Source organism: Arvicola amphibius, chromosome 5 (assembly GCF_903992535.2).
Source record: "Arvicola amphibius chromosome 5, mArvAmp1.2, whole genome shotgun sequence".
NCBI lineage: Eukaryota > Metazoa > Chordata > Mammalia > Rodentia > Cricetidae > Arvicola > Arvicola amphibius.
Window position 1 is genome coordinate 101,939,726 of NC_052051.1, and position 144,179 is coordinate 102,083,904.

Here is a 144,179-nt window from a genome sequence, read left to right on the forward strand (position 1 = left end):
TTTTATGGTCTATAAAGTTTGTTCCAGAAGGAAATTTTAGAATTCATTTAGTACAGGGACTTCCTTTTATAGAAGAGATGTGTAGTATTATGCATAATCAGATGTTGGTGATTATTATTGTACAGTAGACTTACACATTAACTATGCCTTTAGACGGTTTGCCACCTTAAGTGTGTAGGCATCCTGAGAGTAATTACCCGCATGTGTGTTTTGCTTGCACCTGAGTGTGAGTGCTTATGTGTACCTGAAAATACAGAGTTTTACATCTTTGGTGAGGCAGGGTCTCTCGGTTGAACCCAGAGCTCACCGTTAAGACTAGTCTAGCCAGCCAGTTTTCTGGGGTCCTCTGTAATTGCTATTAGTTTCCCATAGTGAGTAGAAATGACAAGTGGGTGAAATAAGTAATTCTAGAGAAATTTATACTAACATATTTCTTAGTTCTCTAACAAATTTTTGATGTTGTTTGTTTTTGTCATGGGATTAAGGGTATATACATAGTTCAGTAGTAGAGAAAGACTTTGGGTCCAGTATCTAACTTCTAAATAAACAAACAATTTTTTCCATAATTACTGCCTGCCCTGCTGATAAATGTGCTGGTTTCTGTCTTATTTCCTTGCAAATTCTGAGAGGTCAGAATTTATTGGCCATGCATACGTGAGAACTGTCTGTTTACTTCACCGAGATTTATAGCAGGAAGATCAGCAAAAGGCCCTTGTAGCAGTGGCGACAGTATCTCTCATGGTATCAGAGGATGGTGTCTGTGTGTGTGACACATACCCTGTTGTCTGTAGGACACATGGGAGAATAGCCAGCTAGCATGTATGCTGTTGAACACTTGCTGCATACATTCCTGTTAATAGGGGTTTTTCTATTTCTTTTTTCTTTTTAGTTAAGCTAATTTTGGCAGTAATTAGTTTTTTTCTTCTGCTAAATCACTTTAAACTTAGGTAACACTAGTTGTGACTACTGATAGAAATATATTGAAGCAGCTAGATGATTAAGTATGATTCATAGTTTTATCACTTTAAAATGTGAATGTTGACCTTCTTAATAGTTACTTTGGCATACTCAATTTTGTTTTATTAGTTGTGCTAATTTGTAGACAGTATTGCAAATTGGACCCTGTCTTTCAACATTATAGGCTCAGGTGGATACATTGGATAAACAACTGAACTAAATATCTAGAAAAGTATGAGTAAAAAATTGACAAGTGGATGAAATAAGTAATTCTGGAGAAATTTATATTACGATATTTCCCAGTTCTCTAACAAAATTTTGATGTTTGTTTTTGTCATGGGGTTAGGGGTATAGTTCATTAGTAAAGAAAGACTTTGGGTCCAGTATCTAACATCTAAATAAACAGTTTTTCCATAGTTACTGCCTGCCCTGCTGATAAATATGGTGGCTTGTTTCTTATTTTCTTGTAAGTTCTGAGAGGTTAGAATTTATATGCCTACTTGAGAGCTGTCTGTTTAGAGATTCGCAGAATGAAGAGCAGCAAAAGGTCTTTGTAGCAGTGGTATGAGTAAACAAACTATTGTTAGTGAGTGAAAACGGGGTAAAGCAGCTTCTGTCTACAGACCTGCTGTACATAGAGATAGTGCACTTTGTTGGAAGTAAGAGCCAGTGGTTAAGGAATATGGTTTCCTTTTACCATTGTACTTACTGTGTGCAGTTGCCAGCTGGAATGCTAAATACAACTTCTAATTTTTGGCTGTCATTAGTAAAATTTCTCCTTCCTTAAATACCCGACCCGAGGAACTCAGACTCTTGATGTACATACCTATTATTTCCACTGCTTGACGTAGACACAGTACTGGAGTATTCTTGGTTATACTTCTGTTTACTAGGTGGCTTTGAAAAAGTACACAGTATTTTACAGGTGAAAATGACAGGTAATCTGACAGTCATTTATGGACTCTGGTAATGTGTAAGTTTAGGGGTTAGATCACTGGTGGTAGACAGATGATAGATGACTAAGACTTAGTCTACCTGTCAAAGATTAGAGGTAAGAAAAGTTTAATTCTTTTACCTTAGTCATTTGTCTGATAGTGATTAAACACTTATTGCTTTAAGCCAGGCACTGGTCTGCACTGCAAATTCAAAAATGCCTTCCAGGAATTCAGTCAAATGGGTCAACTTGACATATAGAACTACCACTGCATGTTAGCATTGATGAAATGACATTGCTGTGGAGAGGCAGATAGTAGGGTGAGTCCCAGCAGCACGTCAGCCACTGTAGCACTAAAGCTGCATTAGGTAAGCAGAGGTTGTTGTCATCGTCATCTTTTTCTTCTACTTCTACTTTTTATTTCCTTCAAGACAGGGTTTCTCCTGCCTGCCCTCCGCTTCCTGAGTGCTAGAATTAAAGGTGTGTGCCACCACTGCCTGGCACAGAGGTTCTTTCAGATGGAGGAAATAACAAATAAGTATGTAGTTGGCATTTTCTTTTGGCTGTCAGCCAGCTCCCAAATAAAGACATGGAGACATATTATTAATTATGAGTTCTTGGCCTTAGCTTAGGCTTGCCCCACTAGCTCTTTTAATTTAATTTAACTTGTTTCTATTCACCTGTGCTTTGCCTCAAGGCATTTTCCCTCCCTCCCTCCCTCCTTTCCTCCCTCCCTCCCTGTCTTCCTCCCTCCCTGTCTTCCTTCTTCCCTCTCTCCCTTCCTTCCTTCTCTACTTTCCTGCTTCCTCCCATGTCTGTCTGGCCCCTGGCGTTCCCCTCCCCAGCCAAAATTCCTCCTTCTACTTACTCACCCTGCTCAGAATTCCCACCTACACCTCCTTTGCTGTTAGCGGTTCAACCTTTTATTAGACCAAACAGGTATCTTAGGCAGGCAAAATAAAACAGCAACACATCTTTATAGAACTAAGCAAATGCAACACATCTTTACATAGTTAAACAAATTTTCCACAACAGCAAAGACAGAAAAAAAAGAAAGTATGAGCAATTTGGGTACCAGGAGTAGTTAGATGTGAGCCAAGAGCTGGGCAGTTTCAAAGGCCTTCATCTAAGCCTTCGTGTATTTGGTTCCTTTTCCCCCTATCTCCTCAGTACACTGCTTCAGAGAAGCCTTTCCTGAACACACAGTGAAATAACTACACAGTTACTTGCTGACATCCTAGCTTAGGACATTATTTGTGGAATGCTCTTTCTTAGCTGTCACTTTTTTATTTCTCAACTTTGGACTGCAGTTTCATGAGACTGAAATGAGACTGGTCCTATAAGGAAACTGTCCGTCCTGTATTTTTGCAAATGTCCTGGGGAGTGGAGGAGAAGGAGTCATTCCTTTGTCTTCATTCGTTGCCTAAATTGTAGTTGACTGCTGTAGGAGGTCCTTTTGTTTGTGTGTTGCTTTCATTGGTTAATGAATAAATTAACCTAGTTGATAGGGCAGAACTTAGGTAGGGGGAAAGACAGAAATGCTGGGAGGAAGAGAGGCGGAGTAGGAGAGGACACCATGGAGGCCACCAGAGATAGACATGTTGAATCTTTTCCAGTAAGCCACCGCCACGTGGCAATATACAGATTAATAGAAATGGGTTAAATTAATGTAAGAGTTGGTCAATAAGAAGTTAGCACTAATGGGCTAAGCAGTGTTTTAATTAGTAAAGTTTCTGTGTGGTTATTTCGGGGCTAATTAGCCAGGCGGCCAGGATGAACAAGCAGCCTATCCTTGTTACAGTTGACAACTTCCAGGGTCAGGGAGACATTCAAGCATACTGTTGGAATTTTGTCCCCTATACCATGCTTTAATTTACACTGTTTAATTTCATGGGTTTTTAGTATACCATAACTTTGGAATATTAGTATTAATGTTTTATCAGTTATTTCCTTTTAAGTAAGTGATTATTGGTTTGTTTTCACAGGAAAAAAAAATTTGACCCTATTACCAAACAGGTTAATTTTGTTTCTGAAGTTTACTTTTCCACTTTTATATATCAGTAAGAAATTTTAATTTTCAACAAGCTTATAGAATTATTTATAAATTAAATACCAAAATTTTTTATTTTCTTTCTTCCCTCCCTCCCTCCCTCCCTCCCTTCCTCCCTCCCTCCTTCCTTCCTTCCTCCTTCGTCTGTCCGATAGAGTCTTAACTATGTAACCTTGGCTGATACGGAACTTGCTACGTAGACCATAGTGGCCTTGAACTCAGAAATCTTCCTGCCTGTTTCTCCTGGGTGCTGGAATTAAAGATGTGTGGTACCATGCCCAGCTTAAAAAAAGATTTATTTTTAATTATGGGACAGGGATATGTGCACACATGTGCAGAGAGGCCAGCAGAGGCCAGATGCCTCAGATCCTCTGGAGCTGGAGTTTCATGCAGTTGTGAGCAGCCTGATATTTAGTGCTGGGGACTGAGATGTTTAGAAGGCAGCTTACTCTGTGCACATCTGAGAGTTTATAAAAATGAGGAAGTGAGGGAAACCAAACTATTGGAACGGGGAGTTCTCATGGTGTGGAGACGGGAAGATGGCAGCACCATGTGGGCACTGGGAATCAAACCTAAGTTCTCAGGAAAAGCAGCCAGCGCTCTTAACTGCTGAGCTCTCTCCAGTCCCTAGAGTTCCCCTCGCTGCTTTTAAAGTTTAATTTAATAGCTTTATATTTTATTGCTATACAGAGAAAAAAGAAGCCTGATTTTTAAAGAGTTAATAAGCACATCCTCATAAAAGATATAATGAGAAAATTGGACAGGTTGTCTTCCAAGATGAGGGTTAGGTTACCCTTCAAAGCAACTGACTAATAGTGGCTAATTAAAATCTAACTAACTTAAGAAGTACGAAATGTATCTCTGTTCATTTAACCATTATTTCAATAAATATTAAGAACTTTGATCCTGTTATATTTTACTATTATTTTAAAATTTCATTTACTTTAAATTTTTGAATAGGAAACATCTTAACTTTTTGAGCAGCATCTCCAAGTATTCATATTTAGGTGTGCCTTGGTTTCTTTGGAGTGGATAGAGTCAGGCAGTTTTAGCATCTCTGGGCCACCCCCTGCTTCTATCTCACACCAAGAGGATATTAGTTATAGTTCTTACAGTCTTGTGTTTTATTAAAAAATGTAGTAGTATGTTAGAGGGAAGTGTTTTAATAGTAGCTGCTGTGTTTAGGATCATAGGTCCCCACATACCAGTTGTGTGTATGTGCGCTCACGTACTCCTAGGGACTGAACCCAGAGGCTCACACATAGTATTCAAACTTTCTACTATTGTGACTACAGCCTCAACACAAATACTTGAGATCTTTTTCTTGTTTGACCACTTGATTTTTAATTTCTTCCTATTGTTCTTACTACCTTCTATAGTATAATCTAATTTCACTGTGCTTATTGTGATGTTCTACTTTTATACAGTGTCAGCACTTCAAACATATTAATATTTCTTTAGTTTACTGATGTGTGTTAAGTCCCTCGAAGTGTATTTGGCACACACTTACTAAATGAACCAGTTTCCTTTGGTTTTAAGTAGTGTTGGTAATTTCTTTTGGGGATACTTAGTGAGCAGCTATTCAAAGCTTAGAGGTGTTTTTGGTTTTGGCAGTGTGGCAAATGTAAAATTTAAAAAACATTGGATGAAGACATATATTATAAAACATTAAAAATACTGGGCTAGAGAGATGACACAGGGGTTAATCGCAGCGGTTGCCTTCCCAGAGGACCTGAGCTTCATTGCCAGCACCCACATGGCAGCTTACAACTTTTGTAACTCTAGTCCCAGGGAATCTGATGGCATTCTGACATACATTCAGGAAAAATATTAACATATATAAAAATAAATCCAAATTTTTAAAAAAATGGGGTATTTGAGATATATTTTTAAAGTTCATTGTTGAGCTGACAATCAAAAAGTGTTAGAGAGGAAACCGTGACCTCAGAGAAGTAAGCCTATCTCCCTTGCTCCTCTGCTGATGTTCTGTGGGGCTAGAGAAACGTTTACAGAGTACCATGGAGGGCTGAACAGTCCAAGGACTGAGCAAGGTGAGAAGATACAGGGGCCTTTGTGTATAGCTGGAATTCCTTTAAGGATCAGTGAATAAACTAGGAAGAGATGCAGACCTGTTCTAGGGCACAGGGATTTTGAAGTGAAGGGTGGGGAAAGTAGTGTTTGTTACTTTTCTTGTTCCTGTATCACCACTACTGACAGAAGGAACTTGAGAGAGGATTACTTGGCTGTTCAGTCTGTTAGAGTGGGGAAGGCATGACAACTATGAGAGAGAGATCATGTGACTTAGTTTTTTTAATGATGAGTGACCAGAAAGCCGAGTACTTGGACAGGCACTAGAAGCAGATTCCACTTGTGCTAGATAGGCCCCAAGATCCCAGCTTCCACACTCTAAAGCTGGAGACCAAGTTTTCAAGCACAGGAGCTAATGGGGGACATTTCAGACTCAAACCATAACAGGTTGTTTGTCTTATCTTCTGTTCACTGGGAGGGTGACATGGAGAGAAATTGAGAAATTATCGCTATAAGTCCACTCCAACTGGATTTGGAGTCGGAGTTCATAGACTTATGTGAATGGTACAAAAAACCCAAACCAAAATTTTAGTGGAAAGTGGTCTCAGGTTGTTAGGACTAAGAACCAGTCAAGCAAACCCCATGTTCATTCCTTTCCCCCTTTTATTTTCTCTCTCTCATTTCCTTATTCTGTTTTCCTAAGACTTCCCCTCGCCTCTTTTTCCCTCAACAGTGTCACAGTCTGGCCTTGAACTCCCTTATAGCCAAGGCTAAACATTGAACACTTGATCTTCTGTCTCTTCCCACACCTACTAGGATTACAGGCATGCTCAAGATGGACCCTTTCTTCAAGAACACAGGAATATAGACTTAGGTATGGACTTAGAAAGTACAAACACAAACTCACAATCTAAAAAGTTTTAAAAAAAACCTTGAAGTTGGCGATTTAATCAGCAGAGCAATGAAAAATATAATCAAATACTCCAAATGCGGTTCAGATATAACACATAAAATTTTTATTTATTTGTTTGTTTGTTTGTTTGTTTGTTTATTTTTTGGTTTTTCGAGACAGGGTTTCCCTGTAGTTTCTAGAGCCTGTCCTGGAACTAGCTCTTGTAGACCAGGCTGGCCTCGAACTCAGAGATCCTCCTGCCTCTGCCTCCCGAGTGCTGGGATTAAAGGCGTGCGCCACCACCGCCCGGCTAACACATAAAATTTTTAAAAATGTATTTTTTTTCTCAACGCAGGGTTTCTCTGTAGATTAGACTGCCCCGAATTGAGTGCTGGGATTAAAGGTGTGTGCTGCCATGGCCCATAAATATATATTTTAAAAAAGATGTATTTATGTGTATGTGTGTGGTGGTTTGAATAAAAATGGTCCCCATAGACTCATGTGTTTGAATGTCTGATTTCCAGTTAGTAGAATTGTTGGGAAGGACTAGAAGGGTGGTCTTGTTGGAGGAGGTGTGTCACTGGGGGAGCTCTCTCCTGTCTGTCTCTCAGCTACTGCACCAGCACTGTACCTGCTTGACTGCTGCTATTGTCCCCGCCGTGGTGATTATAGATCAGCCCTCTGAAACTAGGAGTGAGCCCAGTTATAAGGAAGCAGTTGGTCTTTGTGCTGGCTAGTTTTATATCAACTTAACACAGGGAATAGTCATCACAGATGAGCGAACATCAGTTGAGAAAATGCCTCCATAACACCAGACTGTCAAAATTAGTTAGATTACCTGCATTCAGTAAGGTGTAAGGAAAAAAAAAATAGTAGACAAATTTGGTTTTACATTTTAAAAGTCTACTACTAATGTAATTATCCATACAAGCAGTTTAAATGTTGTTTCCCTTGCTTTTGGTATCTAGATTGAGCCCAGGACCTTATACTAGGCAGTGCTCTGCCATTTAGCTTTAAGATACAGAAAGTTAATTTATTAAATCTTTTATTGAAGGAATGTGTGTCTTTGGATTGTGTTATGTCAGCTTTTCATGCTGTAATAAGTAAGGTAAGCTGGCTTTAAGAGAGCAGAGACTTAAGTTGACTCATGATTTCAGAGGTCTCAGTCCAGAGTTGATTGTCTTTATTGATTGGGGCATATGGAAGCAGAGCTGGAAATGTGTGATACAGCTGGGAAATAAAAAGAGAAATAGGAAGGGACCTTAGTCCCGGTACCCCTTGAAAGGCACCCTCCAGCTCTATGACTACTGCCTCCAACTAGTCCCCCTTCTTAAAAGGTTCCACCACTTCCTAATAGCAAAACTGACTCTTGTGATCAAGATTTGCACTGCAGGTCATTATGACAATATTTAAGATCCAAATGATAGCAGGCAGGCAGGGCAAAATTTTAAGAAAAGTTATATAAGTAAACCAAAAGACATCATAGTCATTCTAAAGATTTTTTTTTAAATAAAATCATAGAGGAGGAAAAAGACTAATTTCTTGTGAAAGTGCCAATTAAACCATCATTAATGTATAAATTTATTGGAGTTTTAGAGAATGAATATTTTAGAAAATGATTTGTTTATCCTTGTAGAACCAACAAGTTAATTCAAAATCTACTTGGAAGCAAAAAGTTAAGATTGGCCAAGATATTTTAGAAGTTAAGTGCTTATTGTATGAGATTTTAAGACTTAGTGTAGGACCTGGATATGTATGTAGCTCAGTATCAATACTGTTTTAATATATGTGAAGCTCTGAGTTTGGTTCTGGTCCCTAGTATTGACAAAAAAAAAAACAAAGTAGGGGGAGGGGTTTAAAACCTTTATAATTGGGGTACTACAGTATTTGGCACAGGTAAACAGAAAGCAAAGAAGGTGGTTGTGAGTCAAAAGCAAACTCGAGTCTTCTGGAAGAGCAACAAGCATTCTTAACTGCTAAGCCATCTCCACCCCTCCATTTTCCTTTTGATGTCCCTTCAGGTTGTCAGTCTTTTCTTGGCCTTTACAGACAGTACTGCAGTCCTGCCCTTATACACATGTGGGTATGAACCTGAAGGTTTGATTATGAACTACTATGGTGCTTTCTTTAGCTTCACTAGATACTGGCTGTTCCTTTCTTCAGTTGCCATCATTTTTCTCCACCATTTTCATTATTCTTTCTTCCTCTTTTGCTGTTAGTGCTGGGGATTGAGCCCAGAGCCTTGCCCATCCTAGAAGAGTGCTTCCCGCAGAGATAAGTTTCCGACTCTGGTTGCTTGCTTTGATTTGTAAAAATTTTTAATATATCCTAATACTAAAGTCCTGTGTTGTGAAATATTTCCCATTCTTTGACTAATCTTTTAACAGCATATAATGTCTTTGGTTGAATTAAAAAGTAGTTTTTGTGTAGGTGGAAGTATTTGCTTTTTTGTGCCTAGTAGAGTTCCCTCTTTCAAAGATCGGCATTTCTGCAATTTCTTTCTGTTGACTGCAGATCATTGTTCTTGTTTCATCTGAAGATCGTAACTGTTCATGGGCAAATTAGTGTAGCATAGTTTGCACTTTGCATACACATTTCTATACTTTTACTGAAAGGACCTTGTAGGATCTTTATGTTTTTGATTTTTGTCTTATGAAGGCCACATGCCAAGCACATGCCACTTCATTAAATGTCACACCTTATCTTTTAATGGCCATGCTTTGTCTTTTTATTATCTTAATCTTGATAACATTTGTTTTAATTGTGCTCTGAGGATGTCTCCACAGCAGAGACAAAGGAGTCGGGGTGGGTAGTAAAGAAGTCTAAAGACTGGAAACCAGGAGAATTCTTTTTTAGTTTCTACCCTGACTGTTCTAAACATAATTAAAGATGGTTGAAACATCAAGTACATTGTGGCTGAAAAAGAGATTGATTGGTGATGTTGGTAGGACATTAGTGATTTCATCAAGAAGCCATTTCACTGATAAGAAGCCACACCAGAATGTAAAGACCACTTGCACAGAGGAGAGTAGATAATTTGAGGGAAATAAGGCATAATTATGGAGTAAGATTGGTAGTTTGGCAAAAATACAGAAGAAACCTTTCTAAACTTTGAGAATTCCATGACTAGAAAATAGTGTTAGCTTCTGATTCGGGGAAGTTCCTGTTGGGTTCTTTATGTCCCAGAAACTGCTCCCCAGAATGATAATGTTCGATGCTGTTTTTTAGTGTCTAGGTTTTTGGCTACGGGAAACCTAACATACACTCTTTCCTAATGTTTAGGCATTTGTGTTGAAGTGATAAAAGTGATAGAAGATGTTACCCTGGGTATTACTTTTCAGATGCCTTAGAATGTAGCCAAGAGTTCCTGTTCGCCATATATCTTTGAACTATGAGCTCCTAATTCTGTTTGCTATTGACAGACCATTATGCATTTTCCTGCTTCTTTTAAAGCTCAGTTTATGCAAATATATCTTTACGTTTTCCCTATCATATACTTTTGCCTTTTCTGTATCCATAAAACAAATTGATACTTCTCCTCACCAGTTTTTTCTTCCTTTTTTTTTCCTTTTTTTCTTCCTTATAATCTGTATCTTCTCATACTTTTTTTTTTTTTTTTTTTTTTTTTGGTTTTTTGAGACAGAGTTTCTCTGTCTGCTCTGGCTGCCCTGGAACTCCCTTTGTAGACCAGGTTGGCCTTGAACTCAAAGGGATCTGCCTGCCTCTGACCTCTGAGTTCTGGGATTAAAGACATGCTCCGCCCCACCCAGCATCTTCTCTGCTGCTAGACAGATCCTCTATTTACACTTTCATTTTTTCTTCACAGGATGTGTTCTGATCTGAATTAATGATTGTAGCTTGAAAGGTGTTCTTGGGATTTTTGATGTAGGAGCACAGTGCCTCATCACCGAGAGTTTTAGCATCTCACTAGGAGGTTCATATGAAGGAAGGAGATTTCGAGGTTGGTCTGGCTTCTTGATACCATGGTCCAAATGCTTTCCACAGATTCAGTTTGCCATTCTCAGCACCATAAAGTCTTTTTTCCTTATGGCTTCAAGATAGCTTTAGGACTTGAAGTATGTGCTGATTCAGAGTATCTAGAGGGAGAAAGAAATGTTTCTCCTTTGTCATCTTTCCCCCCAATACTTTCTGACAGATTTCCCTACAGGTCCCATTGATCATGCTTTAGTTTTGTGCTTTGGCAAGGTAAATAGAGTGGCTGTGGTTGGCATGGTCCAATCAGGAATAGATGGTCTAGTAGAGAATTATCATTAGAATTCCACTGGAGCCTAATATGGTGAAAATTTTGGGTGTGAAATAAGGAGTAAACAGTATCCACTGCAGATGCTGTCTACCTGTCTTTGGCCTTCTCATTTGAAAAGTTGATGCATCATAGTTTTCTAAGAGAAGAAAAGATAATTTGTTCTATTTCCATTGAGTTTGCTGTTAGTTGTTAGTTCTCAGTAACATTATATATATATATATATATATATATATATATATGACATTAACTGGAGTGCCTATTCCCCAGGTACTTTACTTGGAGAAGTAGCTGAATAATTAATGACCCTTGTATTCAAATGGGTGGCTGGCCTACAGTCGGGTGTATAGGATAGTGGAGGAAAGGGAACAGGAAAGAGTTACTTTGAAATTTACTGATTTTAGGAAATTTATTTTTCAACAGATGATGTGAAACATGTGGGTTTGTGATATGAATTCATTTGAAAAGCCTCTTTGGGGTAAGTTGATAAAATTGGAAATCGGTGACTTCAAGGTTGCACTTCTCCATGGATTTTAAAATATGCGTTGTATTTTATGTCTTATATGTGCATTGGAAGGTTTTTGTTGTTGCTGCTTTTTTTGTTTGTTTGTTTTGGTTTTTCTTTGAAACAGTCCTGGCTGCCCTAGAACTCACTCTGTAGACCAGGCTGGCCTCAAACTCACAGAGATCCGCCTGCCTCTGCCTCCCTGAGTGCTGGGATTACAGGCTTGCGCCGCCGCCGCCACCACCACCACCACCTGCTTGTTTGTTTGTTTTTGTTTTAGACAGCATTTCCCTCTGTAGCCCTGGCTAGCCTCAAACTCACAGAGCTCTATTTGCATTTTTTCCTCCCTCACCTTCAAGCCGGTGTTAAAGGCATCATGCTTAGCCGTAGAAGGGTTTTTATAGTCCCAGCACTGCTTTATTAGTGCATTTATAGTTATTTCTCATTAGCAAGTCAGTTTGAAGACTAAATGAGGACCAGGTTCAGAAAAGAAGTCTTTAGCTAGAACTAAACTTACCCATAATCTTCTCTAGTGACTGAGAACTAATTCACAGTACCAGTGTGAAGATACTGGAGTAGTTTGTGAACTTCTCTTTATAGCATTTCAGATGGTCATTTTCATTGCATCCATGTATATATAAAATAATCCTGATGGTTTCCTCTAAGAAAGCACCTTTAGAAATACCATTTATTTAGTGTATATTATTGCAGTGGAACTATAAAATGGGTGTATTTTTTTAAGAAGCGGCCATGCGGGTTTTGTTTGTCGCAAATAAAGTAAACTGACCCTGCTAAGACCACATAACAAATAAGTGTTAGAACTGAAATTTGAGTTTAAACATTTGGCTTAGTAAGCATTTCCTTTTGTTTTAATATGTCAGTTGTACTGGGGCTCCTTAGGCTACTCCCAGATCTTCTAATTGGCCTGGAGGACTCAAATGGCTTCAGTATAGGAATACTAGCAACGGAGATACATTGCAGCAAAAGGACACATTTAAAATCTGGAGGAAACCAGGAGTAAGCTTGTAAGCATTCTTTCACTGAGGGACAGCAGAGTGTGATTAGTTTCTCCAACAGTCGTGACAACACATGGAATATTTGTAATGGATTAAATAAATATGCTGCGGATCCCCGAGTGGCTGCAGTGGCAGAAATGCTGCAGGTCGCTGCAGGTCCCAAGCAGCCCGAGATGGATGGATAGGCATGCCATGCAGAGTGAGGTTGGATATTTATTAAGTGGGTTATGGAAGGGAAGGGGAAGAAGGAGAACAGAGAGACAGAGACAGAGAGAGAGAAGGGAGAGACTGCTCATGCCCTAGGTTTTTTATTGGGTTGGGCATGTAAATGTACCTTATATCTAGCACATACCAAAATTCCAAAATCACAGAAGGGAAAAGGGGGTGTTTAACACAAACCAGATTGTATAGTTAAGGCACAGTAGGGCACACTTCTTATTTAGAAGAAGTTTTATATCACTGTAGAGAACTGTTTATAATTCAAATTTCCTGATTTGAGGTAAGGGCCAACCTTGCTACGCTTTCCTAAGGATAACAATTTCAGACCTGCTTTGGTAACTTCATCCCTATACATTGATTTATTCATTTGAAGAAGTAGGAACTGTGGCAAACCAAATTTTTAATGTCACATGTTTTGAAGGTCTCAGTTGTTACTGATTTGTTTTTTGTTTTCATTTTTTTAAAAAATTTAATTTAATCTTGTCTTTTAGATAGGGTTTTCTGTGTAGCCCTGACTTGTCCTGGAGCACACTCTGTAGACCAATCTGGCCTCAAACTCAGAAATATGCCTGCCTCTGCCTCTGAGTGCTGGTGCTTGTCTACTACTGATTTATTAGGAAACTTGCATGACCTCTTGGGTAAGATTTATCATCAAAAGATAGTGCTGCAGACAACAGGAAGACAAGCACTCAGGAGGCAGAGTCAGGCGAATCTCTGAGTTTGAGGCCAGCCTAGTCTAAAAAGCGAGTTCCAGGACAGCTAGAGTTGTAACACAGAAACCCTATCTTGAAAAACCAAACCAAAACCAAAGGAATAGTGAAAAAGGTGACCAGTCAAGGTGGCTTAGTGGGTTAAGGCACTTGCTTCTAAGCCTGAAAACCTGAGTAACTCCTATTTCTTGCCTAGATCCTCAAAGATAACTTACTTTATGTTCTGAACTTAGAACCCTTCCACATAATAGAGAACTGATTCCAGGAGATTGTCCTCTGATCTCCATCATTCTCCCATACACACACACACACACACACACACAAGTGTAATCTGCTTTTAATAGTTATAGTTGAGAAGATTTGTTTTACTATATGCCAAGAATAAGCTAGTTATTATAATTTAGATAGCTTTTTTGGATAGGAAGAGACAGACTGGTTAGTGGAGCCAAACATAGAGACTCACAAACTTGATTTACAGTACGGTGAGTATTGCTTACTTTTAGGAAAGGATGACCTGTTGTTTAAGTAAGTGGAGACAATTTATCGTTTTGGGAGACAGTGACATTAGCCCCTTACTTAAATAGGAAAGGTAAAATCTTTGACATAAAAACTTTCATTATGGGGGCTGGAGAGATGGCTCAGAGGTTAAGAGCACTGGCTGCTCATCCAGAGGTTCTGAGTTCAATTCCCAGCAACCAGATGGTGGCTCACAACCATCTGTAATGAGATCTGGTGCCCTCTTCTGGCATGCGGGCATACATGGAGGCAAAATGTTGTATACATAATAAATAAATAAATCTTTTAAAAAACTTTCATTATTAATAATGATTTCCAGGTATAAGTATTTCTTAAGACCTTGGGAAATTTGAACGATAAAACATTTCATGCCCCAGATGGACACATGCGCCAGTAAGCTCTGCTAAGAATTTCAGCCAGGAGTTCCCAAGGTCCAGTTGAAAGGCAGAAGGAGGGAGAAGCAAGGAAGTCAGGACCGAGGGGTTCGTCCACCAACTGAGGCAGTGTGCCTACCAGTTCTAATGGGAGCTCACCAAATCCAGCTGGACTGGTCTGAATGAGCATGTGATCAAACCGGTCTCTCTGATTGTGGTTGACAATGGGGACTGACTGAGAAGCCATTGATAAAGGCACTGGGACTTGTTTTTATGGCATGTTCTGGCTTTTTGGGACCCTAGCCTATATGGCTGCACTGTTCCCTAGGCCCAGATGTGGGGGGGGGGGGGGTTGGACTTCCCACAGGGCAGGATTCCTGGCTCTCTCTCAAGCTGGGCTGGAGAGGCAGAAGGAGGTGTAGGGGAGCAGGAGGGAACTGGGAGGAGGGAAGGAAGTGTAAATAATTGAATGGAAAAATAAAAATTAAAAAAAATGCAAAAGATCAGAAAAAAAAGAATTTCAGCCAGTATTCTAAGTTATGCTTGTTCTCCTGACCTCTAAATTTGAGACAATAACTCAGCGTGATCACAATAGTACTTTAGTTATCACAACAGTGATTTTTAAATTCTGAGTAGTCTTTCAATGTATAAATGTATAACTTGTGTGCACATCCTTAGTTAGAAATCTAAAATGTTCTCAGATCTGGAACATTGAATGCAGATGAACACTTAAAAGATTTTAGATTTTGGAATATTTCAGATTTTGGATTGTGGAGCTAAACAAATTAAGTCTATGCAAATATTGCAAAATCTGAAAAACTTAAATCTGGAGCAGTTCTTATCCCAAGTATTTTATATAAAGGATGTTTCAAGATACTAAAAAGAAATTGGCACACAGGTTGTTTTGTAGACATATTTTCCTTTTTCCTTAGATGTCTAAATGTGAAAAGACATCCTTTTTAGATATAAATGAACTGACAGTAATATATATTAGAGAAATGCTTGTTAGAGTTTAAAGAATGGGTCTGGGGACGTAGCTCACTTGATTAAAAGGCTTGCCTTGGATACATGAAATCCAGTGTTTGATTCCTGGCTCCATATAAACCTATTAACTGTGGTGCATACCTATAATCCTAGCACTGTTAGTGGTAGGAGGAACAGAAATTTAAGGCCATCCTTGGCTGCCTAGGAGTTTTAGGTACTCTTGATCTACATGAGATCCTGTTTGTTTGTATTTTAAATCCCCTGTATTAGCAGTCAGGTTCTTTGCCAGGTAGTCAGTCTTCCCTGTGAAATTGCTCAAATATAAATGAGTATGCCTAGCTTTTGTGAGAGCTATTGTGCTGCGATACTGTGTTCTGTAATTCTTTCATGTTTTCCTGTAGTTATTAGTAACTACTCACTGCATGTAACACAATCAAATGTCATATTGAATAGGCATGATTTTGAGGCAGAAAAAGTCAGTAGTACCCTTGTTACTCCCCCACCTTGCAGTCTAAGAGAATGTTGTTCTGATGAAAACATACGTAGGCGATCAAAGTCCCTGGTGATGAGAACAGAAATAAATAATAATTCTTTATGCTTACAAGTATCATTTAGTACTTTTTCAGGTAATTTTCTGGCTTTTGTCTAAGAACCTTGTAAAGAACTATCTACATAGTTCATAGATGAACTCACCTGTTCAGAATTGTTCAGATAATCCATCTCTGTTGGCCACCCTTGTGTGAAACTGCCACATCGCCCATCTGCCTGCTTCTTAGGGCATCTGCTTATACCCTTTTCAGCATGGAACACATGTACAAGGTGTTTCCTCTGTTTCCTTGATGGAACACATTTGGTGTGTTTCTCTCCCGTCAGCAGTGACAAGACACAGGCCTTTGCCTTTGAGCCTTTGCGCCTTTGTGTTAGCCACTCAGTGACACTCCTCTCAGACTGCTCCTGAGCTCTTCAAGATAAACATTCACTTGGTGGAAACAGTTTTAGTTATAGTATCCCAAATGATTATTCCGAATTGTGAATGAGTTCTCAGTGATAGAAGAGTGTCATGGAATGGAGAAGAGTGGGAGATAGGAACTAAAGAACTGGCATCATCAGAGTTAAGAATAGGTCTTAGGTCTTAGAATTCCTTCTCTCCCTGCAGTGAGTTCTGACAGTGTTTTCTGGTGAGTATGATTGAAGTTTCTACATAGCATTTGGCAGAAAAAGGAGGACAGGAGTTATACTGAAAAACTGTGCAGTACAGACTGTAGGGAGAACTGGATAGTCAGTTATTGAGGAGCTGGTGTTAATTAATAGTTTGGCTTTTGCCTTAGAATTCAGTAGAGCAGTTGAACAGAAAGGGAGTTAAGACCCATGTTTTGAGAAGACTGAAATAATAGCTTACTGTTGTTTTAATTTACATATCTAGTTACAGGGAAATAAACACATTTTTACATAGTTATTAGCTATTTAGAGTTTTGTAAAGGCATTTTGTATCCTTTGCTCATTTTTCAATTGGATATTGCTCTGTATGAGTTACTTATATAAAAATAGAATTTCTTGTTAATGAGATTAATTCATATCTTAATATTTAAATGTTAAATTAATCATGACCTATTTCCTTGAATTTAAGACAGCCTTTTTTTTCTTTATAGGGTGTGACCATGATTGCTGATGAAACCAGATTGGAATAATTTTCATGATATTTGTATATTTATAAATATATATATTTTAAAATTTTACATTTGACTTAAAGTGCCATGAGAAAATTTGCATATTGCAAGGTGGTTCTAGCCACCTCCTTGGTTTGGGTACTTTTGGATATGTTTCTGCTGCTGTACTTTAGTGAGTGCAACAAGTGTGATCAGAAAAAGGAGAGAGGACTTCCTGCTGGGGATGGTGAGTAGCCTTTTTACAACTGTTTGTTTAAGAATAGAGCTCATTTTTACTGATGAATGATAAAGTTCTATATCTTATGTTTATGTTTAAAATTTATAGCTATATATTTAGATATGCAAAAATTTAAATTTTTTATAAAATATAAAATTTTATTTTGTATAAAAAATAAGTTTATATATAGATTTAAATTTTAAGGTGAATTGTAATCCCTAAGTTCCTATGTTTTAATTATATTTCTAACAATGTTGTGGTTGGTTCTTTTAACAGTTGAATGTTAAAGTGTCATTGAGTTGTTCAGTTTAGTTTTTCATTTAATATTAAATGTTAATTTTCTACAAATTATGTTATCAAACAATATAGGGAATCTCAAAATCAGACTTGTACTGAAGATCTAATGCTATGATGCAAAGTGGAACATGAACGCTTTGTTAGCAGTATCAAGTCTCCTGCTTGCCTATCTTATTCTCTCGGACGGTAGTTCTCAACCTGCCTAATGCTGTGACGCTTTAATACAGTTCCTCATGTTGTGGTGACACCAACTTTAAAACTACTTTTGTTGCTGCTTCATAACTGTAATTTTGCTACTGTTGTGAGTCATAATTTCTTTGTTTTCCAATGATCTTAAATGACCATTGTAAAAAGGTCATTTGATGACGCCAACCCCCAAAGGGTTGTGACCCACACTCTGAGCCTAGTGCCTGAAGTCTTGGCATTTGTTAGGCTGAAAGAGGATCCTGTGTCATGATGAGGATTTTGGCTCATCTGCAGCAGTGCTATGCCCTCAAAGGATTTCAGACAAGTGTTAAGTCATCTAACAAGACTGGGACTTCGAATGAATAGGTGGTTGTCTAGAAGGGAATGGACTAGAAGAGAGACAGGGATAGTAAGGACTAGTTGGAGGTGTTCATGATGGTTTCAAAGAAAGGAAATTTTAAGTTGACCCTCTGCAAAACTATTTAGCATTCTAAAGCTGAGTGGTCTGTGTCATTTCCTCAAAGTGGGAAAACTGCACAGCACCTTGGAGGCGTGAACAGACTGTAGACTCCAGAAGAGGCTCTGCTTGTTGAGGGCACAGTTTTAACATGGATGTTATTAACAAAAGCAAGAGGTAATTGTTATGAAATTGGTATCAGTTAAGCATATTTCTTATCAGTTCTAGAGCCAGTGCAGAAGCCCCATGAAGGTCCTGGAGAAATGGGGAAACCAGTCGTCATTCCTAAAGAGGATCAAGAAAAGATGAAAGAGATGTTTAAAATCAATCAGTTTAATTTAATGGCAAGTGAGATGATTGCACTCAACAGATCTTTACCAGATGTGAGGTTAGAGGGGTAAGTACATAGTGTGGTCCTAATCATATTTCGATGCAAGGTTTGTCTACATTCCCAAGATATGCTTAGCGCTTACTTTTCTGTCAGTTACTGTTTAATTATACTTGAACTCTAAGTTCAATGCTAATAAAGTAACATTTCAGTATGTTACTGCTCTACTGACTCAGGAACTAGGAAAATGATTACTTCTCTCAATAGATTAGTAGGGGAGTCTAAACATTTATAAAAATAGTCATATGTTCAACCTTTTACAAAAAGATTTTAGGTGCATGAAACTTGAAGCAGTGAAGTTCATAAGTCCTACACGTATAGCTTACTGAATTTTTATGTGTAAGTACAAAGCTGTCTAACATCATCCAAACCAAGATATAACCCCTGAAAATTCTCTTTATTTTCCTTTCCAGTTACTTCTTCCACCTCCAGAGATAACTATTGTTTTACCCCTTGTAAACATAGAAGATATATCTTCTCCATTTTGGAAGAGAAAAAATTCTAGACCTCTATTGCACAACACTGTGCCTTTAGACAGCAGTACCAAATTGCATGCATAAAAATTCTTTAAAAAAGGAGCTGGAGAGATGTGGCTCAGGAGTTAAGAGAGTGTACTGCTCTTCAGAGGACCCAAATTTGACTCCATGCACCTACAGTGAGCAGCTCACTGTTCTGGTGGAAGCATCACCTAATATCCTGGCACCCATATACCCAAAGAGTTTGGGATGATTAGGTGGAAGCCCTGCCTCCCTCTCTCTTTCTCTCTCTCCCCAGACCCTGCCCACTAAGAAAGCCCGACAAATAGCAGCCCCTCCCCCCCAGAACGCCCACCAAGAGTTAGCCCCTCCCCAGGGCTTCTCAAGACCATGCCTACTGGCTATTTAAGACCTGGCCCATAGATCTGCTGTGTGTGTCCTCCTTCCTGTTCTTTTCTTTGCCTTCCTGAGGGCCACCTGGAAGTGTTCTGCTTTGCATTACCTTGTTTATTAAATCTTGATTTATTAATTTGGTCTGATTTGGCTTATTGCATCAGCAGTGGAGCAGTCCAGCAACCAGTGATCTAATACTTAACATCCACAACCACTTATAATTCCAACTTCAGGGAATCTCATTCCTTCTTCTGGCCTTTGAGAGCACGTGCGCGCACGCACACACACACACACACACACACACACACTTCAAAATTACAAAAATAAATCTCAAAATAAAAATCTTTAAGAATGTAGATGTCGTGTACATCTTATAAGTAGGTATTATAAGCATATTTAGAAATTTAGATCAAGACCTTTAATGCCTTTAATCCCAGCACTTGATAGGTAGAGGCAGGCGTATCTTTGGGTGCAAGGCCAGTCTGGTCTACATAGTGAATTCTGGGGATATGTACAAAGATCCCAAAACAAAATAAAACACAAAAAATTTAAATCACATTGTTAGTTCCTACAAAAATATAACTGATACCAGAGAAAAGCAGAAACTGTAAAATATAATTATTAAATAAATAAATTATTTAAGGCCTTTATACACAGACATACATAAATAATAACAAACTTCCATCCACACACAACCTTGTCATTTTATATACATCTAAGGAAAAGCAAAGCCAGTCCTTATTAGAAAAAGAAGGACCATACCAGTGTGCATCATGAAATCAGTGATGGAAATTAGATAAAGGTGTAATAAACAAGGAGTGTTAGCATAATCTCACTGATAGCGTAGATACGGACTTACAAATGAAAAGTGAATTGAATCTAGCAATATGTAGATTGTATATATTCAGTTTTATACCAAGTTGGTATATTCCATACAGGAAGCTACAGTTGCTGATATTTGCTATAGTAACAGAAAAAGGATATGTTGATATGGTTATTTCATGAAATACAGAGAAAATATTTTATAAAATTTGTTGCTGTCAAGATATGCCTTAGGAACTTTAAAAGGAATTTCCTTAATCTGATCTGTAGGGTATCTAAGCAGCACAGCACGAAAGTCTCTTAACGCAAGTACCTATGTTGAATAGAGATTCTGAAAGGTCAGAAGCATGCATAGTGCTCATTATTACTACTTCTGCTCAGTGTTATACTGGATGTCTTGGCCAGGTGAGACAATAAGAATTTGAAAGATACTAAAAGATTTTATTTAAGCTAGGTGTGGTAAAAACTTGGAGGCTGAGGCAGGAGGATTGTGAGTTTGAGGAAAGCCTTGGGATATATAAGCCCTATCACAACCTTATTTTCAACCTCCTACCCCCAATGGATTATAGATAGAACATTATAATCCATAAGTGTTCAGTAAGGTTGAAGGTTTGTAGGTCAGTATTTCTTTTGTTTTGTTTTTGTTTTTTGAGACAGGGTTTCTCTGTATAGCCCTGGCTGTCTTGGAACTCACTCTGTAGACCAGGCTGGCCTCAAACTTACAAAGATCCGCCTGCCTCTGCCTCCCAAGTGCTGGGACTAAACACATGTGCTACCATGCCTAGCACAATATTTCTAAGGAAAAGGTTTTTAGCATGTGTTAGTTCTTTTCAAGCTAGAAGATATTTTTAGAGTATCTTTTTAGAATTACTAGAACATATCAAGTGCACTATTGAGAGAAATTAAATGCCTAAATAAATGAAGAAAATACTTTCATAATCAGTATTATGAAGATTTTGATTCTCTCGTTTGATAATTTAGTATAGTTCTAGTCATAACCATAATCTTGTGCGTGTGTGTGTGTGCTTATAATTTGATTGGTTGATTGTGTCACTGAAAATACAAAGAGCTAGAAGAGCTAGATATTGTTGTTGACTTATCAGAATTTCTTTAAAAACTATAGTAATCAAGATATTGTTATGTTCTTATAAAAAATAAGACAGATCAGTAGAACAAAACAGGGAATTTATCTCACATCTCATCCTTACATGAACACTTAACTGATGACTAAGAGGTCACTGAGTGGCCCTGAAAGGATGATCCTTTAAGCCGCAAATGCCATTGCATGAATCTCGTGTAATTAAGGACAAAAGAGAAACCTTTATTTCCAGCATAGAACGCAATCTGTATTCTGTATATTACTAATATAAATATGAAGGCAGAGCCATAAATTATTAGATAGAATATGTCTTTAAACTTGGGAAAGATTTCTTAAACATCATAAGATGCATACCAAAAAGGAAAGGGGAGTTGATATATTAGATAGGGATCAAATCCAAGGACTTGTTCATGCTAGGTCAAGTGCTCTACAATCAACTTTCTTAAAGCCTATATTCATTAAATAAGAGAGTGGAAGAAAAATAAGCTATTGCTAAAAAGATTATTTGTGGCATTCATAAGTAGTAAAGTGCTCACATCCAGGAATGTAGTTTCTGTATATTGATAAGAAAAATAACCCTGTATAAAAATGAGAGATTTGAGGTGGGTAGTGGTGGTGCACTTTTAATCCCAGGAGGTGCACATTAAACTAAGGAGGCAGAGACAAGTGGATCTCTGTGAGTTCCAGGACAACCAAGGCTACACAGAGAACCCTGTGTAAGAGAAAATAAAAGAGAATGAAAAAGAAAAATTCAATAGCTTCCCTTTTATCTGATCATTTTTATATCCCCCCTTTTTCTTTTCAGAATGAGATCCCTGACTCTAATCTTCCTTGTTTAGTTTTTTCCTGACCATTACCAATAACAACTTGCAGCCAACCTGCCAAATGATGAAAAGCATTCATAACCCACCAAACAACAAAAACCTACCTACTCTACCTCTTGGGAATGTGAGCCTCATATTCTCTAGACTGGTTCCTGTTGTCTGGGGGCAACAGCATCTTCAGGGGACCTTGAGAAAATTGAGATAATGGTCAAGTTATGGGAAAACTGTCCATAACGTTTGTTGGCCAGTTTCTGTGCTGTGGGAAAATATAAGATTTTTCTGTAGTACTGATTAGAATAGTCTGTAAAGCTGGACCATCTCAGTCCCCAGCCTTAAAGCTGTTCTGAAATTAGAACTCTCAGGAAACTGCAATTGAGGCACTCTGAGAGACTGGATCACCTGGGCCACGAATTTTCATTGGATTTTGGTCTCCTTGCTCTGAAAACACATAAACTGTCGAAAGTAACATACATATCTGTATTAACACAAATATGGAATGTGTGCACAAGTTTATGTTTGAGCATGTAAAAATACATCATTTGTCTAGCTTTTTTTATGTTTATTCTTTATGTCTGTAGCCTGGATTTTGAGGGGGTTCCCCCCAATCAAATCTGATCTCTATCAACTTGGAAGGAATCCACAGCTTTTCATTTTCTGTGGAAACAAAAGCATAACCTCTTCCTCAAAGCAGTATATTTTCTGATTTCCATTTTAAAGTTAAGACTATCCTAAATGAAATAAACGACTGGTTTTATTCAGCAGCCCCTTCCATAATCCAGTGTCTCCTAGCAGCTGTTGTTCTCTGTTCATTAGCCTCCAAAAAATTCAAAATTAACACAGTACCATGCAGGATATCTGCATGTTTTCCATCTTCATGTGACTTATCCTTTTTACATTATTTTATTCTCCCTTAAAGACTTTATTATTTATAAGCTTTTTTTATGACTGTCTATACCCATTTTCTTCTCTTAAGCCTACAGACATATTTGAAGCACACTATAACCTGTTTAGAGGTATTTTTTTCATCTGAATCTGTCTTTACTGACCATCTCTAGCCTTCTCTGATTGCGGGAGACAAATCTTAAACTTATATCAGCTGCCACTGATGGAAGACTCTAGCCACAAGCAGCAGTCCCTCACCATGCCTCCGTATGCCACAGAGCACTGACCTGCCTGAGATTACAGGACTAGGAAGCTACATCCAGCTCCTTATCCAGAACTTTTTTTTTCTTTCTCAGGCTGTGTTTGTGTATTTGAGCCCCACGTTGGCCCATTTGTAGACAGACTTTTCTTTTTGAGCTGTCAGCTCACAAAAAAATGACATGAAGACTTACTGTTATGAAAGCTCAGCTTTAGCTTAGGTTTGTTTCTAAGTAGCTCTTATAATTTAAATTAACCCATACCTTTTTAATCTATGTTCTACATGCTCGTTGTCACATCTCCATTATGCCCATCCTGGTTGGCCACTCTGCCTTTCTTTTTCCCAGAGCTCTCTCTGTCCAGAAGTCCCTCCTATACATAGCTACCTCCTGCCTAGCAATTGGCTGTTTAGCTTTTTAATGAAACCAGTCACAATGACACATCTTCACACAATGTAAAGGACTATTCCATACAGGTACATGCTAAAATCAGCATTTATGTCCTTCATGACCCAGCAGTTTCATGCTGATGTATGTTAGAAATGTATATATGCATGCAGCAGGAAGCAAAGACAAAATTTTGATAGCAGTAAGTCTGTATTGGTTCCAGAAGTTAAAATGTCTGAACTTGTATTAGTAAAGTAGAAGGTCTGTCCTGGTGGTGCTTTCTTTTAACCACAGCACTTGGAAAGCAGAGGCAGAGAATTTCTGTTAAGGCCAGTGTCATCTGCATAGTGAGTTCCAGGTCAGTCAGGTGAGACCTTTTCTCAAACAACAACAATAATAAATAAAATAGGAGACTTTGTAGTAGTAGAAATGAACAAAAACTGCATGTCATTCTAAGGATGACTCTTGTCAACATAGTAAATGGAATACACACACACGTGTGTGTGTGTGTGTGTGTGTGTGTGTGTGTGTGTTTGTGTGAAAATCAAAACAGACCAAGTAAAAGTCCTTCAGAACGACACTAGTTTTTGCTTTAGGGACAAATGAGATGATAATAGCAACAGTAAGGATACATCAATGATTCATTCTCATTTAGTGATGGTTACACAGTTGTTTGCTCTGTACTAACTCATTCAGCTCACATTTTTTTTTGGTGTATTTTGTTTCTTTTGTTGTTGTTGTTCTGGGAATTGAGCCCAACTGTAGTAGGAGCTGCAGGCAGGCCTGCTTTTCGTCCTGCCTGGCTTCCGCACGGCTAGCTTAAAACCCGAAATAACAACACACAAACTGTATTCATTTAAACACTGCCTGGCCCATTAGTTTCAACCTCTTATTAGCTGATTCTCACATCTTGCTTTAACCCATATTTAGTAATGTGTGTAGCACCACGAGGTGGTGTCTTACCGGGAAAGATTCAGCATGTCTGACCTGGTGGCTGGCTCCATGGCATCTGTCTCACTGAGGAGAGGCATGGCGTCTGCCTGAGGCATCTGCCTCACTGCCTTCTTCCCAGCATTCTGTTCTGTCTTTCCCACCTACCTATGTTCTGACCTATCAGGCCAAGCAGTTTTCTTTATTAATTAACCAATGAAACAACAGATAGACAGATGACACTCCTACATTACCCAACAACTTTGTTTTGTGTGCTCTGTATTTGCTATATTTTATAATACAATCAATTTGGGAATGAGTGGGATGTGCAGTACTTTACAGCAGTAATCTACAATAAGGCACTATAATGAGGTGAGAGGAGACAGAAAGAGGGTAGTATAAAGTAGTATTTGTGCGTTAATGAAAATGACACAGTTAAGAAGGGAATTTTTGAAGGGGTGTTAAAAGCAAAGGCTTTGGGCGGCTGTAGATGAGAAAGTTGATAGACAAGATCATTCAAGCCCTCTAGAGGGAAAAGCATGATTTTGTAGCCCCGATACTTACAGGATTATGTGTGTATATTGGTACCATTATGGAATTCACTTAGGGTAGCTTTTATCTCTTCTGTGAAATTGGAAACAAAGGTGTAAGTGAGGAGGGCAAGAGTAGTTTTAAATCTGAGATGTGAGAGAGTTTGAAGGAGTTGTCTGGGAAGGTATAATGTTGCTAGACTGTGGGGAGAGCCCACATGAGGATTGTAGGTCTTTAAAATGAGACTCTCCAACCTGGCTGGGCTTTTATGAGCCACATAGAACAACCAAAGCACAGATGTACAACTAAGGCAAAGTTGGATTGAGATGTTTTTTGTTTAATTTTTTTTTCATTTTGTTTCTTTCCTGTTTGCTAATGGGCACAGTTTGAGCTCATACAAATTTCAGTTTCCAGCTATTGCGTTGGAGCTGCACATTTTGTATTTATGTATTCAGTGTAGCCTCTGAGCAAGCTGTAATGGTCAAGGTGTGGATTGACTTTTACTGATTTGTATGTTTGTTCATACATGTAATATAGTTTTGATCTGAGCATTCATATTTTACTTTATTTCTCAGCTGCTTCACCATTAACTCCAGTTTGGTTTTTTTATAACCTTGATAGTGACATAGTCCCAGTCTGGCTCTGCCATTTACTACCTTGTGATTCCCAGACTCTCTGTATCTGTAGTGAGGGGCTGTGGGCTGCTTTCCTGCAGCCCTGCTCCTGATCGCCGGGCTAGCTTGTGCCCCAAAATAATTACACAGAAACTGTATTCTTTTAAATACTGCCTGGCCCATTATTTTCAGCCTCTTACTCACATCTTGACTAACCCATATCGAATAATTTGTGTAACACCATGAATGGTGTCTTACCTGGAAAGATTCAGCATGTCTGTCCTGGTGGCTGGCTCCATCGCATCTCTCTGAGGAGAGGCACGGCGGTCTGACTAACTTAAGAGAGGCGTGGCATCTGACTGAGCCATCTACCTCACTTCCTTCTTCCTGTTCTGTCTACTCCACCCACCTAAGGGCTGGTCTATCAGATGGGCCAGGCAGTTTCTTTATTAATTATCCAATGAAATCATCAGATAGATAGAAGACACACCTACATCATGTATCCCAGAATCCTTATCTGTAAAATAAGGAGGTTAACAAGGGTGATTGTGAGGATCTATCCAGTGCTGTGATATTTCCCAGCACTTAGATTCAGAGGGCCCTTCAGATCCAAAAGTGAGCTCTATGTCCATTGGCGATTCTTGAGACTTCCAAAGAGGATTCACAGTGAAATGCCAAGTCACAAATACAGACTGTCATTGATTCGTCCTCACATTAGAGCTGAGCAGGATCCGCTGTTCAGAGCAGCTCCCTAAATGGAAAGATAGTGTCCCTAGCATGTGACTTGCTCACCACACTTTTAAACCCAACCCCCTTGTTTCTAGAGTATAACTTAACTGGTTTGGCTCATCCTGTATCTGCTTGCAAACTTCACTGTCTTATGAGCTGCCAGGATCATTTTTTCCGGAAAAACACTGGAAGAAAGGATGGCATTGGCCCAGTGTTAAAAATAGTTAAGTAGAAATAGGACCAGTGAATAATTTTTATAATGTGTGATATTAGGAAAGGAACCCTAAAACAAATCCCAGGTTAGTCAGACGCCAAATCCATCCTATGTAGTTCACTCTTAATGCATAAGAAGTAATAATGGCACCCTTTGTTGAGTGCTAATAGTGTAGCAGTTTGTGTAAACGTCATACTTAAATAGTTGTCAAAATCAGACCTTGACTAAATGACCTGTCTCAGGTGTACTTAGGAAGTGACCCAAACAATGATGGATTCCTGGTCTCCATGGCTGTGCTGCTGCTGCTTGTAAGGTTAATCTCAGTTGATCCTACTCTGAGTACATACAGAAGAGTCTTGTAACAATACCAAGCACTGCTTGCTATATACCCAGGCTTCTTATGGTGTGTTCTTTGTTAGTGGTAAAAACTAGTTTTATTGACCAAATTTAGTAGGTTATAAACAATGCATGAAAAGTACATTTCATTTAGAGAGACGTGGAGAAGAGTGTTGGAGTATATGTGATATATATTTTTACCTTGACCTCAGAAATCCTCTTTTCTGGATTCTTTCGTATACTACTACACTGTTAGGCATACGTGGATAATGAGGGGTGAGATTTTGTCATAAATGTCTGATTTGATATGTGTCGTTATACCGTTTACTAGCTGTTAGTTTAAACAAGCTTCTTCATTTCTCTAACCGTAGTTTCTTCATCTGTAAAACTCCTCTAATTTCAGGACCCTAATTCAAAGTTAATTAGCAGGACCTTTGCAGACCAGTGCCCTGAGAGTCAGGCTGACATTCCACTTTAACATTGTTTCAGCATTGAACAGAAAAGAACCTGAAGAAACTTGATCTCTTGCTTGTCTAAGGGACAGCACAGGACTGGAGGGAGCGATTGTTCTCTTATTTTCACTGTTCCTCTTCTTTACTTCCACAGCTTTCAAGCAGTTTTGTGTAAGCAACACAGTAGTGCTGCAGTGAGTAGACAAGAGAAAACCTTTCTTTGACCAGAGGCCCTCTGGTCCCCAGAACATGGGTAGAGTCACCGCTGCTTTCCTCTCTGTGCTTCCCACCACTGCACATAATAGTGCAGATTCAGAAGTACTGATGTCGATTGCTATTGACTAGAAATATATGTTCATAGGATAGGTAGTATGCAAGCAATAAAATAAACTTGAAAGCTGGCTCAGCAGTTGGGAGCTCTGGCTGCTCTTCCAGAGGACCTGGCTTTCATTCCTAGCACCCACATGACTGCTCACAAACCATTGGCAACATCAGTTTCAGGTGATCCAGTGGCCTCTGTGGGTACCAGGTGTACACGTGGTGCACAGATATGTACACAGGCAAAACACCCATACACATAATATAAAACTAAAGCCAGTTGGTTCTTGAAGTACAGTTTGAGATTAATAATATAGCCTTAGTTCATTCTCCATTCAAAGTAATTAACCCAGCCAGGTGTGGTGAATGCTTTTAAATCTTGGGAGGCAGAGGCAGGAGGATTTCTGTGAATTCCAGGCAGATCATAGTTACATCGTGAGTCCCAGTCTCATAACAACAACAACAGTAATAATAAATAATAATAATAATAACAACGTAGATCAACCCCCCCAAAACCTAATCGGGAGAGCTTATTTTAAGAATATCTTAAAGGCAATATCTTTAAAATAATTTTTTTAACTCTCTTACTTTATATCAGTATTATTACACATGCAACATTAGTCAAAACTTAAATGGGAAACCAACTAAGAGTCTTACCATTAGCACAAACTTTATTGTTCTGTCAACTTATCTAGTATAGATTCATTTACTATAGTGTCTTCAGGTTACTTTTATAAAGGCATTTGCTTTGTCTCTAGGTGTAAAACAAAGGTGTATCCAGATAATCTTCCTACAACAAGCGTGGTGATTGTTTTCCACAACGAGGCATGGAGCACACTTCTTCGAACAGTCCACAGTGTCATTAATCGCTCACCAAGACACATGATAGAAGAGATTGTCCTTGTAGACGATGCCAGTGAGAGAGGTAACGTTTACATCGGGTTACACTAACAGTCTGCAAACCTTTGCTTTCAGTTTATCTAAAAATCCTTAGCATTTAAACTCATTCATATAGTGAAAGGTATTCCATTGTAAAACTTAAAGAGTATTACTTTAGTGTTTAATTGTGCTGCATCTTAATCTTATTAGAAAAAGAAATAATGCTTTGAGATATAGAGTTGACGTAGAATAGGAAGAAACCCACACCTTGTTAGAGTTTTTCTCTGTGGAAAACTGGAGATCGCAAATGGAGAATTTAGTTCTGAGTGGCAAGAAGAACCTTTGCAGAAAATGAGGTCCAGACTGGAGTTCTCTGAATTCTTCCTGTTTCCTTCCTTTCTAAGTTTTAGGAATGATCTGTAGTTAGTTGCAGAACGTGATTAAATACAATTAAAGTGTGATGTGTAGTCTGACTCTTTTCTCGCAAATCTCTAGCACGTCTCCTGCTCAGATACCCTTCTGAAAATGTCAGGGTTTTTCCACAGATAGAGAATATCCTCATCTGTCTCATGAAGCACTCAGGAAAAGGTACACTGCTTATTCTGAATCCTTCTTGGAGATTTCATACTGCAGAATGTTATAGAAAAGACGGCACTAAGTTAAATCAGAAACCCAGTGTTTCCCAGTGCTTTGTTTTTCAGCACAGTCCATCCGTGCTACAGCACTAACTAGTATCATGTGCTGCCAGAATTCCTGTTTACACGGGAGAGATTTGGAGAGAACTCCAGGAAATAGGTTTTTACTTTTCTTCATTCCTTTCTTGTATCTGTATGTGGACTTGTGCACATGGGTACAGGTGTCCATGCTGGTCTGAAGAGAGCATCAGATCCTCTGGAGCTGGAGTTACAGGTGCTTCTGAGTCTCCCAGTGTGGGTTTTAAAAACTAAACTTGGATCCTGTGGAGGAGCAGCCAGTGCTCTCAAGCCCTGAACCATCTCTTGAGCCTCCATACCTTTCTTAATGAACTTTAAGCCTCATAGCCCATCATTTTCACCTCTTTGAATGCAACCAGCTTTTTTGCCTGTTCTTTCATTGCATCTGCTGAGATGGTTACAGTCAAATGTTACTCTATCTGCTAGTTGTGTCTATATTGTGTCTATTTTAAAGTAGTTATATTTAGTTATAACATACATTAATTATTGGGAATAGTTTGTGTTAATAGTTTTTTGTTAATAGTTTAGTTTATTTTGCCAGCTTATACAAGTGTAAGTGGAAAAATAAGATCGTTCTCAGGTGTCCTTATTTTATCTCCTTAATCTATTTTCTTTTAGAAAATTAAGTTAATGTTAGAGCTATTATATACAGTAAGCCCTGCTTAATGATAATGATAGTTCTGAGAAATGCATCATCAGATAATTTTTGTCATTGTAGAAATCACAGTATATTTAACACAAATTAAAATGACTGTGATGACACTTATGTTATGCTGCCATATATGCTCCCTATCGTGGGCTGAAACACCAGTCTGCAGCAGCACTTTCCAGTGACTCTTACTTGGTTTATTTATTTGTAAGGAGTTTTTTCCCCTCAGGCAAAATAATTTTATTTTTCTCTCCCCCTCTAAGTAGCCTGTGTGCAATCACATTAGTAAGAGGCAAGGAATTTACATCCAGTAAAGTGAACAATGACTTTTCAATAGTGGCTTTTTTGTTTTTATTTATTGTGCGTAATTATTGCTGTGTGTGAAAGAGAGACAAAGAGACATTGCCTACACACCAAGGTATACAGGTAGATGTCAGAGAACAACTTTTTGTTCTTTCCTTCTGTCACATGGGTCTGTACACGGAAGTCTCTGTCCCATCTGTCATGCAGCCGTCAGTCCCAAAGAAATACAGGCTTATGTTAATCCTAAACTGTTTGGTATATTGCTCAGGCTTATTACTAACTAGCTCTTAAAACTTAAATTCACCTATAATTCTTTCTATGTTTAGCCTTGTGGCACCTTTTCTCTGTAAGGCATTCTCATCTTGTTTCCTTTCATCTGCCTTGCGACTGCATCCCTGCTTTTCCTCTTCTCAGAATTCTCCTAGTATGGTTGGGTCGCCCACCTGTACTTCCTGCCTGGCTGATGACCGGTCAGCATTTTATTAAGCCAAGATGAGTGACAAATCTTTACAGTGTACAAGAACATAGTCCCACAGCATGGGTCACAGGACTCAAACTCAGGTTGTCAGACAAGTACACTTTACCAAACTGAGCCCCTTCACCAGCCTTATTGTAACTTAATTTTTCCCTCATTGTACGGAATGGAAATGAGTGTATTTCTGTTGAATCTTAGAGCACTCACTAAACAGAAAGAGCTATAGCACCATAATAAATTTTGTGAGTGCTTAGAATATTGCTACTGGGGGCACAAAATATAAACTAAATCTATCCTCAAAAACCTTCGAAGTCAGAAATTATAAACAGTTAAAGTGAATGTACAAATGCACAGGACAAATTTCAGCAGTACCCGCAAGTGGCAAATTTCTGACAACGTCATGCTGTGTGGTAGAGTGATGGTTGGGGATGTTTATAGGACGGCAGTCAGTAGGGTATTTAAGGAGGAAGGCTTCTAGTCACCACTACCTCCTCAGGACTTGATGCTTAAAACTGTATGAACTGAAAACACAAATTTCCTAGTGTCCATTGTTATGAAAGTTACAAAGATGTCAGAAGTGCCAAGGAAATTTGTTATAGTGCTACAGAATCATGTATTAAAATTTTTTGTTACCAATAAAAGGGTGTATTAATTAATCTCAACACTCAGGAGGCAGAGGCATTCAGACCTCTGTGTGTTCAAGCCCTCCCTAGTCTACAAAGCAAGTTTCAGAACAGCCAGGGCAGTTACAATGAACTTTGATTACTTTAAGCTATTAGAGCGTATCTTGTACCCCACCACAGATGATTCTGTTCAGCTCTACACACATAGACTAATGCTGATCCATATTTGTACAGATTAAGTGCTCCACACTCCTGCATTCTCTCTAGAGGCCCTTCTGTTGGGTTCTGTTTGCTTGTTGGGTTGGTGTTTTTGAGACAGGGTCTTGCTACAAAGCCTAGGCCAGTCTGACTTCAAGCTTGAGACCCTCATTCCTCTGTTCCATCCCCTAATACTGGGATTACAGGTATCCCCACTGTGCTTGGCCAGTCAGTATTCATATAGTGCTCTGTCCAGCGTAAAATGATGTTAGCCAAGCCTGGAATATAACAAACTGTCACATTGATCAAATTCATGTAATACTCTGAGAGTGTAGATATTCTTTGCTAAAGTCTATGTGACAGCACAACCTTGCAGGCCACTGTGACGATAAACACATTTAAGGTGCGGAGTTTTCACAAACCCACTCATTGCTAGTATAAAAATGTTTTCCTCAGATTGCATTGTCCAAACCTTTTTCCTCAGAATCTGGTTATATTCTTCTCACCTTTTGATTTAGTTCATAAAATCATAGTATTATTTTGAAATACTATTTTTAGCACAAATATTAGGAAATGAGTTAACAGAAAAAGAGATTAGTAATCAGATATAGCCCTGTCCTTTTGAAGGGTTTGGGGTTTCTGATGACATTACTAATGCCTCAATCTGATTCTACCAAATAGAATCACTTTCTTCCCATTTGTCCTCTCACCCCGTCTGACAGGAAGCTCTTGAAGTCTTGCTTTCAGTATTTAAGTATTTAACTTAATCTTTCACCATCAATTGCTGAAGTTTTAGAAGAAAGTCTAAGATTCTGTAAATCAATATTCCCTTCCCTAGATAGATTATACACATCTTTCACTCCTACTGGTTAGAAAGACACAGTCCCATCACCGTCAGTAGTTTGAGATTCACACTTGTCTGACATGGATCTCTCAGTTCCTATCTCTTAGTGTTTCACTTTCTGATTCCTGCCGTGTGTGTAGTCAGAGACTGTGTGATCAATAAGATACTTTGTTTCTGCCTTGGAAGAAATCTCAGTTTATAAAACTGTAATAGCGGTTACAAACTGCTTCTTCTCTCTGTTGTGATCTAGATTTAATATTCTTTTGTTTGTTTTGTTTTGTTTTTCGAGACATGGTTTCTCTGTGTCACCTTGGCAGTCCTTGAACTATCTGTAGACCAGGATGGCCTTGAACTCAGATCTGCCTACCTCTGTCTCACTAGTGCCAGAATTAAAGGCATGTGCAACAACTCCCTGGCCTAAATTTTCTTTTTTCTGTTTTGTGTATGTTGGGTGTGTTAGTGGTTTGTTTTTTTTTTTTTTTTTTTTTTTTTTTTGAGACAGGATCTCAAAACTCCCTGTGTAGCCAACACTGATCTCAGACTCAAAATCCTCCTGCTTTTGCCTTCCAAGGTTAGGATTACAAGTAAATGCTGTCACACCTGGCCGGGCTACTTTGCTTCTGTTACAGATTCTTCAGCATGATTAGGAAGAGAATTGGAAGCCTGATAAAGATGCGTGGTTACATGCCTGCCCTAGACGATACTTGAGCCATAGATATTTGTCTTTGTGTTCTTATGGTAAGATACAGGCAGCTAGTCATACCGCCATGAAATTAGAGGGCTTCCTTTAGGGAATAGCATTGATGGGGGCAAGGAACCCCACTAGGAGGACTCTTGTCAGTATGTATATGTTGAAGGAATGCTACAAAATCAAAATTGCTTTAAATCTGGGTAGTGCCAATTCATGCCTTTTTCATTTCATCCTTTTGTTATATTTTCAGACTTTTTGAAAAGACCTCTAGAGAGTTATGTGAAAAAACTCAAGGTGCCAGTTCATGTAATTCGAATGGAACAACGTTCTGGATTGATCAGAGCTAGATTAAAAGGAGCTGCTGTGTCCAAAGGCCAAGTGATCACCTTCTTAGATGCACACTGTGAGTGTACGGCAGGGTGGCTGGAGCCTCTCTTAGCCAGGATCAAACATGACAGGTAATTTTTTGGAATTTGTGAACTTGTTCTTAGTTATTTTTATCTTAAATTGTGTGGAACATTGCAGAATTCTGTTTTTAAATAAATACAAAAGTACCATTCCCTCAAGTTACCTTTAAAATGACTTAAAGAGTGCTCCAAACAAAATACAAACAAGACCACACTCTTAAACTCTGGCAGCTAACCAGTTTGCAAACTGTCCTAATGGAGATGAATTAGACAGCATATTGTAGAATCGTTAATTACTCTGTGCTTTAGGTTGACCAAATAGGACCAGAATAGGCAGACAGTAATGAACTCATGGGGAATTTACTTGTCCCTGCTTTCAAAGACTGCCACGGGACAGGCAGATTATCTCATCTTTGTTGATGCCTTCATAGGGACTATAGCTCTCATTTTGTAGCATAAGGCTGAAGAGAGGCACCTTGTATCTTGGAATCGTCTTATCCTGTTGATACAGAACAAGCATTGCTGCGGTGTGCCTATGGTTTTGTCTTTCATGTCATAAACTTTACAAAGAATTGTCTGACTTTCTCTTGGTTCTAAAGTGTCAAGAAAGAAGTAACTTCAGTCTGTTTGACCTCTTTAGTTGAATTTCTGCTTGCCCTGGCAATTTGATCTTAAAGCTCTCCACATCAACTTTAAGGCTTAGATTGTATGCAGTAGACTTTCACTAGTCCAGTGGAGAATGGAAGGGTTAAGGTCACTTATTCTCTTTGTTAGAAAATGGTGTCACTACAGCTATCTGTTCTCAGAGACAAAACAAACCAGCATTGAACCAAAGGACACCCAACAGTTTAAGGAAGAGATCATTGCCCTGAAGAATCAAAACAATAGAATATCTCTCTAAACATTTTTCTATAAGTAAAAGGTGACTGGTTTAGGAGATACTTGATTGCATAAAGAAAAACCCATAATTCTGAACCCATACAAAGAAGATAGTGTGTGTGTGTGATGTATAGGAGAGAATTGACTAAAACAACAACCAAAATACCTTAGTTTGGGCTATATGGTGGATTATATATCCTGAATAATGTCCAATAGATAATGTTAAATTGCTGGATAAATACAAAAGCAGATTTTTTTAATTAATTAATTTTATTATTTTCTTTTCTTTCTTTTTTTTTTTTTTTTTTTTGAGACAGGGTTTCTCTGTAGCTTTGGAGCCTGTGCTGGAACTAGCTCCTGTAGACCAGGCTGGCCTCAAACTCACAGAAATCCTCTTGCCTCTGCCTCCCGAGTGCTGGGATTAAAGGCATGTGCCACCACTGCCTGGCTTCAAAAACAGATTTTAAAAAATTCACTATTGAGTTGACACAAAAAAGAAAAAAAAGAAAAAGTAAATCACAAAGTGAGAGCAAAAAAGCTGTCCACTCATTGAGGCTGGTATTTGTGGTGTCTGTACTGAATTCTGGGATACTGTTTGTCCCTTGATAAATGTACGAGTTGAGAGTGACAGGAGCAAAGCTGGGAGAATGAGAACTGGACCACACACAGCAGAGGAACCCTGTGTGTAAGAGGGGGTGTGCTCCCACCAAAATGTTTGAGCAGAACATAGAAAAAGTAGCAAATTAACTGTTTATTTTTATGAGGCTAGAGTAATTTTAATGAAAAAACAAAACTAGTAAAGACCTGTGATTTAAATTTTTTAAATTGTGTGTGTGTCTGCGCGCGTGTGTTTAAGGTCAAAGGACAACTTGCAGGGGTTGGTTTTTCTCTATCTCCACGTGAATAATCAAACTCATGTTGTTAGGCTTGGAAGCAGGTATCTTTAAATACTGAGCCAACTTGCTGGCCCCAGGGCGGGGAGCGGAGGAGACTGAAAAAAAAGCCGTGGTACTCATGTAGAGGTCAAAGGACAGCTTTCAGAAGTTGGTTCTCCTTCCACAGTGTAGATCATAGGAACTGAACTCAGGTGATTAAGTTCAGGTTCCTTTACCCTCTAAACCATCTCATCTCACCAGTCCATAGGAAAGACTTCTTTTCTTTTCATCTTTTTTGTTGTTGTTGTTTTTGTTTTGTATTTTTGAGACAGGGTTTCTTTGTAGCTTTGGAGCCTGTCCTCGCACTCACTCTGTAGACCAGGCTGGTCTCAAACTCAGAGATCTACCTGCCTCTGCCTCTGCCTCCCGAGTGCTGGGATTAAAGGCGTGCATCACCACTGCCTGGTTGGGAAGACTTCTTTAAATACTAATAGAATGGATATGATATCACATCCTGTGAACGACCATATTTGGGACACTTTCCTTCAAAAGAGCTGTTGTCATTTGGATGTTTTTAGTTGTTTTTGTTTTTGTTTGTGTGTGTGTGTGTGTGCGCACACACATATGTGTTTTTCCTTTAAATTTTAAAAATTAATCCAACTGGAAAATACCTGAATATGTGATCAGTCTATATGAAGAAATACAAACCCAAAAGAAAAGAATTCCCTTCTAGTAACTAAAAACTTGAAATTTCATCTGGTTGTGGCAATAAACATTTTTAGTCCTAGCACTCGGGAGCAGAGGCAGAAGGATCTCAGAGTTTGAGGCCAGCCTGGTCTACATAGTGAGCTCCTGGACAGCCAGGACTGCAGAGAGAAGCCTTGACTCAAAAACCAAAACCCAAACAAGCAAGCACCGTTTGTGTGTGTGTGTGTGTGTGTGTGTGTGTGTGTGTGTGTAAATTCAAAAAGTCCTGAACTATTATTTATTTATTTAGTATAATTTAATTAATAAAACTGTAAGAAATCAGCTTCAAAGTTGATAGCATTACAGTGAGGAATATGTATATAACAGGACTAGAAAACAGTAATGAATGCTGACTTAAGTAACATCCGTGCTGGACATTTTCCCTGAATGCTGTAGATTACATACATGAATATACTCAATTTCTCACTAGCAAAAACTGAAGAACAGAAATGACAGAGTTGTTTATAAAGGAAAATTTTGTCTAAAAATGATTAAATGTATAGTCATTAATATAATGTTTTCCATGTGGCAAATAGAAAAAAAATGTGTAAAAGAAGAAAAGCAAAAGGACAACGTTCTCAGCGAGCAAATGGTTATGATACTGGTTTGGTATAGGTTGTAGCAGGAAAAATTTTTTGCAATTGTTTTGTTGTATAGTCGTTATAGTTAGGAACATTTGAAAGATTTTTAAATCTCCTTTTATGACATCAGGAGAACAGTGGTATGTCCTATCATTGATGTGATCAGCGATGACACTTTCGAGTACATGGCAGGCTCTGACATGACCTATGGTGGATTCAACTGGAAGCTCAATTTTCGCTGGTATCCTGTCCCCCAAAGAGAAATGGACAGAAGGAAAGGTGACCGGACTCTCCCTGTCAGGTGATTTGTCAGACGTTTCCTTTGTAGTGTGTTGCAGAGAGTTGTGACATTTCATCAGTGGGGTTAAAGTGTACTTTGAGAAACACCTAGCAATTGTATACCTTGTATGTAGTCAAGAACTGTGTTTTACATATATCTATTTCAAAGGGGATTTTTGTCCTCCAGTTAATAAAGTTAGATTTTCTTTCATTCTGTGAACTCTAGTCTACAAGAAAAATGATGTCATACTTATGTTCCTTCTTTCCTGTATGAAAACATTACAGATTTCTAAGTTCAAGCTGCTCCTCGGTTATCATGTCATGTTAAAGTGCCATCTCAGAATCGCAGCTTGCGCTGTACCACTGTTACTAATATGTACATCTGGGTGGTAGTTACTGACAGTAAGGTTAGAAAAGCTGTTTCACACAATTTTTTAAAATAACTAGAATTAGCAGTGTATAAAGGGATTTTCATTTATGTGTATTTGTTTTTTTACTGTACTTGATCACGGGTGACAGGAAGGCATAAGAATCACCTGGTAAGGGCATGAAACAGACTTTGAGCTCCTAAACCATCCTAGTATTTATCCCAATTGCATCCACCTGCCACTTCTGTAGCACTTGAACTCCATTTTCTCCTATTTTAAGCATCTCTGGTCTATTTTCCCATGAATTCAAATCCAATTCTGGAGAAGTTGAAGAGATTTTTATTTTTTCACTTAATACATTCTTTTCCAGAGCCAGCCTGAGATCTTTACCCATTCAAAGAGGCCCTTAGTTCAGTTCAGTGTTAAATCAAGAACTCTTAGATATTTGAAAACTTTGGAAATTACAGCTTTCACTGGACAGACAACGCTGCTGTCCTAGAGGATCCTGGATGAGCACATGTCAGTGACTTCTGAACTTATAGGAACCTTATGGAATATTGGATCCAAGACCTTAATTATTTTCTCTTGGTGGATTGAGTTTTTTTACCCCTTCATACTGACCCTTCATGGAAATCAGTGATTAACTAGAACCCCTGCTACCCATCCCTCTTAATCCTCCCTCATGATCATTTCTCTGCTTTTTTTACATGCTTCTTCCACCCCACCCTGTGCATGCCTGGACTTGGCTTCTGCAGAAAACCTGCCACAGGTGGTTAGGGTCCCTTTAGAAGAAGTGTATTACTCTGTACTGCATTACCTCCTTTACGCTTTCTCTAGACCTAAGAAAGGCTCTCTTTGTTTTCATCCTGTCTTTAACTTTAATCTTTCAACCTGCCATTTTTGCAGTATTTGCCACCCTTTAGAACTTGGCATTTTAACCCTAACCTGAGTCTAGTTGAATAAAATTATCAACTACCTTTATAGTTGCTAGGACTTAGGAATCAAATACCTGGTCAAATGGAGAAGGTTATAAGAAACACATTCAATTTAAGGAGTCTGAGATAGAAAGTCGGTCGGTACCAAGGATCAGGAAGAGTGCTAAGGACAGGAAACATATTTAGGATTAAACAGAGCATGAGCAAAGTGCAGATCGCGTCTGCCACAGCAGTCCCCGAGGGTGTAAACATTCTGAAGAGGGTAAGAGTAAGCATTATTTTGTAGTTATAAACAGCTGTAGAACTATAGTACTTCTAAAAACAAATACTGATTATCAATTTTAAATTATTAAAATTAATGGCATAGTATTATGATTGAATTTCAGAACACCTACAATGGCCGGAGGCCTTTTTTCAATAGACAGAGATTACTTTCAGGAAATTGGAACATATGATGCTGGAATGGATATTTGGGGAGGAGAAAACCTAGAAATTTCCTTTAGGGTAAGTTCCCTTTGACAAAAATATAAAATCTTTTACTTAACCACAAAGATGTGTTCATTATTCTTGTTGTCTATATAAGAAATAAAATTTAGTGAGTCTAATCTGACCCCAGAACCTTCAGCCTATGAAGAGTTTGATGGCACTATGGATGATTTATTAAAAACTATTTCAACAAATAACCCGGTTAGCTTTACTAGTCTGTTAAATTTCTGTTCTTTTAAGGAAGTAATTCAACTTCAACAACTAAATAGAAACAATTTGTAATTTAAATGGGCTGCTTTGGTACCTAACTAAAACATAATTTCACATTATGTTATTTACTTCTTACCTAATTGAAATTGTTCTCTTATTAAATCTGGTTACCATATTAGTTTTATGTTTTTCAGTAAAAGGTGACAGCAGTTAGGGAGATGGCTCAGTCAATAAGGTGTTTGCCACATATGCATGGAGGTCTGAGTTTGATTCCTAGCTACTACTGAAAAGAAGCTAGGCATGGATCTGCTGAGATGACTCAGTGAGTAAAACGCTTCTTCCTTCAGTCTGAGTCAATCTTCAGGACCAATGTGGTAGAAGAGAGCTGACTCCTACAAGTTTTCCCCTGACATATGTAACACATTAATTAAATGCTTAAGTTACGGGGTTTTGTTTTGGTTTGGTTTTTCGAGACAGGGTTTCTCTGTAGCTTTAGAGCCTGTCCTGGAGCTAGGTTTTGTAGACCAGGCTGGCCTTGAACTCACAGAGATCCGCCTGCCTCTGCCTCCCAAGTGCTGGGACAGAGAGACTGTAGAATCCATAGCTACATCAGTGAGCTCTGGTTTCAGTGAGAGGCCCCTCCCCTGTCTCAAAATAAGGAAAGTGATTTACCTGATGTTACCCTGATACCTGATGTTACCCTCTGGCCACCACACACACAACCATGCATATACAACACAAAAAGGAAGAAAAAGACAAAGCAGTTCTGAAATGACTCTTCATCAGCCTAGTTGACCTTTCATTGTGTGTCCACTAAATCAGCATGTTAGGTGATAACACAAGCTGCCGAACAGCTTCTGACACATAGCAATCAGTAGAGACGCACTGCGTATGTTCTAAGTGGAAGCAGGAAGCTCCTTTGCTTCTAGAGACTCTCTTTGCCTAAGTGTAAAAGATGAGACCTGAGCTTCCTGGAAATCTCACTGAGCTCTAACTCTAACACTGAATAAACTTGGGAAAACCTGAAGATAGACATACTGTTTAACAAAGCCAGAGTGTTTCAAAATGTGAGTTTCAATTGCAAATATGAGATTTCCCTTTATGGTACAAAACTATATTTTGAAACAATTGCATTGAACTAAGAATATAAACCTATACTTAATTTTTCTTTTGGTCCATGTGTTTTATTGATTGACCAAATAGGTCAGAACATACTATCTCTGTCTTGTTGAAGAATCATGGTTGGTGTCTATTCTGTGTGATGTGTCAGTAGTGGCTCAAGTTTGGAGAGACAGAAATAGAAACAAATTTGGCTGAATACTCCCTGATGATGGGTGTGTGTGGTGAGTGTTAAATAATGAGCCACATCAAACATGTAAATACACAAAACAAGCAACGTGACACTGAACATTTCCTGAAGTGGTGCGTCCTTGTTGACAGGGGTGGATTGAGGCTGAGCAGTGTGAGTCAATAATGCTGTGAGGCGTATCTGCTTTTGGAGTTGCTCTTGTGTCTCTCACTCTTCTTGCGTAGTTCATCATAGTCTGTCTAGTTTGTATTTTATCTGATTTTGACCAAAATTTTGAAAAATGTTTGGTCCCGGGGAAGTATTTGCTGTACACCAGAGCAAGATCTCGGAGTCCTGAGCTTTGTTGTTTATTTTTGAGATCCAATCTCACTCACTATGTAGATTGGGCTGGCCTTAACTCATGGAGGTCCATTGCCTCTACCTCCTGAATTCTGGGATTAAAGGTGTAGGTCATCACAGCCAGGCTTGTGTTCTGAATTTTAAACTATAAGTCCAACACAATCCACTTTATTCTTGTTCAGATTTGGTAGTTTATAGACATATTGGAAAGAATTTATCAGTAACTACAGATTTTCCATTCAAGGCTATAAATAAAAGTCAACCCCTCTGTTCAATTGAAAAAAAAATACTACATGAACGCTACAGCAACTTTGGTAAATAGGTACTAAGCTTCATCCTGCTGTTTTCAGATTTGGCAATGTGGAGGAACTTTGGAAATTGTGACTTGTTCCCATGTTGGTCATGTGTTTCGGAAAGCTACACCTTACACGTTTCCAGGAGGGACAGGGCAGATTATCAATAAAAATAATAGACGGCTTGCAGAAGTATGGATGGATGAATTCAAGAATTTCTTCTATATAATTTCTCCAGGTTAGTATACTTTGCATGATATATACAAAGTGTATCCTTTTTCCCCTGTGTGTGTGTGTATATGAGAGGGGGGGGGGGGATCAGAGAAAGAATTTTCTTTTTACCTAACTATAGCAGTTGACATTTCTGAGATTTCATCTTATTAAATTTCAGCCATTTTCCTAGCTGACAAAGCACTCTCTGGACATTTGGCATTTTTATTCAACATTAAAAATGCTAGTGCTTATTTATGGATTTATATATGTATGTAAAGACAGGGGCTCATGTATCCTGAGCTAGCCTCAAACTCACTGTGTAGCTGAGGATATCCTTGAACTTCTGATCTTTCTGCCCCCATCTCCCAAGTGTGCCTGCCTGCATTACCATACATGTTTTATGTGATGCTGGGGGACTAAACCCAAACTTTCATGTATGCTAGATAAGTACTCATAACTGAGCCACATCCCCTGTCCATAAAACAATACCACCTCAGAAGCAGGTTATGAGCATTCTCCATAAGCAGACCTTTTGTGCTGCTGTATAAGACTTTAATGAAACCATCTCTTGTCACATAGCCAATGCAGAGGCTTCAGCATTCCTCAAGAGACTTTCTAAGAATTTTGCTCTGTTAATCGGGCTTTTGTATGTCTGTTTCTTCCCAGAGATATGCCTCTCTGAAATTATTACTATTCTGCCTTGGTTGTTCAGTTACATTACTTCAAGACTCAAATGGGTATGAGCACAGTTCAGCAAATTATGTGAGAAAGCTGATTGGGTGTAGTTGTACTATTTAATACTTGTACCAAATAGTTTTTCGGTTTCTTGAGACAGGGTTTCTCTGTAGCTTTGGAGCCTGTCCTGGAACTAGCTCTTGTAGAATAGGCTGACCTTGAACTCACAGAGAACCGTGAGGCCTCTGCCTCCCAGTGCTGGCATGCACACCACTGTCTGGCAATTTTTTTTTTCATTTTTACCTTAATATACATATATACTTAAATACATTTAAGTTTCCTGATCTCTCTGTGACTAACTGTTCTTTAATATTTATTTGTTACATTTGTACATGAATTTGTTTCCTTTGAATAAAATCAAAACACCAGTTAACGCCTCGTCCTGTTTTCTCCTTTGGGAGGTGGGTCCGTATCGTATCACCTGTAGTGTCATACATCACCTAATAATCCTGCTTCCCATTCAGCTGCTTTGTGAGAATGAGCATATGGGTAGACATGTGTTACCAATAGAACTCTAATAAATCAGTCAATTATTTCTTTCAACAGGTGTTACAAAGGTAGATTATGGAGATATATCATCAAGACTTGGTCTGAGACATAAACTACAATGCAAACCTTTCTCTTGGTACCTAGAAAATATTTACCCTGATTCTCAAATTCCACGTCACTATTTCTCATTGGGAGAGGTAAAAACAAATATGTGTGTATGTGTATAATATATTTATTCTGTATAGTAATTTAAAAGTTAAAACTTCTAACGTCTAAGGTTCTTGAATTATCTTTGATATTATAAAGTATTTAGCCTCAAGTATCTATAAGTTCTTGTTAATTAATGGAGTCTGCCTCATAATATGAAATCTTGTTGAATTTTTGGCTCCCCCACCCGTAGTCCTAGGAAGTAACCCTGAAAACTTTCACATGATAAGCAAATGCTTGATCATTGAGCCACTTCTCAGCAAAATCTTACTACATCTTCATCACATTATGTTTTACTAAAATAAAGATGCTTAGGGCTGGAGAGATTGCTCAGCTTACTTATTCTTTCAGAAAACTGGGGTTTGGGTCCCAGTACCCACAGGAAAACTAAGAACCATCTGAACCATTACCAAGAAGACCTGTTACAATGTAGCAGTGTCTTCAGTGGATTTACATTAACAACAAGCTAAGCCATTTCTTTGAAACCTGTACTTCTAAAGTGAATAACCATGGATTAGTCCAAATCAAAGCCTGAGAAATTTCAGAGTGAAGCTAACTTGACAAGGAAGGTTGAAACAGTTCTGTATGTAAGGCAGGGCGGGGAGGGGGGAACGACACATGTTTATTTTCCTTTGGGAATTTTAAGTTTTCATGGTTTAGATAGGGAAGTGGGGGAAAATGCTGAAAAGCATATTTGTTTCTGATGATTCTCTTAAGTTGTTTCTCAGAATTCAGCATTATTTTTCTTGAAATAATTGGCATATTAATACTTATAGAGAAGACATATTTGCAAATTAGTTGTACTTTTTATCTCAGTGCCTGTCCATACTAAGGACTCTAGTATAAAAAAGATCTTGGCTTCTGTTATAACAACTTTGACGGTAAAGCATTCTTTTGTCCTGTTTATTGAATGCCAGTTAGCTATCAGTTTTGACTCCTAGCCAAACTTCTGTTCTGTGTTTAAGAATTCAGCTAAGAGCTGGACGTGGTGACACATGCCTTTAATCTGAGCATTGGAAAGGCAGGTGGTTCTCTCTAAGTTTGAGCTATATAATAGAGAGACCATGTCTACCCACACCCCTGTCCAACCCCACTCCCACCCCGCAAAAATCAGGTTGGTCTTTCTTAGACTGGATGTCTGGTCTTTTTACGTCCTTTGTTTAAAAGTTCATCCTCTAAGTGAACATCCTTCTGGAGCCTGAGTTATTCCTTCTCGGAAGAAACCAGCCGACTCCATGTAGTTTTAGTAACTGTGTCCTCAGATGGCCCGTTTCTTTTTATTCATCTTGACTCTCGTCTCCTGATTTCTTCTGAAGTGGTTGTCATGTCTTTGTTTCCATGGCCACCCTAGAGATTCGTGTGTGCGTCACTGATTAGGACTTAACAAGTACTGTACCATTTTTTCCAACTCCCCCACCCCGAGTGTTGAAGCAAAAGCATTGGACTACTCCTTCGTTAGCTTCGAATACCACAGCCTATTAAACCATAAAGATTTGAGGTTCTTTTTCTTTTCCTTTTTGTTTTTGGTTTTGTTTTGTTTTGTTTTGTTTTGTTTCGAGATAGGGTTTCTCTGTGGCTTTGGAGCCTGTCCTGGAACTAGCTCTTGTAGACCAGGCTGGCCTCAAACTCATGGAGATCCGCCTGCCTCTGCCTCCCGAGTGCTGGGATTAAAGGCGTGCGCCACCACCACCTGGTAAGGTATCTTTTTCTTGTAATCTTCTAACTTCCCAAGGTCTTATTTGTTAGTTCAAGGCAGTAATTTTCAACAGCCTAGTATAGATTTATTATCAGTTTAGCCTCTTATAATAATAATCTAGGAATAAATGTATTAAGTATATTAAAAGAATTTGTTTTTACTGGACTGTGACGCAAAAGAGTTTTTATTGTCAATTATAAGTGGGAATTACTGTGTTCAAGATCCTCCTTTGATAGCATTATGTTTATAGGACTTACCATCAAATGTTTTTTGGTTATTTGCCCTTCTTTGTTGCCTACCTTTCTGTGTCTTTTCCAGAACACAGGACCTCTCCCTTGACAGTACAGTCAGTCCTTTCCCTTCCTCCTCCCTCTAAAACTTCTTCGATGGAGGCTGGTAGACAGTCTTAGAAGTTAGAACACCTTACATGGCATAGGCCCCCGTGGAAACCTTCTTGAGATCCTGTAGTCATTGGGTTTACAGAAAGATTTCAGAAAGGACAAAGGGAAGGTTCTTTGAGGTGCCAAGGTAAATCTAGTCTGTTTCCTTGCTGTGTTTCATTACCACCTTGAGTCACTTTTATACTGCGGTGCTTGGGCTGAGCAGTTGTCCTAGAGACCAGGTGGCTCACAAACTGGACATAGTTATTCTCTGGCCCCTGAGGTATGCACTTAGGAGCAATCATTGATGTATTCCTTATCCTTACCTATTGTTCCAGCTAGTCTTTGATTGCGTGAGCCTTTATTGAAGCATTTTCCTCAGTTGGTAAAAATTTAACTTGTTTTACTTCCTGTTGTATGCTGTGAATATTTTTATTGCCATTGGTTAATAAAGAAGTTGCTTTGACCAGTGGCTTAACAGAGTAAAGTCAGGCTGAAAGAGATATATAGAGGGAGTAGGCCAAGTCGGAGAAGCCATGTAGCCACCCACATGTAGACACCTCTGCCGGAGCCCGCTGGAACCTTGTCTACCTGGTGATACACAGATTAACAGAGATGGGTTAGTTTAGGATATAAGAGCTAGCTAGAAATATGCTTAAGCTATTGGCCAACCAGTATTGCAAATAATTATTTTTGTAATTTTGTGATTATTTCGAGTATGGACAGCCGGGAACAAACGAACAACTTCCTCCAACAACTTCTTACTCCTTTTTACTTGTTAGTGTAAATACTACACCTTCCCCCCTTCTCCTCTGTCTTAGGTAGGGTTTATGTTGCTATAAAGAGACACCATAACCACAGCAACACTTATAAAGGAAAACATTAATTGTGGTGGCTCACTTACAGTTCAGAGGTTCAGTCCATTATCATCAAGGCGGGAAGCAAGGCAACATGCAGGCAGACATGGTGCTAGAGAAGGAGCTAAAAGTTGTTACATTTTGACTCATGGGCAACAGGAAGTAGTCTGAGACACTGGGCGGGATCTTGAACATATATGAGACCTCAAAATTTATTCTCACAGTGACACACTTCTCCAGCAAGGCCACACCTCCTAATAGTGCTACTCCCTTGGGGGCCATTTTTTTTTTTCAAACTATCACATCCTCCCAAAAAGTTCAGTTTCCATTGGGTTGGAATATGTCCATGCTGCCTGTTCTTGCCTTATACCGCCATTCCTGCACTGTAGTAGTGGAGCATCTAGGACTTTATTTTAAATCCAGCTTATAGAAAAAAATTATAAAGCCAAATAGAGGGAGAAACCTAACTTTTGTAATAGAAGTTGAATTGTGACAGATTTCCTTTTGTAAGCATTAGCTGACATGAGTTTATTTGTCAGGAAGACCACAGCCATATCCTCCCTGACACTCAGGGTTCGTAACCCCAGCTCTGTAGGAGGTTGGAGTTTCTTCACTGTTTTTTATTCATTCAACAACTATTTGAGTGCCCACAATGCAACATGGCATAAAATTTTGTTTCTGTTGATCTTAGAGTCTATTTGAAAAAAAATCAAAAATATACAGCGTGTCAGATAGCAGTGGCAAGAACAGATGAGATCAAGGATGCCTGGTGAGCGTGAAAATTGTTCTATTTTACATAGGTGGTTGAGGAAGGCGCCCTTAGGTAATTTGTGAGCAAAATCCTGAAGAAAGAAAACTAAGCCATGGCGTGGCTTGGGTAACGTTTCAGAGCCATGGGGGGATGCGCACCAAGCTGCTAAGACGAGTATGGGCGTGGCGGGCCCCTGTCTAGAAAAACAAGCAGGTGGTAGTAACAGATGAGGACAAAACCACGAGGGTAAGCTGGGAAGATGGCCCAGTGGGTAAAGCGCTTGCCTCACAGACACGAACTGAGTTCAGATCCTCAGAACCCATGTAAAGCTGAGCATGAGTGTGGTGAGGTGAGAGGCAGAGACAGGAGAATCCCTGAAAGTTCCTGGGTCAGATGGCCTGCTTTATGCAGTGACAAATAGCAAGGAAGAAAGACAAACTCCATTTCAGAGTGAAGGTGGACAGCTGAGGTTGTCACCATGGTAGGTGTGAACTTTCCACTCTTGATGCACACACGTGCTTACATCGTTTGTTGTACATGCACACAAACAACCATTTAGACGATCAAATGAGAAGAGAACCCAGACATAAGCAGCTGGTACAGTTTGGAAATCATGGACATTAATCCTAATACTTGGGAGCACAGAGGCAGAATTGCATGTTTGAGGCCAGTCTAGTCTATGTAGTGAGTTCCAGAGCTGCATAATGAGGCCCTGTCTGAAAACCAAAGAGTAAAGTAGAAGGAGAACAGGAGACTTAAGTGAAAGGTTTGTCTCAAAAAGTAGGTGCTTAACTATGTTGACTGCTATGGAGAAAGCATAACCTGAGTATGGAGGATTGGGAGATCCTGTTAGTACTCTCAGTATTGGAGAGTGCCCATGGAGAGCATTAGGGAGAATAGAAGTGTAGGCCTGAATGTGCACCAGTCTTGCAAGGCGAGGCATTTGCTGTAAATAATGCAGAGAAGTAGATGATGGCTAGAGGATAATGTGGGGAAGGGAGATTATTTTTCTTTTATGAAAATAAAGTGTGTGCTGAGTTTTTCACGGTCAGTTTTTGGGCTCTGGTGCAGCCTGGGGCCTTGGTCATGCCAGGATTCTTCGAGGCTTTATTAAGAATGTTTGGGTTCCCTTGGAATCATGTTATGCCCACTTATAAGGAAATTTGTATAAGAATGGGGTTGAGGACCTTAATCATTTATAAAATCGGGAGTGATGCTAAAAGATGTAAAGTTTTGAACAGAGTTTGGTTCAATGGTTTTAAGCTTTTTCACGGGGGACTAGGTTTGGTCCCTAGCACCCACATGGTGGCTTACGACCATCTATAACTCCAGTCCCAAGGGATATGGTTCCCTCTTCTGAGATTCATGCTCATGGCAGCTCTGTTAACCCGACCTAAGTGGCAGAGGCAACTTGAATGCCCCAGACAGAAGAATGGAGTGATAAGCAGAAAGTTGCATGTACATACAGTCCTTCAAAAGGACAGACATCCTGACATATATGCATTACCTCATAATTGAACTTTGAAGACATTTTGCTTAAGTGAAATAGAATGATGACAAAAATAATGTATCACTTCTGGGAAGAACCTGTAGTTTTGGTGTGCGTGGAAACAGAAAGCAGTAGTTACCACGGACTGATAGAGGTAGGAAACATGGTTTGTTTAGTGGCTGAAGTGGTTCAGGTTTGTAAACTGGGAAGTTTCTAGAGACCTTTTTCATAGCAGTGTGAATGGACTTAGCAGTTCTGAACTGACTCTTTGAAACTGGCAAATTTTATGTTATGTAAAAAAGAGAAAGACCCAGGGTAGGCATCGTGCATTTAAATGGCTAGGAGATGGGATCCAGCACGGAGGGGAGTAAAGGATGGGACACAGGCAGTTCATCCCTTGGGACAGAATAGAACGGAGAGGTGGAGTCAAGTACAAGTCAGATGGGAGTGGTAGTTTGTGTGGATGCTTGAGAAGTCCTCGTAAGTAACGACTTGAGGTGAATACAGATTATTGATTGAGAGTGAGGCAGGAGATGCTGGTGATAGAGGCTTGGGAAAGAAGCAAACAGAAGCCTAGACGGTGTGAGTACAGAGGTCCCGGAGGGAGCTGATGCTGGTGAGTGAGTAAACCCATCACCCCCTCCCTTCCTGCACATTCTCCCCTTGAGTGAGTAAAATCTAGGTTGAGTAACATGCCTCGGAAGGACATGGAGCAGCCACTCCTTTAGAGAGTGAAAGGTGGTTTCTCTCTTTTTTTTCCTTTCTTCCTTTCTTTTTCTTTTCTTTTCTTTTTTTTTGAACTGACCCAATTTTAGACAATGCCTAAGCATTGTTAGCTGGGCTTGAGTTCCAACAAATTAAAGGGTGATACATGTCCAAGCCGTGGTACATGGTTGCCAAGGCAAGTTGACCTCTTTCTTCTTATCTGCTGGTTTCCCATATGGCATAGACTTTACCACCTGGTATTCTTGCCATTGCCTCAGAAACATAGCCTGTAGTCCTTTTGTGCCAGGTCTTTGCAGACCAGGCACCCCCAGGTGAAAAGTCTCATTTCTGGGGCATGATTATTAATATGTCTTTCTTAACCAAGTCTGCCTTCCAGAACTTGTACTATAGGATTTGAAACCAAAATAATGTTATGTTTCCTCATAATAGCTAATAGTTGTTAATCCATTGAGTGTTGTAAGCAACCACAGATTCGGACCCTGACCTTCCTGGCATAGCTGGTGTTAAGACAGAGCAGACACTGATTCAGGCAGTTCTGATGGTTCTCACATTGCCTTGGCATCCACTTCATGTAAAGCAGCAGTCTAGGTGCCTTACAGACATTCAGATACCCTCTTCTGATGACACGGTTAAACTGCTTTTGTGGAGTGGATTAATGTGAAATCCGCGCCATTGCGTGGCTGCTTCCACACAAGCCAGCTTCCAAAGCTCTTTTGGCCAGAAAATGTCTATCTTCAGTTTCCTGAGGAGTCATCAGGGGGCTGGATTGTCAAAAGGGACACCTTGTGTCCTTGAGGAGTTGTAAAATTGCTTTAAGTTATAATTTAATTCTGAAAATAGAATTATTTTGAACTGAACGTAATTCCTAACAGTGAAAGAATGAAAGAAATGAGAACAAATAAAAGCTTTAATTTAAAATTAAAGAACCCTTGATGTATAAATAAGTACTTTATTTGAATCATTTCCACCCCTCTCTCCCCAGCTCCTTCTGTGTCACCCCCCCAAGTTCCCTTTCAAATTAGAAACCTCTTCCTCTTTAACTCTTGTTGTATACATACATACATACATACATACATACATACATACATACATATACACATATATCATACTTGAGTCTAGTGTTGCCCTCATATACATTTGTCTAAGACTGACTGACTGGGATTGGATAACCTCTCGGGCTTGTCCCTGGAAAAAACTGATTCTCCCTCTCATAAAAACCATTAATTGCCTATAGTTTTTCATCTATAGGTGGGACCTTGTGAGATTTCCCCTATCCTCTTATGTAAACACCTCATTGGCATGCCAGCCGGTGGTGTTACTATGCAAGTCATGTTTAGGTGACCATATTGTTGAGATCTCATTGGAGCAACTTCCCTGTCATATATAAAAGACACTGTCTTGAAGCAGAAACCCTGGTCCTTGGCTATTATAGTTTTCCTGTTACTTTTATGATGTTTCCTAAGCCTTTGTTGTAGGGGTTGTGTTCTATCAACTGAGGCTGAGCATTCCAGTCTGTTCTCAGTATTTTGACCAGTTGTGGCTTTCTGTGATAGTCTCTATGTGCTTCAAAAAGAAGCTTTTTTAATGAGAGCTACCCCATTTAGAATGCAACTAGAATTATACTGGTTTAGAAAAATCGCAGTCATGGGTTCTCCTCTAAGATCCATGACTTCATTAGTTATGTGTGAGTGACTAGGATTTTACAGTACCAAATATGAATCCCCTCCTATTGTGTGGGCCCTAAGTCCACTTAGACAGCTGTTGATTGCACCCATAAGTACCACTAAAATAATAAAAGATGCTGGGTGTGGTGGTGCACAGTTTTTTTGTTTTTTTGTTTCTTTCCCCAAGACAGGGTTTCTCCTGTAACAGCCCTAGCTGGCTGTCCTGGAATTCACTTTGCAAACCAGGCGCCTCCGACTCACAGAGACCTGCTTGCTTCCACCTCTCAAGTGCTGTGTTTAAAGACATATGCCACCATTTAAAGGTGTGCACACCTTTAATCCCAGCACTCTGAAAGCAGAGGCAGCCAGATCTCTGAGATGGAGGCACCTGGTCTGCAGAGTGAATTCCAGGACAGCTAGGACAATTACACAGAGAAACCCTGTCTCAAAAAAACAGCAACAACAAAAAGAAATAATAAAGGGTTGGCTTTTGGTGTTATCTGTATGTACCTCTCTAGTTAAGCTCCTACGTCCTAACTCTTGATGTGTTCACGTCCCACAGATACGAAATGTGGAAACAAATCAGTGTCTAGATAACATGGCTAGAAAAGAGAATGAAAAGGTTGGAATTTTCAATTGTCACGGTATGGGAGGCAATCAGGTGAGTATCCCTACTAAACTTTGAAAACAGCTTTTGATTTTGGTTTACTTTGTTCTTTTACTCCTATAACATTATTCAGGAAACATTTTTATATATTTAAAAATAATAAAAGTATTAGATGAAAGGTGCTTTCAATCTAATGATTGATACTACATTATTTTTAGATAGCTCTCACTGTGTGTAACCTCGGTTAGCTTTCAGTATAGACTAGGATGGCCTTGAACTCAGATCTGCCTGCCTCCTCTAATAATTCTTTAATAAAAGATTTTTATAAGGTCTCTTTAACCACTGAATTAACATTACTGAGCACAAAATTTATTTTGTCCTTTTTAGGAAAAAAAAATTACTGCCCTTAATAATACACTCAGCCTCCAGAGAACAATATGGATTTTTACTTTCCTCTGTGTAAAATTGGTGTAGCTTTTCTCAGTTTTTCATTCTCCATTACTGTGACAATGTACAAGAATCCTGTGTCTTGAAGTAGTTGCAGATTCTTTTGAGAGTAGTCCAGGCAGAGTTTAAACTTGGAGTTAGGGTTTTATCTATAAGCTCATTATCCCTCTATTGAAACTGATTCCTAGTGTCTTCATTGTCTTGTGGCTACAAATGTAGAAATGTGGGCATCTGAAATGCGGACTAATTTCTTTTTACTGTTAAATCTTATTTACATAAGTTTATGTTTACTTTTCAGGTTTTCTCTTATACTGCCAACAAAGAAATTAGAACGGATGACCTGTGTTTGGACGTTTCCAAACTTAATGGCCCAGTTACCATGCTCAAATGCCACCACCTAAAAGGCAACCAGCTCTGGGAGTACGACCCAGTGGTGAGTTCCCCAGTTGCCTATAGATATAGAAGCTACAGCATGTGGGCAGATTTATAGGTAGTGTGGTTCATAGTAACTGATACAGTCATTACAGCCATTAGATATTCCAAACATTCTCTATTTGTTTCTGGATGTGTGCTACTGCCATCGTGAGTGTGACTGTCTCTTGCCTTAAAGAATGTGCAATATCTGTTTCCTTATAGCAGGTGCCAGGGACATAGCCAGTGTGACAACTAACAGCTTTTAAAATGAAAAAGCTCCTTATTTTCAGTTTGTTGGAATATGACAGTATATTAATTATGCAGTACTGAACTACTTAAGTAGCTCCATTGAGTAGATGATTTTTTTTAACACAAGTCTCTAGGTATATGGTTTCTGTAGGTATATTGTTTCTGGTGTAGATTAGGCGTACTCTGATGTTTAAACTAACTATAATCTCAGCTCTGAAAGAAAAGACCATGGGCTGCTTTACTCTCAGATATGTTACTCTTTTTTTCAGGAAAATAAGTTTTTCTTGGAACGCTCTTGACTTATTTCTTGGGAGTTGTATATTTGTCCCATAGTGAACCATAAGGAAGGCAGGGAAAGTAAGTGCTTGGTTTTCTTGTGTTTGCAGTATGAGATGACCAAGACCCAAAGATTGCGAATGGTTGTTGGCTAGTCCTACCTCAGTGAACATTTGCAAAGGGAGTGTCGATTAGAGGTGCAGGAGAATAGAAAGGGCTTCTAGTATTTACAAAGAACCGACTGCACGTGTGAAGTTTAAACTTCACATCACTGTGCAACTTGTTTCCCAGAGATAAAATTAATTATGTCTTAGGCTGGTTTCTCTCAGATTCCAGGATAAAACTAACTATTGAGGTGTTTACTAGGGAGTATTTCTGAATTAGTAACTGTGAAATGACCCTAAAAATCAGCATGACAGTCTCAGACCTAAAACATAAGCACCGAGGTGGACAGCTGTGTCCCTCTTTGGCTGTCCTTTGCATGTGAGGCTCCACATAGTTACCTGTTGTTACTGCCTGCCTTCAGAATCTTCTCAAAATGTGTCTTGTATTGTGATATTTATCTTCAAGTGAGAAAACCCAGGTTGTCTAGGCTATGAACCAGTCTTCTCTAGGTTCCTATGCTCTTGTATGCCACAACCCCTTTTTCCACCACAAGGATGATTTCTGGAGTTGATTTCTAGTTGATTAATTGTAGTATGTCTCAGGCACACCAGCATTCTTATATTTTGAATCTTAGACTTTAGAATCACAGAATTAAGCAGCCTTATCACAGAGAAATAAAAGAAAAATTGAAGTAGTTGTTTGGAAATATGTTCGAGGGAATGTTAGTAGTCACTTCACTTAGCCTGGATTTTTCTTTTTGCTTTAAGGAAGCTAAAGTGTGTGTGTGTGTGTGTGTGTGTGTGCGCGCGCGCCCGTCTGTCTGTCTGTCTGTCTGTGTCTGGCAGCGGCAGTGGCGACAACTTTAATTCCAGCACTTGGGAGGCAGAGGCAGGTGGAGCTCTTGGAGTTCTAGGCCAGCCTGGTTGATGTGGTGCAGTTCTCTAAAGTGAACTGGGGTGTTGTTTTTTTTCCTCCACTTTCTAGTTAAGGTGTGTGTTTCCTCTGCTGCTTTCAGAAATTAACCCTGCAGCATGTGAACAGTAACCAGTGCCTGGATAAAGCCACAGAAGAGGACAGCCAGGTGCCCAGCATTAGAGACTGCACTGGAAGCCGGTCCCAGCAGTGGCTTCTAAGAAATGTCACCCTTCCAGAAATATTCTGAGACCAAATTTACAGCAACAACAACAAAAAGAAAAATGAAAGAAAAAAAATAGGATTGACTGGGCTACCTCAGTATACATTTCTGCCACATTCTTAAGTAGCAAAAAAGGAGAAGTGTTTTCCTCTTCTGTGGGATGTAAGGTTTTTCAGCCATTACAACTCAGACTCCTCTAGCTTTTCACTTGCTGTGAACCAGCCTTCCTGTCCCAGGACGCGAGAGGCAAAGTAGTGAGACTGCGCACACTGATGTTTACAGGGCTGGAAGAGTCTTCATCAAGAACCATGGCGCGTGGCCTTCCGATCCCAGACAGGTGCGGAGTGAGCTCTCTGGATCGATGCACCTTCCACAGCGGATGTGCACGTCAGCCGTGTCTGCTGATGTGCCTCGTGAAGACGAGACCTCCTGATTACACCAGTAGACGGAATGTTAAATAGTGATAGAAAGTAAGTGGAAAGGAACTGGAGCCAGGTTCAGAATCATGAAAACATTTTTACAACAATAAAAATTATATCAAACAGGGTTTAAAGGAAATTAAAACAGAATTATGAGAAGTACAATTTGTTATAGCATCAGATTTCTATATAGATTTTATACCTCAGTGGGGAAAAATGGATTCCAGTGACATTTATTTTGTTTTCATCTGTGATAGTCATGTGGATGCTTTTATTTTCCTTGGGGTGCTGAAAATGAGATGGGGATGGAGCTCTGGACATAGTTTTGATTCCTTTTTACAATATTTTTATTTGGTTTATGGGCTGTTGGAATTGTAAGTTTTAATTGCCTTCTTTAAAAAAAAAAATGGAGATTTAACAGGCCTGGTCTCAATTGAAACGTTAGAGGTATCAGTTGTTCTTGGGTCAACTGGCTTACAGACTCTCTCTTACCCTGTCCCCCAACCTCACACAGTTTCTTACCACATTTTCAACTTTTTAACTTGACCCCCAGACTCCTGCTACTGACTCCAGATTTGTCTCCACAGCAGCAACTCCTCAGTTCCTGTGAGTCACTTCGCACCACTTACAAAGAGTGGTTGTTTATTTGGGTGTGTGGAGATCGTGGACCTGATGGGCTTTTTTGAAAACCTTTTCCACTCCACACAAAGATGTGCTTTCCTGTCAGGTGCACATTTAGATTAAGCTTGACTTGTGATGTTGATTTGCTGCTTTTAAAAAAAAAAATAAAAATTGACTGAAAATATTTAATTGGCATTTTTTAATGAGTTAGCCAAGGAAGTGCAGCTGAGTCCATATTACAGTTCTGCATTTCTCCCTAACTCCATTTCGTTAACTGATTTTCTTTTCTCTGGTTTTTAGTGACAGAATCACCTATTAAAAGTTGATGTTAATTAAAGTTCACATTTGGTCTCACAGAAATCTCCTTGTGACATTTTCTATGGCATCCCACTGGCCACAATATTCATAACACTCTGCTTCCTATTTGTCAGGGTATAGTTAAGGGGGTTCTGTGCTTTGATTATCAAAGACTCACTGCAGGAAGTACTATTTCTTATGCTTAAGAATGGTCCTGGAAGTCACATCACCAGTGACATTTGCCCAGTTTCTCATCATTCATTTGATCAGCATCGAACGTACGGATGCTTGGGATAAAGCTGTCCTCCAGGATGAAGAGACTCCCCAGGAAATCTGAAATGAAGCAGGTGTTGGCTGGAATAGTTTTTCTCCTCTGTGAGCTATGTTAATTCTATTTCCAGTGGGCCCAATGTTTGAAAAGTCAGATGTCTAATAAATTATTTTCATGCTCAGAATTACAGATTTTTGTACCCTAGCATAGCATGGCCTTACTCCTTATTGTAAAAGTTTAACAGCATTGTGATTTTAAATTTTGTCTCACTTTTTAAGTGGGGGTGTGAGTGACTTAATTCATGGGTACTTTTAGAACCTGATAGATAATCTCATTGCCTTTATTTTTCTAATTAAAATATTCCTAAATACTTTGAAATATAAAGTATTCCTGAGTAGTTGTGCCTTCCGTTGATTTTACTTGAAGGTAAATGGACCCTTTCATCACAGCTGTTTGTGGATTAGGCAGATGCTCATCTCTGTTGAATCAAACTGATAAGAAAAGGAATGAAAAAGAAATTAAAGGATAAGGATGGGCTTATTTTGGCCAGTGGCATATTTAGAAGTATGACAAATAAAGTTGTGTTTTGTTTCTTTAAGACAAGGTCACACCCTGTAGCCCAGACTAGTCTTAAACTCACAAGCAGTCCTCCTGCCTAGCCTCTATCCGAGTACTGGGATTAAAGCATGAACCACCAAACCTGGCCAGGATAATTGGAATCTCACAAATCTTTCCACCCACATCAGTCACAGTCTGTTTGAATGTTTCTTAGTTCTAACTGGTACATGGTAAGTGCTGTTTTACTTAACTGTCCTGCCAGTCAAGGCTGTCGACTGCCAGTCACATAGGCCATGTCTCCTCTGTCCTTGTTCTCTGTGAGGACTTGGTGCTTCCCTCATCTTCCAAGAAGCACACCAAAGTGAGTTGAATTCCAGGACTGACATATTCTTTAAACAAGAAAGGCATCTAGAAGCCAGGGTTTCTGGAGTGCTGGCTAGAGCAGGTGTATAGAAGAGTGCTTTACTCCTTTGGGACATTAAATCCGTTTGCAAGTCTCCCAGCCTCTGATTTTTTTTTAATTAAAAAGCATTTTGCTTAGTAAATTTCTTGTTCATTCAGAGTATGAGGCTGATATGCAAGGCTTTATGTGTGTGTATACATTAAGGTAGTTCTGAGTTTCAGATACGTACTTTCAGTACCATTAAAGAGGTCAGATGCCAGGGGCTGAAGAGATGACTCAACAGTTAAGAGCACTGACTGCTCTCCCGGAGGACCCAGGTTCAGTTCCCCAGAACCCACATGGTAGCTCACAACTGTCTGTAACTCCAAGATCTGACACCCTCCCAGATATGCATGCAGGCAAAGCACCAATGCACATAAAATAAAAATAAAATTATATATGAAGTCATATGTCTAAGAAGGTTATCTACCTCTACCCTGAAAACTACAGCAACATACGGAGAGAGCTGGAGAGCAGCAGCACAGTGAATAGACTGTACTCGTTTGAGGGTTTCATGTGCTAAGACGTCAGTTTCCCACAATTGGTCTGTAGAGTCATCGGGTAAAAGTTTGTAAGGCTTTTTGTAGGAATCGGTCTGTGTGTCTGTCTGTGGAAATGCAGTAAATACAGAATAACAAAGATAATGTTCAAAAGGAAAAATAGAATTGGAGGCTTTCCATTTCTCATCCTGATTTGCTCTAAAGTTTTTGTCATAAGTGTGGTAGTAGAATAGGATAAACAGATGATAGCAGCAGACCCCACATGGGTGGATGGATTTGTTAGCAAAAAATGCAAGCAGTTAATTCAGGAAATAAGATTTTCCTTTTGGAACTGAAGTGGTAGTGTTTTGTTTGGTTTTCATTTTGTGTGTGTGTGTGTGCGTGCGTGCGTGCGTGTGTGTGTGTTTAATTTGTTTGTTTCTTGTTTTTTGAGACAGGATTTCTTTGTGTAGCCCTGGCTGTCCTGGAACTAGCTCTGTAGACTAAGCTAACCTCGAACTCACAGAGATCTTCTGCCTCCTAAATTCTGGGATTAAAGGTGTGTGCCTGGCTTGTTTGTTTGGGGACAGGACCTCATACAGGGTTCTTAGGGGTTTTGGTAGAAGGTATGTACTACCATTCCCGGAGTGGGGATTTATGTTCTTTTATTTTAAAACTGCTATCCCTGAGGGAATGATAGTGCTCTGTCCTTAATGAGGGCATAATCTCACAGGCTCTGACCTCTTCAGTCCCTAGATCCTTCTAGCTGACTCTCTTGTTGCCTCTAGACTACCTGGGATCTGTAGTTAATTTCTTTGCTGAAGAATCTTCATTATTTCATTGTGTCTTGCTTGACACACACCTGAGTCTGACTTTCCACCGTTCAGGATTCTCAGCAGTGACTTAGTGACTGGACTTTTAGCCACTGTTGGCAGACTATAAGACCAAATCAGAAACCTTAACCACTGAAATTCCAAATTGACCTACAGATTCGGTGCAGACCCTATTAAACTATACCAAGTGGCAATTTTTAATGTTTTAGAAATCGACAAGTGAATCCTAAAATTGTTAGGTAAAATAATCAGATCCAGAGTACTAAAATATTAACTGAACAGAATAAACAGTCCTGAAAACCTATAGTGTAATCGGTTGATTTTTCAAGAGTACCCAAGATAATTTAATGGAATCCCGTTTCTATGATTTCTGGTTTGTAGACAACTAAGCAAGAAGTAATCTTATACCATTAAAAACAACAAATCCACAAGCTGGGCGGTGGTGGCGCACGCCTTTAATCCAGCACTCGGGAGGCAGAGATAGGCATATCTTTTTTTCTTTTTTCTTTTTTTTTTTTTTTTTAGTTTTTTCAAGACAGGGTTTCCCTGTAGTTTCTAGAGCCTGTCCTGGAGCTAGCTCTTGTAGATCAGGCTGGCCTCGAACTCAGAGATCCGCCTGCCTCTGCCTCCCGAGTGCTGGGATTAAAGGCGTGCGCCACCACCGCCTGGCCCAGGCAGATCTTTTTGAGTTCAAGGCCAGCCTAGTCTACGAGAGCTAGTTCCAGGACAGACTCCAAAGCTACAGAGAAACCCTGTCTCGGAAAACCAAAAAAAAAAAAAAAAAAAAAAAAAAAAAACAAACCTTAAGTCTATAGAAATCTTTTGAGACAGGACCCAAAGAAGCTAAGGCCTTTCATGAATTTGCTCTCCAAGCTTATGCAATACTGGGGGTTGAATTTAGAGCTTGGTGCATAGAAGGCAAATCTACCAACCGAGCCCAAAAGAAAGCAATTAGGCAATAGTTTCTTTGACATAAAACTAAAGCTCCCGCGGGGCGGTGGTGGTGCACACCTTTCATCCCAGCATTCAGGAGGCAGAGACAGATCTCTGAGAGTTTGAGGCCAGCCTGGTCTCCAGAGCGAGTTCCAGGACAAGCTCCAAAGCTACAGAGAAACCCTGTCTCGAAAAACAAAAAACAAAAACAAAAGAAAACACAAAAAAAACTTGAAGCTCCAGCAAAAGTGGTGGGGTTTTCGGTCTCATGTTTATGAAAAGATAAACTGAACGCTATAGAAACTTAAAAGTTCTTCTGAGGACACCATCGGAAGTCTATGTAGCTGGAGGTAGAGTCCTAGTATAGGTGAGTGAGGCCCTGGAGTCAATGACTAGCACCACGGGGAGGGGGCGAAGGACACCGTATTCCACAGAATGGGACAAAACATAGGTTAATGTGTATCTGGTAAGGAGCTTGTGTCTGAAGTATAATAAAATCTAGAATGTAAGGGGATAATGCCATTTTTGGGGGTGAGTAAGAAATTAAATGTTTTCCCCCAAATAAGATATGACATGATACGTAAAAATATAGTCTGGTGATACGGCTCAGAAGTTAAGAACACTAGATAGTCTCAGAAGACCCAGGTTTGATTCCCAACACCCACATAGTGACTTATAATCACCAGTTATATATAACTCCAGTTCCAGGGAATTCGATACCCCCTTCTGGCCTCCCTGAACACCAGAGGCACACATGATACACAGACATACGTATATGTGGACAAAACACTCTAGCATAATTTTTTAAAAATATTTTTAAAGATACTTTACATCTTTAGTAGCCAATATTAAAAATATGGCATCATAGGTTTAAAAAGTAGCTGGAGAGATGAGTCAGTGTCTAAGAACACTTGCTTCTCTTTGAGAAGACTACAGGGCAGCACACAACTGTCACTCTGGTTCTAGTGCCCTCTTCTGGCCTCTGTGAGTATTGCATGTTAGCCCAACTACAGACGCAGGAGTTACATAATCCACGCTGCTAGTGGAAAAGATGTTAATAAATGGAGAAGTGTGCACAAACTGGAAGATACAACAGTAAAATCTAAAGAAGTTAGGCCTCAAAAAATTCCTATAGATGCAGGGACTGGCATAGCAAAGGACCTGCTGTTCATCCAGAGGAGCCAGCTATAGTAGTTCCCAGCACCCGTGTCAGGCAAGCTCACAACTACAGTAACTGCAGTTCCAAGGGATCCGATCCCCTCTTCTGACCTTTCTGGGCACCTGTGCATATGGGGCATCTCCACACATGGAAGTCAAAGATCTTTTTAAACTATTGGGGCATCTCCACATGTAGAAGATCTTTTTAAACTATTTCTTACACGAATATTCTGCAGTTTATGTGCAGAGGAAAAGAATAGCTAAGACTTGTTTGTTTTTTGTTTTTAATAAAATGGGGTGGAAGCTAGAGTTGGCTCAGCTGTTACAATCACTTGTTGCTCTTCAAGAGGATCTGGGTTCAATTCCCAATACTCAGCTGGTATCCTACAAATGTCTGCAACTCCAGTTCCAGGGAATCTTGACACCCTTTTTTGGCCACCTTAGGCACCAGGCTTGCATATGATGCATAGACATACATGCAACCAAGACATTAACAAAGTATGGGAGCTCTACCTCATTTTAAGATTCATCATTCACCTAGTAGGGGGAAAGGGCGGTGTCTTCAAGGACCTTTATCCTAGAACATATGTATATGTAAAAGTTCTAAATATAAGACCTAAAATTGTAAACGGCCTTCAGGAATGCATAGGGAACACGATGGGAGACTTCGGAATTGGTGATGATTTATAAGATAGGACAGCAACAATGTGGATAGCAAGCTAGATACAAGAGATTTCAACTGTAAAAACTGCATCAGAGGAGTGGGAGGTGACCTGTTGGCACAGGCACTAATGCCAGCACTCTAGAGGCAGACTCGGGTTCCTGTGAGTTCAAAACCAGTCAGTTTACACAGTGATTTCCAGGGCTACGTAGCGAGACCTTGTCTTTAAAGAGTCAGCATTCTCAATATTTATTTTTAATTGTGTGTGAAGGTGTGTGTCTGCAAATGGGTATTGCACGTGAATGCAGAAGACTAACACATCAAATCACATGGAGCTGGGGTTGCAGATGTCTGAGCTGCCTGATGTGGGTCTCTGAAAGAAACAGCAAGTGTTCGTTAACCACTGAGCCATTTCTCCAATGCTCACATTTTAACGTGGTTGAACTATGAATCGTGTTTATTAGCTAGCTGCTTCCATTAATATCAGCAGTCATAAATAGTTTATACACAAAGTGATGTGGCAGAAAAGGTCCTCTGAAATTGGCTTAACTTAAAAAAATTAAACTTTCAAACCTTTATTAATAAGGATGTATTAAAACCTCAGTAAGGCCACAACTAGGTTGCCTTCCTCTCCAGCAGGTGACAAGTTCCACGGTCCTTGATGTCAAGGGGGTAAAGGGAAAGGCTGTCTGCGGACAGTAGGGCCCTTCCTCACCTGCACCCTGTTCTGATGCTGGGATCAGCTTTCATGCAGAGGTGACCTCTTGACGCACTGGCATCAATAGCCTGTCACATTGGAGCTGAGAAAACAGCTTGATGGCGAACGTGCTTGCCATGCAAACATAAGGACCTGAGTTTGGCTCCCAGAAACCATGTTTTATAAGATAAAAAAAAAAACCAATGTGGTGGCGTGCATTTGTAACCCCAGTGCTCAGAAGCTGAAGACACAGCCCTCGAGCTCATGGCTGATAGCTAGTGAGCGCCCAGCCAACTAGAGAGACCAGATCAAAAATAAAGGGGATGGGGCCTGAAGGAAGAGAACTTAGGTGGGCCTCTGGCCTCCACATGAAAGATGGGGGCGGGGCGGGGGACAAGAAGAGAGTGAAGTTTGCCATTCTGTCCTCAGCCTTGAGTCTCGGCATTGTGCTGTGTTTTCTGGGGGGTTGCAGGGTCAGAAAGGGACAGTCTCTTCATAGCTGATACTGGAACTGTCATGCGAGAGAAGTCAGTGTGACTTGCAGAGACAGCACAGGACTTGAGGTCAAGTAGCTATGGGTGCAGTGAATATTTGATAACACATCCCCAACAAGTCATGAGTAAAGCGTGTGCTTAACATGCCCTTTCAGAACTATTCCATCTTAATTTTCCTTGAGATCACAGCCAGCATTATATTTAACCACAGCCACTAGAGACCTCACTGTTTGAGTCAAGAACAAAGCAAGGATGCCTGTGATCTCCATTATGGCATGACTGTTCAGGAAGTGCACCCTGCAGGACACAAAACAGAAAGGAGAGGCAAAAATACCAAACCAACTATTTGTTCCTGCTGTTTGCAGGTGGCTGTCATTTATTAACTGAATGTATACTGTCTCCTAGAATGCTGAACTCCTTGTCCCCATACAGCTGCTGGGGGTTGAGATGGAGAGAGACCAGGTAAGAAACAGAGCTGGAGATGCTGCTCAGTAGTTAAGAGCACTTGATGCTCTTCCAGAAGAGTTCCCAGCACCTACGTAAGGGCTCACAAATGTAACTCCAGTTCTAAGGATCCAGTGCCCTCTTCTGGCCTCTGTGGGCACAGCATGCATGTGGTATACAGACTTGCATCCAAGCAGGTTGTTTGGGCGAGCATGGTAAGGAGTCAGGGAGATCTGCGGCCTGAGAATCAGTAGGAGTCAGACTGTACGTTTAGCAGCAGTGGTGAGAATTCTGACTTTCATCTGCGTGCACTAGGAAGTTAGCTTGTGGGGAAGTAGCGAGCTGGCGCCGCGGTGCTGCTGTTCCGGCCGCTGTGCGGAGGACCTCCTATCAGGATGATCAGTGGCAGCGTGAGTCAAGGGGAGTGACTTTCCATACCGGTGAAGAGAGGGCTTGGGACAAGATGGGAGCACGGAGCTGCAGATTTTGAAGATAAACCCGCATTTGTGAGACTAAGACTCTTGCTTCATGGTAGAGCACACATGCACCGCACTTAGTTCTCGCTGGATGCAGATGTGAGAAACAGATGAGCCCAGGACAGTGCTATAGTTTCTGACCTCGGGGGTGGGTACCGATGACTTCAGTTAACTGGAGTCCTGTGCTGATGGGCACAGGAGGGCTGTGCTTAAAACATGAAATGGCTTCACCTGTGTTTCAGCCTCGAGCTCAAGGGAAACCCAAAATAACAATCAGCACATAGGTAATCTTGCCCCAGAACATTTTAGACATGAAGTACCACCCACATTTGATTTGAGCAATGACATTTGAGGATTTCGAGCTGATAAGATGTGGATTGGATCTGGGGCTTGGGGCCAGATGATCTGAGACTTAAGGGGATTTTGGATTGGGGACCTTGCATGAGAGAGGCCAGTGAATATTACAGAGAGTCCAAGGGTGTGACATGGCAGGTGGAACAAGAACATCCCTATGGTTGTGCTCTAGTCCTTGAACCCGTGGAGTGGAGCTGGGTGAAGTTATCTCAGACTGGGCAGCTCCAGTATAATCACGGCCTTCACTGTGGAAGAAGGAGGCAGTACACATCTGTCAGAGAGATGTGATTCGGGGGCCTTGAAGATGAAAGGAGGCAAGCAGCCAAAGAACACCGGCAGCCCTAGGAGCCAGGAGAAGGTGAGAAGACAGCTTGTGCTCTCCAGCCTCTAGGAGGGAACACAGCCCTGTGGATCCCTTCATCCATCTCAGTGAAGGTCTTTGTAGATTGATGATCTCCACGACTGGAAGAGAATCAACTTGTCTTTTTTTTTTTAATTGATATTTATTGAGCTCTACATTTTTCTCTGCTACCCTCCCTGCCTCTCCCTTCCCCCCTTCAACTCTCCCCCAAGGTCCCCATGCTCCCAATTTACTCAGGAGATCTTGTCTTTTTCTACTTTCTACTTCCCATGTAGATTAGGTCTATGTAAGCCTCTCTTAGTGTACTCATTGTTGTCTAAGTTCTCTGGGATTGTGGTTTGTAGGCTGGTTTTCTTTGCTTTATGTTTAAAAACCACCTATGAGTGAGTACATGTGATAATTGTCTTTCTGGGTCTGGGTTACCTCACTCAAAATGATGTTTTCTAGCTCCATCCATTTTCCTGCAAAATTCAAGCTGTTGTTATTTTTTTTCTGTTGTGTAGTACTCCCTTGTGTAAATGTGCCACATTTTCCTTATCCATTCTTCAATCCAGGGACATTTAGGTTGTTTCCAGGTTCTGGCTGTGACAAACAAAGCTGCTATAAACATAGTTGAGCACATGTTTTTGTGGCACAATTGAGCATCCTTTGGATATATACCCAAAAGTGGTATTATTGGGTCTTGAGGAAGGTTGTTTTCTAATTTTCTGAGAAATTGCCACACTGACATCCAAAGGGGTTGTATCAGCTTGCATTCCCACCAGCAATGCAGAAGTGTTCCCTTTTCCCCACAACCTCTCCAGCATAAGTTGTCATCAGTATTTTTGATCTTGGCCATTCTACAGGTGTAAAATGGAATCTCAGAGTTGTTTTGATTTGCATTTCTCTAATGACTAAGGATATTGAACATTTCCTTAAGTGTCTTTCAGCCATTTTAGAGTCCTCTGTTGAGAGTTCTCTGTTTAGGTCTGTACTCCATTCTTTTTTACTGGATTATGTGATCTTTTGTTGTCCAATTTCTTGAGTTCTTTGTATATTTTGGAGATCAGACCTCTGTCTGATATGGGGTTAGTGAAGATCTGTTCCCATCCTGTAGGCTGTCATTTTGTCTTGTCCTTTGCTTTACAGAAGCTTCTCAGTTTCAGGAGTTCCCATTTATTAATTGTTTCTCTCAGTGTCTGTGCTGCTGGGGTTGTATTTATGAAGTGGTTCCCTGTGCCAATGTGTTCAAGTGTACTTCCCACTAATCAACTTGGCTTTTAAAAATTATTTTCTTATTTACTTATTTGTGTGTGTGTGTGTGTGTGTGTGTGTGTGTGTGTGTGCGTGTGCGCGCGCGCAACATGAATTCAGGTACATATGGACAGGCAGAAGAAACCACTGAGTCCCCTAGAACCATCTGTTACGAGTGCTGGGAACCAAAAGAGCAGGAAGGGCTCTTAGCTGCTACACTGTCTCTCTTTTTCAAGCTGCCATTTTGTGGCAGTTTTGTTACAGTAGCAGTGTGAAGCTAATGCAGTTAGCGGCTGCACTGCCTGGCTTTCAGGTATTTGAATCAGCCTGTGTCCCTGGAATAACCCTGTTAAAACCTGGTATAGAATTCTATGGATGTGGACTGGGATTACCAACATTTTGTTAAGTATCTCAGACTGACTTGGTTTTCTCTGATATGCTCATGGTTTGATTTTATTGCCACTCAAATCAGTGTTTTTATTTTAGATTTCCCTTGACGTTTTTTCTGGGACTCACACGGGATCTTGGTCTGTGGTTTATTGTTTTATGATTTTGTGGTTAATGTCGACTTCATAAAATAAGAACTGTTTCCTCCTTTTCTGTTTTCAGATTGAACAGAAATAATTTAGAACTCTTCAGACATTTAATAGAATTCTGAACCTGGAGCTCTCTATCGCTCTGCCTCCCTCTGCCTCCACAGGGTCTCCCTCTGGAACTTTCTCCACAGTATTTTTAAACAGCAGATTCAGTTTCCCTACATAATTACAGGGAAATTAAAAGTTTCTATTTCACGCTCAATGTGTTTGGTAGTTGTACTTTCTGAAGAATCGGTCCACTTCACCTAAGTTGCTGAAGTTTCGTCTCTGGGGTTGTAGTGTAGCCCCTTGCAATCATTTTTATTTCTGCAGAGCATGTGATGGTTTCTGCCTCACTCCTGATATTGCTGGCTTTGTTGGCTTGCTAGAAGTGTGTCAGTATTTTCGATCTCTTCATTGAACCTGTTTTGCTTTCACAAATTTTCTCCTACTTTTCAGTTCTATTGGTTTCTATTTTTTATTGTTGTTATTATTTCATTTGTTTGGTTTCTGTTGGGCTTACTATGCTCTGGTTCCCCAAGGTGGGAGCTTCATTCCTGCAGAGCTCTTGTTGCTGTGGATACCCTTCTGAGCCTTGCTTTTCTCTCTTATTTTACTGTGTTGTTTTCATTGCCTTTCTGTTGCTCTTGAGTTGCGCTTGATATTTCCTCTGGTCCATGAATTATTTAGAAATGTGTCACATAGTTTCAAGTAGTTGGATATTTTCCCACTCCCCCCCCCGTATTGATTTCTGTTTTGAACCCATATGGTTACAGAGCAAATCTGTATGGTTTTAATTCCTTTAAAGTTGTTGAGGCTTTTGTGATCTATATTGGCTAATGTTCTGTGGGCATTCGGAAAGAATATGCATTGTGCTGTATAACAGAGATGCCAGTAGACTCTGTTGGATGATGCTGAGTTCTTCAATCTTTGTTCATTTTCAGTCTTGTTGTTCTTTGACTTGCCACAGGAAGGATGTCAAGTCTCTGGGCGTACATGTGAGTGTCTGTTTCTATGTCCAGGTCTGCCCATTTTGCTTCATAGATTCTGCAGTTCTGTTATTTGGTGCATTAATAGATAATGCAGCCGTCTGTGAACATATGCTGTTCTGTGAACATGTGCTGTGTGTACCACATCGGCTCCAGTGACCCTTCTCTTTCTTCATGGTCCAGTATGTCTCTGGGAATTTTCTTTGCGCTGAAGTCTTTGTATTTACACAGATTCTCACACTGTGTAGTTCAGGCCAGTTGGGAATTTACTGTGCAGTACCTACTGGCCTTGAACTTGGGAAAATCCTCCTGTGTCAGGCTCCGAAGTACTGGGTTTACAGTCATGTGTCAACATACTTAGCTCCCTAGCCACACACAGCTGTTCCTGAAGTCTGATTGTTAATGCAGTCCTGCCTTTGGTTCAGCTAATGTCTGCCTGGTTTATCATTTCTCATCCTTTTACTCTCAACCTTCAGCATATAAAGAATCGAATTTCTTCTGTCATATAGTTAGGATAATTTGAAATTCAACAAGCCAGTCTTTGTCTTTTCGTTGTTGTGTTTAGGTCATTTACAGTGAATTTGATTATCGGTGTTAGGTTTAAACTTGACATTGTAGTTTCGTTTTGTGCTTTCCTCTGCTGTTAATGTTGTCTCTTTTTCCTTTCTTCTAGTTCTTGACTTCCATTTGTGGTAACATTGGACATTCATCTTTCTTTTTAAAAAGATTTATTTGAGTGTGTGTGTGTGTGTGTGTGTGTGTGTGTGTGCGCGCATGTGTGTGTACGTGTGCATGCTCCTGTGCATGCATGTGCACACATACACGTATGTGTATGTGAGTGTAAGTGTACACAAAGACCAGAAGAGGACATCAGATCCCTGAAGTGGGAGTTACAGATGGTTGTGGGTGCTGGTACCTGGATTTGGGTCCTCTGCAGGAGCAACACACGCTCTTACCCACTGAGCAGTCTCCAGCCCTGGAGTTTTCATTTTCTTACAATAGTTTCAACTTCATTCATTGTATATTCACATAACCATATACAATGAATTGTTCTTTCAATTTTATGACATTACTGAAAAGAGAAACTCCATCCCTTTAGCTCTCACACCCTAATCTACACTTTCTTCTTCTGTCCTAGGAAACCATTAATCTTATTTCTCCCTCAGTAGGGTTGCCTGCTCTGGATATTTCATTTCAATGTGGTGTTGCAGGGTGCCACTTCCTATGATGGGATTCTTAAAAATACACACATGCACACACATATACACACACACATATACACACACACATATACACACACATATACATACATACACACACACAAACACATATGCACACACATACATGCACACACACAATTTTGTGTGTATGTGTGTGTTTCTGCGCATCATTTGAAAGCGCCACAAAGGCCAGAAGAGTGCCTTGCAAGCTCTGGAACTGGAGTTACATACAGTGTGAGCCGCCGTGTGCGCGCTGGGACTCAAGCCTGGGCTCTCTGGAAGAGCGGCTTTTGGGTCTCCTCAACTGCTGAGCCATCTCTCCACCTCGTTTTCGCTCTTCATAATGTCATGATAACCATGAGTCTTAACTTTTAACAAAGTGGGGGTTGCTTGGTTGTTGTTTGGTCATAGTTCAGAAACGATTGACAGACCCAAAGTCACAGTGATTTAATCCTGTGCTTTCTTGGGAGGGTTCTGTGGATCAGATTTGTAAGTTCAGACCTTTGGCCATTTATAGTTTGCCTTTTAGAATGGGGTTTTACTATGTCACCTTGGTTGGCTTTAAACTCCTGGGCTCAAGCAACCTTCACTCACCCCTGCCTACAGCTGGGACCACAGGCAGGTGCCCTGGCTGAAGTCAGGTGTGTGGGAGTAGAGGGAGTGTCAAGGTTCCTTCTTTCTTTGTCTTCTTTGTGTGCCAGTAACTTCTTGCAGCCATTCTTTTAGGTAGTTATATGAGCAACGACTTCCCTTAGTTTCCCTTCAGCCTGAGCGAACTTTTACCCACCCTGCATTCCTGAGGCATATCTTCACTGGACACAGAATTCTGAATTGACAGTTCTTTCTTTTAACACTTGAAAAATGTCGGGCATTTCCTCTGGCCTCTGGCTTCAAATGGAAAATTTGTTATCCTTTGAATTATTTTCCTTTGTAGACAAGATGTCGTTTTTCTTTTGCCAATTAGAAAATTTTTCTTTGTGTGTTTTTCAAATGTTTTATTTTGATGTGACTTGATGGAGTTTTTTTGGTTTCTGTTTTTGGTTGTTCTTTTCATTTTTGTTTTTTGTTTGTTTTCTTTGTTGAGATTATCTGGAGTGAGATTCACTCTGCTCCTAAACTCTGTAGGATTTTCTCTTTTGCCAGATTTGAGGTATTTCAGCCATTTTCTTTGGACACTTTTCAGCCCACAAGTCCACGGGCACAGTGTTGCTCCCATCACAGTTACAGCTCCGAGTCTCTGCTCGATCAGCTTTGCTGTCTCCTGCCTTGTTCAGGTGTTTTCTGTTCCGTGCTCCTACCTCCCTAGTCATCTTCTGCACTGCGCTGCTGAGCCCACCCAGTGTCACTCCCTGTGGATGCGATGTTTCCAGCCTCCTCGAGCTCTTGTTGCCATGCCTTCCTCTCCATGCTAGTGTGAATGCATCCTTGAACTGTCAACCAAAATGGCCTTAAGCTGCCTTTGCCAGGGCGTCTTTATCACAGCTGCAGGAGAGCTGACTAATACAGGCGTCCACAGAGACAGCATCGTGGTAAGCTTGCTGGCTAGCGTGACTCCCTCGCTCTTGCCAGTGGACATAGAAGTCTCCTTGTTCAGCTTCCTCTGATACCCCGAGGAGGACTGTATTTCTGCTGGGTCCAAATCAAAACTGAGGTAGCTCTGTGGCTCTCTCTCACCTCCCTGGATGAGGATGGGAGTGTGGCCCATTAGACTCAGGTGAGGGAGAAAAGTCTAGACCCCCCTTCTGACCTTTACAGACAGGGGTAAAATGGGGTCATGGACCCCACCCCATACTGTGGTGTTCAGCTGCCTTGTGTTTGTCTATTTTAACGTTCCCTGTTGCCTAGCTTGCTAGGCTGCCTGTCCCTCGGTTCCTTCACTAAACTTGTCTTGGAGATGCTGTTATACTCACTGGTGTCTCAGGCTTGCAGACTTCTTAAGCACCCAGTGCACACGGACAAGGCAGAAGCAGCAGGACAGAAAAGCCCAGAGGATTTACCACCGCATTGTTCCTTACCTTCCCAGTCCCTCACCACCTTTTGATGCCTTCCCGTTTGTTTTATTAGAAGGTCTGAGGGTTATCAGGACAGGTGTGTACCTGTTCCATCTTGCCTGGAGCCCTATCTCCCTGGCACTGAATGTTTGTAAATGTGGTAATGTTCCCAAGGTTGGAACCCATCCAAGAATGGCTGTTAGATGTTCTGCAGAGCTTCCTTCATGAACCCTGGCATCATCATATCTTTGTGCTTAGGGCTTTCACCTTGTTATCTCTTCTTTGTCTGTGGCCAATGAATCAGGTTAACCCAGCACAAACATACTATACACAGTTCCGTGGGCCAGAAGTCTGGCATGGACTGAGAGTACAGTGTTAGCCACTCCGTGTTCTGGGTAGGGGAGGATCATCCCTGGGCGTTCCCTGCGTTTAGAGGTTGCCTGTACCCTTATCTGTTCCTCTGTCTCAGAGCTAGCAGTGGCTGGTATCACAGGCTCACATTTCATTACCTGACCTGTTTTCCTCCCCCTCTACCTCCTTTGTCCACCATGAGGTCCCATCCGGTGGTTAGAACGGGCTCCTCGGATAAAGAGGTCCCTTCTGGTGGTTAGAACAGGCTCCTCAGATAAAGAGGGGACGGAGATCTCACATTTGCATCTTGTGTGTGGCTCCTTAGCGTTCAGATCACACATTAGCCCTCGAGAAGAAGGTTGTGCCCAGCTGCAGAGCCTAACAGTTTGTGCAGCTGGGCATCCTGGATCCACCTCTTCTGTGGCTGGGCCAGCGTGGCTGGACTAATGCCAAAGCCAGGCAAGAAAACAGCACTCACGATGCCTTTCTGTGGGGTCCCTAGCAGTGGGATCAGGACTTGTCCATGGTGTATGAGCTGGCTTTTTGGAACCTATTCCCCATGCAGGGATGCCTCACCCAACCTTGATGCAGAGGGAGGAACTTGGTCCTACACCAACGTGGTATGACATGCTTTGTTGACTCCCATGGGAGGCCTGCCCCTGTCTGAACAGGGGAGGAGAGAATGGGAGGTGTAGGGAGAGAACGGGAAGAGAAGAGGGATAGGAGACTGTGGTTGGTATGTAAAGTAAATGAAAAATTATTTAATAAAAAGAAAGAAAGAAAAAAGATGCCTTTAAGGCCATGGTTCTCAACCTTATTTATTGTTATGTCCTTTTAATACAGTTCCTCATGTTGTGGTGACCCCCAACCATAAAATTATTTTCATTGCTACTTTATAACTATAATTTTGCTACTGTTATGAATTGCAATGTAAACACCTGTGGTTTTTTATGATCTCATAAAAACAGGTGGAGAACCACTGTTTTCATGTCTAGGGAGATTGCTAGCTGAGTTCAGACCTCTAGCATTAACATAAAAGCCAGGTGCTGTAGCACAAGTGTATAACCTCAGCACAGGAGAAGGCCAGACTCCTGGATCTCAATGGCCAGCTAACCCAGGCAGAATGGTGAATGGTGAAGCCCAGATCCAATGACAGCCCAAGTCTCAAAGAGTAAGGTGAGGAATGATAGAGGTAGACATGATATAGGCTTCTGGCCTCCACTCGGGGGTGCGTGCACATGCGCACACACACACACACACACACACACCACCAGCAGCAGCAGCAGCAGCAGCACCCCCACCACCCCACCACCACAGTGTCTCCCAGCTGAGTCTTCGAGAGCTGTAAGCAGCCTGCTTAGACAGTGAGGTCTTAGCGGCAATCCCAGGCGACCTTCATGCCGATGAAGGACCGTGCTTTCACCAAGCCTGACACTGTCTCTTTTGTACCTACAAGTCACATCAGTTCTTTTTGCTGGGCCACCAGGTGAAGTGCCCCTTTTCCTGGTCTGGGTGGAGTCCATCACAGACACTTAAGATCGTCACAGCTGGAGCCAGAGCACACAGGCCTGTCGTTGTGGAGATTCCCCACGGCATCTGCAGAGTGCTCAGAGTGGCCCTCGAGCTGACTGAAGGCTCCCAGTGGCTCTTTCAGCAGCAATTCTTTTCCCTCGAGGCAGCAGCGAGTCCAACAGCTGTCATTTAGAAAGCCAAATTGCCCTTTTTGCTTATTTACAAGAAAATATACATTGAAAGGTGTCCTTAAAATAGCCTACCATTAACACTAATGGTTATTTTAATGCGTTTGAGTGCTTTTGGGAATGCAGCATGCCACCCTACAGCCCAGGACGAGGTAGGTCCCCTTTCCTGTCTCACGAGGGCCACTAAGGCTCACTTGGATCTCAGAAGAAATAAAGGCAAGCAGGATGCTTGAAGTGCACTGTCTCAATTCCAGAGGATGGGGACCCTTGAGCCCAAACACAGTTCGCCAGGCAAAAAGGACCTAAGAATTTCCCTAGAGAGGCGCCTAGGATGGCCCCCTAGCCAGGAAAACTCAACAAGACCTCAGCCAGTTGACAGTTTGTGGAGTTCCCTCTCATAGCCTAAGGTAGTCCCTGCAAAGCTGATGGCTTTGGGACTTCCTGTCCTCTGAGTCTCAGGCTGGGGCAGGAAGGTGAGGGTTAATAGGTTAACGTGAGGAGGTGGATTCTGCCATGAGACATCTTGCCTCTCCTGAGGCTGAGGTCCTAGAGAGTCTTGATGGCCAGTCTGTGGCAGGATGTGTCCCTTCCCAGGAGGGCATCCAGGCAAGGTGGCAAAGGCACTTCCTCAATTTATTCTCCTGAAGCGTGTCTGCCTTAGAAGCCCCGGTGCTTTTAGATAAATTTAAAATTTGGGGGAATTATAGTAAAATGACATCCTTTCCGCTTCTCTTTCCTGCTTCCAAGCCTTTCCATGGACTCCCTTTGTCCCTTGTGTCTCAGTTAGGGTTCTGTTGCTTGCCGGCTCCATGACCATGGCACCACATAGAAAGGAAAACGTTTAATTGGGGTGGCCTCTAGTTTCAAAGGTTTAGTTCATTATCATGGTGAGACATGACTGTTGCAGGCAGGCAGACATGCGGAGAAGGAGCTGAGAGGTCTACACCTTGATCCACAGGCAACAGGAAGTGAACTGTGTCACTGGGTGTATCTTGAGCATAGGAGACCTCAAAGCCCATCTCCACAGTGACATACTTCCTCCAACAGAGGCCATTTTCTTTCAAACCACCACAGTGTATGTGTGTGTGTGTGTGTGTGTGTGTGTGTGTGTGTTCTAAATATAATCTGTTCAGTCTGTATGTTACTTGTATATGTGTTTTCAGGGCTGACCATTTGGTATTGGATAACCAATTGATGTGCTCTTCCCTGGGGAAGACTATTTCTTCCACTCGCTGTTCCTTAGTTGCCTGTAGCTCTTTGTGTAGGGTTGAGGCCTCATGAGCTTTCCATGTTAGCATGTCTGTTGGTGTCATCTTTGTTCAGGTCATGCTTAGGCAACCATGTTGGTGGAACTTCATGGATGTAGCTTCTGACATTTCTGGGAGACACAAACTCACAGCAAAGTTACTGCTTCTCGGGCTCTTACGATCTTTCTGCTCTTCCCTTCCACAATGATCCCTGAGCCTTAGGTGCGGTCTTTGTTATAGATGTCTCAATGGGAACTGGGCTCTGCACTTTGATCATTTCGGGTTCTCTGTTACAAAGAGAAGTTTCCAGGGATGGGGGGTGAAGACTACATTTATCTGTGGGTATGAGAACAAATATTTCAAGTGTAGCTAGGGATACTATGCTGGTTTAGTGGTGATTGTAGGTTCTCCTTCCAGATCCATGACTTTACTGCCAGTGCCAGGCATGAGTTTTTCTTGTTGAGTGGGTGTTTGTTTGTTTTGTTTTTTGAAGCAGGGTCTCACTATGTAACTCTGGCTGTCTCGGAACTATGTAACTCTGGCTGTCTCGGAACTATGTAACTCTGGCTGTCTCGGAACTCTCTAAACCAGGCTGACTTCAACCCCACAGAGATCTGCCTGATTCTGACTCCCAAGTGCTGAGATTAAAGGCGTGCGCCACCACATCTGTCTTTAGTTCAACTGGACAGGTGTTGGTTACCACTGTGAGATCAGGATTGATCCAGGCAATGTGTTATGAAGAAGGACTGGCCTCTTTCAGAAGCAAAGCCAGTCTTTAATCAGAGCGACTGCAGGCAGTGAAGACCAGGGCAGGATGCGAGACTGGAAAGGGAACTCTTGGTACGGAAGATCCCATCTGCAGATCTCTTCGACGGAAGTCTCAACGTGTACCCCTAGGGAGGCTCGTTCATCCTCATCTTAGCAGAAGCTCCTGAATCCTAAGAGCCCACAGGTGTTGTCAGTGAAGGTGTCTCTCCTGACCAGAGTTCCTCAGCCCACCCGAGGCTTTTACATTGTTAAACGTTCAATCACCAAGGGAGAGTGCCAGTTTTAAGGGTACAAACCGTAGTTGTTTGAGTTGAAAGCACACAGCCCAGACCAGCTTGCACGTTGTGGGTGTTGAGGAGGGAGTGTTGTTTGGGTGGTGGGGAAGTGACTTCAACTCTACCTTCAGGTTCTTTGTCTGCTACAAATTAAACTGACATTAAATCATACGGACAAAAATTCCTGGTGTGTTATTACATACTTAAGCAGAGGAAGTCCCAAAAAAGCAGAGTCAAAAGAAGGTCCAGGTGATCGAGGTTTCCCAAGAACAGGACTGGATATGGGATCCTGCAGAGGGCACCAGTTGAATTATGGGAAAAGGGAGAAAGTGGAGGGGGTTGGGGAAGAAGGGTTGCTTCCTTGTGCAGACAGGTCTTGGCCCTCTTCTGACACACCTGCTTTCCTGAACTAGCTGTCCTTCACGCACGGAAAAAGCCTTTTGAGGAAAGAACAGCTTTTCAGAGCTACTGCGTTTCTGCAGCTCTCAGAATAACCCGCTCAAAATACACCACAGCACTATATTTTGAGTGGCACATTCTGGCCTCCTAGGGTTGTATTTTGAGGCTGTGTGTGTGCCCAGCCTCAACAGCCCTGCTAGTCTGTTTCCCCAGCTGGGCCACTTGGACTTACTAAGAATAGAATCTCTGTGGGAATCTGGAGATGGTGCCTGGGAGGTGCCCTGTGGGTCCTGGAGATGTGACCTTCCATTAGTTCAGGAGAATTTTCCCTCACGACAGAGAGACTCAGGCTGTTCAGACTGCTCAGAGTGTGAGCCACTTGCTCACTAGACACCTCACTCTCAGGGCCCCACCCCAGAGTTGGGGTGTCAGAAGTTCTATTGAGATGTGTGAGGATGGGAAGGGAACAAGCTCAGCATTTCACGTGCATTTCATTGAAGACGAGCCCAAAGGATGCGTCAGGTCAGCGATCCCAAAGGATGCGTCAGGTCAGCGGAAAGGGGAATGTGTCGGGGTCCAGCCTCAGCGAAATTTGCACTGTCCAGGGTAGGAGCGTGAGGATTAGAATTATTCAGCGAAAGGAATGGAGATATGAGAGAAATAAGAGACAGAAACACAGAACAGTACCGGGAAGGACATTCGGTGACTACTGAGCCACTGCGTTTATTTTCCACACACTTATATACTTAACTCCAAAAGGGAAGTGCGGAGCCAACAAACTTCATTAACATGATATAAGGAATAGAGTTGAATTCTCCGACCTTTGGTCCAGGTGGAGCGGATCCACTTCTATACTCAAAATACTAATGAACCACCCCTAAGCCAGGATCTCTTGTTTGTAGCCACACTGCTGTCACCAATTTTGAGAGAGCAAAAATAAGCTCAAACTCTGACCTTCCGTCAAGGTGGAACAGACTCACATCCGGGGCTCCCATCTAGACGGCATGCCTTGTCGTGCCAGCAATATCGATTGAAATGGATTTCCAAATGGCTCCCCAACTATCTTTCCCACATGGAGCACAGCGGCCTCTCCAGCAAAGGTATTGTCCAAAGCTAAGAGCTTTTTCTGTTGCTACCCTGAAACTCCACAGGATAAATAGCTCAGGGTTTCTCTCAGGGACTGGGAAGGCAGACCAGGAAGGCTGAGGGAAGATGAGGAGAAAGAGCCTCTCACCCTGGATTCTGGTTGAAGACTCTCCGGCTGAGAAGCAAAACTCCAGCAGAACTCAGGACTACTCAATGCCCTTCCCTCCTGGCCACACCCCGCAGGTCTCAGAATCCCACCAAGAGCCCTATTTACAGGAGGGTTAAGTACTCAAGGGCTCACGCCTAGAGACTCCTGGCTTACATTATCAGGTTATAATTCCATCTATGGCATCTCCAGAGCCACACTATAATAACATCACTTATCTAGAGAAAAGGAGACAAACAAAACCAACCAAGTTTCTTAGCAACCTTTGACACTGTAAACGGAATCACCAAAATGTCTTATATGTGTAATAATGAAACTGTGCCTTTTCCCTGGAGAGGCCATACCCAGACAACGCTGAAAAAGTCACACCTTGAAGTTGTAGAGGGAAACCTAGTCATTGGGTTGATTTTCCTCTGAAGGTGTGTAACACTATCAATGATTGAGGCTCGGGTGTGTTTTGCTTTTTTTCTGAACACCGCTCTTTCTCTTAACCCTCGTGCCCAAAGTCTGTATTAAACCGTCTTTAATGAAAATTTCCAACTCTGTTTCTGAAGGGCTAGGCTATGAATACATCATTCGACCTGAGTTACGGTCCCTAAAAGATTAAGGGAACAGCCTCAGGCTGCCGAGGGCAACAGCACAGAGCTGTCATCTAAATGACAGCACTAAATTCCCTACCCAGTTGTATTCCCAGACAAGCAATAGACATCGCTAAGCTGAGCATGTTCAGAAGTGTGCCCACTTCCGCGTGTTTGCCTGTGTGAATGTTTCCCTGATTTTAAAAGCCGGGAGACAACCAGGCTTTTCCTGTTCTCAGAGATGTTTGGAGGATTATTATTGAGTCATCACACAAAGGTAAATAAAATCGATTTATTAAGGGGTTGCAATGGAAAGGGACCAACTCACAAGTACAGAGAAACGGCTGAAGCCTCCGCTGAACCCATGGATCCCACGCTGTCTCTCCTGGGTCTTCCCTCACGCTAAGCAAGAGAGCAAGTACCTTTCTTCTTACATCTTACCTTGCATATGTAACCCCTCAGACCACGCCCAAAGGGCCGGTATTCTAAAAGCTAATTGGCTGAATGAATTCCCACAACAAATTATCTCCAAGGTCCTCAGGTGCTGCAAGGAGAACCCACCTTCCTTTGCACTCTGAGGGTGAGCCAGTGTTTACCAAAGCAAGGGCTCCATTGAGTTAGTTTCTATTTAAGCACATGCTTCTTCTGCATCATGTCTTCTGCATCATGTCTTCTGCATCATGCCTATATTCTAGGCATGCAGAAGTCTGAGGAAGAAGGATCACTGTGACTTTCAGACCAGCCTGGGCTACAAACAGTTCCAGGCCAACCTGGGCCAGAGTGGAAATTTGGTTCAAAATGTTAAAAATATATAATAAATAGTTATAAAAGAAGAACATGAAGTTGGGAAATTGGGAGCAGGGTGACAGGCGGTTTGGCCAGGATATTGTATGCTGTATACATGTATGGCATTGTGAAAGAGTAAAATTTAAAGGCTGAACACTCAAAAAGAAAAGAATCTCCAGCTGAAAAGACCCAACAAGGGTTGGTTACTAGAGGGTTTCTGCTCCATCATCCTTCCCTAGCAATGGAAGCTGAGGGAGCCAGACTTCTGTGAGCAGAGCGCCCTCTGGAGGAATTACCTATGGATGCACCCCAGCTGCCCTTAGACCACAGCCTCTTTATAATGGGTTGCAATTCCATGTCCTGTAACTGAATGTGTGTGGGGGAGGTGGGGATGTCAGGAAATTTGGCAACACTAAATGGTTTCTGAATAGGCAACGACCTAAAGACAGTTCAAGGGGTTAATTGCACTTCATGCTCTTGCAAAGGAACTGGGTTCTGTTTCCAACACCCACATGATGGCTCATCTGTAACTCCAGTCCCAGAGAATCCAACACCCCTTTCTGACCTTTGCAGATACCAGGCACACACACATGGTTCACAGGCAGACAAACAGACCACACACATCACGCACGCACACACGCACGCACACACACACACACACACACACACACACTAATTCTAAATCAAATGCATATTGAATCTGAGGTGTACCTGGCAAAGTTTGTCAGTGTTTGGTTGTGCAACTTCACTGTTGCCTTGGTTCTGAGAACACAGCCATGTGCTTTGCCTTGAAGCCATGGAGCACCAAAACTTGATTTCTGGAACCTCAGCTCACATTTGAATACTAATTATTGTATGTTAAAAACTGAAATGCAGCCAGACAGTGGAAGCGCACACCTTTAATCACAGCACTCAGGAGGCATAGGCAGTCAGATCTCTGTGAGTTCGAGGCAGCTTACAGAGCAAATGCCAGGACAGCCAGGACTAGACAGAGAAACCCTGTCTGGAAAAAAAATTAAATGCTTAACTATAGAAAACAGAATCTTTCAACACCCATTTTTCTACTCCCATTTCTCAGTGTGCAGGTAATAAATTAGCAAATCTTTGGATTTATTGTTTTAGAATGTTTGGTTTTATTTGCTTACTTGTTCTATTTATTTATTTATTTATTTATTTATTTATTTATTTATTTAAGCAGAGTCTCACTATGTAGCACTGACTGTCCTGGACCTCTCTCTGTAGACCAGACTGGCCTTGAACGCATAGAGATCCGCCTGACTCTGCCTCTTGAGCATGGGATTAAAGGTGTGAGTCACTGTGCCTGGCTGCAGAATATTTGGTTTTAGAAAGTGCTGTTTAGATTCTGTTTGAGTTGCTGACTTACATTTTATTTTTAAAAAGTCATTATTAATGGGACAGAGAGATGGCTCAGTGGTTAAGAGTCCACATTGCTCATGCAGAGGGCCAGAGTCTAATTCCCAGAACCCATGAAACTCCAGAGGATCTGACACTCTCTTTTGGTATATATAGACTCCTGCGCGCGCGCTCACACACACACACATACACACACACACACACACACCTACATAAAATAAGTATTTTTAAAAATCATTAGGGATGGGGGTGACTCAGTAGTTAAGAGCACTTGCTACTCATGCAGAGGACCCAGGTTCCGTTCCCAGCATGCACATGGTGGCTCAGAATCATTTGTAGCTCCAGTCTCAGGGGACTGGGGGCACAAGGCATGCACATGGTACACAGACATACACATAAGGCAAGTTAAATTAAGAATATGCACTCTGCAAGGACGACCCCAGCTGAGACTCCTGCAATAGTAGAGAGAGTGCCTGAACTGGCCTTCTCCTGTAATCGGATTAGTGACTACCCCAATTGTCATCATAGAACCTGTAATGGTTTAAATAAAATGCTATAGATCCCGGAAGGGGCCATGAGACCATGATGCAGGTCCCCAGAGTGGCAATGGGCAGCGGGTCCTCAGACCACAGTGGGCCACAAAGGCAGCCAGTCCCAGGCAGGGAACCACAAAGTGGGTGAGAGACTGAGACAGATAGGCATGCCATGAGACCATGCTGCAGGTCTTCAAAGGCCAGTCCCAAGCCAGGGAGCCACATGGCAGATGAGAGACAGAAACATGGATAGGCATGCCATGCAGAGTGAGGTTGGATATTTATTTAGTGGGTTATGAAGGGAAGAAGAGAGTGGGTAAGGGGAGAAGGGGCAAGAGCAGAAGAGGGAGGGGGAGATGGAGAAGAGGAGCCACGGCAACAGCTATCTTGCTACCTCTTTGGGAGAGAGATGAAAAGCAAAGGGACTCAGACTGGAAGCTGAAGGAAGATCCGCCTGTGGGCGAGGCTTGTCTCTTAAAGGGACAGGACAGACCATTACAGAGCCTACATCCAGTAACTGATGGAAGCAAATGCAGTGACCCACAGCCAGGGACTGGACTGAGCTCCTGGAGTTCAAGTGACTAGGGAGAGGAGGGATCATATGAGCAAGGGTGGGGGCGTTCAAGATCATGATGGGGAAAACTACAGAGACAGCTGGTCCGAGCTCACAGACTCTGGACTGACCGCGGGGGAACCTGACTGGGACCGAATTAGGCCCTCTGAATGTGGGCAATGGTTATGTGGCTTAATATGTTGGTGGGGGGGGGGGGATGCCCTGGCAATGGGGCCAGGACTTATCCTGGGTGCATGAACTGGCTCTTTGGAGCCCATTCCCTATGGTGGATACCTTGCTCAACCTAGATACAGGGGAGAGCAGCTTGGTCCTGCCTCAACTTGGTATGCTGGACTTTGTTGACTCCTCATGGGAGGCCTTATGCCTCTGAGGAATGGATGGGCAGTAGGATGTGGGGGAGGTGAGGGGAGGGACAAGAGAAGAGGAAGGAGGGGAACAAGAGTTGGTATGTAAAATGAAAAAAAATAAGTAAAATTAAAAAATGGTGCTCTGCCCCTGCACTCAGGAGGTAGGGGCAGGAGGATCTCTGTGAGTTCAAGGCCAGGCTGGTCTACGTTGCAAGCTCCAGAACAGCAGGGCTACAAAAACAAAACAAAACAAACAAACAAAAACAAGATAAAATAAAATTAAAAATAAGTGCTCCAGTAGAATTTAAATTTTTTCCTGAGTGGAAAGGAGTCACAGTGGAAAAGTTTAAGTAGCCCCGGTCCAGAGAAAGGGCCGTTTTCCCAGGGAGATTCTGAGACGAGCGTGAAGAGACTTGTTTTGGCTGTGCTGAGCTTTAAGAGCTATGGCCCTGGGAGATGCACACACAGTCCTGCCCGCCTGCCCAGCCTGTGGTCTCTCCATCAAAGACCTCACTGGGGACCCAGGGATCTTTCTCAAGAGGAGCCACTAGAGGGAGCCAGGGTCCCATTGACTCCCTCCATAGTGCAGGCCTGGCCACAGCAAGCTGCCCAGACACCGCAGGTTAGCAGAATTCGTCATAGGCCACGTCCTCCAAGGCCACAATGTCAGCAGATTCAGGCGTGGCTCTAGAATGAGGTTGATACAGGAGCTATCTGAGGTGGGGGTCCCCATCCATACCATCCCCTCAGTCAGGACTTTAAAGCAGACAAGCCCGCTACAATCCTGCTCTTCCCCTAAATTTGTAGCCCAGAGCCAGTCACAAACTGGCTAAATCCGGGCTTCCGCTAAGAGCACTGGAAACAGCGATTTTCCATCCTTTTCTGGCCTGGCTCCGTGGGGAGTCCAGTCCGCTTCTTCCCACAACCCGACGCTGTGTCTGGATTGCCAAAAGGGTGCTGCAGGGCAGCCTGGCTCATTGTAGGCTCAAAGGGTCCCAGGGTAGAACTTGCTGATCCTCAGTATACAAAAGCGCCACCACTCTCTCCAGCTGTAGGCTGGTTGAGATCTGTCTGGGGACTTCTGCTGTTTACCCATTCTCCCCACCCACCACTATCTCACTCTCCCTGTCAGACGTAAATGACGTAAGGGAAGGTTTATCTGGGCTGACTGTGCCCGTGAGCTCCAGCGCATGGTGCTGGGGCCCTGGTGGCAGAAGATTGCAACAGAACTCTTCCCACGGTGACCGCCTGAGAAGGGCAGCTCTGGCCAGAACAAAGGCCGGCCCCCAGTAACTAACGGTTTCTTTTTGGTTACTGTGCTATAAACCACTGTGACTAAGGCAACGTGGGAGGAAAGGGTTCATCTGAGGGAAGTCGGGGCAGGAACTCAGAAGCAGGAACCCGGAGATGAGGATCAATGTCCAGGCCCCTCTTCCGAAAGGCTCCTGTGGTAATTTGAACGAAAAAATGTCCCCCAGAGTTGGTCCCCAAGTAGAGGTGCTATTTGGAGAGGTTCGGGAGAAAGGATGTCACTTGGGGTGTGTCTTGGGAGTGAAAAGCCTTGCCTACTTCAAGTTTGTTCTCTGCTTCATGGTTAGCATAAAGGATGTGAGCTCTTAACTTTCCACTTCCTGCTCCAGCTGCTTGCTGCTGGCTGTCATGCTGTCCCTGCCACTGTGGATTCTAGTCCTCTGGAACCGGGGGCCCAAATCACGTCCCCGTCCCACGCCCCATAAGTTGCTTTGGTCACGGTGTCTTATCACAACAATACCAAAGTGACCAATACAGTTCCACAACTTCTCTGGACAGTGCCACCAACTGGGGACCAAACTGCTGTCCTCTTGGGAACGTTGCAAACCGTAATGCACCAGCAAACTTGCACGGGGATGCAGGGCGAAAAGAAGCACGTCATCAGTCACTCTCATGGGGAGCGCCCATGGTCTTCCGGCCTGAGTCTCCTGAGCAGTGAGCGGATGGCCAGGCCTGGTGACAGCCAAGAATTAGTACTGCGGCTGGAGAGATGGCTCTGGGGTCAAGATCACTGACTGCTCTCGCAGAAGACCCAAGTTTGGCTCCCAGCACCTCCGTGGCAACTCACAACTGTCGGTAACTCCAGTTCCAGGGAATCCAATGCTCTTTTCTGGCTTTCTCAGGCAGTGCATGCGTGTGGCGCACAGACATGTATGTAGGCAAAATACCCACACATAGAAAATAAAAATAAATTAAACTCTCCAGAAAAAAAAATAAAGAGTTAATGAATACTAACTATAATAGTGATTCATCGGGCAAGTCCAGCTCTCTAAGGCATTAGGACCATGGCATGCTCTGCCCGCTGAGCAGATGGCTCTGCCGGCCCCATATCTGCGTGGGGGAGGGTGGAGCTAGACTGACCCAGCAGCCAAGGTGCTGGAGGAACTCACAAGCCAGACACCTGTGTTTCCCGAAGCTAGATAGATTGTCATGTCCTTGGCACCAGGAGAAATGAACAGATTGCTGTTTGCCACACAGTCCGTGGAGCCAAGCAGAAGAAATCCTGGAGAAAGGCCTGAAGGTGCAGGAGTATGAGCTATGGAAAAATTACTTCTCGGATACGGGAAATTTTGGTTTTGGAAATCAAGAACACGTTGATCGGGCCATGAGACTATGACCTGAGAATTAACACTCATGGCCGGACTTCTGTGACATCCTGGGTAGGTCAGGTTTCTGCACCACAGACAAGAAGCACAGAACAGGCTGCCCAGGGCCCATATTCAGGATCAGCAAAGAGGATGCCATGCCCTGAAGTGTGCAGGGATTGTTCTTCCTGGCAAATACATTTTATCTAAAAGGCCAATAATAACATTTTCTCAGAAATGGGGGGAAAATGGTAATAGAATCTTTAACATTACGCATTTTAAAGTGTTTGGTAACTTTTTCCAGCAGGTGGCGTAGATACCCAAGGAAATAGCCTCTCAGATGCGCAGCAGCCATTAGGTCTTTAGACGCAACTTTCTTTTCCTGTGGCTCCATATTGTCTCCACTAGACCCTTTGGGGTTGTCCAGGGAGCTTGGAGAGGCGTGGGAATGCAGAGTGCACGGAATCACAAGTGTCTGCGAAGGCGGACAGGCCCTTCTTCCTGGGCAGCTGTTACAGGCAAAAGCGATAACACCATCCGGAAAATGTCTAGCGTAAGTGATAAGAAAGTGGCCCACACCAGCCCTCGAAGGCTGAGGCAGGTGGATCTCTGGATCTACACGAGTTTGAAGTCAGCCTGGTCTACATAGTGAGTTCCACGTCAGCCAGGGCTACACAGTGAGAAATTGTCTCAAACAACACAAAACAAAACAAAATGAGAGAGAGAGAGAGAGAGAGAGAGAGAGAGAGAGAGAGAGAGAGAGAGAGAGAGAGAGAGAGAGAGAGAGAGAGAGAGAGAGAGAGAATGAATTGCTGGGAGGATGACTTGGAAGGGGAAATGCCTGAGGCACCGTATGAGGACCTGGGTTTGATCCCCAGAACCTATGTAGAAGTTGACCACACTGGTAGAAACCAGCAATTTGGGGAGGTGGAGACAGGCAGATCATTTTCAGGTTCAGTGAAAAACCCTATCTCAAAAAGTAAGGTAGAGAGTAGTTGAAGAAGGGCTGGGGTCGACCTCTGGCCTCTGGCCACACTTGCACATACACGTGCACACATATACAAACATATACAAAGTTAGAAATTCTTTTAAAAAAGACCAAAGCTGTTACTTCAATGAAATTAAAAACAAAAATGTTTAAAATTAGTGAAAGAACAGATTAATAAAATTGATGTAACTCTGGGTAGACTGATAAACACTTTAAAGGGATGAATTGCCAAATCCTGGACAAAAAAAGGAATTGAACATCAACAGACCACACAGATGGTGGAACAGTAATAAAACACCCATGGAAATGAATTTGACTAAATCCTCAAAAGCTGCACACCACCAAAGCTCACCTATAATAATACAAAGCTCACTCAGATAGTCCTATGACTATTTTAAGCATTGGATTTGTGATCTAAAACTGTATTTTAAAAATCCTCAAACCCCAATACAATCACCATGTTTTGGTCTAACAGTGTTATTGTGGGACAGCTCACACGCTATGCGTTTCCCAGACTGCCAGGGAACATACTTCATAGCTTTCCGTGTACCAAGAGTCATATAATTGTTTCTATGATGAAGTTTAGAATGTTTTATTATTCCCAGAAAGATACTTGGTATTTAATATTGCTCATTCTCCATTTCCCTTCAAATTTCTACCCTACATGAAAGAAACACTCTTTATCTGTGAGCTGGACTATTTTAGGCATGTTGCGGTTTCTATTGCTGTGCAGAGACACCATGACCACAGCAACTCTTATAAAGGAAAACATTTAATTGGGGTGGCGGCTTACAGCTTCAGAGGTTCAGTCCATTTTCATCATGGCGGGGAGCATGGTAGAGTGCAGACAGACATGGTGCTGGAGAAGCAGCCGGGTCTCCTACATCTTGTAGGCAACAGAGAGTGGTCTAAGACACTGGGCAGTATCTTGACCATATATGAGACCTCAAAGCCCACCTCCACAGTGACACACTTCCTCTAACAAGGTCACACCTACTCCAACGAAGTCACACTTCCTAAAAGTGCAACTCCCTCTGGGGGCCATTTTCTTCCAAACCACCACAACGTGAGTGGAATCCCAGTGCGTGTAGAGTTTGTAAGCTTTCTCCCCTAAGCATGGCACTTTCGGTGTTCCTTGGTACTGTCGTGTGCGTCAGGATGTGCTTTATCCCTTTCTATTGTCAACTTCTGTTGTGTGGCTACTGCTTATGTTAAAGGTCTGGTAATATCTTTAATATTAAAATATTATCGAGTTAATATTCTGTGATTCTGGAAAAGGGAAAACAACCATAGACATCTTGGGGTTGGAGGATGAAAGAGGCCTATGCAGAGGGCGCTGGAGAGATGGCTCCGTGGTTAGGAGCACTGACGACTCTTACAGAGAATCTGAATTCAGTTCCAGGCACTCACATGGTGGCATACAACCATCTATATAACTCCAATTCTGAGAAATATAACACTCTCTTCTGACCTCTGAAGGCACAGGTACACATTTGGTGTACATACAGGCAGGCAGGTGAACCACTTGTACATATGAAATAAAATAAGTAAATCTTTGGGAAAAAGAAAGAAAGAAAGAAAGAAAGAAAGAAAGAAAGAAAGAAAGAAAGAAAGAAAGAAAGAAAGAAAGAAAGAAAACCTAGAAAGAAGCATGAGACAGTGAAGCCACGACAAACTTGGGAGACTCTCTGCAGCTGAGTGGGCTGTCTGCAGAGCTAAGGTGAAGCCTTCCTCGCAGTGGAGACCACAGGATGTTGAAGCATGAGTCGGGAAAACTGCAGGCATGGGGTACAGCCAGTCCAAGACACCACGTGCAAAGGGGCCTCACCAAGTCCCCTGGAGCACAAATGATGCCAGCTCTGGGGCTGTAGTACGATGCTCTTCGTCCTGGGTTTTGGTTGTGCTGTGGTCCACTCCTGCCCTGCTGTTGTGTCGCTGTGTGTTGGAAGTGTGAAAAAGCTTACTTTAGTAGTCTACAGGGCTCACGGTTAAGAATTTGTGTCTGGTCTCAGAGGAGTGTGGCGATTTTGAGCAGCATTGGAACTGTTGAGAGTCTGGGGAGTCTTGAAGTTGAACTAAATCATTTTGCATTATGAGACTGTCACATCTGGGAATGCTACGGCTTGAATCTGAAACATCACTCAGGGGCTCATGTTGTCAGCATGTATTCCCCAGCAGGTGGTGGTTTCAGAAGACTGTGGAACCCGCAGGAGATGGGGCCAGGCTAACAGAAATAGGTCACTAAGACAGCTCTCCAAAGGGCATTAGTCTAGCTCCTAGCTCTGACGACTCTCTGCTGTGGATCTGCCAGCCTGGGAGAGGACTCTGCCACCTTCCCTGCTAGCCTGGACAGAGCCATCTGAAACTCGTCTAAAGAGGTTCTCCCCTCCCTGAAAAGGTATGGTCTTCCAACCCATGATCACGGGCTGTGTACACTTACTTTTTCAGTCTTTAATTCCTTCCAACAAGGTTTGTAATTTTTAGTACTTAAGTCTTATATTTCTTTTTTTTAAATATTTATTTATTAACTTATTTATTATGTATACAATATTCTTTCTGTGTGTATGCCCACAGGCCAGAAGAGGGCACCAGACCCCATTACAAATGGTTGTGAGCCACCAGGTGGTTGCTGGGAATTGAACTCAGGACCTTTGGAAGAGCAGGCAATGCTCTTAACCTCTGAGCCATCTCTCCAGCCCCTGAGCCATCTCTCCAGCCCCCTTATATTTCTAGTTAAACCTATTCCTATTTCTTGCTATTGGGGAGCTAAGAAAACAGTGCCCCAATATCACAGTGAGTACTGCGTGTCAGAAGCAAGCTCATCTTGCTTCTCCCTGTAGTAGTACCAAAGAGTTCCACAATAGCCCAGAATGGAGTATAACAAAAGTTTATTTATTTGGGGATAAACTCACAGTAAGGGTAGCAATCTGCAGTCCTCTGCATGAGCTGGGAGCTGGAACCGAATCCAACAGAAAAGGGACCACACATGTTTTTCATCTGCACTTATAGTACATGAGACTGAGCCCAAAGTGGGCTGGTACCTTAAAGGCTGTTGTCTGAAGGAGTGTCCACAACACCCCCAACCTTCATGCCTCTTCCTCATGTCTCCCTTAAGTGCAGACAGGCCCTCACTCCATCGTTTCCTCAAATGCTTGAAGATAGAGCCTCCAAAGGTGAACACGGTTGCCACCAGTCACCTGCCAGGAATCTCATCACTCAGAAAAGATAAACTGCGTAGTGGATGTAGTTTGAACCACATCTACACAAACCCTACTACCACCTGTCCTTCCTGCAGCCATGAGCTTCCCCTGCACAAGCTACTCCCGTGTTGCCCATATCTTGCCTCATTCTCCCACATAAAGCCACTGTGTAACTCTTGGTCTCAGTGGACTTTGGGAAAACTAATTTTTCTCTCATATGGTCCCTCTTGCAGATAATTAATTTGTGCATGTTTTCCTCTCAAACTATCAGCTATAAATTTACTTCTGTCGTAGCTCCTTTTCTGTTGCTCTGAAGAGACACTATAACCAAGGCCACTGATAAAGCATTTAACTGGAGGCTTGCTTACAGTTTGAGGGTGAGCCCATTATCATCATGGTGGGGAGCATGGCAGTAGACAGGCCTGGTGATGGAGCAGGAGCTGAGACCTTACATCTTATTGTCAAGTTAGAGGAAGAATGAGAGAAACAGGTGTTGGCATGGACTTTTGAAACCTCAAAGCCCACCCCAGTGACACACCTCCTCCAACAAAACCACACCTCCTAATCCTTTCCAAACAATTTCACCAACTACTGACCAAGCATTCGAGTCTGTGAGCCTATGTGGGCCATTCTCATTCAACACCACATTCTAATTCCTGGCCCATATAGACTTGTAGCCATATTAGAAGCAAGAAAGTCCAACTTCAAAAGTCTCCATAGTTCTTCACAGTCTGAACACTGTCTCAAAGTCCAGAGTCTCTTTTGAGAGTAATGTAATCTCTTAACTGTCATCCCCTGTAAAAATAAAAAAGCAAATTACATACTTCCAGCATAGAATGGCACAAAATATACATTATCATTCCAGAAGATAGAAAAGAGGGCTTAATGGAGAAATGAACCAAAGCAAAAACAAAACAAAACAAAAACATGTCAAATTCCAAATCCTGTATCTCTTTGTCTGATGTTAAATGGCAAAGGCCTTATATGGCTCTGTCCTTTCAACTTTGCTGACTGAAAAACGCTTTTCTCTCTTGGGCTGTTCCTGCCCCTCTATGTAGCTCTTCTCAGCAGACATCCCATGGCTCCGGCATCTCTGACATCTTCAAGTCTTCAAGGCAATCCAGGCTTCCCTCTCAAAGCTTCACACCATGGCCTCTCCGGGACTGCATGAAGGGACTTTCCTGCCACACACATGGCTTCCCTCAACTCCTCCATCCTTCTGGAATCTAACTCCAGAGCCACGTGGCCAAAGCTGCTGAGTTCTGCCTGCTTGGGATGGAAACTGGCCCTGTCCTAGAGTTATGTTTGCATAAGCTTTCCTTTGTTGTTGCTCCCTTGGGGCAGATGACTCCGCAGGCCTGCTCTCTTCACAGGTTGTAGGAGTAGCAGGGTGGGCATCACCGCAGGCACCAATCCCTTTTTTTCATTTTTCCTTGTCTCCTTTCGCGCAAACCAGCGCTTCACCGCTCCACCATTACATCTCATGGTACTCTTTTGTATTTCTTTCTTGCTTCCCTTGCTTTTTAAACAGTAGACCTGCACAAAAAATGATAATAACCACAGACACAGTCAATACTTGGCTGTCTTGAACTCTCCTCTGCCAATGACATTAGTCCAAACCACTTCAATTTAGCCTCCAGCAGATTCTTAGAACAAAGGCAAAAACCAGCCATATTCTTTGCCAAAATATCATCAGAACATTCTGGAGGCCAGTTGCTAATATTATTCCCCTCTGAAACCTCTTGAGCTGGGCATCCATTGTTCACATTATTCTTAGTATTACTGTCTTCTAGGCACCTACTAGGATGGCCCATTAAGCCTTGCTTACAGCACTCAACCACTCTCTTAACCCAAAGTCTGCATTCTTCCAATAAGCAGCATGTTTGGGTCTATCACAACAACACTCCAGTCTTTGGCACCATAACTTCCTGGAATCAATTATTGAGCTTCCAAAGATCTTCATCTAACAATATAAGTGTAGTTGTTTTCTTACTTTTACTTTTGAATTCTTGATTGCAGGCATATAGGGGCACAGTTGCTTTTGCATATTGACCTTGTAACCTTGTTGTTCACTTAGAAGTTTTTACAATGTTTAGTGAGTTCTTGAGTATTTTCTCATTGCTCTGCTTTTTGTTAGCATGGGTTAATTGTATGGGTTTCATCATGACATTTTTACATATAAATATAACATAATTTGATCATATCACTAGAGTTATTGAGTATTTTTTTCTTTGTGTGTGTGGTGTATGGACATATTTATGTGAATGTGTGCGTGTGTATACATTTGTGTATGTGTATACATGTGAACATGTATATACATATGCATATAAGTCAGAGGTCAGCATTGGGTGTGCTCCTTCAGGATGCTCTACCTTATTATTTTGTGAGACGGGGTCTCTAAACCTGAAGCTCACAGATCTGTCTAGGCTGGCCAGCTCTATGCCTATGGGCTCTAGGGGACTGCCTTTCTCCACCACCCCATTGCTGAGGTTCAAGATGAGCACCATCATGCCTGGCTTTTAAGTGGGTTTTCTTAATCACTGTTCTATTGCTGTGAAGAGACACCATGACCAAGGCAACTCTTAGTAACAAAGCATTTAATTGGGGCTTGCTTACAGTCATGCTAATGCTAGTTGTATATGAACGTTTCTGATGTTTGGAAGCTCTACAGTATGATCACACACTGCCATGTTTCATCTCTGTTGCTGAAACAAATATCCGAGATAGCTAGCTTACAGAGAGAAGACGTGGAGATTCCACTTCACGGCTTTGAAGGATGGCTCACGCATGCTCTGTTCTTGGTTCTGTGGTGAGGCAATGTACGTGGCAAGGGATACAGGATGGAGCGAGCTGCTCACCCCAGGATAGGAGGAAAAAATGTAAAAGAGAATGGAACTGGGGTTCTGTCATCCCCGCAACAGCACATGTTCCCTGCTCCCATAGGTTTGAAATCTCCCATAAACCTCTTGTCCTAACAAACCCATCTCCAGCCAGCAACGCCAAGCCAGGACCAAGGCTTTAACACGCAGTCCTTTGGGGGAACATTTGAATCCAAACTAGAGCACCCATGGAGCAGATCCTGAAATCTCAAGCCACCATGCTTGCTTGGGCCCTTGACTCCATCTATGTGGATGAACTGTGCTAGGTGGCTCTGCTCATCCACGGACACAGCCTACTCTGAATCAGTCTGGTGTTTCTTTGAGTTTTCTGTGCATTCTTGGGACCTTGAAATGCTTTCTTAATCCCGGGCATGGACCCCAGGGGCAGGCTTAGTTCTCTGTGGCTGAAAGACCCTGCACCCCAGACTCAGAGGCTGTGTGGACGGCCCACTCAGTCAGGTCAGGGAACCTGAGCCTCCGGCTGATGCGAGTGCCTGGGTAAATTTGTGTTCCTCTGCATTGTGGTCAGGCACGTAACATGGGGTCAGAGAAGCCTCTGGGAGTTCCCAACACAGCCTGGTGGGTGCTAATTGCAAGCACAGGACCCTCTGCCCTACAGGAGCCTGAAACCTCCCTCGGAACTGCTCCTACCCCAGGTAAATCACACCAGCTGCACTCCGGGAACACAGGGCTTTTCGAAGACTGAAAAAATAACAACACCATTAGTAGCAGAGGCTGCTGGGAGGCGGGCTGGGAGCATTTTGGAGACGCGTCACTTTCAGTGGGTTCTATGACACATTTGCATTTAAATAGCCTCTTGATCTCTTTTTCTAAGCCTCATAATAGCACTGCCTTCAAAGTGTGGACTAACTGGGTGGCTCTGCTCAGTTCTCGCTTTGGCTTGGCACTGATGGCACCGATGCGCTGCCACTGTCGGGCCATCCTAGTGCAGGTGACATTTGCAAATGCAAGGCTTAAATTAGCTCTTTTTGTTCTTTCTGGTTAAAACTTAATGCAGCTCTGGGCCTGCTGTCCTTCCTACCCTACCTCTGAGTGTCTCTCTGCGGGAACAGGCCTCTGTGTCCTGGGATGATTCTGCGGGTCAGGCTGCCAGCAGGCCAGAGGCTGTACTGGACCCAGCCAGTGGCCACTGGGATTGGTTCATGCCTCTCCTCAAGGGCTGGGTATTACCTTTTCCAGATACTTCCTAAAGAGTAAATGGTGTGAGCCTGTGAGTAAGCTAGTTTTGTTCAAATGAGTGCTCAAAGCTCATTACTGTCATTATCTTACCATATACACCCGTGAGGTCATTCACACTAACGTGTCTGTGATGAGGACCATACTACGGTGTTGATGGTATTCAGTGAGCTTAGGCTGCAGGTTTCAAGCAAGTTACAGAATTTACAAGACAGTAGCCTCTTTTTCTAATTCCTAAGGCTGATGATTCACTGTTGACCACCAAACACACACCTTTAATAACAGGCAAAGCAGAGAATCTGCCGGTCCTTCTCCACAAAGAAGCTGGCGTGCTTCCACTTGTCCTACAGCTCCCAGTTCTGTGGGTCCAAGATCACAGTGCCAGCATCTCTATATGATGAGATTTCATGTGATGGCATATGTGCATACACACAAACTCTCCACACTAAATAGATAAATGTAATCTCTCGCTGTCTCTGTCTCTCTGTCTCTCTGTCTCTCTGTCTCTCTCTCTCTCTCTCTCTCTCTCTCTCTGTCTCTCTCTCTCTCTCTCTCCTGTGTATACAACTCAGAAAAGGGCTGGTGAGTGAGGCTTATAAACCATCCTCTGCTGTAGAGAAGAACCGAGCTTGTGGGCTTCTAGAAGACAATGAAGAGAAATTATGGAAATGTCCATATGACCAATATTGTCTTATTATGCAAATAATAATCTCTCAGGTCGTAAAAATTGTCCTCTAGTAGCATTCTAATTTTTGTTTTTCCTCTAATGGAAATTTTCTTTACCAAAAGGGATTTTCATATTTCACTATAGAATGTTAAGGAGAATAAGAAGCCTTTCCTGCTCTGGATAGTTTTAAATTTATTTCATCTCAAAATAATCAGTATGCTGAAGTGACATATTTGGAGATGACATATTCAAGCCCTTCTGATAAGCTCACCCTCCGAGAGGACTGCTCCACCCTCAAGGTAGGCTACTAATTCCAAAGGACTTCAGTGTTTATATCAACACCATCAAACGGGTCACAGGCTGCGTGTAGCAAGCCAGTTTGGGCTACCTGTCCTCAATAAGTCCACTAAGACAACCAAAATGTAGTGAAAAGGAACAGGAAAAGAGATTATTCAATGTGGCTTCCCCGAGAGAGAGACAAAGAGATCCAATGACACTCTGTCCTAGTTAGAGTCGCTGTTTCCGTGATGAGACACCATGACCAAAGCAAGCCCGGGAGGAAAGGGCTTATTCAGCCAACACTTCCACATCACAGTGAATCATCAAAGGAAGTCAGGGCAGGAATCCAAGCAGAGCAGGAACCTGGAGGCACGAATTTGATGCAGAGGCCATGGAGGAATGCTACTTACTGGCTTGCTCCTCATGGCTTACTCAGCCTGCTTTCTTATAGAACCCAAGACCACCAGTCCAGGGCTAAAGCCACCCACAGTGGGCTGAGCCCTCTGCCATCAATCATTGATTAAGAAAATGCCCCATAGACTTGCTTACAGCCCAGTGTTTGGAGGCATTTTCTCAATTGTGGTTTCCTCCTCTTAGGTGACTTCAACTTGTGTCAAGTTGGCTAAAACTATCCAGCACTGTATGTTCATCTACAGGGTCCAGACATGAGGTCAAGATCTAGTAGAGGGCCAGAATCAAGCATAGCTAAGCAGTCTAGGACAAGGTATGGTACTCACCACTGACCCATCATCGTCTCCCCATAAGGTGGGCTAACAAGCCAATCTCTTCCCAGGAGAGAAATCTCTCTCTGGCTAGTGCAGGTTTCAAGCTTGCTCTCTGGCATGAGGTTCCTGGAGAAATCCCACTTTTGGGGGGGTCCTTTGTTTCAGTAGACTGACAGCCAGAGCAAGGGATACCAGGGTCTCCAGAACATCTGCATCCCTGCTGGGTGGTGACACTCTGACCTTCACCTTTCCCAATGCCTGCTTTTGTTAGGACTCCCACGAAGGCCATCATTTCCTCCAGTTTCTTGTCTATTTAAAAATGTCATTCATACATATGTGGCACACACACACACATAAACACACACACACATGCACATGGGCTCACGCAGCAGACACTCACAGACATTCGTAAATAAAAATAAAATAAATCTATTTTATAAAAACCCAGTGGGGAAGAGTGGGATAGTTCAGTGGGTAAAGGCACATGCTGCCACTCCCAAGGACATGATTTGGATCCCTGCCCTCCACACACATGCAAACACATGCTCACATACATGCAAGCATACATACAAATTAGTGTTTAAGAAAAGAGTCTAGTGGATGATATGAGTGCTTTAAACAGTCCAGAAAAATCTATTTACACACATTTTGTATAGACTTTCAGAGTGCTGTGAACTCAAGAACAGCAGGCAGGCAAAGGGACAGATCATTTCCATTACAAAAGGACTCTGCTCTAAGTAGGATTGCTGTGGGGTCCAAAATGCCTTCTGCTTGAATTCTGGTTTGTTTATTTGATTTGCAAAATTCTATTTCTGTGAGCCTTTACAGCCCAGACGCTGTTTTAATCAGTTCAGATACATTCCCTGTACACAGCTCTCCACAGAAACAACAAATTCTCAGACAAATATTTGCAGCACCTTCCCCGCGCCAGGCTGCAGGTTTGCAGAGCAGGATTGATTCTGGATTCTGGTCCTGGGGGGCTTGGGGGTTTATGTGGCTCCTACTGTGTCTCTAGCACCCAGGAGAGTTAGTTCTCTGAGGCTCCAGCAAATGAATGGAGACAGAAGCCAAAGAAAACGTGATAGAAAGAAACCCCAGCACCTTAATGATGACTAAGGGGGAGAGAGGGAGGGAGGGAGGGAGGGAGGGAGGGAGGGAGGGAGGGAGGGAGGGAGGGAGGGAGGGACAGAGACAGACAGACAGACACAGAGGGGAAGCCTCCAGGGAAGTAGGAGGGGTGAGGAAACACTTCCTCATGGAGATCAGAGGACAACTTTCTCTCTGGTAAGTTTCTGGGATCGAACTCAAGATAGTCAGGCTTAGTGGAAGTGCCCTAACCATCAAGCACCACCCCTGCACCTATTATGTTCTTTTCTTTCTGGAGACGGTGTGTGTGTACGTGCACATGCGTGTGCGCCATGGATTTGTAGATTCCTGAGGAGGTCAGAAGAGAGAGGGCAACAGATCCCCTGAGCTGCTCCATGTGGGCACTTGGCTCTGAACTCAGGTACATATTCTTCTTTTTTGTTCCGAGACAGGGTTTCTCTGTGTAGCCCTAACTGTCCTGGAATTCGCTCTATAGACCAGGCTGGTCTTGAACTCACAGTAATCCACCTGCCTCTGCCTCCCTAGTTCTGGAATAAAGGTTGCACCACCACTGCCCAGCAAGGTACATATTCTTAACTGCTGAACCATCTGTCCAGCATGGTTCCCTGCCCTCACCATTAGCTTCCCGAAGGAGCCCATTGCTTTAGAGAGATCAGGAGAAATGACTCTTTTTTCCCCTTGAGTACTGTTTCAATGGAACCCTTAAACGGTGAACCAAGCATTGATGGCTGTGTGTTTTTAGAACGTGGCTCTTCATTGGCCACAAGCTCCCATCGCGCCATCACTGAGTCGCTAGGTCCGTGTGCTCGGAGAAAGTTCTTGTCTCTAAAGCTTTCTAAGATGGAGACAGAAAAATATTTCCTCTCTGTACTTCAAAGAGGCTGAAAGAAACAAGCCTTATAAAAACGTGAAATGCAGGGGCTCTACTCCAAGGAGGGGGGGCTTGGAAATTTTCTGCTTGAGAAAAAGAAGTCTCAGCTACAGGCTGCCTCTGAATCTCAAAGCTCAGTCTAAGATAAAGGGCTTCTGCCCCTCAAATTACCATTGCAGAGGAAGTTTCAGAAGCCACAGTCTGTAAACTGTATCCCTGGGGATATGCCCAGAGCTCCAGCCCTTGCATTTGGAGTGAAATCCTCCCCACCTCCACACCCAATTCAGGTCAGCCACCCTGCACCCTAGCTATCCCTTCAGGTCCAAGGCCAGTCCCAGCTCTATCCTGCACCCCTAGTGGGCAGTAATGAACTCAGGTAGCCCAGGCTTCTCCCAGTAATTTTTTTTTTTTTTTTTTTTTTGGTTTTTCGAGACAGGGTTTCTCTGCAGCTTTAGAGCCTGTCCTGGAGCTAGCTCTTGTAGACCAGGCTGATCTCGAACTCACAGAGATCCGCCTGCCTCTGCCTCCCGAGTGCTGGGATTAAAGGTGTGCGCCACCACCGCCCGGCTTCTCCCAGTAATTTTTCAGAAAGACAGTGGCCATCACCCTACCCCCACCCCCCACATACACCTCGAGAGTCCATTGCCTTTCAACGCCCTTCGAGGGCTTACTTTATGGGGCTATTCCTTCTGAGGACCGTCTGTCTGTCTGGCCCTTTTTGTTCACACCAATACAAAACACATGATGGAGAGAGGGAGTTATGGCGAAGCCTGGAGTCTACTCTGAACCAAACTGAACCTCCTCGATTCCCTATTCAAGGGTCAGTGCTGAGCCCACTGACTTTGCCCATATATTTGTTTCTCAGGCTCCCCAAACAAGCTGCCCAGCAGAGTCCTGGCTAAGCAAGCATTGAAGCAGCCCTTTTGGCAGGAAGTCCAGCCCCATAGGCAGGAAGTTCGACTCCATTGATAGGAAGTCCAGCCCCCTTGGCAGGAAATCCAGCCCCATGGGCAGGAAGTCCAGTATGGCAGAAGGCAAGGAAAGCAGCAAACAGGCTAGAGGACGGTGGCTGCCCCATCCTCTTGCTTCCTGACCCTGGTGAAGTTTGTGACATCTCAAGGATTTCTGAGGCTCTCTTTCTTGTTAGCAGACTTGGGCATTGGGCATCAGCCTTCATCTCCTCCGAGCTTCAGATTTGGACAAACCTAGCAGGTTTTCTTGCATAGTCGTCAGGGTTAAAAAGTGCCAGCGAGGTGGTTCAAATGGGAAAGACGCTTGTGCCCAAGCCTGGCAGCTTGAACTCATGGTAAAGGAGAGAACCGACTTTCGAAAGTTCCCTCTGACCTCCACACACGTGCCATGGCATACGCATCCGTGCATAGACGCACACACACACACACACACACACACGAATCACACACACACACACACATGTACGATGTGAATTTGGATAAGAATGGCCCCACAGGGTCATATATTTCAGTGTTTGGTCCCAGTTAGTGGGGCTGCTTGAGAAGGTTTAGGGTGTGTGGCCATGTTGGAGGAGATGAGCTCCTAGGGTGTCTACAACAGGCTCAGCACTGCCTGCTGCTGCAGATCAGGATGTAGCTCTCAGCTACTGCTCCAGCACCGTGCCTGCCTGCCTGATGCCGCCACACTCCCCACCGTGATGGTCCCCACCTTCTTAAACTGTCCACAAGCCCCCAACTACATGGTTTCGTCTATAAGCTGCCTTGGTCATGGTGTCTCTTCACAGCAGTAGAATAGTAACAAAGTCACACACTGATGATATTAACTAATAAATAGAGGAAGTTACGTTTCAGCTTTGGTTTCGGTCATTTTCTACTTCAGAAATGCCTAGTTTTTAAAAAAATTATTTAGTCATTATTTTCTATGTATGAATTTTTTTATTTTAATTTTATGTGTATGGGTGTTTGGCCTGCATGCAAGTCTGTGCACTGTGAGAGGTCAGACAGAGGCCAGAAGAGGGTGACAGATGCCTGGGACGGGAGTTACAGACGGTTGTGAGCCACTGTGTGTGTGCTGCGAACCAAATCCTGGTCCTCCAGGAGAGCAGCCAGTGCTCTTACCCACTAAGCCACCTCTCCAGCCCAAACATTTTAAATTTATTCTTATTAGTTAATTGTTATTAAAAATTATATATACGTATATTATATATTATTATATATTATACATAATATATAATAATATATAATAAAATAAATAAATGAATAAATGAAATATATTATATAATATATATTATATATTATATATATTACATATATAATATATAATTAGATAGATAGATAGATAGATAGATAGATAGATAGATAGATTCTGATCATGATTTCCCTATATCTAGCTTCTCCTCCCCACCCCTCCACCTACCCAACCCCATGCCGTTTCTTTCTCTTTAGCAAACAGGCAAACAAAAACAAACAAACCAGAATAAAGAAAAGAAAAAACACAAGAAGCATGCACAGACACAAATACATACACCCCTTATAAAAACACAAAATCAGAAAACGTAATATACAAATAAGAGACTAGTCATGCAAAAAAAAAATGCCCAAACAAAAAACAAACAATACAAGAAATGAGCCCACAAAAGCACCATCGAGTTTGTTTATTATCGACCATCTACTGCTAGGCCTGGGGCCTATCTGTAAGTGTGGCTTGTGTACCCAGTGAGACTCCATTAGAGAAAACTAAAATTTCCTTTGCAAACAGATGCCAATTGGAGATTGCTTCTTGGTTGGGGCTGGAGCTTCTGTTCTCTTCCTGTCTCAGTGCTGGGGCTCTGTCAGGCTTGGACTTGTGTAGGCCTCGTGCATGCTGCTTAATTTTTATTTTCATAAGATCTGGCAGAAGGAGAAAGCTGTCTGTGCCCTGCCTGGCTTTGGCAGCTACACTGTGCTAATTCAGCTCATCTCTACTGCCCTGAAGAGGAGCATTTTGAAACAAACTGGAGTTCAGAGTATTTCATCTATAAACAACCTCAGAGATCTTTCAGGCAAACACAACCGTGAAGCAGTGGGTACATCTGAAATCTCCTGACAATCCCCTCCAGTGGTCAAGTGTGCGTTCGGTAGCCTCCTTTCCCTGCCTGTGGCCTGTGGTCAGGCTTTATGGCTTGTTTGAATGAGGCTCCAGGTAGGAGCAGCTTCTCTATGCTTCTGGCTCTGTATATGAACACTTCCAGATTTCACGTTTTCCTTGTTGGAGAATATTATTCTACTTTAGATCTTTTCCTGTTTCTTGCCCATGACTGCCTTTTCTGCTAATCCCGTTTTTATCCGACTTTGCCTCTGTCCTCTCGAAAGTCAGCTGGGACTTGGCTGCCTCTCGCTGGCACTGAAGAAGCATTTGCAGGTGAGCTCTGGGGTTGCTGGGCTTTCCTATAGCTGGTCAGGCAGGAAGGAGGGCTTGAGGGGGGTAGGACAGGAGGGGAGGAGGGTTTGAAGAGGGAGTGAGGACAGAAGAGGAGGAGGGAGAGCACAAGAGTGCTGTAGGGAGAAAGGTGTAAGATCAAGTTCCTCCTGGGAAGATAGCCGTGTTGTCAGATATGGTATATATCTCTGGCTTCTGTGTTTTCTCCAAACCAGGTGGGGAAGTATCTGGGAGCTTCTTGTCATGTCCCCATCCATTTAATCTCCTTGCTTTAGAGAAGGCATCCATCCCTTCCTTGGAAGGGCTTGCTGCTCCCTAGACCTCTTTCTCAGGACATTCGTCTCCTGACAGAATTCCCAAGACAGGGTCACGCACAAAGAGGAGAATTTATTTCTCACAGTTCCAGAGACTGGGACGTCCAGAGCCAGAGCGTTCCACCTGGAGAGTGGCTGTTCTTTGTGTCAGCGACCAGCACTCCACAGTGAGGAAGTAAGTGGGATCCACAGTGAGGAGTGGGATCCACAGGAAGGATACAGGATCCTGTGGGGTTCGGTGTCCAGTGTCCTAAAATATGATAGCAGGGACCATTGTCTTAAGGATGTTTGCAGAGAGCCTCACATTCCAACTGTCTGTTAATGGAACTCGCCCCACATTCCAACCTTCTTGAAAACTGTTAACGGAATCACAAAAAGAATGTTCCCGCTTACACCAGAGGTGCTTTGCTACCCCGGCAAAAGTTCCTTCTTACCCCTACCCCCACCCCATGCCAAGTTCCTCATTCAAGGGCTATATAAGCTGTAACCATCACCCTAATAAAGGAGACCTTGACAATAGAATCTTGCTTGGTCTTGTTTCTCTCTTCCGCCCATGATTTCTTGCAGGTAACGCCTCTTCAGGAACCCTGAATAGCTGACCCGCCTGGTGGGTTACATTCTGGGATGGGGAAGAGGTGATTCCACAATGAAGAAGTGAGATCCACAGTGCAGAAGTAGGACCTTGCAGGGAGTTGGAAAAAAAAGGGGATGGAAGCCTGGGGAAGAAGTGAGAGTCACAGTGAGGAAGCAGGGCCCTGGGGGGAACTAGACCATGGGGGAAAGTAGGACCCTGGAAGGAAGTGGGATTCACGGGGAGGAAGTGGGACTCTGGGGAGGAAGTGGGATTCACAGGGAGGAAGTGGGACTCTGGGGAGGAAGTGGGATTCACAGGGAGGAAGTGGGACTCTGGGGAGGAAGTGGGATTCACAGGGAGGAAGTGGGACCCTGGGGAGGAAGTAAGATTCACAGGGAGGAAGTGGGACTCTGGGGAGGAAGTGGGATTCACAGGGAGGAAGTGGGAAGAAAGTGGGACCTGATAAACCAGCCTGCCTCCGTTTAGGATTAAAAGCCATCTTATAGTAAAGACAAACTAGGTTCATTCTGTTTATGGTTGAACCTCTGTTTCTCAAGGATTGGGCCATGCCCCATCTGTAACCTTAACTACAAATGGTTCTGAAAGACCTGGATAAATCCAGACTCCCCCCGCCCAAGCAGGAAAAAATATAAGCAGGGAGAGAAGAATCAGAAATCTAGGATTAGCCGGTTAAGTTTCAGGAACTAGCTGAAGATAAAGTTAGATTGTAATCTTGAGTATAATCTTGAGAAACAGGGAGTTGCCCCCTTGTGATCATCACTGGTATTTTCGAAATTGTCTGTGACGCCCTCCCTACCCCTTTCAGGATCACTGGGCTGTGGTTTCTTCCTTGAAAAACCCCTTCTCCCAGTTACTTGGGGTCGAACTCCTTCCCTGTGTGTGTTATGCGTCTCGGCCCCAGTGCACTGGTTCCTGTCTTGTCGAATAAACCTCGTGTGATTGCAGCAAGGACGGTCTCTCGTGAGTTACTGGGGGGTCGTGTTATCCCGAGACTCCAGTGAGAGTCTCTCCACACTGGGGGTCTTTCACTTCTACTGCCTGTTTCAGGAATGGCAGGGAATGGCAACCCTCCCTTCGTTTCAGAAGGTTGTTGTTATGTCTACCTTATGACCGCCTTGCAATGACATCTCTGTTTCAGGAGGTCCTTATGACTCACTTGCTATGCGTGTGTTCTGCTCCTGTAACCCCACCATTTTGCCCTCCAAATCCCCCATTTGGAAACTTCCTGCCTCTGAGCTATAAAAACTTGGTCTTCCTCACATCCAAGGCTGACCTCTCGAATTCTGCAGCCCAAGTACATGAATAAAAAAGCTTGCTTTAACCAATTTGGCCATATGATTTGGGTTGGTGGGGTGGTCTTCTTGAATCTTTGGGATTAACAGACTTTGCAGAGGAAGTGGGATTCACAGGGAGGAAGTGAGATCATTTGTTTTAGGTTAGCCCCCACACCCTTTTTACCCTCTGTGCTGGGAATTGAACTTAGGGCCTCTCACATGCTAAACAGGTCATCTTCCCCTTAAGTACAATCCTGCTGTTTTTCTTATCACCCTTTTATGAAATTAGCAATCCCATTATGCGACCCATCCTTGTGATCTTTTTAAACCCTAATTACCTCCTCCAAAATCCAAACTCCAAATGTAAACAACATGTACATTTAGAGGTTCTGTTTGTTGCCCACACATGAACTTTGAGGTGCTATCTCTAAACCATGGTTGTACCTCACACCCCTGATTACCTGAACTGGGGCAGTGGTGATGGGGGCTGTCATTCTGGAAGCTGTTGATGTTCATTAGGCCGCCAGGAACACCAAGGAAGATCAACATCGTGGGGACTTTCCGGGGGCTTAGCTAGTGTCAGGCCAGGCTGAGACTTGCCTTTGAATTCTCTCTGGAGGGGGCTGGGAGGTGGGGACTAACACTGTGAGGATGGAAGCAAAGCCAAATCTGCCACACCACTTGCATTAGCAGAAAAGAGGCCGCACTTCAGGTTTGAACAATGTCCTTGTTTGTGCCAGTCCTCAGCCGTGAACCTATTTTTAACTTCATCTGTCATGGGTGCAGAGTGGCCTTGTCTGATGGAGGGAGCCTGTGAAATTATTATTCCTCAGAAGACTGCTGAGGATCACTGTGGGTGTCCAGCCAGCTCCTAGCTTCAGGCTACAATTTCCTGTCAGGTCCTAAGAGCACTTGTACTTCCAGCTCACAGCTTGGCGTGGAGCCCCTCAAGCTGTCTATTCTCAGGGCTGGCCAATCAGCTCTCCTGCTTGGCAGCCTTCAGTTAGAGCTTGGTCAGTGCCCACTTACAGATATAGTGTGTATGTGGTGCGGTGTGTGTGTGTGTGTGTTTGTGGTGTGTGCGTGTCTGTGGTGTGGTGTGCATGTGTGTATGTGGTTTGTGTGTAGTGTGTGGTGTATGGTGTGTGTATGTGTGTGTTGTGTGTGTGTGTTTGTGGTGTGTGCGTGTGTCTGTGGTGTGTGTGCATGTGTGTATGTGGTTTGTGTGTGGTGTGTGGTGTGTGGTGTATGGTGTGTATATGTGTGTGCGCATGTGGTTGTGTGGTGTGTGTGTGTGTACATGTGTGTGTATGTTGGGTGTTCATGAGATTGCAGGTGCACATATGGGGGTGTGTGCACACATTGAACATGCTTGTGAAGTCCAGAGGTTAACCTCAGTTGTTGTTTTGTCCACAAGAGAACCCCAAGAATCCTCCAGTCTCCTCCCCACCTCTGGGATCACAAGGTTTAACACCACACCCTGACTTTTACCAGGGTGTTAGGAATCAAACAGGTCCCTGGGTTTGAGTGGCAAGCATACTAACTGAGCGGCTTCAGAACTTCTGTTTTTTTGTTGCACCTTCTCCTAGTCTCCCTCCCTCCACCCCGCTTCCCTCCCTTCCTCTTCCAGTTTTTTGTCCTGGAGGACTTCAGGGTGGGTGGCTACAGTGTACAACATGCTTTGCTGAAGTCTGCTCTGGCTCCCAGCTCTGCCGACTTCTCAGAAAACCGCTCCTCCGTGAGGTCCTCTGTCCTCGGGAAGGGACGCCTGCGCTCGTGTTCAGCACATCCCTTCCCTGATGAAATGAGAGGCTGTGTGGACCACGGGCTGGTACAGCCTGATGAAGGCTCCAGCTGCCGCATTTCATAAGAACTATATTGTTCTGAAGGCATTCTGCTTCCTCATTAGGCTGGCCGCTGAGGCTGTGGCGTCCTGGTGGAGTCACACGGACCCGTTTGCTTTCCAAGGCAGATTTCCCATGGCTAAAAGACTTTGTCCCTTTCTGTCTGGCTCAGGAGACACATTTGCTTCCCGCAGACTGTCCAGGTAGCAAATGGACAGTTGAATGAGAACCAAGCTTCTCATCTGTGGGGCTTGGCGTTTTTAATTAGCCCACCAAACAGCTCCCCGTCTCTTTTAACGTATGCATTATTAATGGCCACAGGGAGGAGACATCCGTTTCGTGCAATATGAGCCTACGCTGTCTGTCTCACTCAGTTGTACTCTGAGGAGAAATAATGACAAGACTGTAGAGGAATCATCATTAGGACGCTATCCTGGGGAGCCCAGGCTACCCCACCACACCCCTGATAACATGAAGAAAACAGCACTTCCTGTACCCTCAGGAAGATCGGAAAGTCTAGTTCTGGGTCTACACTCGCTCTCACACACACAGGCACACACATATGCATATTTACACACATAGAAACACACTTATCCACATGCACAGAAGCACACACACATGCACACTCACCCACATAAACATATACAAACACACATAGGCACACATTCATGCACAGATATATGCATACAACATGCACAATACACTCATGCATGCACACACATGAACACTCACACACATGCACTCTCATACACACTCACACACATGTATACATTCACATTTAATGAGGGTTGTGGCTGACCAATCTGAAGGAGACAGAGACAGGCACTGGAGAGGCACAAAATCCTTTAAAAACATCCTGTCCTGCTTTCACTGTGTGTTCTGCTTCCATTCTGCCTTGATGTGAGCCCCCGTCCCACCCTTCCCTCTGTAATGGGCTGAACAATCCCAACTCTTAGCAAGAGGAGTTTCTTTGGGAAGTAATCACCATGTCTTGCTTCAGTGCCTTGTATGAGGTGGTCCAGTCTGTCCTCTGTTCCACAGAGATACACATGTGCAGTAAGAACACAGACTCCAAAGTTCACATTATGATCCGGGAAATAAAAGACAGTCGTTGTTCCAAGAACCAAAGAGCACCATCAAAAAAACCTGCTAATTGTTGACTCTTGAGCTAACCTATGCTTCAGTTAGGAAGTCATCACATGGTCCCTGCTAGTAAAGCGTCATCAGGTGCCTGGTAAAAGATAAGTCTGAGCCAGGCAGTCATGGTGCACACCTTTAATCCCAGCACTCGAGAGGCAGAGGCAGGCCAATCTCTGTGAGTTTGAGGCCAGTCTTGTCTACAAAATGAATTCCAGGACAGCCAGGACTACACAGAGAAACCCTGTCTCAAAAAACCGAAAGAAAAGAAAGATGGATGGAAGGAAGGAAGGCAGGAAGGCAGGAAGGCAGGAGGGAAGGAGGGAAGGAGGGAAGGAAGGAAGGAAGACTTGGGCTGGGGAGATGGTGTACTGAGTAAGAGCATCTACCACGCAAGCGTGCGGCTCTATATGTGGATCTTCAGAACCCATATAAAAGCCAAGTGTGGTTTCCCCACCATGTAAACCCAGCACTAAGGAGAGGGGCAGAGACAGGAGGACACTGACAAGCTTCAAGTTCTGTGACAGGCCCTGTCTCAAAAAATAAGGTGGAGGGTAGCAGAGAGACACCTTCACATGTGCACTCACTGGTGAGCACATACCACACATACATATTAACATACATCACATACACATCACATACACACACCATATACACATCACACACACCACATACATATCACACACACTGCATACACATCACACATATACCACACATACACATCACATACACACTGCATACACTCCACACACACTGCATACACATCACATACATGCCACATATACCTCACACACACTGCAGACACACCACACACACCACACATACGTATCACACATACCCCACACATACACATCACACACCCCACACATACACATCACACCCATGCCACACATATATATCACACATGTAACATACACATCACATATACGTCACATATATGTCACGCATACACATCACACACCCCACACATACACATCATACATACAACACACATACGCATCACACACACACCACACACACACCCTACACATACACATAGTCTTATTCTGCTAGGCATAGTGCACGAGGCTGCAACCCCAGAAGTGCTTAGAAGGTTAAAATGAGTCCAGTCTGTGCCAGTGAGTTCTCTGCCAGGTCAGGCTAAACAGTGAGTCCTCAGACAGACAGACAGACAGACAGACATTATGCTCCTGTATACAGTGTCATATTTTTTGAGCTGCTGTGTTTGCAGGTAGGCTGGGATTTGATTCTGGAAGTAAATGTAGCCTTTGAGCAAGAAGTTCTGGGCAGAAACCATTCTCACTCACTAATCACACAAGCACATGACTTCCTAGGCCTTTTAGGGCAGCCGGCATGCCAGAGATAGGTCACACTTTGCTTCCCAACACTCACACCCACTTAAACTTCCGGGAAAGGTGAGACCGGCTGATGATGTGTCACAAGTCAGGGAATGATGACACCTATGTGATGACTCTGCTCAGGATCTATTGTGTGACTTTTCTTTAAGACACTTGATAAACACCCACAGATCCAGCGCCAATGCCAGACAATGAAACCATAGCAGTGAAGTAGAGCATGGTGAACTCTTGAGTTTACTGGATTTCTTACAGGAGTATAGGTGAGGGGTCACTCATGGCATGACTCAAAGGTAGCTGCGTAACCAAAAAAAAAAAAAAAAAAAAACTGCCCTGGCATGGGTGACACCTCAGGAAAGCTGCATTCCAAGACCTCCCTGCATGATTTGCAGACACCTCCACGGACCAGTGAGTTGCTTCTTCTTCCTCGCAATATTTAGGACCAAGAGGCTTTGTGAATCTTCTAAGTTTCAGGAACTCGCTGAGACTTATAAGTTGTTGACGTCCTCAGTATAAACTTGCCTCTCTCCAGGATGGCATATTTGTGTTCAGAAGAAATTGCCACACAACAGGATCCCCTGCCCCAGGAGCTTTCTCTGACTGCCACGTGAACCACTGTGACACTTGCAGCCCAGCCAGGGGCTTGCTGTGCGACTTTGCAGGTCACAAGAACAAGACATATTCCTCATCGATTGCTAGCTCCAGCTCCAAGCAGCCTCTGGATAAATTCCTCAAACACACCCAAAGCCAGGTCCAGTCAGCATTCCTGAAGCTTCTTCCTCCCTTGACAGTGTGCCTGCTTCCCTGCCTGAAATGGGTTTCTGTTACCATGCCATGATGGCTGTGGATGACCATCTTGCTGAACCTCTAAGCACATGGCCTCTGCTTGTCACCCCCAAGGGGCCTTTGTTTATTTCCACACATCTCTAAATGCATGAAGGATGTTTCATATATAAGTATCCAGATGAATAGAGACAAAACTCACCAAATTAACAAGTTTCCTGTGGTGACACCAAGTGACCGCTGGTGATAAGAGAAAACTCAGTAAATGAAAACATCCCTGAACTCTCAAACAGAGTCTTTCCAATTAGGAATTGATTAGGGGCTGGAGAGACAGCTCAGCAGTTGAAGTGTCTGCTGCTCAATTCAGAGGACCTGAGTTTGGTCTTCAGCATCCACATCCACAGGCTCGCAACCACCTGTAACGCCAACTCCAGGCAATTCAACACCCTCTTCTGGCCTCCACGGACACCTGCTCTCGCATGCACATACATGCCACCTTGTGTGCATATAATCTAAAAATAATAAGAATAAATCTGAAGGGACTGGAGAGATGACTCTGCAGCTAAGAACACTGGTCTGTTCTTCCAGAGGACTTAGGCTTGACCTCAGCACCCACACAGAAGCTCATATTAGTCTCTAACTCCAATTCCAGGGAAGCAGTGCCCTTCCCTGACTTCCATGGGCACCAGCAGGCATATGGTACACAGACGTACATGCAGGCAAAACATTCAGTACACAAAAAAATACATAAATAATATTTCAAAAGTAAAGAAACCTTTAAAAAAGAATAATAGATTGTGTCTCTACAGTTACCTTTGACATGCTTCTTGGCTTGCTGCCCCAACCGCACTACAGGGTCAGGCTCTTGACACTTCTGTCTGACCAGAGGCAGGAATGTTGGCAGCGTGCAGTCGGCAGGTCTTGTGGTGTGTTGCTTGGCAAGGAGGAGGAATGCAAGACACACTGGGACTGCTCTCTGGGTTCCAAGCAGTGGTTCGGCCAACAGGTATGTCACAGCTCAGCAAGAGCCGGGCACCCTGCCCTGACAAAGAGCTACGAAGCTCGTGGATCTAGAGATCTCTGCAACACAGAGGCAGTGCCTGAAAGTGGGAAGGTGGGGTCTTGAACCCACAGCTCAATGACACCTGGAAAGAGCACAGGGACACAACGTGTCCCATCACTAGGGGTCAATTCTGAGTGGAGGGTACGAGATGGAGTCTGCTCTGTCTTAATTCTCTCTCATCCTTCCCTCCCTCCCTCCCTCCCTCCCTCCCTCCCTCCCTCCCTCCCTCCCTCCTTCCTTCCCTTCCTCCCTCCCTCCCTCTCTTCATTTCCCCCTCCCTCCCTCCCTCCCTCCCTCCCTCCCTCCCTCCCTCCCTCCCTCCCTCCATTTCCCACCTCCTGCTATTGTCTGAAAGGTCTGCTGTCTCCCATGATGACTGGAATTAGAAAAGCAGATCTTAGGACTATAAAGTCAAAAGGAGAGAGTCGGAAGATGGAACATCTTGCAAGAAACCACAATGACAAAAGTCAGCGCAGGAAACGTCACCAATGAAAGACCAGCTGGAAACCTGTGAAATTTAACTGTGAGAAAATATTTTACAATTTTAGGACGTGTTGAAACCTTGGACAGCAGGGAATTTGTCAGCCGCCCTGGTGTTAAGAATCACACTGAGCTCGCGCCAACTGGTAGCCCTTGCCTGGGTGGTTCCCTCTGCCCAGAGCTTTCCCATGAGCCTTCTGCCTAGTGTTCGTCCTCCTCATTCCCTTTTGTCTCTTCGCAGCTGTAGAGAAAAGCGGCACTCCAGACTAGATCCCTGGGTGCCCTGCCAGCAGGGACCAGATCTGTTGGTACTGTTGCCATAGCCAGGCCTTAGACAGCAGCTCTGATAGGCTTGCCTGAACTATTTATCCAAGGAACAATGAATAAATGAATGAATGAAGTCAAAGTTTCAGTGATGGTGCGAGTGATGTTTTTGGGTGTCAGATCAAAAGATCAGGTTTTCCTCAAGAACTCGCTGAGGATGATGGGTATACTAGACACTCAAAGCAAGGATTTTGCCCCAAATATTAGTGTATTCTGTTTCCAGTGACCTCTTCCAGACCAGGAGAAAGGGGCTTAAAGAAACCAGGCTTGGAAAACATAGTCTTGTGGACCATAAAGTCAACTTCTGCCAAAAGTGAATCAGAAATCCTTGTAGGAATGTCCGGTTTCCTGTCGGGGTGAAAGTGCACAGGAGGAGCCCAAGACACCTCATCAGGCTGAGAACAAGGCACACCCAGGCATCGCCACAGCCGCGACAGAAGAAAGCCCCCAGGAGCGAGCTGGAAGAAGCTCCCAGCACCAGCGACGAGGCCATCTGAATAATGATGGCTGTTTTGAAATACATCAAATACATTAAAATCTGTGAGCTCATATTGATTCTTTAAAAAATCCAAAACAAAACAAAACTTAATTGGTCACCTTGGGAGCTTGCTAGGACACAAAGTTATTATTCTGGAAATTGATAAAAAGAAAGGAAAGAATCAAGTGTTTGTCCTGCTTTTTTTTATAGACTATGTCAGGATAACCAACCAAGAGAAAACACTCTTCTATGGAAAACCACTCAAGCTAACAAATGAAGAAGCCACAAGAGAAATCACCATTTTAAAAATCCAATGGAGATAAAGGATCTGAGTAGCAGTAATTAATGGTTGCTAACCAATATGTAAAAGTCAATGGAAGATACTATAATGGGTCCACTGGAGTGAATCTCCCACGAGATAGCGTTAGTACCAATAAAAGTGAGCAACTGGGTCATGTCACTTGGGTTGATGCAGTGCAAAAACAGAGAATCACCTGGGAAGTATACATGTACAAACATACACAAACACATATACACATGCACACAATACATATGCATACACATGCACAATATACACAATGCATATGCACACAAACACACATGTGTAAACACACACACGCACATGCACATATAAAAACAAATACACCTAAGCATATAACACAGTATACATACACACATGCACACATATATGCACAGAGATACATACACATATGCATGTGTGCACATATATACATGCACTGGGTACACACATATACATTCAAACACACATGCACAGTGGAGATAGACACACACACAAACATACACACACAAACATACACACACGTTCATACATATGCACACACATATACTCATATACTGCACATCTGAGTCTTATAAAGTTTCTCACTAACTATCCAGGGAGATAGGAGCTACCTGAGACAAAAGGATAGCTCAACAACTTAGTCCCAGGGCTGGAGATATGGCTCAGCAGTTAAGAGCACTGATTGCTCTTCCAGAGGACCCGGGTTCAATTCCCAGCACCCACATGGCAGCTCACAACTGTCTGAAAATGCAGCTCCACAAGATCTGACACTTTCACACCAGTGCACATAAAATAAAGTTAAATAAATCATTAAAAATTTAAAAAAAAAAAACCAACTTAGTCCCAGGAAGCAGCAGTCCAAATTTGGAGATGTTAATGCTTTTGCAGGACAAGTGAGTCCATTTGTTTACCTACATGACTTTGAAAGCCAAGAGAGATGGGAGGCTTGAGAGATGGTTGAGAGCATTTGCTGCTCAGGCAGGAGGACCAGTTTGGACCCAGCACCTACGGTCAGCAGGGTGTGGTCCCAGCACTGAGGCTTCCTGGTTGGCAGCCTAACCAAAATACACAGGCTCCAGGGTCAGGGAGAAGCCTTGCCTCAGAAGAATAAGGCTGAGAGTGAAGGAGGATGGCACCCAGTGCCCTCCTCTGCCCTCTGCATATAGACAGGCTGTTCACCCCCGCACACGTGCACACTCGCCACAGACACATATGCCATGCTCATACGTGTGCACACACACACTCAAAGAGGAGAGGGAAGCCAGGTGTGGTGCTCCATAATCCCAACAGTCAGGAGACTGAGGCAGGAGGACACAGAGTTCAAGGCAGCCTTGGCTGTAGAGTGAGTTCTAGGGACCAGGGTCTACATGAGAACTGGTCCACAATCATCCAGAACAACAGCAAGAAAGCAAAGCGGGAGGGGCAGGGGCTGCTGCTGCCTTGAAGGAGACCCGGAACAGATCAGCTGCCCGTGTGGTATAAGCTCTGTCTGCATCCATCTTGAACGAATCAATTTGAACGATTGCAAAAATACACGTTTGAGATAATCAAAGAAGAATGAACACACGCAAGTGCTAGGTAGAGTTAAGAATCATGTATTTCGTTGAATGTGATAGCATTTGGAGTTTTACTTTTCAATGACTGTGTTTAGAGTTATGCATGGGATTCTTTGAATGTAAAATTACAAGATGTTTGGGATTTGCTTTAAAAGACTCACCCAAAAAACATAAGGGAGAGAATATCTGAAAGAACGCTGACGGGTAGAGTTTCAGGCCTGGGGGATTGTTTGGACAATAAAGTGTTTTTTTTGTAAAATGAATACCAGAGTTCCATCCCCAGATCCCACATTAATAAGAGGCTGCATCTGAGATAGGGTCACACCGAGTCACCTAAGCAGTCCTGAATTCACCCTTTAACTCAGCCGGGCCTTGACTTGCCGTCCTCCGGTTTCTGCCTCTTATGTAGCTGGAACTGCAAGCCTCCAACGCCAGTCCCTGCTATACAAGCTATTTAAATAAGCAGAATCAACAAACATACCATTGGGGAAAGCAAAAGAAATTTCAAAGCCTGTGGTATTCATTGACACTGGAGTGAGCGTGAGGGCCATGGCTTCAGACGCTACCCTGTATTTCACCACCACCGGGGAGGCTGAGTAAGGCAGTGAGTCCCGTACTCCAGGTCTCTCTACAGCCTCAACAATAAACATGCCTATCAACATTTAAGGCCTCCAGTGTGACCGATGAGCTTCTGCTTACCAAATTATTTGACCCAGTTAGAGCAAAAATGCTGCTGGCGGAAGAGCCCTGCACCTGTTCCAGGACTCTCGCAGGCAGAGACCAGCCTCCCAGGGGTGTGTTGGAGGGGAGCTGAGACCTCAGAGTACTTACAACACACGCAGAATGTTCACTTTTAACATCTCACCAACATGAAATAAATATGCTTTTTATTTCAAAATTTATCTTCAGCGCTTGATTGAAAATCACTAGTTCCGAGATGTAGCCCGTAAGTCGCACCTAAATTTTATATATTTTTTAATGGGGGAAATAGACTTCAGAGCCATAGATTTCTTGTGCATACATTACCTTTTATTTATTTATTGAAACAGGGTCTCACTATGTAGCTTTGACTGTCCTAGAATTGCTATGCATGTGAGTCTTGGACTCACAGAAATCTGCCTGCCTCTACCTCCTGAGTGCTGAGATTAAAGGTCTGTGTCACCACACCTGGCTACCTTTTTAACTTTCAAAAAATTTATTACATGTACTTAGTGTGGTGTGGTGTGGTGTGTGTGTGTGTGTGTGTAGGTTGTAAGACAGTTTCAGGAGTCAGTTTTCTCCTACCATGTGGGTTCTAAACATCACACTCAGGTCATCAGGCTTGGCTGGTGGTTCCTTGACCTGCTGAGTTATCCTTAAATTCATGCACTAACCTCTTGCTGAAAAATAAAATAGAAATCCATAGATCTTCATGTGTGTCTGCCTATAGCATGCCATCTCCTACATTTTGGTAGTTATTAAGATGTATCATCAAATTCTGCAGAGCTGAAAACTTTTGGGTTTATCTTTTGATTTTTGTTTTTTACCTCCTTTTATAGTTTTAATGCCTGGGGCTGAGGAGGTGCAGCAGCTCTGATTGTACCTGCCCTGAAGTGAGGACCTGAGTTCCCCAGGACAAGACAAAGGCAAAACAAACCAAAATAAGCCAGGCTGTGGTGGTACACTCCTTTAATTCCAGCAGTGTTGAGGAAGCAGAGCAGGTGGGTCTCTGTAAGTCTGTGAGTTCAAGGTCAGCCTGGTCTACACAGTGAATTTCAGGCCAGCCAGAACTACACCATGAGACCCTGTTTCAAGCAAGCAAGAAAGCAAACAAACAAAAAAGGCTATAGACTTAATAATGTGTTCTTGTAGCCCCAGTACTGGGTAGGCAGAGATAGGCAGATCTCTGGGACTTGTCAGTCATCAAGCCTACATACTGAGCTCCAGGCCAGTAAAAGACATTTTCTCAAAAAGGGGGGGGGAGTGTCTAGAGGCTGTCTTCTGTCCCTCCATGTATGCGCACACACTTCCACAAATGTATACACCCCCCCATGCACAAACACATGCACAGTCACACACACATGCATATTTTCCTAAGGTAACTGGCAAATCAGCAAGAATGGATGCTGAATTCACATCTTTAAACATTGGATCAAACTGATTTCTTATCTTACAGAAACATGAAGACAGAACTGCTTCCCCAGCAGCTGTTGGACTTCAGCATGCAATGAGGCATTAGTATGCTCCATTTCCACATTATACATAAAGGGAGAATATTCTCCTTTAATGCATTTGCGTCTATGTAATTTACGAGGTCTTACTCCATCACCGAGTGCACAGCTAGCTTATGTGACTGTTTTTCCTTTAACAACAAGACTTCCCCAATGAAGGACACCAGGCACAGTCTACATTAGTGATCCCCAGCCTGTGGGTCTCAGCCTCTTTGGGGATCGCATATCAGATATCCTGCAAATCAGATATTTACATCATGATTTATAACAGTAGCAAAATTACAGTAATGAAGTAGCAATGAAATAATTTTATGGTTGGGGGTCACCACAACATGAGGAACTGTATTAAAGGGTTAGGAGAGTTGAGAAGCACTGGTCTACATCCTGTCGTAAATTCAGTGCCTCGTGAAGAGAGTTCACACATCATCGTTCCTCTATTAACAGAGCTCATCTTCTTCCATACAACTTGTGCTCCAAACTGCATTCATCACCAGTGTAGCCACCCACAGTTTCATACAGCTCCTTGCTAGTTGTGCTAATTGGAAATAATGCTAAAAAAATGTGCATATTGCCATGCTTCAAACTGCATGCATTCTGACCACTGAATTTGCAGAACTGAACTGCATGCATTCTGTGATCATTGCATTTGCAAGGCTAAACTTTCTTTAGGTTGCAATAAAAACTTTTCACTGGATGTCTTTGCTCTTTGGGTTGTTTTTCTGTGTCTCTAGGTGGTTCTTGAGCACATAAGGTTAGACATTAAAGTCTTGGATTAATCTGACTATAGGAGAAGGCCAGTTCAGGCTCCCTCTCCACTGTTGCTAGGAATCCTAGCTGGGGTCATCCTTGTGGATTCCAGAGAATTTCCCTAGCATCAGGTTTCTCCTAGCTCTGTAAGGGCTCCCTCTATCAAGATATCTTTTTCCTTGTTCTCCCACCCCATTCCTCCCCAAGCCATCCTGTTCTCTCATGTTCTCATCCCCATCCTCTCCCCTATACTGTCCCCTGGCCCCCAGTCTACCCAGGACACCTCATCTACTTCCCCTTCCTAGGGTGAGCCATGTGTCCCTCTTAGGATCCCCTTTGTTACCAAGCTTCTATGGAGCTGTGGATGATCTGGTTATCCTTTGCTTTACATCTAGTGTCCACTTATGAGTAAGTACATGCTTCCTTTGTCTCCTGGGTCTGCGTTACCTCACTCAGAATGATTGTTTTTCTAGTTCCATTCATTTGCCTGCAAATTTCAAGATGTCAATTAAAAAAAAAAATACTGTGTAGTACTCCATTGTGTAAATGTGCCATATTTTCTTTATCCATTCTTTGGTTGAGGGGCATCTAGGTTGTTTCCAGGCTCTGGCTATTATGAATAACTGCCATCATAGAACCTTCATTCAGTAACTGACCGAAGCAGATGCAAAGATCATCCAAGCACCAGACCGAGCTATGGGAGCCAGGTAGAAGAAAGGGAGGAGAGATTATATGAGCGGATCATGATGGGAAAACCCACAAAGACAGTTGACCCAAACTTACAGGAGCTCATGAATTCTAGACGAACAGTTGGAGATCCTGCATGGAACCAAACCAGGCCCTCTGCATGTGGGCAACAGTTTTCATAGCCTGGTCTGTTTGTGGAACCCCTGGCAGTGGAACCAGGATCTATCCCTACTGCATGAGCTAGCTTTTTGAAGGCCATTCCATATGATGGGATACCTTGCTCAGCCTTGATGCGGGGGCAGAGGGAGCTTAGTCCTGCCTCAAATGAATGTGCCAGGCTTTGTTGACTACCCTTTTTGAGAAGTGGATGAGGCTGGGATGGGGAGAGGTGGAAGGAAGGGGAGGAGGGAAAGGAGGAGAAACTGTGGTTGGTATGTAAAATGAATAAAAAAATATAATAAAAAAATGTTGGATTAAAATAACACAGGGATAGAAGTAGTCTGGTTGTTACCTCCCAAATTTGACTAATAATTTGCTAAATTAAAAACAAATAAGATGGCTGGGCTGTGGTTCGGCTGGTGGAGTGCTTGCCAAGCGCACACAAAGCCCTGACTTCAAACCTCAGCACCACATAAACTGGCTATGGCGACTCATACCTTTATCTCAGGACTCATAAGGTAGTAGCAAGAGGATCAGAAATTTGAAGCCATCCTCAGCTACATAGCTTGACTGAGGACAACCTAGGTTACCTGAGGCCCTGTTTCAACAGCAGCAACAAAATAAGATTTAACAAAAATTAAAAATAGGTTATAAAAACAGATACTTTCGTTTCTCGGATTTTTATATTAGACACTGTCGTGGGAGCTCAGCCAGTGGAAAGTGACCTCTACTGACATGCCTGTGGAAGCTGTGGCAAGGTCGTCTGCTATGGACATTTCTCAGCCAGCTTTCTCTCAGTTTCTGTGCACAATCTCCCCATTCGCAAAGGTCTGTGGGTGTCGTCGATCCACGGACCACAGTTTGAGAACGGCGTTCCACTCTTCACTCTACCTTTGTGCATTCACACATCTCTCAGCCTGTGACAAATCACCACAACGCTAGCAGCATAACACAGCACTCACGGGTTCTCTCCTGATTTCCAAGGCGAGGAGTGCAGATACTTCCTGTCTTCTGCGCAGGCGCTCCCGAGGCAGCTGAGCTGCATGCCCACCTGGAGGACGAGCTTGGGAAGAATGTGTTTCTAAACCTGTTAAGCAACTTGGAAAAACTCATCTCTTGAGGCCCAGCTCCTGCTGACCCATGTCCTCCTACTTTATAACATGCCTGCACTTGAGGCTCAGTAGAAGAAAACAGAGTGCATGCTGGGAGTCTCTTCATTGACATGGTGGGTTCTGGTGAACTTTCTTCCTGCCTTGCAGATAGTCATTTTCTGTGTTCTCTTGTGGCGGTGAAAGAAAGACACCCCTCTCTTTCTCTGTTTTTCTTTTCTTTCTCAGACAGAATCTCACTAGCTCACCCAAGCTAGCCTTAATGCCCTAGGCCCAGAACACCAGCCAGCTCCAGCCTCCTTATCAGCTGAGATTGGAGATAGACTACTCCATTTGAAAGCCCCTCTTCTGAGGAGCCACCAGCCAGCCTCCTCAGTCAGGAAACACACGTAGTGACTCATTTTAACCCTAATTATCTCCTGAAAGCCACATTTCCAGTCACATCAGGTGTTTAGAACTTGAACATAAGAAGAGATGTCATTCAGTCACAGATGCTGAACCAGCCTTGAATTCCTGAGATCACTCTACTTGGTCATGGTGTATTCTGAGAGTGTGTTTTAGAGTCCAACCAAATTTCTGAGTAGATGATTTTTTTAAAGAGAACTAGCAGGGCTGGGAGATGGCTCTGTGACCAAAGTGACCATCATGTAATCATGAGGACTGGAGCGTGGGTCCTCAGAGTCCACGTGAACTGTCGTGTAAGCATGAGGACTGGAGTGGGTCCTCAGAGTCCACACAAACTGTTGAGCAGCTGTGACAGTCCGCTGTGATTTCTAGCCCCCCGGGGTAGAGAGAGATGATTCCCAGAGGAAGCCACATCAATGAGCTCTGGGTTAGAAAGAGAGCCCGACTCAGAGAACAGGGTAGAAGAGCCCCATCAAGGATGATTCGGACACCAACCTTGGACCTCCACATGCATGCCCACACCCACACTCACACACATGCAAACATGTATACACACACATGCCACAAAAACAGGAAAATGGGGGGAAAGGTGGAAAAGGAGAGACCTTTACCTCCTGTCCACAGCCATTACCGATATTGACATATATCCATCTATGGCATTCTAATCCACACACATATACATAACACACAAACATGAAAAAGGACCTTTGCCTCTTCCTGTTCACAGCCATGATCAATACTGACATATGCACATCTATTGCATTCTAATCCTGTAGGAACTATGGGTTTTCTGCATCTTCAATTTGGCTTTGCTATGGTGTGATAGGAGTTTTCACTAACCCTGGGTTCCTAGAGAGATAGCACTGGATAAGAAACCCAGCCCCACTATACAGTCCTTTCTCTGGGTAGCCCACTCCAGGGCTGGAAATGACCCAGCACATCTACTATGCAAACCACTCTATTAGACACTCGGCACATGGAAGATCCTCATTGTGGCCATGGTGAACTCCTTCCCTCACCACACAGTCTTTCAAGTTGCAAGAAGGACTTCTGAAGATGAAAGATGGTGTGGAGTTTTCAATTGGGGGCTCATTATTATTCAGCTGAGAGAGACCTAATTGTGCTAGATGCTCAGTGTCCTTGGAATGCTTAGTGTTTTGGATTGATAACTGCTGCTATCTTCTCTTGTGGAATAGAGTATTTGTTTAGCTATGTAAAGATGAGTTGCATTTGTGTTGCAGAATAATTTTTTATTTTTTTAAATTCTTTTTAAAATTATTTTTATTGAGCTATATATTTTTCTCCCCTCCCCTTCTATCCTCTCCCATGATACCCATGCTCCCAATTTACTCAGGAGATCTTGTCTTTTACTACTTCCCATGTAGATTAGATCTATGTATGTCTCTCTTAGGGCCCTCATTGTTGTCTAGGTTCTCTAGGATTGTGAACTGTAGGCTGGTTTTCTTTGCTTTATGTTTTAAAAGCCACTTGTGAGTGAGTACATATTATATTTGTCTTTCTGGGTCTGAGTTACCTTACTCAATATTATGTTTTCTAGATCCATCCATTTGCCTGCAAATTTCAAGACGTCATGTTTTTCCGCTGTGTAGTTCTCCTTTATGTAAATGTACCACATATTCCTTATCCATTTTTTGGTTGAGGGGCATTTAGGTTGTTTCCAGGTTCTGGCTATGACAAAGCTACTATGAACATAGTTGAGCACATGTCCTTGTGGTTTGATTGAGCATCCTTTTAGTATATACCCAAAAGTGGTATTACTGGGTCTTGAGGAAGGCTATTTCCTAATTTTCTGAGAAATCGCCACACTGACATCCAAGGGGTGTACCAGCTTGCATTCCCACCAGCAATGCAGAAGTGTTCCCTTTTCCCCCACAACCTCTCCAGCATAAGTTGTCATCAGTGTTTTTGATCTTGGCCATTCTTACAGGTGTAAGATGGAATCTCAGAGTTGTTTTGATCTGCATTTCTCTGATGACTAAGATGTTGAACATTTCCTTAAGTGTCTTTCAGCCATTTTAGATTCCTCTGTTGAGAGTTCTCTGTTTAGGTCTGTACCCCATTGCCTTTATTGGATTATTTGTTCTTTTGATGACCAATTTTTTGAGTTCTTTGCATATTTTGGAGATCAGCCCACTGTCTGATGTGGGATTGGTGAAGATCGTTTTCCATTCTGTAGGCTGCCATTTTGTCTTGCAGGTCATGTCCATTGCTTTACAGAAGCTTTTCAGTTTCAGAAGGTCCCATTTGTTAATTGTTTCTCTCAGTGTCTGTGCTGCTGGGGTTATATTTAGGAAATGGTTTCCTGTGCCAATGTGTTCAAGTGTGTTTCCCACTTTCTCTGCTAGGAGGTTCATTGTGGTTGGTTTTATGTTGAGGTTGTTGATTCATGTAGAATAATTTTTCAACAAGGTGAAGATGTGTTGTTTTGTTTATGGTGCAATTGTTTAACTATATAAAGATGTGTTGCTGTTTTACCTTGTCTGCCTAAGGCACCTGATTGGTCTGATAAAAAGCTGAGTAACCAATAGCTAGGCAGAGAAGGGATAAGCAAGGCTGGGGTCAGAGAGAAAATGGAGGCCAGCCAACTGAGAGGTGGGATGAGCTAACTGGCAGGCAGGCAATAGGGGCCAGACAGACTTTGAGGAAGTGGGGAAACAGGATGGACAGTGTGTGGATGGAGTAAATGGGCCTTAGGGCAGCGCATAGATTAACAGAAATGGGTGAATTTAAATATAAAACGAAACTAGCTAGAAACAAGCCTAAGCTAAGATGGAGCATCCGTAATTAATAATTAGTCTCTGTTTCACGATTTGGGGGCTGGCAATCCAAGAAAACCTCCTACAGTCTTCAGCATTTTAAAATTGTTGTATGTTTTAATAATGATTCATTTCTATAGTTTTGGGGATGTCCAGACTTTCAGTGATGCTCAAGACTGAGTAAGAGGGTGGGCCAAAAACCAGTCACTTTGAAATTCAAGAGCCACCCACCCCTTAAATGGAATATTTCCAGCAGTCGACTTCAGCATCTGACCGTGCTCTTGATCCCTGCCTCAGTTCGTGTCGTCTTGTTTAGTTAACAGGAAGAAGGGTCCTGTTAGATTCAGGGGTGAAGAGGAAAGCAACAGAAGGCAGAAGGCGAGCAGAGTTTAACCTCAAGATGATCAGCCTGTCGGCTTCAATCAGAGAAAGATGGCTGCTCTTCCATGACACGGTGGTGGGAGAGAAAGATGCGGGGAGAAAGACATCTGGGATTTTCTTAAAGAGGTGGGTGAGGGGCTTGGGAGTGAGGGAGTTGGTTAGCTTCAGGGGCTGTGTGCAGGTCTGCGATCTCTCCTGGAATTATTTGCTCAGGCAGGTCAGACTCCCCTGGGAGGCAGGCTGTCTCAGCAAGCATTCCTTTGTGACTGACTGAGAAAGGTTGTGCAAGGCCAGCTGTAGCCTCCTAGGAATTCTGTTTTTACATCTGAGGCAGTCTATTTGGCTCTGCCCTCAAATGCTGAAAGCTTAAAATCTGCCTGCTGGTTCCTGCCATAGTCTCCCTGCCACTGCTATCACTTCCTTGCCCACTGTGGCTCAGGCACTGAACTCCTCCCTTGTGCTGAGCTCCCCCTATCAGGAGAAGGCACCATGCTGATCCAGAAGGAGTCTGATCAGGACGCAGGAGGCGCCTTTGTCTGCCACTGTCCAGGAACATTCAGTCATGCATGGTGGTGATGTATCAGGTTTTTGATTGCTATTATTATTTTCATACATATGTATTATTACCATTCGCTCATATCCACTGTCTCCCGTCGTCCTCCTACGTCAGCTGATTGTCTTGTTTTGTGAGCAAATACCTGACAAGGACCAACTTAAAGGAGGGATTATTGGGAGACGCGAAATGACTTAATGGTTAAGAGCACTGGATGACCTTCCAGAGGACCTGGGTTCAAATCCCAGTACCCACATGGCAGCTCAGAACCATCTGCAACTCCGGTTCCAGGGGATCTGATGCCTTCTCCTGGTTTCCACGGATAATGCATACACATGGTGCACAGACATATATGCAGACAAAACAACCACATACTTAAAATCAAAATAAATAATTTCTTTATAAGGAGGAAGGGCTTATTGGGCTCATGGCTAAGGATTGTGACACACATGGTAGTTGTCAGCTCCATGGCAACAGGGCTGTGCCGTAGCAACTATCACACACTGCAGCAGACTAAGAAACTGGACAAGGACAAGGAACAGGGCCTGGCTGTAAATGTCACAACCCTGCCTCCCACAGGGACCCATGTCTTCCAGCCAGACCCCACTCCTCATGGTTCCGTAGCCTCCAAAATTCCTCCCGCCATGGGGAGCAAGTGTTTGAACACATGAGGGAAGCATGACCATTCACTCCCAAGCCATACTGCCTCCCCGACATGACTTCCCACCTCCTCTGTCTCCAAGTAGCACCCCTTCTCCTTCTGTCATTCATAATACACAAAGTATCAACTCTGAATGTAGGAGGGACAGTAATGGCGATCTTTCTCGATTACCCTCATCGTTTTCTTCCTTATCTCTCTTTAGATCCACTTTCCCTACAATCCTCCTTTAACTTTATGTCATATATATTGTCCCAGCTAGTGTTTTGTCAACTTGACACACACTATAGTATTGAGGAAGAGGGAACCTCTATGGAAATGACCCTGCCAGATTGGCCTGTGGTGCATTTTCTTGATTGATGATTGACATGAGAGGCCCTAGCTTACTGAGGGCGGTGCCACCCCTGGGCAAGTGGTCCTGAATGCTAAGAGAAAGTAGGATGAGCAAATGTTTTCCTGAGGGTTTCTATAGCTGTGATGAGACACCATGACCATGGAAACGCTTACAAGAAAACATTCAATTGTGTTGGCTCATTTAGAGTTTCAGGGGTTCAGTCCGTGATCATCATGATGGTGTGCAGGCAGATGTGGTGCTGGAGCTGAGAGTGCTGCCTCTTGCAGGGAACAGGAAGTCAACTGAAAGCCACACTGATGGAAACTTGAACAAGAAACCTTAAGTCCGCCCTGATGGAGGACTCTCATTGGTTAATAAAGAAACTGCCTTGGCTTTTTGATAGGGCAGGATTTAGATAGGTGGAGGAGACAGAACAGAATGCTGGGAAGAAGGGAAGTTAGTCAGATGCCATGCCTCTCCTCTCGAAGACAGTCACCATGAAGCCAGCCACCAGGTGAGACATGCTGAATCTTTCCCAGTAAGACACCACCTCGTGGTGCTACACTCATTACAAAATATGGGTTAAAGCAAGATGTGAGAATTAGCTAATAAGAGGCTGAAACTAATGGATCAGGCAGTGTTTAAAAGAATACAGTTTGTGTGTTGTTATTTCAGGGCATAAGCTAGCCAGGCGGCCGGGAGCTGGGTGGAAATGCAGCCGCTGCTCTTGTCACTACACTGCCCCGCCCCACAGTGACATACTTCCAACAAAGTCACATTTCCTAATAGTGCCACTCCTTTTGGGGACCATTTTCCTTCCAGCTACCACAGTAAGCTACAAGGAACAAGCCAGTAAGCATCGTTCCTCCATTATCTCTGCTCCAGGTTCCTGCCTTGAGTTCTTATCCTGACTCGTCTTAACAATGGACTAGAATTCACAAGGGGAAGTAAACCCTTTCCTCCCCAAGTTGGTTTTTGTCATGGTGTTTATCACAGCAATAAAACTCCTAAAGACGTATGTGTATATATGTGCCTGTGTGTGTGTGTGCGCATGTGTGTATATGTACCTGTGTGTGTGTGTGTGTATGTACCTGTGTGTATGTATATGTGCCTCTGTGTGTGTACCTGTGTGTACGTATATATGCCTCTGTCTGTGTATGTACCTGTGTCTGTATGTATCTGTGCCTCTCTGTGTGTGTGTATGTGTGTGTGTTTAAACAGGAGAGAGAAATATATTTGTTTTCTGGTTTTAACAAGATAACCTCTGATTGCAGCCACTTTCTTGCAAATGACATAATCTCATTCATTTTTATAGTTAAATGAAACTCAGTGGCCATCTGTACCATGTTTTGTTAATTCAGTCACACGTTGTTGTACCATATTGTCAAAGGATACTGTGACCCCAAATGGGTTGCCTTGTAGCTAGATAATAAGTCTCTGTCACCATGCACCTATGGGAAGGCATGGACAGAATGTGTTCCCTGGTGATGGAATTTCCTGCCTGCCCTGACGCGGTGTTGTTAATAAGTTCAAACCTGTTGGCTGAATATTGGAAAGAACAGTCACGTCAGCAGATGTCACCAGATGTCTTAGCGTAATTGAATCAATAGTGTTTATTGCAATGGATGCCGCTTATTAACACTTTTGGAGAGTTATGGTGGCTGCTTATTTGCACAAGGAAAGTAGAGGTACCCTTCCAACAAAAAGAAGAGACGGGGCCTTTGCAGAAGCAGCAAACAGTGATGTGGTGGGAACTTCTCCATCACCCTGGAGGCCAGAGAATGCAGCCAGACATCATCATGAGGTTGTTAAGGGAAGGAATCAACACTGAGGGCGAGATGAGGCTGATGGGTAGATTTGCCTCCAGGGAAGCAATATGCCTGCCATCAGTTGGCCAATGCTATTAATGGGGCTTTAATGCTGTTAATGAGGCTCCCAATTAGGGCTCCAGGACCCAGTGTTTGACCTTGTCACAATTTTGTTTTGTTTTGTTTTTTTTTTTACAGAAACTAATGATTATTCTATTTTCCAATAAACCAAATCAGGAAAAAATAGAAAAAGTGGTAGACAGCATAATCAAGATTTAGAGCTCTCCTGGGAGTCAGAAATGTCCAGTTCCAATGAAAGAGGTGAATCTGTACAGCACGAAGGTCAGACCCAACACCGATTATAAACCGTGAGTGGGACTTAGGCCTGAAAGGATTCTTGCGGAGAGAAGAATGGCCGTCTCAGCCAATGTGACGAGTGCACTCCCATCTGCACTAATCCTTTCAGGAGAGCAAGAAGTCTGGCCTGCACCGGCGACCGTGGACCACCATGTCCGGACATTCTGTTTCATCTCACTGGCTTCAGTGTCCCACGTCTTCCCCTTCCCCACGACCACCATTGCCTTGTGTGCTAGGACCATTTTTGTAGCCCGAAGACCCAGCCCTTAGTGAAGGCCTGGTACTCCCCATGTTAATGGCGAAACCTTGGATCCAGAGTCAAAGCGCACAGCCCTCTACTAATTGCTTCTCTTTCTCTCCATCCTTTCTTAAGTATTTCCCCCAAAGCTGAGGACTTACCCTTTCTTAGATATATCCCTACATCCTCCTGTCCCTCAGAGACGGTCTCCCTCCAGTTTTCTCGCTGTGTCTGGTCAAGGCTCTCATCCTTTCTCCACCTTCCACCTCAACCCTGGATGTCCCACCTCCAAAGCTCCATGGTTGCTTTTGCTGTCTTCTTGGGACTTTTTTTTTTTTGTACTGAGGATTGGACTGAGGGCTTGTGTGTGCTAGGCAAGCTCTCTACCACTCAGCTATATCCTCAGGCCTCTTATTCTTTTAAACCAGGTCTAACTCGCAAATCTTAACACCTATAGTCTGAGTTCTGTGCTGAAATGATACGGGCACAGTGTCCTAAGCATGACCATATCTTGTGTCTCCTCTTCTTCCCCCTCGCTAGGGGTTCAGATAGGAATTTATTTGTAAACAATAATAGCAGATCAAAGATAAAGTATTATCATTAAATTTAATTCAGTGCTTTAGATCCATAAAGTTTGCTGTTATTCTAACTCACTGGGAAAACAAAACAAGACTTTGTTCACCCAGAGAAAGGCACAGCAGGTAACAGGTGTGAAAGGAGGGCCTGCTTTCAGATTAGACATGTGAGGCAAAAACGGCTGACTGGCCTACTAGAAGCTTCCACCTTGTGTGGGGTTACAGCCAGGTCTGGGCTGAGAAGAGCAGAGCACAGTTGGGTGGCTGAGTGACAAGCTCAGGGGTCAAGGCTCCGAGAACACAAGGAGCAGCTGTAGCAATCAGCACCTTGGAAGAAAAGTCATTCAAGGCTGCCTAGCATCCTACTAGAACAAAGAAGGAGTCGTCACAAACGGGTGAGGATGTAGTACAACATGACCAGACGGCCGTACGGAGGCGGGACAACCACAGTAACAGCCAACCCCCATACTCACCTGCACGGTGTCCAGCTTCTGACACTGCAAGGTGATGCTGTCATGTGCACATGTGTTGGACCACATCCAAGCTACCCTGGGACACAGGCGCCCCATGGACCACAGGTTGAACACAGTTGCTAGGGAGAGACTGTGGTGGGGCAGAAAGAACAGTATGGAGGGAAGCATAGAGTGTTCTATTGCCGTTTAGAAGACAGGGATATTGTTTTCTACTTTTATAAATGATCTATTTGTGTGCGTGTGCGTGTGCATGTGTGTGCGTGTGCGTGTGCATGCCCATGCCATGATGTGCATGTGGAGATCAGAGGACAAGCCATAGTAAATTCTCTCCTTTCACCACAGGGACCAGGTCAGCCGGCGTGGTGGCTAGTATCTTTATGCACCGAGCTATTTTGTTGACCCTTCGTTATCTGTTTCCAGTACCGATTCTAGCAGGCAGCATGTGTACACATTACACAGTGCTGTGGACAAGTCTAAGTCAGCCCAGGATCTGATAATATGCTACCTAGAGTGTAGAAACGTTGGGAAATGTATGCTATGACCAGTCTTGCATATTTGGGTCATTTCCAGGCTTGAGACATGCAGAACATGAACTGAAGACTGAGGGGCAGGCCCGGGGCTCAGCCTCTGACAACAGGAGGGAACTGCTGTAGCCATCACCTCCTCCGAGTGAGGGGACCCTTGGAGGCTGCACAAAGGGGCTTTCAGCACCAAGCTTCGGAATTAGACTCAAGAGCTCCCAAATCTGAGTCCAGGAAAAGGTGGCTCCATATGGGATTTCAGACAGAGATAAGGGCTGTTAGGGCAAAACATTTAAACCCTGACTTATGTTTTAAAAATCCCATTAAAAAAAAAAGACAAAAGCAATCCCAGTTCTTTTCTGTGTCCACCTGCCGGCACTGTAGATCAGAGGCTCGGCCCACACTGCCTTTTGGTTACTCTGCTCTCATCAACGCTCCAGTGTCAGAGTCAGGTCTCGGGAATATTGGGGCCTGACGGGGCTGTGTTCTGAATTCATTTATAATCACACTGAAATGAATCCAAATAAATATATTTTTCCCCTCTGAAAATTCAAGGTTGTCGGACCTGAAGCTGGTAACTTCATTTCTAAGGATGAATAACTTCATTTCTAAGGACGTAACTGGCATTTGAGGGACAGTTTCTGCACTGGGTACAGGTTAAAGGTCAGGCCGTTGATTTTCATTTTCCTCCATCAAACGATCTGTTGAAAAATTAACAAATCCGAAATAGTTCTGGACAAGCGACAGCCTCTATAAGTTTCAGTACACGGACTAATAAAAACCACATTCTGAAGCCAAAGAGAATGGCATGTATTTATAATTTTACAACTGGCTGAGTGCTATTTTAATTAATGTGGTGAACTTGCAAATTCGGTCAATTTAATTATAGAGGAAATAACTGCATTTGGTTTATTGCCTATTTAGTGCGATTAAAATTTACTGGAGGAAAAAAAATCATGCATGAGCAGTATTTTAACATTTTTCTAAATGCCTGGCTGACATTTGGTGCACAAAAATGAACTCTTATTTTCTACCTTGTGTTGAATTATATTTTGTGATTGCAGGCTGAGCTGGATTTGGTCCGAAGCAGCGTGTAGTAAATCAGCTGCTGTGGCTGTAAATCTCCAGAATAAAAAATTATGGGAAGATTGTTTATTAACCCAAGCCCTTCTGAAGAAGTCATTTGCTACAACTTTATTTCCATTGCTTTCATGCCATGCTAATGCTTTCTCTGTCATAAGCTTGCCAGTTCTTTCTCTTAGTATTTCATATTAATATATCCAAGCAAACTTACACAGCACTATGGACTGTTTGCCAGAGATTTCGCTGGTATGGGGGAGTCAACTCAAATACATATCACAGGTCAAATATGCGTGAGTGCTGTATGTATTCGTGTGTGCACGTGTGTGTGCACGTGTATGTGTGGGGGGGGGAGAGGCCAGAGGTCAATGTTAGCGGTCTTCTCTCACTCCCCACCTTACTTTTGGAGGCAGGGTCTCTCACTGAACTTGGAGCTCACTTATTTAGCAAGGCTAGCTGGCCAGCAAGCCCTAGGTATCCTCCTGTCTCTGCCACCCAGTGCTAGGGTTATAGGCAAGCACCACCAACTCCCCCACCCCATGCCTAGCTTTTCATATGGCTGCCCTACTGTCAGAACCCAGACCCTCAGGCCTGTGTGCCTAACACTTCACCAGCTGAACCATCTCCCTAGTCACAATAAACCCATCAAAAAACCACTGAGCATTTTGGTGGTTTGAATGAGAAATGTCTCAAACTCGGTCCCTAGTTGTTGGTGCCTTTGGGAGGGTTAAGGAACTTTTAGCAGGTAAAGCTTTGCTGGAGGGGTACATCTCTAGGTCTAGATTCTGCAAGTTTATGGGCTCGCCCTACTTCCTGTTTTCTGCTTCCTGTGTGTAGCTATGTGATGCTTCCTGCCCCAGTCCTCATGTTTTCCCTGCCATGTCTTCTCTGCTATGGCAGATACGACCCCTCTGGAACCGTAAGTCACAACAACTGATTTTCTATGTTAGAGCATTTATTTCATCACGGCAGCAGAAAGTAACTAGGACAAGAGCATTCTACAGGGCAGAACTATCCTGGATGAACAAAGAAGACCACAGTCCTGGCTTCAGATTTCCACCCCTGGAACCCACATAGTAAAAGGAGAGAGAACCAAGTCCAGCAACTTGTTCTCTGACCGCTACACAAATGCGGCGTGCAAGTACACACAAACACACACACACACACACACACACACACACACACACACTCAAATAAAAAATTAGAAAACATAAATAAAAATAAAGTACTTGGCCTGGGTCAGCAGAAATCAACCATGAGCTGCCCAGCGCTTTTAGGCCCAGGCGGGCACAAGGAAGACAGTCATGGCTCTGCCCCTGGCCACGTGGCCTGGGCCAGGAGAAATCAACCCCTGGGCACTATTGTGTGATGAGTGTGTACATGGTGAGGACATGGGAGAAAGAGGCAGAATGGTTTATGTGCTGTGAAGAGAGGTGGATCTGAATAGGTGAGGGTGGCGAGGAATGGGCTGATGTGGGTGACCTTGCCTCCTGCGGCCAGGGCTGTTGCCAAGGGCCGTGCCCTGGTCTGTGGCCCTGATGCAGCAGCGGTGGTCTGTGTTAATGTCCATGGATCTTGTTACCATAGAGGGCCCTGTGGAGGCCTAGAGTCTGGCACCACCTGTTACTAGGTCCGTGTCTGAGGGATAATCCCCCACGGGTGCCATACTGATCTCAGAGGCTTGTGCTGCCACCCAGGACCATGGTGACATCTGGGTCCGGTCTGCTGTCATGTCTGGGTCCGTGGCCCTGCTGCAGTGGGGCTTTGATTCATGTCAGTGCATCCTGTTACCGTTGCTGAGGATCTGGGGCAAGGGCAGAGCTGACATGCTTCAAAGAATCCTAACAGACAGTAATAACTCCTGGTCATTACTTCACCCCTCGAAGGGTCCATAAACCAGGAGTTAGCTTCTGCTTTCTGGCCAGGTGCTTTTAGCTTAAATCACTGTCAGCCAGCCCCGAGTCACCGTCTGCTGAGGGTGGGCAGGCTTCTCCAGCTACTTCCCTACCCAAAACTTCCAGGGACGCTGGAGAAGAAAGGTGGGGAGCACATCCCATTCTCCTCTTACGAATGCTGTGTGGTGGTCTCCTTTTGGCAGTTTTTAAATGGACTCAAAGTTAACCAAGTTTGTCAGAGCCGAGGAGAGCTTTCATCAGAGCCTGCCGATGTCGGGGCAGAAAGGACAAGATGAGTAGAAAGCATCCCTACTGGCTTCACGAATAGCCAGCGATTCCGTGGGCAAGCTGGGCTCTCTCCCTGCCCCACACTGAAGAACATGTGCTTTCTTTGAGTTTATATTTTATTTGAGTTATATTTGAGTTATATTTTCTGTTGAATTTATATTTTATGTTTACCAGCCTCGGGGGACTTTCGAATTTCAATGGGCCCTTCTTTCTTTTCTGTTCTTAAGAAAGCAGAGAGCCAACCCAAGTGAGAAAACTATATATAACCAGGCATAACCACACAATCACAGGGGTGGGGGTGTAGCTCAGTGCATGCCTTGTGTGCACAAAGGCCTGGGTTCCACCCCTAATACTCCCAAAACTGGGCATAGACACTCAGGAGGTGGAAGTTTAAGGGCCGTCCTCAAACCTTTCCAGTGTTTCTCTTGGGAAAATGCCTGCTCTAGCTATCATGACCAATGGATATATAGAGAACAATTCTTCATTAAGCCCTTGGTGCATCTGCTGCCATAGGACGGCCTGGCAGAAGCAGTGTTGATCCCATCTGGGCCTCGCTCCAGGCACATGACTGGTGCCTCGCTCTGTAGCTCTCATCAATCCATGATCTTCTCCACAGGTGACCACAGCTCAGGATCTGGGACTGCCCTCTGCCTACAGCGCCACGTTGACAGGTGTGGAGCCCTGTGCTGCTTCCCTTCAGCCCTCAGTGTCCATCTCAGGGACAGATTGTCTTTGCCACACATTTACTTCCCAGTGACAGTAGAAAAGATGGCCACAGCCCAGGAGAGAGACTTGGCATGACCGCGTTCATCACTGTATCGAGCGCTGGATGAGCTCTTTGCTCATCCTCCGAGCATGCCCAAGATGCAGCCCTTATCAAACCGCTGAGAGCCACTGCCTGGGCCAAGGCTTTGAAGGCAGAGTTATTTCCCTTGGGCCATACTGGAGTTCTAGGATGGTGACGTCCTCCCCCCACTTCTCCATGAGGACCCAAGGAAACGTTAGTCCCTGGGGCTTTGTTTTCAGAGATGGAGAGTAGGAAGCAGACTCTGATTTTTTTTTTTCTGTTGCATGTCACTTTTCTTTTTTAGAGCAAAGGGTGCACCATTTATTACTTGAGAAAGCTTTATCAAAAGGAAGTTATTATAAGAAACAATAGAATCATCCAGAATGTAGTCTCTGAGAATGCTGGGGCCAGGTAATGAAACCTAACAGTCGCTTCTGCGTTTTGAGCGAGAGAGAAAAAAATCCACAGTGGCTGTCATCCTCACCAGAGAAGATATTGAAGGTGTTTTATAATTAGCTCCCACTCCTCTGACAAAAGGAATGAACGAACTAGAATATCTCAATTCCTCCTTCAGAGCATTAGAAAGCCCCCCGCGGTAGCACAGAGGCAGCCACCTCCATGGCACCTGCCATTTCCCATGTGCAGATTTTCTTCTGCCAGCGACTCTCTGTTCCCTCATCCCCAGAAACCTGGCTGAGTTTTCTCCTTCAAATGTAATATTTCTGTTATTACTTTTTGACAAAGTATAATAACTATGGTGTCAAACAATAGCAGGTAGAGGAACACACATGAAAGGCTTCAGGGTTTGCTCCGTGTCCTGAACACATGGGACTCTGGGGTGACAGGGCTGGTCTTCCTCATCATCAGGTGCTGTTTTTTTCTTACCGCCCCATACAGCAGTGTGCTCCCCCAGAAATCCCAGGGCATAGCATCCACCTGTCAAGACTGGTTTGGGGCAGCTGTGTGTTTCTAGAATCCAACTTGTCCTTACCGACCAGCAGGCAGGACTTGTAGCTTGACTCCCAGCACATGGTAGCAGTCATCTGGGCATGAGAATTCCCTTAGTCCCTGTGTCCCTCTTATCCCCTTGTGCTGGGGTTCACCAACTGGGGCAGGAGACACTCCCTACCATCTAAATGATTAGTGTCCTCACTGCTGTTACTAATAGCTTTTTAACAGGTGATTTCTGAACTCAGAACACGTGAGACAATGAATGCTAAAGAAGGGAACTGTGGGTTCCTTGTTTCTGAGACAGTCATGGAGGAGCAGACAGGATTCCTTCTCCTTTCTCCAGGCGGCTTTCTTGGTAAAGTATTGGGGTAAGAGGCAATCTTTGATGGGGGAGTTCAATGCAGGGGATCGATGAGATAACTTGGTGGTGGGAAAAAAGAGGATCTAAAGAAGATTCAAGGGAAAAGGCAGACATTTGATGAAGCAAGGAGCTACCTTGCCAAGGTCCGTGAGACAAGAGGAGCAGAGGGTACAGCTAGGAACCAAAGTCACAGATACTGAAACAGTTGGGCTTTCTGGTAGAGAGCTGGAAGCCTAGCAGAGGGGCAGAGCTGTGACAGAAACAGCCCTTGTTGAGGCTTAAGAGGTAGAGCCAGAAGGAGTGGATACCAGGCATTTCCATTCTCCTCCAGTTTTCTGCCAGGTTCCCATTAGCCGTGCCCACTAGAAGTATCATAAATAAAAGAACCTGTGGCCAAAAGAGTTCCCAGAAGGGACGGAATAGCTTGGAGACACACACTCCCGGTCAAGCTTTGCTACTGCCTTAGTTTGCGTTCAGAAAGACTAGACCCAAGAAGTCACAGGTCTGTCCATCGCCCATCTCAGCTCTCTTGCCCCTGGAAACGGGGTCTTAGTTAGGGTTTCTATTGCTGTGAAGAGACACCACGACCATGGCAACACTTATAAAGGGAACGTTTAATTGGGGTGGCTCACTTACAGTTTCAAAGGTTCAGTCCGTTATCATCACGTTGGGGAACATGGCGGGGTACAGGCACACGTGGTGCTGGAGAAGTAGCTGAGAGTCCTACATCTTGCTGGCAATGGGAAGTTGGCTGAGACATTAGACAGTATCCTGAGCATAGGAAATCTCAAAGCCCACCCCCGCAGGGACACACTTCCTCTAACAAGGCCAAACCCACTCCAGCAAAGCCACACCTCCTAATAGTGCCACTCCCTATGGGTTTATGGGGACCAGTTACATTCCAGCTACCACATAGGGTCAAGAATGTGATCAGCTGTAGAGATGACAAAAGGACCCCAGAAAACATCTGGAACGCTGAGAGCTGAGAAAGCAGCTCGGCTCAGGGTGGCTCCCAGTGATGGTTGAGTGCCGAGAGATAGAGTAGTCTTAGAAGGTAGTAGACATTGGATCCTCACACTCCATCAGGAAACCTGGGCTAGACATGGCCTGTGATAAAGAGGAGGGAAATTAGACTGAGGCCTGCAGTTTTATAAAGGTATTTTAAAGCCATGTGACATGCTTGTGTTAGACAAATTACACGATTTTGAACTGTTAATGCTTTGTACTAGAATAGAATCATCATTGCATCGCATAAGACTGAGGTAGGTAGGTATAGCCCTGTGAGCTGAGACAGCCTAACTGTTATGAGTTTATTCAGGTCTGGGCTAGAAGTCCAAGGCCACATTCCTATTCTGGCCAGTGACAGTTCTCTTCTTTCTTCTGTCTCAGAGTTGCTATGGGGATCACATGAGACGATGAAGCACCTGGTTATCAGCCTGGCTCCCCCAAAGTGCTCAAATAATATGACTGACCTTACAGGGTAGAGAGTCCTCTTGTGACGTAGAGCCAGACCACCCATCCAAGGGCCCTCAGGTACTTCCTTCCCACGCTAAGTCAAAGAGGCCACGCAGTGGGCAAATGGCTTCCTCTCACCTGTTTTTACAGTTGGACAAGAAAGGAGCCCAGAGCACATCCAGATCAAAGGTGGCAAATCGCTTTCCCAGTCTTTATCCCAAGAAAAGTCCCACAAATTACAACATATCGAGGCAGTCCAGAAGCAAAAGGAGATCAGAGGAAAAATACATTGGCCGGCAAAATTGACAGCCTTCAGAGCTGCCTATGAGAATCCAGAAGTACTGTGCCATGTATATTATGCTCAGTTACCATGGGGAGAATAATGTGTATTGTTATATGAGTGGGAAGAGAAAGACCCTCGAGGGATAAGGATATCTACTGTGCTTTCCCCACTGTTAGAAAGGTTGCCTAGGAGCCCAGATGTCTGGAGATTTGGGGTGCGAGAAGAGCCGAGAGAGTCATCTAGGGGCCTGCAGAAAAGGGTGGATGTCTCTAACTATCATGGGTCCCCTCTATAGCCTGTGTGAGCAGCAGAAACTGGAAGTACCTTCTTAAGTTGAGGTGACAGTGACAGGCAGAGGCAGCTGAGGGAGTCTTGATTGTAGTATGATAGGGCATGGGGACAGAATAGTGTCCCACAGGATGCTGGGACAGGAGGACAATGGGTGGGAGGAAGCTGGAGCCCAGGATCAAACACTGAAAATGACGGTGGGGAAATCGAGGACCCCTCTTGGGGTTCTTAGTCTTGTTAATGACAGAACCTAACATAAAGTTAGGAATTATTCGGATTTAGTAAAGTGGCAGTTGTAGGTAACTCCTCCCAGATCCACGGCTTCACTAGATCATGATTGGGTAGTAGACTAGGTTTCCTGTACCAGACATGATTGCCGCCTTGTTGGGCGGGCCCTGAGTCCAACTAGAGAGCTGCTGGTTACTAAGATATGTGTGCTACCACTGCAAACATCTCAGGAGAGGAAGCAGAAGTGGGAGTGGGAGTCCGTCCTTTAGAAAGGTCAGAGAAGTTACATGCAGGAAGTCTCAACAACATGGCTGCCTAAACAAATCCCAAACAATGCTAGCACGGAAGGGAGAAATCTCACAGAGCCCCAACTTAGTCTTGTAGACAAGGAACTGCAGGCAACTAATGAACACTAACAGTGGGAGAAACAATCTTCCCAAAGAGAAAAGCTCCCCAGTGGACTGTCCAACACAGCTGATCAGTCCTGAGAACATACATAGAAGTTACAGGACGCAAACTGAGCAGGCTGTATTCATGTATGAAGGAAGTGTGTGTGTGTGTGTGTGTGGAGGGTGTATGTGTGTGTATAGGGTGTATGTGTGTGTGTGGAGGGTGTGTGTGTGTGTTTGTGCATGAACAATTTGTAAAAAAAAAAAAAGGAGGCAAGATTTGCCTTAGGCCATTCTAAATTGTCTTATGCCAGTTCCAAGTGGGGTGTGGGACCTGGGAGGGGTTGGAAGGAGGAAAGGGAAGGGGAAAAGTGGTGCAATAATATTTAATTTCAGGGGCTGGAGAGATGGCTCAGTGGTTAAGAGCACTGCCTGCTCTTCCAAAGGTCCTGAGTTCAATTCCCGGCAACCACATGGTGGCTCACAACCATCTGTAATGAGGTCTGGTGCCCTCTTCTGGCCTGCAGACATACACATAGACAAAATATTGTATACATAATATTTAATTTCAAACCATAAAAATAAATAGAATAGTTGAAGAATGGACCCAAAGGAAGCTCAATGGCAATGTTATTAGAGTTTAAAAACAAACTGCAAAATGGAGGCCAGGCCTGCAGCAAATGTCAGCAGCGGCCTAGAGGAGGAAAGTGGGCGAGAGAAGAAAAGAGCCATGCTGCTTGCCCCAGGCAGCATAGAGGTCAAGCACATGTTGGCAGGCAACCATGTGACGAAGTCCAAAGGATCAGGAAAGCATCCTTAGCTCAGAGGTTAGAGCGCTTGTTGCTCTTGCAGAGGACCTGGGCTCGTTTCCCACATCACGGCTTCAGTTCCGGGGATCTGGCACTGTTTTCTGATCTCCATGAGCACCAGGCATGTATACATATATGCAGGCAAAACAGTCATATTTATATAATAAAACAAATAAATCTAAAAAATGCATACTCAGGTTCTGGCCAGCATCTGAAAGTGTTATGGGTCTGGGGTCATTCAGAGATTCACCAGTCTGACCATGAATAACTGTTGATAAATAAGAGACTTTAGTAAATACTGGTCAGGACCATGGATACTGGCCAGGTCCAAACCCAAGATTCATGTTCTAAGTATGGCCTTGAATTACATTAGCCATGGGTTTATGGGACAAAATCCACAAGGCTGCACACTTCTGTCTTTGTCCAATCAGGGGAAGCACACACCCTGACGTATTTCCTGCCTACACACCTCCTGCCTATGTGTGATCAAGTACACAACCTGTAGGGCAACCATGCTTGTTTAGAGAAGTAAAAACACATGGTTTGTTATCTTACATAAACAACAGCCCCAGAGTTCCAGTAACCTTTCTGTTTTGGAGCAAGTGGGGCTTCCAGGTTAGAGTATGTTTATTCTATAGATTTCTTAAGCACATAGTTAAAACATAACATTAGTCATCAGACGCACCCCTACACTTAAGTAGTATCCTGAGTCGAATCCTGTGACCAGCTCATACTGGGATCTGCACTCAGTGATTTTGTGTGCCAGTTTGACACAAGTTGGAGCCATCAGGGAGGAAGGAGCCTCAGCTGAGAAAATCCCTTCATAAGATCCACCTGTAAGGCATTTTCTCAATTAGTGATCAATAGGGGAGGGCCCACTCCATGGTGGGTGGTGCCACCCCTGGGCTGGTGGTCCTAGGTTCTATAAGAAAGCAGGCAGTACAAGCCATGTTAAGCAGCACCTTCCATACCCTCTGCATCAGCTGCTGCCTCCAGGATCCTGTCCTGTTTCAGTTCCCATCCTGACTCCCTTCAGTGGTGAACAGCAATGCAGAAGAGCAAACCAAACAAACCCTTTCCTCCCCAACTTGCTTTTTGGTCATGGTGTTCTGTTACAGCAATATAAACCCTAACTAAAACAGAATCTAATAGCAACCAGTGCAATAGCATCTAGACGGGACTTTATGCATCTAGCTAAGGCATTTATAATACAAAGGTCAACAATAATTAACAGAAAGAAAGGATCAAAGGCTGGTATCAGAGTTACTATCCAGGAGGAACCCAAAAATGAGAATGGAAACCAGCCATTTATTTCATCTTAGTCCCCTTTTTGCAATTTTTTTCACTGCAACCAAATTATCTCTAATAGTTTCTAGTGGCTTGCATAGAAACAAGAATTTTTTTTCTCTTTTTAAATTTTATTCATTTATTTTAAGATGAAAACAAATTATCTTTTTTCATTATACATAGCAATCCAAGTTCCCACTCCCTCTCCTCCTCCCATTCCCTCCACTCACCTCCTCACCCCACCCCCATCCACTCCTCAGAAAGGGTAAGCCACATTGCTTTGGGGAGGGTCCAAGACCCTCCCTACTATATCTAGGCTGATCCAAAGAGAATAGGTTCCCCAAAATCCAGGACAAGGAGTAGGAATAAATCCTGGTGCCACTGCCAGTGTACCCTCAGTCTGCCCCAGCCATGCAATTGTCAACCACATTCAGAGGGACTAGTTTGGTCTCTCCAAGTTCAGCTAGTGTTGGTGAGCTCCCATTAGCTCAGGTAGACTGTTTCAGTGGGTGAACCCATTATGGTCTTGACCTCTTTGCTCATATTCTCATTCCTCCCACTCTTCAGCTGGACTTTGGGAGCTCAGTCCAATGTGGGTCTCTGCCTCTGTTTCCATCAGCTACTGGATGAAGGCTCTATGGTGCTATTTAAGATGTTCATCAGTCTGGCTACAGAGCAAGGCCAGTTCAGGCCCCCCTCCTCTATTGTTTAGGGTCTTAGCTGGGGTCATCATTGTGGATTCCTGGGAATTTCTCTAGAGCCAGGTTTCTCATTAACTCCATAATGGCTTCCTCAATCAAGATATCTCTTTCCTTACTCTCATCTCTGTCCTTCTTCCATCTCAACTATCCTGTTTTCTCAATTTCTCCTCGCTTCTCCCCTTACCCCTCCTCTTCCCCTTCTACCCTCCCTTCTCCCCCGACCCCTGTGTTCCCAATTTTGTCAGGCGATCTTGTCTATTTTGACTTTCCAGGTGGATCTATATAAGCTTTTCTTAGGGTTCACCTTGTTACTTAGCTTCTCTAGGATCATAAAATATAGGCTCAATGTCCTTTGCTTATAGCTAGTATCCACTAATGAGTGAGTATATACCATATTCATCTTTTTGGGTCTGGGTTACCTCACCCAGGATGATGTTTTCTAGTTCAATCCATTTGCATGCAAAATTCAAAATGTCACTGTTTTTTTTACCTCTGAGTAGTACTCTAATGTGTAAATGTGCCACATTTTCTTTATCCAATCTTTGGTTGAGGGGCATCTAGGTTGTTTCCAGGTTCTGGCTATTACAAATAATGCTGCTATGAACATAGTTGAACAAATGTCTTTGTAGTATGACTGAACATCTTTTGGGTATATTCCCAAGAGTGGAATTGCTGGGGCCTGAGGTTGGTTGATTCCCAATTTTCTTAGAGACCTCCATACTGATTTCCAAAATGGTTATACAAGTTTGCATTCCCACCAACAATGGATGAGTGTTCCCCTTACTCCACATCCCCTCCAGCATAAGCTATCATTGGTGTTTTTTATCTTAGCCATTCTGACAGCTGTAAAACGGTATCTCAAAGTTGTTTTGATTTCTCTGATGGCTAAGGATGTTGAACATTTCCTTAAGTGTCTTTCAGTCATTTGAGATTCTTCTGTTGAGAATTCTCTGTTTAGTTCTGTGCCACATTTTAAAATTGGGCTATTTGGAATTTTGATGTCTAGTTTCTTGAGTTCTTTATATATTTTAGAGATCAGTCCTTTGCCTGATGTGGGGTTGGTGAAGATCTTTTCCTATTTAGTAGGCTGCCTTTTTGTCTTATTGACTGTGTCCTTTGCTTTACAGAAGCTCCTCAGTTTCAGGAGGTCCCATTTATTTATTGTTGTTCTCAGTGTCTGTGCTATTGGGATTATATTTAGGAAGTGGTCTCCTGTGCCCTTGCATTGAAGGCTACTTCCCGCTTTTTCTTCTACCAGGTTTAGTGTAGTCAGATTTATAGTGAGGTCTTTAATACATTTGGACTTGAGTTTTGTGCATGAGGATAGATATGGATCTATTTTCATTCTACATGTTGACATCCAGTTATGCCAGCACCATTTGTTGAAAATTCTTTCTTTTTTACATTGTATAACTTAGCTTCTTTGTCAAAAATGAAGTGTCCATAGGTGTGTGGATTAATATTTGGGTCTTTGATTCAATTCCATTGGTCAACCTCTCTGTTTTTATGCCAATACCAAGCTGTTTTCATTACTGTAGCTCTGTAATAGAGCTTGATGTCAGGGATGGTAATGCCTCTGGAAGTTCCTTTATTGTACATATCCTGGGTTTTTGTTTTTCTGTGTGAAGTTGATTATTGTTCTTTCAAGGTCTCTGAAGAATTGTGTTGGTATTTTGATGGGGATTTTATTGAATCTATAGATTGCTTTTAGTAGGATTGTCATTTTTATTATGTTGATCCTCATTTTCATTAAGTTATGTTTAAAATTGTTTTCTTCTGCTTCTTCTGGGTTAGGATGATCAAGTCTTCCTGTTGTGTGACCACTGGGTTCTGGTGTTACCAGGTTTCTTTTTAGGTTGTTGGATGAATTTTTGCATTGGCATTTACTCATTTCTTCCTTCAATTGATGCGGGCCGTGTCTTTGCCTCTTGGTCCAGTCCTTGCAGTGGTTGTCTATATCTCTGGGGATTGCTCTTGGTCTGCTCTGTACTGTCAATGTCTGTGTCTCAGGAGGCCGCTGAGGTCTCTCTTAGCCTGCTCTCTTGGTCTTCTCTCCTGGTTCACTCTCTTGGTCCACTCTGTGCAGTCACAGCTTGTGCTTTAGAGTTCCTCTCTTGGTCCTCTCAATAGGAAACTCCCCTGCTAGCTGGCTAAATAACCTGAGGCAGTTGGGGGAGGGACCCAGGGTTTTGCCCCACTGTGGAGGGCCTACAGAGTAGGGTATCCTGCGGGGTGGCTGGTCACTCACCTCTTGGTTCTCTCACTATCTTAGCAAACTGTGTTTCAGAGTTCCACGAAGGTTACAGGAGGATAGGTGAGTTTGGAGGCAGAATGGGGCTTGTAGCTTGTGGGGGTCAGGTGGATGGGGGTGGGTATTGTGACAGCCTACCTGCAGGAAACTCTCCTGCTGACTAGCTAGAGAAGCCAAGGCAATTGAAGGAGGGGACTGGGATTTTACCCCACTATGGAGGTCCTAGAGAGTGGGTGTCCCTGCTGGGTGGCTGGTTACTCACCTCTTAGTCCTGTCTGTATTGTACTAAGCTGTGTTTTAGAGTTCCACAGAAGTTGCAGGACCCTTGGGCTTTCCCTGAAGATGATGAAAACATTTGTGAAAATTCTAAGTAAGAATCACAGGCATCATGTAATTCTTCAATGAGAAGGTGGATATTGCGGATCCCACAGGTAGTACTCCACAATTCCTCAGCAGCTCCTCATCAGTTCCTTAAAGGCTGCTAACCTGAGCATCAACAAGAATGTTTCTTAAAGCTACATAATAACCTCCTTGTTTTACATAGAGCAGGTTGGGTGCCCTATCATATTGTAGTATTATTCCAATCAATGAATTTACGTATTGATAGCACTGGTTCATTTGGTTTTATAAGGCACATTTGCTGGTATTCCAATAGGTACTAGAGATAGGCATTTTGTCACCTTTGCCAGGGAGTTTCCTTTGGACCTAACATTCCAACCTTTGTCGAGGGTAAGGAGTGATATACTCTCTTCTGTAACTACTTCCTGCTGAAAAGAAGACATCATTGTCAGGTCCCGGGAAGGCTGAAATGCTAGTCATAGGCCAGGAGGGGATTCAGGCAATAGGCATTCACCAGAAGTATCTTTGCTGACCTAACTGAAGAGACAGGGAGCAATCACATTGACTGGACTGGTCCACACCAGCTTTCAGAAAACCCAGGGCTCATAGCCATTTGGAGCAGTTAGGAGTCCACAGCTGAGAGAAGTCATTTGTTTATCACATAGGACAGTATTATATCTTCAATTGCTGCATAGGGCAGTCTAGGCCTTTGCCTGCTAAACCAAGAAGGTCTGAGAGATTTTCAAGTTGATGAAAAATGTGGGAAAATTGGCCTCCTAATTTAGGCAAAGTAGAGCAGTCAACCCAACAGTGTTCACGGTTTTGACTGGGCCCTGGCAGTGGGCAAGGCATGGGAAGTTTTGTCCAGGGGTTAGTGTCACCACAATCCAGGTGGAATCATCGGTATCACATTTTCTTTGGAGACCTTAGTGTCACCACTAGGAACTGGCAGTTTTGTCTACCTCAAGAAGTTTTTTCCATTAAAAAATTTAAATGCATATTCGGCAGCCCTTTGAAACGTTTTGAAGGTCATCTATAAAATATACCTGATTTTAAGTAAACTTTACTTGTTTTTAGTTATTTGCTTTAGGCTTAACCTTGAAAACATATACAGGAGGCTAAGTAAAGCTTATTTCTGTAAATAAAGTACATTAGTACATAGCATGAGATCACATTAAAGAATTTGATCATTTATAAGGTAATTATTAACATGTGTCTTAATTGTCTCTAACAGTTTATAATAAGGTAGATTTTATAAGATTAGGATTTACATTTTTATCCCTGCTAGGTTTAGCCTTAAAAATAATAATTTTTTAATTGAAGCTCTTTTAGTATCAAAATAAAACTTTAAATCATAAATACAGTGTAGGTGGACTTTTCCGTCCCTCCTACCAGCTCCCAAATATTTTTATTTTCTGTAAAAGCTTGGCTGATAGCTTAGACTTTTTTCTAACTGGCTCTTTTAACTTAACCCATATATCTTACTCTATGTTCTTTAATGTGGTTCAATTACCTTTTCTTTGTAAAGTTTGTGGTGCTTGCTCATGTCCCTGGCGTTTCCTCATGACTCCACCCTTCTTCTTCCCAGCATCCTCTGTACCTTGAAATCCTGCCAAGCTATTGGCCATTCAGCTCTTTATTAAACCAAAATGAGTGACACATCTTGACAGTGTACAAAAAGATTATTCTACAACGTTTCCCCTTTTAGTTTTACTTCTTGTCCAGGCTCTGTCATGGGCAAAGTGCAAGACTTATCTGAAGTCCTGGCTGGCATAGTCTGTAAGGCTGGACCAGTAGCCTTGAAGCTGTTCTGGATGCAGAACTTAGAGAAAACTGCAAGAGAGGCACTCTGAGAGGATGAATCACCTAGACTACCCATTTTCATTGGTATCTGGTTCCCTTGCCCTGAAAAGACATAAAGTTTCAAAGATAACATACATACCTGCACAATACAAGTATGGAATGTGTGGTGTGTTAAAGTCAGTCAAAGATGCTTTTTTTTGTTTTATGTTTGAGCAGCAAAAGACATCTGTCAACTTTATAAGTCCACATGGACTGTATACTCAAACTGCAATATAAATCTCTAGCCGTGCCATATGAAAGGATGTTATGTAATAATAAGTCATGAGGGACTCTGTAGCCACGAGGTTTATCATGTCTCATCTCAAATCTGTTTCCATGTCAAGGAATCAGTTTACACATCACCTGTCCTATAGTCTTTTTTTACTTCCTCCCTCATATATGTGGTCACAACACTTAGGAGGTCTCTCCTGGTCAAAATCTGATCTCTGTCAACCTTGAATGATCCACAGCCCTTTCATTTCTAGTGAAAACAAAAGCATAATTTCGCCCCAATGCAACATATTGTAAAACTTCCATTTTGAAGTTAAAACATTTTAAAATATATAGGTTGGTTTAATTAGTAATTTTCCATAATATAATGCCTCTCAGCAGCTATTGTTTCTTTCTGTATAATTAGCATTTGAAAATTCAAAATTAACAACACAACCAATAGGATCCAGACTCCCTATGTATTTTCCATACTTATGTGGCTTAATTTTTTTATTACTTTACTCTCTCTTTAAAGACTTTATTTTTTTAAACTTTTTTCTGTGACTGTCTATACCCATTTTTTTCCTTAAACCTACTCACAGAGCTAAGCACCCAGTAACTTGTTTAGAGGTTTTGTCTACCTAAACCTGCTTTACTGCATATCTGTAACCTTTTCTGTCTGCATAAGAAAAACCTTAAGGCCACTATGTAGTTTAGTTCATGACACATGAACTGAGGGCTCAAGCAATTTTTGATGTTTAGTGTTTGGGGCCCATGACTGTGACTCTAACTCTTTAGCTTTTTATTTTCTCTTTGTTCTAAAAAAAGATAATATTATTAAAGACATATACAAAACTCTTATGAACTTAAAAGCCCTATAGCCTTATAAACGTAAATGTTTTAAAAGATGTTTCTTTTTTTAAAATCCAGGTATTTTTTTGTTGTAGTAGTAGTTATTATCTAAAATTTCTGTAAAACTCCAAAATTTTCTTGAAAAAAAAAGTTTAAAATCTCTCAACTGTGGGCTCCTGTAATAGTAAAAAAAAATCAAGTACTTTTTTTGTTTCAAGAGGGAAGAAACAGGGCACTCACAGTCTGCCAAGGCAAGACTAAACTCTAACAGTGTGAACAACTCAGCGCTCTGGAGTAGGAGGGCCTTCTGTCTATGTGTTACTTTCATTGGTCAAATAAAGAAACTGCCTTGGCCTTTTGATAGGACAGCAGCTTAGATAGGTGGAGTAGACCGAACAGAATGCTGGGAGAAAGAAAGCAGAGTCAGATAGACGCCATGGCTCTCCTCTCCAAGACTGATGGACGTAGGTTAGACTCATCCCGGTAAGCCATAGTCATGTGGTGAAACACAGATTATTAGAAATGGGTTAATTAAGATGTGAGAGTTAGCCAAGAAGAGGCTAGAACTAATGGACCAGGCAGTGTTTAAGTTAATACAGTTTCTGTGTAATTATTTTGGGTAAAGCTAGCCGGGAGCAGGGAGGCAGGAAGCAGCCTGCTGCTCCGTTTACTACAGTGCTCAACGCCTGGGTTCACTCACGATCCCCTGGGCTTCTATGGTGACTTGAATGGCAATGACTCCACAGACTCATGTGTTTGAATGCTTGGTCCACAAGGAGTGGCCCTGTTAGGAGGTGTGGCCTTGTTGGAGTAGGTGTGGCCTTGCTGGGGGAAGTATGTCACTGTGGGGTGGGCTTTGAGATCTCATAAGCTCAAACTAGGCCTAGTGACACAGTCTCCTTCTGCTGTCTGCGGAACTCTCAGCTCCTTCTCCAGCACCATGTCTGCCATGTATGCTTCCCACCATGATGATAATGGACTAAATCTCTGAAACTGTAAGCCAGCCTTTGTAAGAGCTGCCGTGGTCATAGTATCTCTTCACAGAAACAGAAATCCTGACTAAGACAGACAGCTTTGGGCTCAGGTCACCTTCCTGGCTCTGCTCTCTGAAGCACACACAGCCTGTCTTCTAGGCTCCAGCTAGTTCCATTTCATGACACTGGAATCCCCAAAACTACTGGAGTCCTCCATTGCAACTGGGCTTTCTTTAGGAACTCTAGTCCTGCTATACAGTGCCAAGTCTCAGCTGCTCTCTGTGACCCTTTAAAACCAATATCACCTTGGTGACCCTTCCATTGACAAGTTTGGCTGCTAGCATGAGGTATATTCTTGAATATAAGCAACGGAGGTATAGCAAACACCTTATTAAACAAGTATTGTTTTTAAATTCTACCTTTCATAAACCTTGTTTTTCTGATTTTGTTTTCAGGACAAGGATTATTTATCCTAATACAAAATACCTTGAAAACCTGTTGTTACCTCCGTGGTTGGTTTATACCATAGACTCACCCTAAATTGAGATGGCAGTGAAGTCACATGGCATTACCCTCCAGAAACTTAGCAAAGATGGCTGCCAGTCACATGTTTGCCTCTATCCTGATGGGTTCATCAGCTAAGACAGTGGTGGCAAGTCACATATTGCTTTCAACCCAAGATGGTGTCATACCACATGGTTCCTTTAAGATTACCTTTGTATAGATTTTTAACTATCAACGCCCATGTTAAGAGCTTTAAGTTAACTTTTTTTTTGTTAAAGATTTTACAAAATTTAACTATAAACTTAGAAATCTTAAGGTATAGAAAGTTCACATAATAGCCTTAAGGTTTATACCTTAGCAAAAGTTTTAGGCAGTTAAATGAAACCAATAGTCTTCTTTTTTTCCCCTCTGTTTTGCTTTGTTCTCTTTTCCATGTCACGGAATCATGTGGATCCTCGTGGCACAGGACAGAGAGAAAACTATTAAATAAGCAGGCTTGGGTCTAGAGAAGGGAGAACCACAACCTAACTCTAGAACTAGTTTTTCAAAAAAGTAGAACAGCATAAAACAATATTTCAATAGTATGTACACCTAAAAGATCCCTAAATCCCTAGAAAACAACCCAGTGACTGGAGTCAGGGATCAGGGCAAAGAGAGAATGAAGCAGTCTCATCCACAAGAGTCTCTGGTGACAGGGGGGAGGTGATACCTAAGTATGGCCAGGAACATCTATAAGGCTCAGTTTCCCATGTCTGCTATAACTGGAAAAGATGAATGGAGTCACAGAACATACAAGGGATAGAGACAACAACAAAACATGAAACCAGCAATCACGGGACACAGATCAGTGGCCACCAAGACAAACCAGGCCGATTTCTGTCTCCTTGACCAGAGAGGGCCAGCAGTGTCCTGGTTGTCCCTCTGACTCAGGAGTTAATGACGCTGCATCCAGTTTTTCCATGACAAAGATGCACTCCACACAGACAAGATCCTTGCCTACACCTCCGGGAGTTTTCAGAAGTTCCTTTTGCCCAATCCAGGGATTGAGAACAGGCCAGAGGCTTCCCAAGTACTGGGTCTTCCCAGTCTCTTAGCTCCCAGTGTTGCCAGATGTCCTCAGGGTCTCAAGGCTCTTTTGTGAAGTCCTGAAACTCTGCCAGTGGCCACTCAAGGGCAAGGCCTTTCCAGGTTCCATCTCAGCTCCCAGTCTCGCTTGGGCAGCCTCAGAGTCCCAAGGTGGGTCAGAAAAATAGGGCTGGTGGCTCTGGCTGCACACCCAGATCTTGGTGGAATCTCCAAATGCCATGGGTCTGGGGTCATTCAGAGATTCACCAGTCTGACCCCTAACCACCCAGTTCAGTGGATGGGATGGGAGGAAGATGGGAAGTCTGTGAGTCGGGGGAACATCTTGCTTCAGGAGGGGCTTGGGTGAGGTTCTGATGAGGATAATGGGAAGAGCTGGGGCTGAGTGCTTTTGTGGGAGGCATACGGCCTCACTAAAGGGCAGAGGTAGGACCATGAAGGGCGCTCTGGAGAATTAGTGGTTCCAGTGTGTCAGGTCAGCGTGCCTGGAAGGCCTCTTTCATCAGCTGCAAGGTACAGAGTTAAAGTTATTGGGGAAGTAAGCTAGCTCATGCTTCTCCAGTAATTAACCTTATTGAATCTGAGGGCCTCGGGGAATAGCTTCATTTGACAAAACCAGCAATTGAATGGCGCTTCCCAGGCATTCTCTCTGTGGCAGCAGGGTAGAGAAGCTTGTCTTATGGCTTAGTATAGTAGGACCCAGAGAGGGGTGAAGCCTGGCTCTATGAAAAACTACCCGGTCTTCTCACCTCTGCCCCTCCATACTCCATATTAGGTTTCTCTGCTGACACAGTAAGTCAAATCAAGCCGAATTAAAGACCAGGTTTATTGGGCCAAGTACTCTTGGGTGACAAGGAAAGGGGCAGGAGAAATCACGTGGCAGATCTAGAGGCGGGCCTTAAAATACCCTGTAGGCATGGTCTCGAGCTGTGTGGGCGGAGCCTAGATTTTGGTGGTCCTTCTGAAGGGGTGGGGTCTGGAGAGGAAGGAGAGGGGCCAAGGCGTAGTTTCTAGCTGAACAGATCTGATGGAGACCCCCACACAATACTGCCTTTACAAATGTGAGAACGTTTGCATCCGCCCCTACACAGACCTACCACGGAAACGTGTCTCCACCGGTACACGGCTCCAGACTGGGCTCTGACTCTGAGAATACATTCTGTGTTGTACAAATGCTAAAAACGAATTGAAGCAATATATAAACAGAAACATAGGCCTTTAAAAAGAACAAGGCATGATTTAAATGTTTGGAGCACTTAGCGGAGCAGGGTGAGAGAAACATCCAAATGAAGCTTCACCAAAGCTTGGGGTTTCAGAATCTTGGCAGTTGAGGCCTCCGCTCTGGAGGAAGCAGGGCTGAGGATTAGTCAAATGAGTGCGTATGCTAAGAAGGTTTCCTACTGACAGAAAGGAGAATTAAGGATTAGGAAAGAGAAAAGTAGTGCTAGCCTGAGGAGCTGTGAGGAGTTGGGAGCTGTGTGTGTGTGGGGAGAGAGAGAGAGAGAGAGAGAGAGAGAGAGAGAGAGAGAGAGAGAGAGATTAGCATGTATACAAATGTGTGCTCACATTTTCTGTAGCTTAGCTCTGGAGAGCACCTAGCACCCAGATTCTGGCTTTCTGAGACGCCCTTGGTAGACCCCAGAGTTCTGAACCCACTGAGCACACACTCTTTCTAGTGATCTGTACTCATATCCAGAGTCTGGCTTTAGTCTCCAGGATCACTGAGAAAAGTGGCTCATGATAGGGCAGGGGTAATGTAACAGGCAAGACAGTGCAGAGTTTTCTCCATCCCATGTTCTTGCTGAGGCCATTTTAGGTTTGACTCAAATTTGACCTCCTTGATCGAAAATTCCCATCTCTATTCTAAAAACCTTGAGGTCAAGATTCCCTAGGCTAATTTATCTTGGCTTCTGTTAAACCACCTGCCGTCCAACCTCTCCCTGCCACTAACTGCTGATCTTAGCTTCTGTTAACCTGCTTGCTTTAGCAAAACCTCCCCCTCCAGCTGCTGAGCAAAATAACAGGATATGGCTTTTGCTTCTAAAAGTCTTAGGTCCCAAATACCTGAGTATAGTCTCAGTGGCTGGAATAAATACTTTCAACTGGCTAGAAACTGTGTCTGAGAGCCTTCTCTGGTGGGTTCCTAGTAACAGTGAGAAAACATGCATGAGCACACCTGGATTTGTGACTTCAACCAAGACGAGCATCTCAGGGGGGCCAATATGAAGGCGGTTGGAGTTTACCAAAATAGAAAGGACAGTTCAGGAGAAGAGTAAAGTTCACCGGAAAGCAAGTTCACCGGAAAGCGCGGTTGCTGGTTGTCTCTAAGAGAGGTGCCCTAGTGGTGGCCGTATGGAGGAGTCTGGAGGCTTTTGGAATTTCACTGGTCACCCCTCCTATTTAAAAACAATTATTTTTCTGTTTTTACTCATGTGTATATATTGTGACTTGTGAGCACAAGCCCCTCTAGAGGATCCATTCAGAAGAAGGCACTGGATTCCCTACAGTTGGAGTTATAGGTAGTTAGGAGCTGCCTGGCTTGGTGCTGGGAACTAGACTCAAGGCCTCTGGTTAAGCAGCAAGCCCTCCCAGCCACTAAGTCACCTCTCCAGCCCCATGTGCAGTGGTTTCCTAAAGGACTCTCCCCTTCTCTATTTCTGCTCCCATTTTTGATCACTGAGGCTATAGGGTGGCTCTGAGGTGCCCTGGATAGGATTTTAATTTAATAAAGGGAAACCAGGAGCCAGTAAGGTTGCACAGGATGGGGTTTCGG

General features: G+C 43.1%; 1 protein-coding gene across 1 annotated transcript; it reads left to right on the forward strand.

Annotated features, from left to right (window-relative positions):
• Positions 1-10,728: 10,728 nt before the first annotated feature.
• Positions 10,729-55,440, forward strand: Galnt1 (polypeptide N-acetylgalactosaminyltransferase 1). The gene is made up of 13 exons (XM_038330224.1): positions 10,729-10,822; positions 11,546-11,600; positions 17,096-17,339; positions 18,493-18,667; positions 28,681-28,847; positions 33,548-33,755; positions 36,917-37,087; positions 38,755-38,872; positions 41,063-41,243; positions 42,500-42,639; positions 50,775-50,873; positions 51,565-51,699; positions 53,326-55,440. The coding sequence occupies exons 3-13, from the start codon at positions 17,201-17,203 to the stop codon at positions 53,470-53,472; spliced, it is 1,680 nt and encodes a 559-aa protein (XP_038186152.1). The 5' UTR covers positions 10,729-10,822; positions 11,546-11,600; positions 17,096-17,200; the 3' UTR covers positions 53,473-55,440.
• Positions 55,441-144,179: the final 88,739 nt, after the last annotated feature.

Coding starts and splice junctions, on each gene's coding strand:
- Galnt1 (XM_038330224.1), top strand. CDS start 17,201: ATGAGAAAATTTGCATATTGCAAGGTGGTTCTAGCCACCTCCTTGGTT. Junction 38,873..41,062: donor ACCTAGAAATTTCCTTTAGG/GTAAGTTCCCTT, acceptor TGCTGTTTTCAG/ATTTGGCAATGTGGAGGAAC. Junction 42,640..50,774: donor ACTATTTCTCATTGGGAGAG/GTAAAAACAAAT, acceptor CACGTCCCACAG/ATACGAAATGTGGAAACAAA.